General features: G+C 37.6%; 20 protein-coding genes, 2 long non-coding RNA genes, 1 other non-coding gene and 2 pseudogenes across 58 annotated transcripts in view; 18 read left to right on the forward strand and 7 right to left on the reverse strand.

Annotated features, from left to right (window-relative positions):
• Positions 1-338: 338 nt before the first annotated feature.
• On the reverse strand, positions 339-2,410 carry LOC100118675 (UMP-CMP kinase). Its single transcript, XM_016984292.3, has 3 exons — positions 1,855-2,410; positions 1,155-1,565; positions 339-1,066 (listed from the first exon to the last, which is right to left on the reverse strand). Exons 1-3 carry the CDS (start codon positions 1,864-1,866, stop codon positions 788-790), a joined length of 702 nt encoding a protein of 233 aa, XP_016839781.1. The 5' UTR covers positions 1,867-2,410; the 3' UTR covers positions 339-787.
• Positions 2,411-2,459: 49 nt separating this feature from the next.
• On the forward strand, positions 2,460-5,127 carry LOC100122195 (4-hydroxybenzoate polyprenyltransferase, mitochondrial). Its single transcript, XM_008218367.4, has 7 exons — positions 2,460-2,767; positions 2,977-3,337; positions 3,433-3,599; positions 3,714-3,861; positions 3,959-4,152; positions 4,483-4,671; positions 4,741-5,127. The coding sequence occupies exons 2-7, from the start codon at positions 2,989-2,991 to the stop codon at positions 4,939-4,941; spliced, it is 1,248 nt and encodes a 415-aa protein (XP_008216589.1). The 5' UTR covers positions 2,460-2,767; positions 2,977-2,988; the 3' UTR covers positions 4,942-5,127.
• Positions 4,477-7,395, reverse strand: LOC100122179 (protein Abitram). Of its 2 annotated transcripts, none has more exons than XM_032598176.1 (4): positions 7,020-7,395; positions 6,556-6,787; positions 6,395-6,466; positions 4,477-6,324 (listed from the first exon to the last, which is right to left on the reverse strand). In XM_032598176.1, the coding sequence occupies exon 4, from the start codon at positions 6,055-6,057 to the stop codon at positions 5,236-5,238; it is 822 nt and encodes a 273-aa protein (XP_032454067.1). In that variant the 5' UTR covers positions 6,058-6,324; positions 6,395-6,466; positions 6,556-6,787; positions 7,020-7,395; the 3' UTR covers positions 4,477-5,235. The 2 variants fall into 2 exon arrangements, with proteins under 2 accessions (XP_032454067.1, XP_008216590.1); XM_008218368.4 differs by having other exon boundaries at positions 5,092-6,324; positions 6,556-6,896; positions 7,020-7,118.
• Positions 7,329-14,226, forward strand: LOC100122166 (Fanconi anemia group D2 protein homolog). 2 transcript variants are annotated; one of them, XR_004227295.2, is made up of 15 exons: positions 7,329-8,971; positions 9,046-9,319; positions 9,393-9,752; positions 9,847-10,641; positions 10,750-10,841; positions 10,908-11,079; positions 11,176-11,427; positions 11,555-11,912; positions 11,975-12,290; positions 12,377-12,583; positions 12,671-12,965; positions 13,032-13,249; positions 13,324-13,532; positions 13,611-13,791; positions 14,100-14,226. XR_004227295.2 is itself a non-coding variant. In XM_016984289.3 (14 exons), the coding sequence occupies exons 1-14, from the start codon at positions 7,480-7,482 to the stop codon at positions 13,725-13,727; spliced, it is 5,157 nt and encodes a 1,718-aa protein (XP_016839778.1). In that variant the 5' UTR covers positions 7,329-7,479; the 3' UTR covers positions 13,728-13,939. The 2 variants fall into 2 exon arrangements, 1 of the variants encoding a protein (XP_016839778.1); XM_016984289.3 differs by lacking the exon at positions 14,100-14,226 and having other exon boundaries at positions 13,611-13,939.
• LOC100122155 (transport and Golgi organization protein 2) lies at positions 13,527-15,870 on the reverse strand. 2 transcript variants are annotated; one of them, XM_016984291.3, is made up of 5 exons: positions 15,337-15,854; positions 15,149-15,253; positions 14,521-14,767; positions 14,238-14,456; positions 13,807-14,158 (listed from the first exon to the last, which is right to left on the reverse strand). In XM_016984291.3, exons 3-5 carry the CDS (start codon positions 14,757-14,759, stop codon positions 13,948-13,950), a joined length of 669 nt encoding a protein of 222 aa, XP_016839780.1. In that variant the 5' UTR covers positions 14,760-14,767; positions 15,149-15,253; positions 15,337-15,854; the 3' UTR covers positions 13,807-13,947. The 2 variants fall into 2 exon arrangements, with proteins under 2 accessions (XP_001605757.1, XP_016839780.1); XM_001605707.6 differs by having other exon boundaries at positions 13,527-14,158; positions 15,149-15,870.
• A 1,122-nt stretch (positions 15,871-16,992) lies between these two features.
• LOC100122136 (lipase 3) lies at positions 16,993-25,252 on the forward strand. Of its 2 annotated transcripts, none has more exons than XM_008218363.4 (9): positions 16,993-17,622; positions 18,033-18,241; positions 19,168-19,366; positions 21,402-21,519; positions 22,766-23,012; positions 23,434-23,592; positions 23,676-23,760; positions 24,066-24,208; positions 24,307-25,252. In XM_008218363.4, exons 1-9 carry the CDS (start codon positions 17,562-17,564, stop codon positions 24,478-24,480), a joined length of 1,395 nt encoding a protein of 464 aa, XP_008216585.2. In that variant the 5' UTR covers positions 16,993-17,561; the 3' UTR covers positions 24,481-25,252. The 2 variants fall into 2 exon arrangements, with proteins under 2 accessions (XP_008216585.2, XP_031783791.1); XM_031927931.1 differs by having other exon boundaries at positions 18,113-18,241.
• A 107-nt stretch (positions 25,253-25,359) lies between these two features.
• On the forward strand, positions 25,360-29,577 carry LOC103317954 (lipase 3-like). Its single transcript, XM_008218488.3, has 8 exons — positions 25,360-26,644; positions 27,135-27,336; positions 27,818-27,938; positions 28,057-28,294; positions 28,385-28,534; positions 28,610-28,694; positions 28,769-28,911; positions 29,255-29,577. Exons 1-8 carry the CDS (start codon positions 26,474-26,476, stop codon positions 29,402-29,404), a joined length of 1,260 nt encoding a protein of 419 aa, XP_008216710.1. The 5' UTR covers positions 25,360-26,473; the 3' UTR covers positions 29,405-29,577.
• A 110-nt stretch (positions 29,578-29,687) lies between these two features.
• Positions 29,688-32,752, forward strand: LOC100678182 (lipase member K). Of its 8 annotated transcripts, none has more exons than XM_032598178.1 (8): positions 29,939-30,090; positions 30,264-30,465; positions 30,698-30,818; positions 30,893-31,141; positions 31,243-31,392; positions 31,735-31,819; positions 31,909-32,051; positions 32,133-32,752. In XM_032598178.1, the coding sequence occupies exons 4-8, from the start codon at positions 30,989-30,991 to the stop codon at positions 32,157-32,159; spliced, it is 558 nt and encodes a 185-aa protein (XP_032454069.1). In that variant the 5' UTR covers positions 29,939-30,090; positions 30,264-30,465; positions 30,698-30,818; positions 30,893-30,988; the 3' UTR covers positions 32,160-32,752. The 8 variants fall into 8 exon arrangements, with proteins under 8 accessions (XP_031783794.1, XP_031783793.1, XP_016839788.2 ...); XM_032598179.1 differs by having other exon boundaries at positions 30,719-30,818; XM_032598177.1 differs by lacking the exon at positions 30,698-30,818 and having other exon boundaries at positions 29,943-30,090; positions 30,940-31,141.
• Positions 32,753-33,256: 504 nt separating this feature from the next.
• On the forward strand, positions 33,257-38,376 carry LOC116416951 (annotated as a pseudogene).
• On the forward strand, positions 35,517-36,215 carry LOC116416924 (lipase 3-like). The gene has a single exon (XM_031927382.1). It carries the CDS (start codon positions 35,540-35,542, stop codon positions 35,816-35,818), a length of 279 nt encoding a protein of 92 aa, XP_031783242.1. The 5' UTR covers positions 35,517-35,539; the 3' UTR covers positions 35,819-36,215.
• Positions 38,377-43,796: 5,420 nt separating the features above from the next.
• LOC100678154 (lipase 3) lies at positions 43,797-49,765 on the forward strand. Of its 8 annotated transcripts, none has more exons than XM_032598184.1 (10): positions 43,797-44,006; positions 44,111-44,235; positions 44,338-44,536; positions 45,050-45,167; positions 45,255-45,501; positions 45,620-45,778; positions 45,887-45,971; positions 46,088-46,230; positions 46,325-46,463; positions 46,697-46,755. In XM_032598184.1, exons 3-10 carry the CDS (start codon positions 44,473-44,475, stop codon positions 46,738-46,740), a joined length of 999 nt encoding a protein of 332 aa, XP_032454075.1. In that variant the 5' UTR covers positions 43,797-44,006; positions 44,111-44,235; positions 44,338-44,472; the 3' UTR covers positions 46,741-46,755. The 8 variants fall into 8 exon arrangements, with proteins under 8 accessions (XP_032454075.1, XP_032454071.1, XP_031783241.2 ...); XM_032598185.1 differs by having other exon boundaries at positions 43,831-43,989; positions 44,057-44,235; positions 44,342-44,536; XM_032598181.1 differs by having other exon boundaries at positions 43,833-43,961; positions 44,057-44,235.
• Positions 49,766-50,115: 350 nt separating this feature from the next.
• LOC100679893 (lipase 3) lies at positions 50,116-57,877 on the forward strand. The gene is made up of 8 exons (XM_003424359.5): positions 50,116-51,543; positions 53,769-53,967; positions 54,073-54,187; positions 54,640-54,889; positions 55,139-55,306; positions 55,403-55,487; positions 55,777-55,919; positions 57,170-57,877. Exons 1-8 carry the CDS (start codon positions 51,349-51,351, stop codon positions 57,395-57,397), a joined length of 1,383 nt encoding a protein of 460 aa, XP_003424407.1. The 5' UTR covers positions 50,116-51,348; the 3' UTR covers positions 57,398-57,877.
• A 5,711-nt stretch (positions 57,878-63,588) lies between these two features.
• LOC100122112 (lipase 3-like) lies at positions 63,589-70,469 on the forward strand. The gene is made up of 8 exons (XM_016983472.2): positions 63,589-63,917; positions 64,655-64,862; positions 67,094-67,208; positions 67,622-67,865; positions 68,694-68,849; positions 68,955-69,042; positions 69,424-69,569; positions 69,637-70,469. The coding sequence occupies exons 1-8, from the start codon at positions 63,807-63,809 to the stop codon at positions 69,796-69,798; spliced, it is 1,230 nt and encodes a 409-aa protein (XP_016838961.1). The 5' UTR covers positions 63,589-63,806; the 3' UTR covers positions 69,799-70,469.
• A 1,109-nt stretch (positions 70,470-71,578) lies between these two features.
• LOC116416950 lies at positions 71,579-73,011 on the forward strand (annotated as a pseudogene).
• Positions 73,012-73,525: 514 nt separating this feature from the next.
• Positions 73,526-75,517, forward strand: LOC100679822 (lipase 3-like). Its single transcript, XM_031927614.1, has 9 exons — positions 73,526-73,531; positions 73,592-73,813; positions 73,902-74,100; positions 74,188-74,302; positions 74,363-74,609; positions 74,730-74,888; positions 74,969-75,053; positions 75,137-75,279; positions 75,338-75,517. Exons 1-9 carry the CDS (start codon positions 73,526-73,528, stop codon positions 75,509-75,511), a joined length of 1,350 nt encoding a protein of 449 aa, XP_031783474.1. The 3' UTR covers positions 75,512-75,517.
• Positions 74,730-75,053, forward strand: LOC116738541. The gene is made up of 2 exons (XR_004344748.1): positions 74,730-74,888; positions 74,969-75,053. It is a non-coding gene; the product is annotated as an uncharacterized LOC116738541 (long non-coding RNA).
• Positions 75,518-75,780: 263 nt separating the features above from the next.
• On the reverse strand, positions 75,781-76,626 carry CPR54 (cuticular protein RR-1 family member 54). Its single transcript, NM_001167825.1, is given in 2 exon segments — positions 75,781-76,374; positions 76,581-76,626. Coding segments are annotated over 2 exon segments (372 nt in total). The 5' UTR covers positions 76,593-76,626; the 3' UTR covers positions 75,781-76,014.
• A 2,520-nt stretch (positions 76,627-79,146) lies between these two features.
• LOC100678125 (lipase 3-like) lies at positions 79,147-81,744 on the forward strand. Its single transcript, XM_003424369.5, has 8 exons — positions 79,147-79,410; positions 79,788-79,986; positions 80,057-80,171; positions 80,243-80,489; positions 80,568-80,726; positions 80,811-80,895; positions 80,978-81,120; positions 81,200-81,744. The coding sequence occupies exons 1-8, from the start codon at positions 79,213-79,215 to the stop codon at positions 81,353-81,355; spliced, it is 1,302 nt and encodes a 433-aa protein (XP_003424417.1). The 5' UTR covers positions 79,147-79,212; the 3' UTR covers positions 81,356-81,744.
• A 210-nt stretch (positions 81,745-81,954) lies between these two features.
• On the forward strand, positions 81,955-91,943 carry LOC100122079 (lipase 3). Of its 3 annotated transcripts, XM_032598187.1 has the most exons (15): positions 82,414-82,474; positions 83,148-83,290; positions 83,370-83,511; positions 84,270-84,507; positions 84,931-85,006; positions 85,128-85,284; positions 85,758-85,842; positions 86,248-86,336; positions 87,602-87,709; positions 88,370-88,568; positions 90,346-90,707; positions 90,897-91,055; positions 91,134-91,218; positions 91,303-91,448; positions 91,533-91,943. In XM_032598187.1, the coding sequence occupies exons 2-15, from the start codon at positions 83,256-83,258 to the stop codon at positions 91,689-91,691; spliced, it is 2,040 nt and encodes a 679-aa protein (XP_032454078.1). In that variant the 5' UTR covers positions 82,414-82,474; positions 83,148-83,255; the 3' UTR covers positions 91,692-91,943. The 3 variants fall into 3 exon arrangements, with proteins under 3 accessions (XP_016840204.1, XP_031783256.1, XP_032454078.1); XM_016984715.3 differs by lacking the exon at positions 83,148-83,290 and having other exon boundaries at positions 81,955-82,474; XM_031927396.2 differs by lacking the exons at positions 83,148-83,290; positions 84,270-84,507 and having other exon boundaries at positions 81,960-82,474.
• On the reverse strand, positions 88,788-88,906 carry LOC116416994. The gene has a single exon (XR_004227307.1). It is a non-coding gene; the product is annotated as a 5S ribosomal RNA (ribosomal RNA).
• Positions 91,944-92,278: 335 nt separating the features above from the next.
• LOC100122063 (low-density lipoprotein receptor-related protein 4) lies at positions 92,279-114,595 on the forward strand. 2 transcript variants are annotated; one of them, XM_001605616.6, is made up of 25 exons: positions 92,279-92,756; positions 96,122-96,346; positions 97,064-97,321; positions 97,528-97,760; positions 97,852-98,032; positions 98,119-98,248; positions 103,116-103,225; positions 103,300-103,462; positions 103,528-103,681; positions 103,756-103,987; positions 104,050-104,216; positions 104,289-104,441; positions 104,504-104,657; positions 104,728-104,937; positions 105,003-105,734; positions 105,814-105,975; positions 106,050-106,271; positions 106,346-106,629; positions 106,706-107,011; positions 107,084-107,581; positions 107,665-107,984; positions 108,064-108,529; positions 108,599-108,857; positions 108,935-109,362; positions 110,787-114,595. In XM_001605616.6, exons 1-25 carry the CDS (start codon positions 92,678-92,680, stop codon positions 110,886-110,888), a joined length of 6,228 nt encoding a protein of 2,075 aa, XP_001605666.3. In that variant the 5' UTR covers positions 92,279-92,677; the 3' UTR covers positions 110,889-114,595. The 2 variants fall into 2 exon arrangements, with proteins under 2 accessions (XP_001605666.3, XP_031783549.1); XM_031927689.2 differs by having other exon boundaries at positions 112,397-114,595.
• A 2,368-nt stretch (positions 114,596-116,963) lies between these two features.
• LOC100122047 (sorting nexin-25) lies at positions 116,964-123,417 on the reverse strand. Of its 3 annotated transcripts, none has more exons than XM_032598193.1 (13): positions 123,236-123,377; positions 122,753-123,149; positions 121,678-122,095; positions 121,276-121,586; positions 121,003-121,172; positions 120,449-120,922; positions 120,029-120,373; positions 119,629-119,936; positions 119,266-119,523; positions 119,046-119,179; positions 118,723-118,965; positions 118,360-118,642; positions 116,964-118,289 (listed from the first exon to the last, which is right to left on the reverse strand). In XM_032598193.1, the coding sequence occupies exons 3-13, from the start codon at positions 122,071-122,073 to the stop codon at positions 118,230-118,232; spliced, it is 2,982 nt and encodes a 993-aa protein (XP_032454084.1). In that variant the 5' UTR covers positions 122,074-122,095; positions 122,753-123,149; positions 123,236-123,377; the 3' UTR covers positions 116,964-118,229. The 3 variants fall into 3 exon arrangements, with proteins under 3 accessions (XP_032454084.1, XP_032454085.1, XP_031783553.1); XM_032598194.1 differs by having other exon boundaries at positions 123,217-123,377; XM_031927693.2 differs by having other exon boundaries at positions 118,723-118,962; positions 122,753-123,417.
• A 509-nt stretch (positions 123,418-123,926) lies between these two features.
• LOC100122031 (protein transport protein Sec24C) overlaps positions 123,927-137,312 on the reverse strand; it is a 19,864-nt gene continuing 6,478 nt past the window's right edge. Inside the window, exons 1-16 of one of the 9 annotated variants that reach the window (XM_032598189.1) lie at positions 131,179-131,255; positions 128,801-129,223; positions 127,877-128,709; positions 127,677-127,799; positions 127,417-127,596; positions 127,139-127,334; positions 126,949-127,064; positions 126,459-126,869; positions 126,258-126,384; positions 126,013-126,173; positions 125,739-125,918; positions 125,457-125,658; positions 125,176-125,370; positions 124,874-125,065; positions 124,588-124,781; positions 123,927-124,509 (exon numbers count right to left, since the gene is read on the reverse strand). In XM_032598189.1, coding sequence (XP_032454080.1) covers positions 124,369-124,509; positions 124,588-124,781; positions 124,874-125,065; positions 125,176-125,370; positions 125,457-125,658; positions 125,739-125,918; positions 126,013-126,173; positions 126,258-126,384; positions 126,459-126,869; positions 126,949-127,064; positions 127,139-127,334; positions 127,417-127,596; positions 127,677-127,799; positions 127,877-128,709; positions 128,801-129,215 — 3,666 coding nt within the window. In that variant the 5' untranslated portion in view covers positions 129,216-129,223; positions 131,179-131,255 and the 3' untranslated portion in view covers positions 123,927-124,368. Of the gene's footprint in view, positions 124,510-124,587; positions 124,782-124,873; positions 125,066-125,175; positions 125,371-125,456; positions 125,659-125,738; positions 125,919-126,012; positions 126,174-126,257; positions 126,385-126,458; positions 126,870-126,948; positions 127,065-127,138; positions 127,335-127,416; positions 127,597-127,676; positions 127,800-127,876; positions 128,710-128,800; positions 129,224-129,510; positions 129,565-129,743; positions 129,837-129,958; positions 130,372-130,643; positions 130,745-130,791; positions 131,068-131,178; positions 131,256-137,312 lie in introns of those variants that run through there. The other 8 variants (XM_031927690.2, XM_008218352.4, XM_001605586.6 and 5 more) reach the window with 8 other exon arrangements.
• Positions 128,538-129,356, forward strand: LOC116738542. Its single transcript, XR_004344749.1, has 2 exons — positions 128,538-128,661; positions 128,843-129,356. It is a non-coding gene; the product is annotated as an uncharacterized LOC116738542 (long non-coding RNA).
• Positions 131,988-137,312, forward strand: part of LOC100122016 (calcium-binding mitochondrial carrier protein Aralar1) — a 19,149-nt gene continuing 13,824 nt past the window's right edge. For 2 of the 5 annotated variants that reach the window (XM_031927697.2, XM_008218346.4), the window contains exons 1-2: positions 131,997-132,219; positions 132,559-132,676. In XM_031927697.2, the coding sequence (XP_031783557.1) occupies positions 132,635-132,676 (42 nt within the window). In that variant the 5' untranslated portion in view covers positions 131,997-132,219; positions 132,559-132,634. Of the gene's footprint in view, positions 132,291-132,558; positions 132,677-137,312 lie in introns of those variants that run through there. The other 3 variants (XM_031927695.2, XM_031927694.2, XM_032598195.1) reach the window with 3 other exon arrangements.

Below are 137,312 nucleotides of genomic sequence, written 5' to 3' on the forward strand. Positions count from 1 at the left end.
GCGTTCTTAAGCATTCTAAATAAAACTTGACTGAGATTGCATAAAAGTTCAGCGAAGTCATAATAAACGGATATAAGTATATCAATTTATGAATTGCCAATGTGCAATTATGATTCTGATAGTGCAGTAGGGGTATGACGTTGTTATTCTTCTAATGCAAAACCTAACATGTGCGAATTATTTTTCTGTTTTTGCATATTTGATGCTATTTTTAGATTCTATATTATCTGTAGTCTATAATTATAAAGAGTCAAATAAATAATCTGAAAAATATTTATTTGATTCGTACATGTAATTTGGTAATTTATATGAATAGTTAGCAAATAATAAGCAAATAATAAAATAAATTTGTAATCATGATAATATTTTATTAAGCATATGCTAGTAGTACATATGTTGCACTGGTAATTGTTTAAAATTACAATTTATTGACTTGCCAAGTTCTAAGTGGGTACAAATATCTCTTAATATTTCACAAGAGTTTGACTAAACCAAACAATATTATTCATGTCTTTAGCAACAAACAAGTCATACCGTGTACCACTGAACAGTACACGCAATCACAAGCTAACGATGTCCAGTACTTGTATAGTAATCTTGATACAGTACAAGGAATGTTACAATTTATCTAGTTCTTATCTCTCAGTAAAATAAAAGTTATTATAAAAAAATTAATTTCATTTGATACTATCGTTTGATAAATCCTTTAAAAACAATAATTACTGTTGCATCATCCTGATGACTCCATCAAAATTAGTATGAAATTGAATACAATTGGTGTCTAAAGCTACCAACCTATTTTCTTTAAGGTTTCCTCAACATCTGCAAATACTGCTTTGGGTGTTTTTTCACCGTTAAAACTATAAACAAGTCCTTCCTTCTTGTAATGTTCAACAATAGGCATAGTATCGTTGACGTAAGTTTCATGCCTCTTCTTCAGTGACTCTGCATTGTCATCACTTCTTCCACTTCCCTTGGCACCTCTGTTCAGACAGCGCTGTGTACAAGTCTTTTCGCTGCATTCAAAGAAGAGCACTCCATTGACCTCCACTTTTTCAGACATTTCCTGCAATCGCAAAACATGGCATACAGTCGAAGTGAGCACATTCTTAAGCATTTCCTCCCAAAACCAAATCAGTATCAAAGAAGCATACCTTAGTCCAACCTCGAAGGTTATCCGCATTTCTGGGGAAGCCATCCACCAGGAACTTGTTGTATGAGGTTTGCGAGTTCTGCATGGCTCGATCCAGCAAGCTGCAGGTGATCTCGACAGGCACTATGGTACCATTCTTAATGTGTGACTCGATAAGATCTCCGTACTGGGAGCCAGGCTTGGCTCTTTCCTCGCGCAGCAGGTCGCCGGCTGACAGGTGAACGTATCCGTACTTCTTGACGATATTCTGGCAAACGGTGCCCTTACCGGCTCCTGGACCACCGAGGACGAACAAAACCTGGGGCTTCTTCAAGGTGGACATCGCGAATGCACTCAGGCCTTTCAGCATAAACAAGCCAGCGACTTTGTCTGCGGTTAGTAGTGCGCTCGAACGCACTACCTGCTTATATACCTATCAACAATCTAATCACAATGTCGAACACACACCTGTGCGTCTGCCTCTCCTCCTCTACGTCGTGTGGCTACGTATGCAGCCAGTGGCGCGCGATGAGATTAACCGCGACAATGCTGGCACAATACTGGCGCGCGCACGTCGACGCCGGCTCGGCAACGCGGAGTAGGAGGAGGAAGAGGCACACGCTTTCGCGGCACACGACCTTCGCCGCGATACGATTTAAGCTGATTCAGTGAAGCCAAGCTCGAGCTTCCTTCCTCGAAGCGGTTTACCTATATATACTTACTAGAGACCACATCACCAGCTGTCGAAGCAGACGGTCGGTTAGCTCCTCGCGTGTATGTACGCAGCTATATTAATTTGCGAGCGCCGGCGGATTTCGGAGCCAAGACCACGACGACGATGATTATTTATCAAATGATGTAGCATTTCCCGCGGGCGGATATGCATATGTAGGTAACCTCTTGTTTTCCTGGAGCTGACGCGCCACGTGAGAGGAATCCGATCCCGCACGCATCTATATATGTGTCATTGTTAAAAGTTTGTATTATTGGTTATAAACGAACGGATGATACGTGTTCTACTGATATAAAAATGGAGTCTAGACCGGGACGTAAGTTACACACCCGCCAGCGCTCGGGGCTGAATCGATTGTTGAGTATATAGAAGTACGCGATTGCTGCGTATACGCTCGCTCATTCGCGTTCATTGACGTTTATGAGTGAGCGTGATACATTTTCATTAGCGATGCATTGAGAAAATTCACGAATAACTCTCCAAGCAGCCATTTAAATGAGGCCTGCTTACGACCGAGTAAAATACGCGTTCATTCATTTCTTACTGCACACATGTGGGCGCTGCGCGCGGTTTTTCAATAGAATGACGTAGTAGTCGGGCAACACGTGACCTGTACCGGCGCATGCTCTCCGCAGTATTATTTCGAAAACGAGAGAAATATCATCAGACTTGGAAACGTGCGCGAGCACCGTGCGTGTCGCGTGGTCTCGAGTCGTCTGTGTCGCGGTCTGCTCTACTCTATACAATCATCAATTTCCGTCTACATGCAAAAATAGCCTTGGATGCACGACGATCGATCCTTTCGTGACTTATGTAACATTGTAACAAGACATTAGTAATCATTTGAAGACACTGGACAACATGCCTCGAGGCTGACAGATGCGTTGTCCTCTTGCCCATAGGTGATGAACGAGAATCATTGATTTTTTTCAAGCTTAATTTATACCCTTTAGTTAATAGACTGCTAGGTTATAATACTGAGTCATTCTAACCTCAGTGGTAGCTTTATTTTTACAAGTATTTAACAGCTAGTGTGCGAGTTCATAAGTTTGTCATCGAAGAGTATTTTTTTCATTCCGGATAATGATTGAGATATCTGTCAATGTTTTAGGCTAAGGATCGAATGATGATTGTTATTGGAGGATGTCAGCGATTAACATGTGTCACCAGAGTTCTCAATTCTTTCAGTCACAATCTCAAGTTTCACATGAAAGATGACATTTATATTTACAAGAAAATTCACACATCCTCTGCAATCAATACTATAGGTAATAAACGACACAACAATGAACACTGGAATTCACAGCCCTGGTTCAGACACATTCAGCCAACAAGTCACAGGAGGAGAAGTGACTTGCCAGAAATATTTCATCAGACAAATAGAAATGCCAGTATTGCAGCCAAACTTGTTGAAAAAGCTCCATCCAAAATTCAGCCATACATGAAACTTATGAGGATAGACAAACCAATAGGTAAACATATGCAAGACATCATTTTAAGTTGTTTCACTTGTTATTAAAGTGGCACTCTGTTGTTTTAAATAATATTCTTATCTATTCTACCATAGGTTCCTGGTTACTATTTTGGCCATGTGGATGGAGCATAGCAATGGCTGCACCTGCAGGTGCATTCCCAGATCCTGGTATGCTTGCTCTTTTTGGTATTGGAGCATTTATTATGAGGGGAGCTGGTTGCACAATAAATGATATGTGGGATAAAGACATCGACAAAAAGGTGACTAAGATATATATATATATATATATATATTTCTTTTTTGCCAATGAAAGCAATGAGATGCAAGACATTTTAGAAGCATTCTTTATATTCATACTGTATGTAACATTTTAGGTAGCTAGAACAAAAGATAGGCCACTGGTAACAGGTGAAGTGTCTCAAATGCAAGCTCTGACTTTTCTCGGAGGGCAGTTAAGTCTTGGCTTACTTGTTCTATTGCAACTTAATTGGTACAGTATTATTCTTGGTGCAAGTTCACTAGGTAAAAAAACTTCATAATTTATTTTACTCAAGCTTAAATGTTGTTAATTCACATCAAATATTAGTAATATTTTATTAAAAGAAAAATATTTGCACAGGTTTAGTGATTATCTATCCTCTGATGAAAAGAATAACTTATTGGCCTCAATTAATTTTGGGGATGACTTTTAATTGGGGAGCTCTATTAGGCTGGTCTGCCATTCAAGGATCCTGTGATTGGTCAGTTTGTTTACCTCTATACACAGCTGGCATTTGCTGGACTATTTTATATGATACAATTTATGCACATCAGGTAAATATTTCACTTACATATATTTATGTTCAATATATTTAAGGTAAAAATAATGATGACTGTAAGTGTGAATTTTTTTAAAAATACAATGTAAATTCTGACTCGCTGTCTCTTTTGAAGGCAATGATGTCAATTTAAAATTCTTCAAGAGCTACAATAAGAAATGGTGATTCTTGTGAAATTGAATGCAAATATTGTAGACTGTTATTTGCCTTTGGAAAGAATTTAAATGCATAAAATGTCATTATATTTACCTCACATTATATTCATAATTTAATTTTAAATTGTTATGTATTAATTTTATATTAATTGGATTGTTTCATATTCCAGGATAAGATTGATGATGTTTTATTAGGAATAAAATCAACAGCATTAAAATTTGGAGATAAAACCAAACTATATCTTGCAAGTTTTGGTACTACTATGATCTCAAGTTTGGTTGTTTCAGGCATTTGTGCTGATCAAACGTTTCCATACTATATAGCTGTGGGATTAGTAGGTTCACATCTATTTCATCAGGTATAATTTATTACTATAATGAAAAATTTAGTATTTGCAATCACAATATTCACAATAAATGTATTGCAGCTTTATACACTGGACATTAATGACCCATCCAACTGTGCAAAAAAGTTCATATCTAATCACAAAGTTGGAATGATATTATTTGCTGGCATTGTGTTAGGAAATTTAGCTAAAAATGCACTAAACAAGAGACGAACAGATATGGACAAATTAAAGAATGTTGAAAGAAGAAACCTTTTACGAGAAGTAACAGTTCCTCTGTAATAGACTGTTTAAAAAGATAACATTATCTTATCTTTGATTTGTAAAGATTTTTATGTGATTAATTCTATGTCACTGTACATATTTTTGAAAAGAAATCGTACTGATACCAAAGCACATTTCTTTGCAGTGCAAAGTATAAAATAAGACAAATTTCAGTGTAAAATATAAAATAATTTTATTATTCTACAATTGATTTTTTTCTCAAAACTCAACAACTACTTTTTTATTACTGTCACATTCTTCTTACATAGCATCAACATCAACTTTTTTATTTTTTTTTCTATGCTCTCTTGATTATATCTTCTTTTTCTCCAACTTTTCTTGTATATCTCTTTCAGTATCTTTTTCATTTTTTATTTCCTTACTCTTTTCTGCTAGTTCATTACGTTTTTCAATTGCTTCTTCATATTGTTGTTGTGTCAGTAATTTTTCCTTAAGGCTATCTAAATGTTTCAAATTTGGTAGGATAATAGCAATGTATCCACCAAAATGTGGTTCTTTTTTAAGCAAAGAGGGATTTTCTACTAGCCTTTCATTTACTTCAATCAGTTTACCAATCATACAACATTTAATTGCATAAATTGATCCATCTGTACAAGTAAGGCTACAGAGATTAGAGTTTGACTGTAATGGCTGAGCTCCATGTTTTGCTTTTCCAGATACTTTATTTTTTGTCCTATCTAATTTTTCACTTACTTTATAATTGCAACTTTCAATAGTTTTGTTCTCTTGTAATATTGGATGACTTGGTGCTAAGGTAATCATACAAACGCGATTGCTATGTATCAATATACAAAAATCATCTCCTGGTTTTTGTGCATCAAGTTGATAATAAGGTGTAAGATATCTTTCCGTGACAGTAGGAAAGTATCCATCACAATCTGTTTCATCCAACATGTCAGAGGCATCCATTTCTAAAGGATATGTAAATCCTTTTTCAGGAATTTCATATTCAACAGACATAGTTTGACCATCTTCTTGATGATCTTTGTGATTTTTATGTATCAAAGCTTTATCTCCTTCATTAGATAATTTAATTTTCTTTGTATCTGGTTCATCATTTTTTAAAGCTGTTCCATAAAGTTCTGATTTGATTTCTGTCTCTTTGACTTCCATTGTATAAGTTATTTTGTATTGAATCAATTAAAAACTACCTAACACTAATTTCATCAATGAATGCTTGTTAATCACACCAGCACACCAATGTTAAAATGTGGAAAAATAACTAAATAATTACTTGAAAAAAATTCTATTATGCACAGCACTATTAATTCTAGTTAAATGAGCACATAAAATTTAATGGTCTGTCGATGTATGTTCTGCACTGAATTTTCGACGTCTCGCCTCAGCCATTTCTCTATTCTTCGTTCTCATAGTTTCACGCTGTAAAACACAAATAAAAATTATATAACAGTTGCGAGCGCAATTACAAAAGTTGATGAAATTGACTTACATTGGCTTTTATACATTTTTCAAGATTTTTTTGAAATTGAGTACATTCTCCTATAAATCTTGCAACAGGGTGCTAGATATAAACAATTTATTTAAGATTCTATCATATGTTAGATGGAAAAAATGTAAGTATACTTATTGAATTAAATGATTAATAAACACCTCGATTTCACAATCTTGTAATTTATAATAAACTTCGTTGCAAACTGAATTATGACGAGCTAATTGTCGATATTTTTGTGGCATGGCCTGTAGGAGAAAAATCTGCTTTTGTGTAGGAACCTTGATACAGACATTCAACTTCTCCACAACAACATAACCTTACCTATTTTTCAAAACGCGAGATTTCACGACATTCTACCAGTGGTGCGCATGTGCTCAATTCGTACAGTATCTGTATATAATTTGAGTATAGTATAATACACTCTCTTTATAGCAAATCAGCAAACATTACACCTATAAATTGAACGCTAACAGGAGGGCGCATTGGTGCGCTAATATACCTACTTAGCAAAAATTGAGATATTTATAGGTATGGAATCAGCTAGTTAATTATCTATCTGTCTTTAAAAGTAGCATATATAAATAATACCCGCATGTTTTATATAAAATAATAAATGTTATACCTGATACGTTTATGAAGAAAATGGTATTTCTATTATGTTCTTATAATTTTATTGTGTTATTGTATGTATACAATATATAACTATATGAATTCCACACTCTTGATTTATTATTTAATTTTGTATTTCATAGTAGTTCTCGTTTTTCAACTAATCCACTAGACTACTATACTTGATTTGATACGTATCGACGCAACAAGTTGGTGCCTAGCTGTTCAAAGTATGTAGGTATGCTGCAGCTCGCCGCTGTCCGTCGCGGCTTGCAGCTTCGCGCATATAAGTACTGTAGTCTGTATTATACATGCTGTACACTATAGTACACTGAAGCCTGGATCTGGAATGGATTGACAGTTTTCGCGCGCTCTTAGGCGCGTGCGTTGCCATGACCGCGTGAAATACTTAGCTTTTGTTTCAATCTTATATTTTTGTAAGTAAGTAAGTAGTCGAGTAAACGTTTTTAATAATGGATAGGCGCAAAATAAAGTCAAAGAACGTACTGCACAAACAACTCTATTCCTCGAGTCAGACAGTGACGAGAACTGTAGCGGAACCGTTGAAAGATAACAACATCGTGAGATCTGTAAGTGTAGCCGCGAATCTGCCCGTTTCTCGCAAACGCAAAAATTCCGAGGACGAAGAAGACGAAGCTGAACAGGAAGAGGACGCGGATCCTCCAGTAATGTCATCTTCAATTAAGTCCGGCAATCTCAGGAAGAAGAGACGCAGCGGACTCGATGACGACGATAATGAAAATAGCGAGGACGAGCCATCTTCTCCTAAAAGGGCGGCACCGAAGAGTGACAGATTCGTTAAGCCTAAAACAGTTGCTCAAGAGCCGAGTACAGCCAGGAAAAGGTCGAATAATTCTGACAAGGAAGAAGTAGAGAATCAGCATGCTGGTTCCAGTGGGTCCTCTTACATTAGAGGGATTCTAGAGTCTATGGATAAGAGCCCTTCCAAGTTGAGTCAGAGCTCGACTAGTTCAGTTGAAAAGTATCGAAAGATTAATTTACGCACACCTCTTCGTCCTAAGCTTCAGAAGCCAGTATCGAAAACTATAGCTGAAAAGAACAAAGCAAGCCAAAGTCAAAAAGCACAAAAATCACAAACTGATCCAAGACTCAATAGACCTGGTCCAGCTTCAAAGAAGAAAAATACCTCTTTAGTGTCTAGTGATGCGGATCTAAGTGATTCAGAAGTAAGAAGTGATCCAAGAATCAGCAGACCTGGTCCAGCTTCCAAGGAGAAAAATACCTCTTTGGTATCCAGTGATGAAGATAAAAATGATTCAGAAATAAAGAAATCTAAGCCATCTTCCAAGAAAAAAAATACTTCTATTGTAGACAGTGATACGGATTCAAGTGATTCAGAAGTAGAGAAACCAAGTCCAGCTTGTAAGAAAAAGAAAACTTCTAAAATTGTATCCAGTGATTCAGATGAAACTGAAATTGATAACAAAAAATCAAGGCCAGTTACTAAAAAAAAGAACACCTCCATCATGCCCAGTGGTTCTAAATCCAGTAGACCTGGTCCAGCTTCTAAAAAGAACACATCGTTTATGCCTAGCGATTCCGATGCAACTGGAAGTGAAGATGAGCCAAATATTTTTGAATCTGATAAAGACAGTTCTCCTATTAAAAGTAATGCAAAAAAAAATAAAAATGTTGGTGCACAAGATACATCAGCTAACAAAAACAACCAGTCCAAAACTAAGAACAATCCTGCCAAGTCTAACAAAAGTCCTGTTAAAGCTCAAAAGACTCCCCCTGACAATCAGAGGAGCAGAGTTCTTGACTCTCCAGAACTGAGTCCATTAAGAAGTTTTCATAGTCCAGAAAAGAATATTAATACTAGAAGAAAGAAAGTTAATAACAATCAATCAGATGAAAAATTCATAGATTTTTTGAATTCTGCAGGGATAACTTTATATTCAGGTCCCAACTTACATGTTGCAAGTGAGTATTCCGGATATAAATGTTAATTTAAAATAAATATAAAGCTATGTTGCTAAAAGTATGATTAATTTCAGATGATGATCCTAGAGAAGTTATACATAAAATGAAAGAACTATTAAGTTCAGATAGTATTGATTTAGAAGAAATTGTTAGATCCTGGAATGGTTACATTGAAGATGAGGAAAATTTACAGAAATCTTTGATAGAACTGAAAATAGAGACTGAAGATGGTGTAGCATTATCATCAAAAGCTGTTTCTCTTTCAAGAATACTGCTGCAAGTTCCTGAACTGCAAGTCAAAATCCTAAATAGCTTATTTATTAAACTCATTGATGCTGTAATTGCCAGGTAAAATTTTACTAGAAGAATAATGAATTTAAAATGTGTATTAAATATTTTATTCTTTTTTTTATATATAAAGTGATTCATCCGATGATGCACCATGGGCTCTTCAAATGTTGCAACAGTTCCGATTTTTAGAAGTTCAAGTTGAACCAGAAATCTTGATCACTAGGATGGAGGAGTTATTAAGTTCATCTCCAGAATGGTTTCAACGAGAAGTGATTGCTTTTATTCCTGACATAGTTACTGATATTCAACATCGAACAACAGCGGAAATGCTTATTAAAATTATGGAAAAAAATAGCGATTTAACAAACATCATATTGGATTGCATCCACAATTTGAGCCTAGGAAAAGATTACCGAGAAGAACTGCGTGAACAAGTTTTAGGGTTGTTGAATAAAAACATTGATAAAAGTACAATACCAGCTATCACAAGGTATAGATATTTATTTAATTTTACTAAATTCATTATAAGCATTTTGCTTTAATGAAGATCAAGATTGTAATTGTAATTTATAATTTACTTTCAGATTTGTCCTTAATGCTTGTGCAAGTGAAGTAATTGCTATAAAATCTTTCAATGGGTTACGAGGTATAGATATGTCACCTTCTCCAAAAGAAATAGTAGAAGAATGTTACACAAACCAAACATTCATGGTGAATGCTATGAAAATGAGCATTCAGCTTTTCAAAGAAGTATCGCAGGCTGCTGTTGTAGTTGTTAAGTCGGTTGAATCTGAAGCAGTGCCATTAGATCTTATTATATCAATATTATTATACGAAACTACATCAGTTAAGAAAAAAATTATTGAAGCAACTGTCTACAGTCATATTAAAGATGGTTATTATAAAACCAGTCTTCTTGGGAAACTATATACAGTTTACAAACAAGTTGCAAAAAGTTTTCAAGCAACTGCTTTGAGTTTAGCTATTCACTTATTGAGAGCTGACAGTCCCGTACACGTTGAGTTTGGAATTGAATGGCTTAGAAATATGTTTATTAGCCAATCAGATACATCTTATAAACAAAGAGAAATCATGGAGAAGCTCCTGAATTTAATGGGCAGCAAGGATAAGACAGTAAAAAATGCCCTGGAAGTACTTTGTAGGATGGCTAATGATGAAAATGAACGTCGTTACCTTCAACAGCATGCAGGATTTTTGAGGAGCTTTCTGGAAAAAATAGATAATTTACAGTTTGATGAGGTGTCTACATTATACCATTTACTTCACGGTTTATGTACTCAATCTGAGTTGATTTCAAATATTTTGAATGATGACTTAAGCATTATAATGCAGAAACAGTTATGTAGTTCAAAAGTGACGTAAGTGGTGTTACAGTTTACTTTTCCTAGTTTCATCTAAATAATTTATTTGGATAATAAACGTGGGCATTATTAATTTTTTATAATATATTTATTAACTTGATTTAGAACAAAATGTAAAGGTGTACTTGGAGCTGTGATGGCTATCAAACATTTATCTTGTGATAATGAAACTAGCGAACAAGCTGTTCAACTTCTAAGTAAGATTTACTAATTAAAATAAACTATAAAAGACTTATCATAATCGTATCATTATTTTTGTTTAGAAAAAACATTTAGTAGTATAAAAGGATGCTTTAAATCAAAGGCGCTCTTTTTTGATGAACTAGGACAAGTGATTGCTACGACTAATGAAGTAGATGAGGAATTTTTGAATACGATAACGGTTTATTTAGAAGACATTTTTGTAAATACTGCCATAGTGGATACCCAGCCTGAGTAAGTGATTTTAATACGTTCATATTATGAAGTTTAACACTATTTTTAATTGAAAATATAAAACTTAAGAATACATTAATAAATAATATTTTTTAGCAATTTGGTACCAACGTTTGGTTTAAATGACTCTGAAATGGGATGCAATTATTTTGTACATTTTGGAAGCGATAAAACTGGAGCTTTTGTACCTGTGTTTTTTAAACTTCTTCGTATCTGCTATTTACGTTTGAGCGATGACTTAGAAAGCGTAAATGCCATGCTAGGTTGTCCAGTTTTAATGCCTGATGATCTGGATATGCCCGAACCAACAACGGCTGACTATATGATTTACTGTATTAATTGGTTCAGGTAAAGAGATGTTTACTTTATTCGAGTTAATCTTTTTATAAATATAAAGTTGAATATCTATATTTTTAAGATATATTTAATCGATTTTTTTCAAACTTATAAAATAGAATTTGCAATTTTATTTCAGAGAGTTGATAAGTGGATTTGTGACACAAAACGAAAATTTATTAAGGCAGCAAGTGTTAAAACGTTTAGAAAGTTTGATGTCCTTGCAAGGTGAATTTGTGACAATGGTGGCAATGTTGGACAGTCGCTATCAACCGCCTCCTTGTTATTTTAATTACTTTCCTGTCCCTTCATTTCTTAGATTAGACAAGAAAATAGGTAAGAAAGGCGGCAAAAGAGGAAAAAAGAAAGATAAGCCAGATGGAAAAAGTGACTTATCCTTGAATAAATCTGTGATACTGCCAGAGTGGGAGAGTTGGGAATTAGGATCTGAACTCACGGTTAAGAATCAAGCTTTTTTTAGACGAATGGATACAAAAGTTAGTACAAAAAGCACATTTTTTATTAATTTTGATATACTAATCATTGATTTTTTCTATAGATCATAAATCTTTTGGATGTAAATATGGACATACATTCGTCCCAAGCTGATTCAAACAGTATAACAATAGCTCAAGTTTGTTTTATTGTGAAAGAAATTTTAGGCATGTTTGAAAATCAAACTTCAGAAAATTTTATGCGCGATTTAATCCAGCTGTTACCAAAAATATGTAGCAAATTAAAGAAGATTATTGATGATTTGAGACAAAACGATAGTGCCCATGAAAAAGAAGCTGCCAGATTACTTGTATGTTTATTAAACACAATATTCAGCTGGAAGGAGTTTCAAAGTGCCAGATACAATACATTACTACGCGGTACACATACAACATTTTTTAAAAACATTATTAAATTTAGTTTGTGCAGGATCTAAATTAATTACTTGAATTGTATTTTGTGACAGATGGTCTCAGAACATTAGCGGGGATGATGAATGCATCGAGTGCGATGTTAAGAACGTGCAAAGATCTTGTTGCGGAGGCGTATAAATACTTCGAGTCATTAGCCGATATTGCTACACAAATTTCTCTTGCTGTTGCTTTTGTTAATATGTGTGGCTGTTTGATGAACCACTCTAACAGTTTTACTGAGCAATCTAAAGACAAGCAAGGTAAAAAGCCACTTTTAGTCTGTTAATATATATTTGTAATATCAATTAAAAATAGTAGTCATAAGAATAATTCAATTTTTGTTCTAGCAAAAATGGCATATGGATTTCTATGTCTTGAATGGAACAATGATACACCTGGACCTCAATATAAAGCTGCTATTAAAGAATTATTGAATACCTGGTTGAATAACGAACCCAATCCTCTAAAAACTGTAAGTTCAGTTTTGGAGTGGTTACCAGAGGAAGCTTTATCACTTGAACGACCACAATCTCGTTTATCTAGGCTGCCATCCGTAACTAAAGTCAATTTTCATCTACTCTTGAAGCAGTTATTTACTGGTATTGTAAAGGGCATTGATATCTCATTAGATGCTGCAGAAACGTAAGTTCTAAAAATGAATATTCTCTCAAATCTTTTTCATCTTTTCATGTTTGATAATAATTTTAGAGATCCAGAAAGAATACGTGTTTGGATGGATGTGGGCCTATGTTTAGAAAAGATGTCAAATATTTGCAAAGCTAATAAAAATAATTCATATTTGGTGCTGTTTCTGCGATACGCAACAATATTATATCAAAAAATCCTATCTTCTGGAATGAAGCTATTAGAAACGAATGTCAAATACCAGTCAGAAGAAGTTTTGGAAGTGATAAAATTATTTCAAAGTTCGTAATTGTGGCTCTTTGTGATTCTAGGAATTATATTATTTTGTTGACTAATGAATAATATCAATTTACAGGATCTGGGAGATTTTTACGGGATATTTTTTGCACTGCAAGAAAAGAAAAGATCGTGTCTCTTTTGACATTAATTCCTTTGGCTAAATCAAGACGAGAACAGTTTATTTATAGAGTTAAAGGAATCTTAACAGCGAACAATTCAATTAGTGCGTTTTGGATGGGGAATTTACTTAACAAGGATTTGGATGGCGAAGAAATTGCCTCAGAAGTATAATTCTTTGTATTATTTTTAAAAGTGAATTTGAATTCAAGTGGAACATATTTTAATGAACCGCATTATTTTTAGTCTTCTGAGGATATAACAGCAGCTTCTGATTTAACGACCGAAAGTAATGCCGCAGAAGAGACAGGTTCTGAAATTTTTGGCAGTGAATCTGAAGATGACGTAGAGATAGAAGAATAAAGTTTCAGCGTCGATGTGTATAACTGTTAAACGTTGTAAAAGTTCTAAGTCTAGTTTTTTATAGGTATGTACAGAAAAGTATTTTCAAATAGGTGTTTATTTATAGACCTAATATTTTCGTTTTGTATAAAGTCTCCGTCGATTTTGTACTTGACTCGCGATGAAAATTCGTATAGAAATTAAATTTTATATATTATTTTACATTTACTAAATTTTGCGTCTATTCCAAGTGATTGTTAAAAATTTTACGTTCCCATAGCTCATTCGCTTTTAAAGTTTCTTCAACAAAAGTCAAATTATTTAAATCATCTACTAGCACAATACTATGAGTTCTTGTACCATAATTTTCTTTTTCATGCTGGACAAAAATAGAACTCAGTTCATTAAATGCATTTGGAGATCGTTTTTGTAACTCATCGTCTGGAAGGTACCTAAACAGAGTATAATTTTTATTAAACAATACGTTTAGTAATAAAGCTTTAACGAGAATATAATTAAATCAATTCTCACTTTTCTTCATGCTTTAAAAGTTGTAATAAGTCTTCTATTAAGTCGTTTTGTTGAGCGGTTGACGCGTTGTTAACAATTTTCTCAAATTTATTTTTCCCACTCACAACTTTTTTATAAGGTTTTTCCATACCACTATTGCCACAACCTAAGATAGTTTGACTGAGTATTGTAGGTTCTTGATGGTTGAGTTCACTGCTTAAGTAGTATACATCACTGTTCCTGTAAAAATCTTTAATATTGAGAGGGTACATAATTTGTAAAGAATTTGAGAACGATTTCTTACTTTAATTCAACCATGACTAGGTTGTAAGGATTATATGATTGAGTTTCTTGATTTACTTTGTGTAAATTTTTAGCGAATTCTATTGTGGATTTTGTAGATGTCAGATAATCTCTGACCAAGAAACCACGACCTTTGCCTTCTATAGACTTTGGCACGCCGTTCAAGTTTAGTAATACTCCAACTCTAGCATTTTTTACATTGAGTGCTAGCCAAGTCCCACCTTCTCTTCCAGGTTCCATGTCTGTTCCTATTTTTTTTTTTTTTTATAAATTTCATTAAAACTTTTGGCGTTTTAACTCATACTTATTTATCATTATTTAATAGATTTAAAAACACCTTCCTTTATTAAAAAAAGATTTTTATCTATTTTTATCATTTGTAAATAAATAAATAATAATAATGTGGCTATCAAACAAAAAAAGCATACAAAATAATTAAATTTTTGTTCTTGTCATTTTTTGACTTCACTGCTTCATTTTCTAAACATGAATAGTATTTAAGTTTGTTTTCTAGTTAAATATAAATCCTTGTATAACGATATGTTATTTATAAAGTTAAAATTCAAATATAAATTAAATGTGTCAAGTTTTTTTTATAATAGTTTTATGATCACCACATAAATGTATACCTCCAAGACATCCAGGATAATCTTTCCAAAAATGAGCAGAATCTGCTGGTCTCGCATAATACTCGTCTCTGTTGGCTATGAGAATCAGTTTATAGCCTCCAGGCGCTGGATTTGGATTGCGGTAAATGAACAAAATACACATTATATACGGCTTAAGTCTTTCTGGAGTAGCTAACTGCACTACCTACACGGCACTATTGTCGAGATACTTTTTGGAACCTCTACTCGTCACTTTGATACTTCTCGAGTGTTTGCTAGAGAATTAGCGTATCATCTTTTGGGGAGATAAGTTCGCTTACGCGTGTCGATTATGCTGCGATAAGAGTGTTTTTCGGACAACATTGGTATCCTCGCTAGTCACTTGCACTTCCGCGGAGGCATCGAACGCCGGTATCTTAATATAACGAGAGCTCCAACGAATCTAGGTATAATGAACTAGTTTGTACATATTATGTGCATACACATGTAGGCGGTGGCCGAGAGATGGGGAATCAGCTGTTTGGATGTTATTGGCGTTCTGCGCGTGCGCACGCTTTTATAGGTTTACAAATATGTAACTGTTATTTTTAAGACTAATAGTTTATTTTGAACAATTCAAGTCACTGCATTTCACAGTTGTTTTTTCTCAATATGTTTCCAATGACTAAACCTGTATAGCAGCGATAGATTAGCACTAACTAAACCGTTTCAAGGCGAACTTTATTAGTATCGTTCGATTTTTACGATTTTTCTTCTTAGAACTGTATTTGTTTAACCAAGCGTAAATGAAACCGTAGGTCCAAAGTAGAACATATCTTATGAACAATTTCTGAATTTGTTCTATTAGACTGTTAATCTAAAATATAGTCTATATACCTCAGTATTTTTATACTTGAATTCATAAAATCCATTCATAATTAGGTACTCTCTTACGTGATTTAATGAGTAAATCAAAAGAAAAGAATTTGACCTCCCTACATTGGTGAACCTTTTACTTCGTGTTAAAAGTAAAGATTGAAGTATGCATGTGCGACAATCTCTTTCTTAAAGTCAGCCTTTTTCGTTGAAAAGGATAATAATATAGAACTTAAAATTGAACTTAAAAAAAAAGAAAACGGCATCACAGCTTGTCCCCGAACATTATCAGAACTAAATTTAGTTTTCAAAGAATATATTTCGTTGCGTGATATCTTGAACGAAGAATTTCCTAGATTCATTTCATTCTTAAGATCAAGTAATGGGAACATGCCGAAATGCCTATTTTGACAAGTATAAGTAGTTTTTAGAAATCTTTGTCTGGCTGACTAGACATATAAATCCGACTTTTTTATCGGGAACAAAAAGTACTCATTGAACTGTTTTTCTCATTTTTCATAATTTATGTAATATTTAATGATATACTTCGACTTGCACAAGTCTTATTATGCTGAAGATTATTTGATTAAAGATATATTGTATTTCTGCTTAGAAGAATCAATCATACGTTTACGCTGGGTAAGTTTGCAAGGTTGCAGAATGTGTAATTAAAGACACACATAAATGTGTGTCGTCTACAAAATTTAAAACCAATAAATATACATGTTATAGGCGCAGTCTAATAAAAGCTTGAATCATTTAGATTAAGAGATGTCTGGCTTTCAAGAGTGAATTGGGAAAGGTCTCCAGAATTTGCATACACGATTTTCGTTCGTAAAAATTCAATATTTAAAAATAGATTTCTTTTAAAAAACCTATGGGATTAGATATAATCCTTGGATTCTAATAATGAAAAAAAATTAACACAATTGTTGGAACTACTAAATGTACGTATTACCTTTTATCAGTGATTTGAGAAGGAGTATAATAATACGAAGTATAGGTATACTTGAATAACTTTTTATATAGTTGAATCTATTTTACATAGCGAAAACCTGTTCGGAAGGTTGATGCACCCGAATTTTAAGTAACCATCATTAACGCGATGCTATTTTCAATAAAGTCATCAAATCAAAAAATCTTATATATTTTTCGGTGACCGAACAACTCACCGGGCTTTATTACACGGAAAGCCATATGCGATACTTGTTTTCTCGTTACTTTCGTCCATGAAAGGTCAATCGCCTGCAGCTCCTTCCGAGTCAGCTCACAGCGCGTTTCGTCGGAATCTGCGCGTCGCAGAAGTACAATGAGCTTGTGCGACACAATGGACCTCTACGATATACTGATGCCGCTATCAGTCCACGAGATGTTGTCTAAATACAGGATCAGAAGAAAAAAACACATCCCGTCCGTGCGCGACTCGCTTGTCCAATAGTGTAATTAACTTCGGTAGGAAGAGTCGGGCAACGAATACAAAGTGGCCGCGCCAAGGATATCCAGGAGAGCCGCGCCGGCAAATGCCGCAACTCTGCGTTTCGTCTCTCCCGACTCGTTGCAAGCTCCTCAGTACGGGCCCATGCACTCGCTGCCCGCAAGTCCGAGTGACAGCATCGGGCCGCCGCAGACGCAGTCGCAAGGTACACACGACATCATTTTACACGTTAATATTACTGTTTTTTTCTTTTCTTCTGCATCAACTGTCGCGCGCGAAATTAAGTAGAAATTAGTTCTTCGCACGCGACTTATCGCTAATAGAAGTAATTTGCTCGGTGGATAATTTTCGGAAATAACGAAGTCGTTTGCATTCGTTCGAATTGATACTAGTTTTAAGTAGTCCATTGAGGCGAGCTCACTTGCGACCGAACGAGGAATACTCGTGCTACAGTGTTTATTCAATGATTTTCTCGTAAAGACTATTATACTTGAAGCTTTTGCAGTTTGTTAAGAATTATTGTGGTGCGCGTCGTCGTTGTTCGATTGCATTGAATAGTTTGATTTGATAGTATAATATTGAGAGAAAAGTGACAGTATTTTTGTTTTGTGATAGGTATGTATCCAAGAAACTCAATAATGAACGGTGTTAGGCTACATTTTGTGCTGTGCTTGGCGGCTCTGTGTCTGGTGCAGGAGACATCGACGTTTATACTGGATTTGAGTCCGGCGAAATTCGCCCGAGAAAGATACGAGAGGAGCCGAAATAAAACTACCGCCAGAACGTTCACTCCTGTCCCGAACTATGTACAAGCTGTTGATTTTGTGAGTATATCTATATACGTATTGACTTACTCGAGGTCTTGGTCGACTTGTGATTTTTCGCAATCTCGATATGATCGATGCAATTATTATCTCACGCTAATGTTTCATCATAACTCACGATATCGTTAATGCACATGAGAAATTTTGAATGAAATATTTTTCACACGATACTGATTCATGTAATGATTTGTCTTTGTCAAGTTTGAATCAAATGAAAAAAGCTTCCGCTAATGGAAGGAAGCAAAAAATTGCATTGTTAACGTTTTGCTATATGTGATGCATTGAAGTGTTTCACATGTAGTTACGTTCATATATTAAGTTTGAAATTCCTGTTGACTTTTTTATTGTTAAAATTTCGAGAAAGTATAAGGTATAAACATTCGTGCAATTAATGTTTTGCTTTAATGTGGATCGTTTTTTACTTTTTAGTTGCTTTTTATCTTTGCGATTCTTTGCTCAAGTACCCTTTTTCCTTTACTATTACAGCTATTACAATTAAAACTAATTTTTGTCAAACCTTAGTAAGTGGCTTGCAATAATTAGTACAGGATTTCATGCAGTGTGACAAGCAGTACATGCACTTTTTGGTCGTCATTTGCCCCTGTACTTATTGACCATTACTTATCTTACTCATTATCTTCTTTCTCGCATTTAAAGTCGCCTTTTAATAAAGAATGCTTGAAATACGTATTCAAAATATGTATTAGAAGTTTTTCGGGACTTTCTCGATTCTTGAATCCCTTCTTTATGGCGAGCAAACATTAACTAACTCATTAGTGCAAACCGCTGCATTATATTGACGAGGCTCAAAACTGCATTGAAAAGCAAATTTTTTCAATGGCCGAGCGATTCGCAAGTTTGTTAAGCGAAATCCGTCGAGTCTGTTGAAGCGATAATTTAACGTTTCTTTTGAATTTTGCAAAAAGGTGTCACTCGTCAATCGCCATGGTTACCCCGGAGAGGAGCATGTTGTGATGACAGCCGATGGCTACCTGCTACGCATTCACCGAATACCCGGTAGTCCGTCTAGACCCAGAGCAGTGGGCAAACCGGTCATTTACATGCAACATGGACTTCTCGCCTCTTCCGATACGTGGGTGCTCATGGGTCCACAGAGAGATTTGGGTAAGCTAATTTTAATCGTGTTCGCGCACGTACATTGTAGTATTTTCTGTTGCATGTACGCACGTCATTCATTCATTGTTTGTGTTCATCTGAAATTGTAATTCAAAACTAGTTTACAGGGGAATCACGGTTCGCGCTGAATTGAGATTCAGATATAGGATTTACGGATAACTTTTCGTTATTATTTGAGAAAACGAAATGGCACGAAGAAGCTTTGGTTTTAAATTTGACAGATTCTAACATATCTTCTTTTTGTAATTCTGCATACATTAAAACCCAGACATTTAAAATAGAATCTGCTAAAAATGTATCTCCTCTACAGTTTGCTGTAGACTAATTAGGCCATTAAGCAATCAATGCAATACAAATTAACGACAGTCCGTGAATTTTCGCCGAACAGAAGATTTTTATCAGTCGCAGCTAATTTCCTTACATCAATCACCTAAAAAAAGCGTAGACGCGTCGATGTTTTGTCTCTCAATACTGCATTCCTCGCCGATTTTTCCCTATACCTTAAATCACAAACGCGCTTTCGGAGATTGTGCACAATGCGATCGGTGCCGATATATCGGCTGCAGCTCGGTGTACGTGTCTGTCGGTCAAGGTGAGCCAGTCTTCGACGCTTGAAAAAAAAAGGGATACGCATATTAAAATCCACAATGAAAGAATATCTCGCGCGCGGGAGTGCAATTTGAGCGATGCGCGACGCTGTTGTGCAAGAGTGTTCGGCGCGAAAAATCGTCAAGTTCGTTATTGAAAATTCAGTGGAAAGCGTATACTGTATACTATTGTGCATCGACCAATTTTACGGTTCGCGGTCTTTTTTTGTTCAGTGTAGACAAGAGCTATTTGCATCATGCCCATAGCTATATGGATGTTATTGTTCGATTGTTCAATAGCTCGACGCAACTGTAGGCTTACCGCGTGCGATGAATCTGCTGCATTTGCGGTAAAGACGAAGGTCAAGATAATTTAGCAGCGCGGTTTTTTTCGTATGGGCAAAAATAGACGTCACGTTGATAAGACAAGGTAACGCGTTTGATAAGCTACTTATAGATTCTGGATTTTTTGCTCGATTCGCTTTATATTGCTAATGAGGTACTCGGAAAAATGTGGCTTATTTTACGGTATGATGAAAAACGCGTTAATCGCTCCCTAGTGGAAATAAAAAATGTAATAAAGTGTAATTAAATATAAGAAAATGTAACAAATCGTACCATTTTGTACGTTTTTGTTGGATTTGGGACCTTTTTTACGTTTTATTACAGTTTGCTACATTTGATTACATTTTGTTACTTTTTATTACAATTTATTACAAATCCATTGATCCAGGATTTCATGGGGGGTCCTTTCTTTGAAACAACAAATTTAACAATACGTAAAAAAGTCTAACAAAATGTAAAAAATTGTCTTTAAGCGTGATATTATATTAGAAAATGGCGACTTTTTTATTTTCTTACTTCTGATTACATCCTTTTACTTTTTCTTACAATTTCTTATGCATTGTTACATTTTATTATAAAATTAATAATTAAAAAACCGCCTATATATTGACTATATAGGCGGTAAAATAACATATGTAATAAAATGTAAAAAAAAAGTTAACAAATCTGAAAATTTAAGAAAGTGTACAAAAACGTATTAGAAAAATGGTCCGAAATCCAATAAAAAGGTACAGTTTCTTACATTTTCTCACATTTTTTTACGTTTTATTACAATTTATTACAATTTATTACATTGTTTATCCACTATTTGGACAACTCATGCAAACTTATCGCGTCTTAATTTCGATTCATGCAAACACATTATATTCATGTTGTATAAATGATTGCTTTGAATTGAATAGGTTGTTTACTTTTTTTCATTATCGTATTGTGATCCGTGTAAGGTAAGGCCAAGTTCGAGGCTACGGTTCTTTTTTTTCTATTCCGACTTTGAATCAACTCTGCAATGGCCTAGTTTTACAAACTCTCACACGCATAGCGTTACTCAGCATTGCTGTACCGCGATAATGAGACAATCTTATTATTTGCAGCATACATTTTGGCCGATGCAGGCTACGATGTTTGGCTGGGCAACGTGCGCGGTAACACCTACTCCCGAGCACACGTCAGTCTGTCGCCGGATTACGATCCGGCATTCTGGGAATTCAGGTGATCCACTTTTTTCTCGACTATTCAATGCATACATCACAATGATTCGGAGCATCGAAAATTCCTCATACACCCGCGCACGCATTGCGTACGAATGCGTGCGTCTGCAGCTTATTTTGTGTGCAGTGGTGACGAAATCGTCGGTGACCTGCGCGCAATTTTTTTCTCGCCGATTCGCGCGTTGATGCGAAAGAAACGTGCGAAAGAGACTCGTTGGATGATGACTTTTCTCTCATTTTTCTTTAGTTTTCTTTTTGTCGAGGAATGTATAGTAGTACTGTATGCCGAGTGTCATTAAAAGAGCGTCGGTCGTCCCGGAAAATACTTATTGGCGCGACACCTTCTCGCTTCGAGAGTCGCGAACGTTAGCTTAATTTGTTGATTTTATTTTTTTGCTTTGTCGGTGTTTATCGGAGTACACGAGTCGAGTGATTTTAATTGGACTATTAAGTTTTCAAGGTACTGCCGTTCAGAGGAGGAAATTAGTGCGCGTACACGTTGGGGAAATTTTCGGTGTAATTTTGTTGGATTAATGTTCAAATACGGTATTTGTAGAATTTAGTAGATACCGAATGAGTAAAAGGAAAATATTGTATACGTTATTTTAGTTTATTGCCTTAACGATAAGAGTCAGTCGGTTAATTAATTTCGTCTGAAAATTTATTTAAGAATAATAATAGTATAAATTCATGTCTAGTTGTGTAGCTATAACAATGATAACAAATCTTTTATTAGATGCGGTAATATAGCAATAAACGTAAGATTGTTAAACAATTTATATAGTATTCGATATCTCATTAGGCTACATTGTGCATACGTTTGCAATCGATCAAAGCGATAAATATAGAAAAAAAATAAGCATGATTTGCTTTAGCGCCGATGCTGCTCGCCTTGTTCTCCATAACGCGCATGATGTTTCACGTTCAAGTGATTCACGTGTATAGTCACGCACAATACCCTCGAACACACATTATTTTTCTTCGATATTTATCTCGATACTCGCTAATAGTCATATTATCATTCGAGGAATTGAAATGAAAAAAAATCAATATTCCTCGCGCATTCGATAAAAACAATCGGGTATTTGTGGGATGTATTTTTTCATTAGGAAACGACCGTTATGATCACTTTAACTTTTTCTTTTAACCAAGTTCGCATTGGCAATGGAACAAGGAAATTATAATGCGTGCAATATACTTTAGGAGGAAAACTGAAAATCATTTTCGTAATTGTGTTTGAAAAACAGTTACCATGAGATTGCCCTATATGATGTGACGGCTGTCATTGACTACATTCTGATTAAGACTGCTCAACCGAGCCTTGTGTACATAGGACACTCCATGGGCACAACGATCAGCTACATTCTTCTGTCCATCAAACCTGAGTACAACAAAAAGATCAGACTATTGGTCAGCTTGGCACCTGTGGCGTTCTGGCATGCGCCGCCTCGAGCCTTCGTCAGATTCCTCATAGATAACACCGAAGCAATTAAAGTGACGTAATAGTTTTTAATTCAAATCGAGTAATAAAATAGATGCACTTTAGCGCATTAGAAAGTGTTTAAATACTCTTCACCATCAAGGAAAAGGAACATTTTTCGCACTTGCGTGTGAATTTGCTATACCGGACGAGTATGGCAAATGCATACTAGTGAGTAAAAGGAACCTTTAACCTGTGGTGTAAGCGTAATATTTTATGTGACACATATTTCATGTTAATTTTTTCTGGAAGGAGCACAATTTAAAAAATAAAAAACTATTCCAAGACAAATATTGTATCTGCTCGTTACTTTAGACATGCACCGTAGGTCTTGAGAATTTGAAAATCGTATACGTGTCACAGAAAATGATTTCCAATTTCATAATATAAATTATAAAATCAGAATATAATTTGATTTTTTTATTTCAATTTCAGTCTTTCGTTACTAATGCACGGATTTACGAGCTGTTCCCATTGACCGCTGCAAATGCACAACTGGCCAAAACAACATGCAGCGATGGAAGTATCTTCCAACAACTGTGTATGAATTTCGTTTATTACTCATCAGGATACAATCCTGAGCAGTTAAATGCGGTAAGTATACAATTCTTGGATCAACTGCAATATTAGGGATCGTGTATCGCGTCAGTTTCTATAAATATAAATTTTCATTTCAGTCAGAAGTATCCTACGTACTATCATACTTTCCGGCTGGCACTTCCGCACAGACGCTTATACACTTTAGTCAAAATATGCGCACAGGTAAATTTAAATTATGTTCCTCGATTCATGAAAAATTAAAGCTTTTATATTATTAGGATTTAAAAGTTTGTGTAATATAAAAAAATCCTCAAATGTTAAATGAAAACTTTTGATATAGAAGAACCTTAATATAGGCAACCCTCTTAACGTATTTGTTTATGCTGCAACCATTCACTAGGAGAGATGTATATTGTATATTATTATTACATAATAACGCTGAAATAATTATCTTTAAGAATAACAAACCGTATACAAACATATATGATTATATTTGTTTATATTTTAATTGTTTTTATTCATTTTAGGAGATTTTCAAATGTATGATCATGGGTTCATACGAAATTTAGCAACGTACAAACAACGACAACCTCCAATGTATAACTTAAGCAACATTATTTCACCAGTTGGTTTATTCTATGGGAAAGGAGATGCGTTAGTTTCACCAGGGGTAGGTGTAATATGATTTAAAACTTCATTCTTAATTATTTTATCATTTAAATACTTTATTCTATAAGTATTTTATACGTTATCACGATCCATTTTTAGAATCCAATTGAACTCTCACAAAAGCTGCCAAACGTATTAACAATTGAGGCTGTTCCCGATGAAAAGTTCAGTCATTTGGACTTCCTGTGGTCGACTGACATAAGAAAATTACTTAATGATAGAATATTTGAATTTATTAGTAAGACATTGAGACAACAAAATTCCGCGTTATAATTAATAGATGTTCAAAGAAACTTTGATCTTCGTTTATCATGTTAACATATAACTATGCACTTGTTACTTGTTGATGCATTTGTTATATATAATTTTAATGAAATTATTTGCTGCTTCTTAGTTTTCATACCACAAGAGTGTGGTTGCAAAGATTATATTTATAAAGAACAGGGATCTATAGTGATTGTAACTCAAACAAAAGACTCAGTTGATGCTCTTATAAATACGTTTTTCATACTAAAACTGAAATGATAAGAGACTTCGAATAATAGATTTATTAAATAAGATATATAAATATCTACTATAGTTTAAGAACTTTTTTTTTAATTGTATTATAATATTTAAATAAGTGCAAGAAAAGTTGATTCGTATCGATTTATGATAATAATTGCATTTAAAGTCAATCTATGTTGCCTTTATGGTACCTTATCAAACATTAAAAATAGCAATAAAATACTATATAACTCGTATATATACAAGCATTTTGTGTAAGCATGAAATCAAGTCTAAATTTTATTCTGCTTAAAGATTTACATAGACTTTTATAGTTTTTCAATAAAATACATTAGTACAATATTTTATACATTTTTTTTATCAATAAATCAAATAATCAATAGCTCTTTAGTTTCTTTTATAAAAATGTATATTCGTCGTTTTAGTTCGGTTTGTATACCTGCACAAGTAGATTACTGCAGACACTCTTGAATATAAATATACAGATGTACATGCATATGGAAATTCGAAATATACTTACGAAATTATAATAGCTAAATGGAAATTTTTCACCTTTTTTTGTATAATAAATGTATATCACCAGAAATAAGTGGGAGATTACCGTACTAGAGATATTATGAAACTAGATAATATAAAAAAGTATAGTCCAAACTGAATTTTAAAATTTCATAAAATATATAGAAAACATGTTTGATTGATAGTATTATAATGTCTTTTATACAATAAGAATACGATCTTTAAAAAGACGTCATTTTCTTGTTGAATAAAGCATAATCCATTGGTAAATTACAAAAGATACAAAAAAATCTTCAATCGTGCGTATGATATACGATCATAGTAATTTTTCCACATTGATATTTTTTTTACGTCACACAAATTTTTAGAAAGTGGTTTAATTTTTTGAAACGTGACAATTTAAATGAATGCATACAGATTTAATCATTTATTCTCAAAGTTGTAAGCTTTTGATACTCTCTTTTAAATAACCGTTTGCGAAATCGCCTTCACATTAATTGCGTTACTTCGCGAATTCTAGTTTATACAATACCGTAAAACAGTCATGTAGCGTTGATGGTCAAGAGGGGTCAAAATCAGATTTGTTCCTAGGACCCCATACCGCGATTAGTATCCTTCGCGTGTGGATCGTCAATTTAAAAATCATTGTTTTTTAAAAGTTCGTTTAATTCAAAAACTTACTCAAATGTACATCGAACGTGAAGTAGTGTTGATTGTTAAAAAAAAGTTTACTATTTAATTCTTGGAACTGAGTTTCTTTTTGAAATGGGAATAAAAGAATGCAAAAACTTCCACTCCTTCTGGAGTCGTTAGTGTATAAGTGTTGTATAGAAATTATGTCATGCCGTACTAAAAATTAAAAGCACTTTTACAATTCATTTATCGCATACAAGCTCGGCAAAAATTTTGTCTGTCGAATAATTACATACACCGAAATTCGTAATTGACGTACAGAAGTTAATAAGTATATAAGTCATAAATCGCAAATACCTCGAAAGCAGAAAATGTCTTTGCCACATACATGTACAGAGTATAAGTATAGCAAGTCTTTATTTTATCATTTACTCGCTAGTAAATTTTTCACGTAGCCAAACAGAAAAGTAATGTAATCAGAAAGCAAATATTTACATTAATTATTAGTTTACTTCCTTTCAAAAGATTAAGCTCGCGAATTTCTTTTTAACTCACTTTTCTCGCAAAGTCAGAAGGTGCACCTCTGGAAGTCGCCTCGTCAATTTGAAAAATGGTTCGGAACATAGCAATTGTATTTTGTGTAATTTTATGCTCGACGGAAATTTTCGCGACGTTCGAGCTAATAAGACAATTTTTGGAGAATACTGATACAAATATCACACGAGTGCGAACACAAGAAGAACGAAAGGCACGCTCAGAGGAATTCGTAGTGCTTGACTTTGTAAGTAGAGCATTTGTACACAATTTCGTGTTATATTAAATATACGGCAGATATTATAGCAATGCAAATCTTCTAAAGTTTTAGTATTTCTTTTTTAGTATATTTAGTAAGTCTCTTAGTATTTCTATATTAATATCATATAAAATCTTGGCAGAGAGCGCATAGTAATAACTTTTATAGCACTGGGTGGCATAAATCCGCATCTGTGTCAAGCCTATCCATGGCATAAATAGTCCATTATTGCACCGTGCTGATCGCCCTCGCTACGCTCGGACGCTAACTGCACGGTGCAAAAATGAACTGTTTCGGTCACGGATAGGCGTGACAACGGATTTATGCTAATAGCGTACGATACTCGTGGCATAAATAGTCCGATACGGCACGGCGTTTAGCTCCCTCGCTAAGCTCAGGTGCTAATACACGCCGTGCCGTAATGATTTATTTATGTCACTTGTATCGTAATATACTATTTTTTCATGAACAACGATAGATTGGACTTGTTGAACAATACGAAGGATACACAGCAGAAGAGTATGATGTGAAAACAGACGATGGATACATCTTGAAATTGCACCAAATTACCGGAAGCCCATCAAGCCCTAAAGCTGCTGGAAAACCGGTAGTTTATTTCCAACATGGTCTTTTTGGAGATTCGGACTTTCAAGTGGTTCTAGGATCCAAACAAGCCCTTAGTGAGTAATATCACGTAACTATATTGCACATTCTCATTATGTCGAATAACGATTTTCTGTAAAAGTTATAATAAAATACTAATTCAACATTTGAAAATTTTAAAATATTATTATTAACTTCGTTAAATCGACAATACTTTGCAGTTTATATATTTTGCATAGTTGCTTCAAATCATCAGTGACACTAAAAACAGGTTTTTCAACACACTTCGGTGCTCGCATAAATGCGAAATCTTATTGACCTTCACGCGTACACATGTACTAAGAAGACCCGAATGTGCAGCAATTTTGGATTTTCTTGTGTGCAACGACGTAATTTAATAATAGTCTTCATAAATATGCTCAAGTTAGATTGGTCGTATAATATGTCTGTTTAACTTAATTTTTATACGGTTTTAGTAAAGAATAGAAAATATAATATAAATATAAAATTAAAAGTATTTTATTATACTTTAAAACAAATTTATTTGTCTATTTATAGCATTTTTATTGGCGGATGCGGGCTATGATGTTTGGTTAGGGAATTGCCGAGGTACAACTTATTCGAAACGTCATGTCAAGTATTCAGCTCGAGGAAATAATTTAAAATTTTGGAAATTCAGGTAAACGAGCCCTTATCTATTTATAAGTATGTCTATTTATTTACCTCGAGTGTCTTATATGAAATATATGAGAATTCTAAAGAAGTAATTGATTATTTGTTTATTTGTAAAATAATAGCATGGACGAGATGGCTCTCATTGATTTACCCAAATTCATTGATGTAGTGTTAGAAAAAACTGGTCAAAAGAATATCGGGTATTCCATGGGAACGACATTAGACTTTATGCTTTTGTCTGAAAAGCCTGAGTATAATAATAAGATGAATATAGCCATTCATATTGCTCCTGTTGCTTACTTTACACCTCCATTCAAACCCCTTATAAACACACTTTTAGCCCTTGCACCAGCAGCAGAGGTTAGCATATCTGGTAATAATAATAATACATAATTCAAGTACACTCGTATCTTAGCTGGTGAAACTCTGATTATTTTATGATATTTGCAGGCACTTTCTGCCGCAAAGCAAATCTATCAGGTACTTCCGCAGTCAAAACTTATTCAAATCGTAGGAACAGATATTTGCGGCAGTGAACTCGGAAAAATATTTTGTGGAACATTTTTAAGCGCAGTTGTGAATGTTCAATACTTAAACTTCGTGAGTTTACGTAATCAAGTTTATGACTACACGTTTGTTTAAATTTAATTATTCAACATATGGCCTTTTTTACAGACTGCGCTTCCAGAAATACTTGCTTACGTTCCTGCAGGTACATCGCGCAACACGGTGATGCATTATTACCAAATGATTAAAAATGGTTAGAAATGTTATTGCACATGTATTCTATTAAAATTAATCAGAACATTTTACTTATTCTTTGTAATTTTTCAGCAAGATTCGCTAAATTCGACTTTGGGTTATTAGCTAATCCGACAAAGTATGGTTCCATTAGACCACCAACTTATGATCTATCAAAAATTACATTCCGGCAAGCTATATTTTATTCCAATTCGGACGTGTATGTTAGCGTCACCGTATGTATACTCGACAAATAAGCTTTCTTGGTAGAAAATTAACCATTTTGGTTGGTTAACTTGTTAATCAAATAGAGACATTTTTTTCCAAAATGAATATCTGAATTTCTTATAAATGGTCTAACTCTATGGTAATTAGTTGAAGCATCTACATTATAACATATTTACGGGGAAAATTTTGTATATACACCCGATACTAAAAAAATAACAATAGCACGTCGTATTTAATTACGAATTTGGCCAACGGTTCGCCAACTTATGCTGAGTGTTTCTACCAGGGTTTTACAATGCATATGATGATCAAATGAAAGGTTATTCCACTAATTATATCTATATTTTGTAGGATGCCACTAAAATTAAGAACGAACTAAAAAATGTGGTAGCGTTTGAAAAGGCTCCTAGGGGCTACAATCATTTGGACTTCATGTGGGCTGAAGATGCTACATATACTATTTATCCTCAAGTATTAAAAGTTATAGCAGATAATTCTTAATTAATTTCTGCAGTGATTTTAGATTAATCGTGACTATTTTATAAGAATAATTTATGTGATTCGTTTGTTGTATGTGATATTTTTTTCGAAGCTATGTATGATTATGGGATATTTTCTCAAAATACAATTAAACACCTTTTATACAATAAAAATAAGATATTTGAAAATTGTAATATTCCTGTTTAACAGAGCTTGATAATTAATCAGTGCTAAATCTCAAAAGACTATACGGTAAAGAAAGGGAGAAAAAGTCAATGTGTTTCGCTTATTCCTTCTCCCTTTCAGTTTTCCCTCATCTCTAGTTTCGCTTTGAAACCTTACAGAGAAGTTTGCGGCAGTGCATGGATACAAACATCGAAACTGTAGCTCTCTGCGAATCGAGCTGTTCCAATGCCTCCTCCAAAGTGCATTAAAGCAATTATTATAATAATTATTTGTGTTTCACAACATTCCACCGTTCTTAATGCTAGACATCACGTAAAGGTACCCTAAAGATTGACTCGTGAATTAAAAAAATGATTCGGAGCATAGCAATTTCAATATGTGTAATTCTATGTTCGACGGAAATATTTGCGATGTTAGAACTAATAAGGCAGTTTTTCGATGCTACTGATACAAATATCACACGAGTGCGAACAGAAGAAGAACGCCAGGCACGCTCAGGGGAATTCGCAGTGCTTGACTTTGTAAGTAGATTATTTATGCTCAACACCGTGTTATATTAAATATACGCCAGATATTATAGCAATATAATTCTTCTAAAGTGATCAAATTAAAATAGTAATATTTTTATATTCATATCACATGAAGTCTTGGCAGAGAGCGCATAGAAATAACTTTTTTTCATGAATAACGATAGATTGGACTTGTTGAACAATACGATGAATACACAGCAGAAGAGTATGATGTACAAACAGATGATGGATACATCTTAAAATTGCACCGAATTACCGGAAGCTCATCGAGCCCCAAAGCTGCTGGAAAACCGATAGTTTATTTCCAACATGGTCTTTTTGGAGATTCGGATTTTAAAGTGGTTCTTGGGCCTAAACAAGCCCTCAGTAAGTAATGTTAAGATCTCGTTATACTTTATAACGATTTTCTGTTATAGTTAATAAAATAATTATGTAATACAATAGCTAAACGCTTTGGTGTTGCATTTTTATTACGCAACACGCTTAACGATTATATTTTAAAGTTTTTTCCTCTAACCCTATGTGAGTTGATAAAACTCGCCATTTAACCAACTAAAGGTATTTTATTGCTTTGGAACCAATTTTTTGTTGTAAATAGCATTCCTTTTGGTGGATGCAGGTTATGACGTTAGGTTAGAAAATTGCCGAGGTACCGCTTATTCAAAGCGGCATGTCAAATATTCAGCTCGAGGAAGTAGTTTAAAATTTTGGAACTTCAGGTAAAAAGAAAAGTAAATGAAACAGAATCATATAAGAGTAATACGTTTTTTATCGTTTATTCATAAAATAATAGCATAGACGAATTGGCACTCATTGATGTGCCTAAATTTATCGATGTAGTGTTAGAAAAAACCAGTCAACAGAAACTCAGTTATATTGGATATACTCCATGGGAATGACATTACTTTTCATGCTTTTGTCTGAAAAACCTGAGTATAGTGATAAGATAAATGTAGCCGTTCATATTGCTCCAGTTGTTTTCGTAACACCTCCATTTAGGCCATTTATAAAATCATATTTAGCCCTTGCACCAGTAGCAGAGGTGAGGAAATTTAAAAATATCAATAATTATGCTAATACTTTATTCAAGCATACCAAGATATAGATTCAGAATGTAGTACAATTATTTTACGACATTTATAGAAACTTTCTGCCGCAATGCAAATCTATCAAGTACTTCCGCTGTCAAAAGTTAATCAAATCGTAGGAAAAGATATTTGCACTACTGAACTTGGAAAAACATTGTGCGGAACATTTTTAAGTCCACTTGGAAACATTAAAAACTTAAACTTCGTGAGTTTACGTGATCAAGTTCATGACATACTGTATGATAATGTAAATAAGGATGCCCATACAAACGGTTAATTGGCACCCAATGGACGTGTATATGAAAGCGATATCATCGTTTGGATGTGGCAAGCTTATACATTCAATGATTAAATCTTTACTCCTGAACCGAAAGAAAAGTTATAAAATCCGTAAAAAATAATCTTTAAACCATGAATTCGTTCGGGTTTGTCAATCGAAAGATGCAGTATCGCTTTAGTTCACATGTGTCCCATATAGAAGGCGAATTTACCGTGCCTACGGGCATCTTGCACATTCAATTATTTTTATGACTTCTGTTTTATGCAGACTGCGCTTCCAGAGATACTTGCTTACGTTCCTGCAGGTGCATCGATTAATACACTGGTCCATTATCACCAAATAATTAAAAACGGTCAGTAATGTTATTGCAAATTCTACAATATTAACTGTATGAAAATTGGCATCTTATGTAAAATAACTTATTACTTTACCATCTTGTAGGAAGGTTCGCAAAATTATATTTTGGGACATCGGCTAATCCTTCAAAGTATGGTTCCAGTAGACCATCGCTTTATAATCTATCAAAAGTTACATCCCGGCAAGCTATATTTTACTCTGAGATAGACGTGTTTGTTAATGTCACCGTATGTATACTCAACAAATATTTTTTAATCGATGTAATTATTATATATAAAGTTACTCTTCAAATTAAATTCATTTTTTAGGATAAATTAAAATTAAAAACAAATTGAAAAATGTCGTAGCGTTTGAAAAGGCTCCTAGTGATTATAATCATATGGACTTCATGTGGGCTAACAGTGCTACAGATACGGTTTATCCCAAAGTATTAAAAGTCATAGCACATAATTCTTAATTTAATTATCTAAAAAACTACCAAACGTTTTTATCATTGAAGCAGTGCCGAATAAAAAATTTAATCATTTAGATTTTATACTTGCACGCGATCTAAAAACATGATTAAACGATCGTGTTATCCAAATTCTGAGAAATACAGTTAAAAAAACTTTAACAAAATCCTGACAATCTTTTAGTGAATTATATGTTATAAATGCTTTTTAGTTTTCTAACAGAATAACTTTTGATTTGTACGCCGTATTGTATACCTTGTCACATAATCCAAGAATAATTTAAACAAATATAGAGATGATTTTGAATTTTTGAAGTGCAACCTATGACATTATGATTTCTTATGAATTTTAAACATGAGTTTAACTGCTGTTTGTTGATATGCGGATGCTCATCAATAACAGTGGCCTAAATGCGACAACTGTATACTCCAGCATGCATTGCAAACAATTTTTTTTAATAAAGCTCTTTTCCTGTACTCTGTTTTGCGATTCAAGCTCTTTTTCTGTACTTTTTTCTAGTAATTAAAGTTTATTTCTCATACTTTGTCTCGAATGATTAAAGCTCTTCTCCTGTCGACTTGCTTATATATAACTTCATTCGTATGACAATTGCGAAGTAGACTTCATTAAAATCACTCAAGAAGTATAATAGACTAGGATTATTTTTATAGACTTACAAAATTGGAATAGTATATTTTGATACGGGTGTGAAAGGTAATCATTCGCTGAGCTCGTGCAAAAAACGTCACATAAGGTAAAAATAACCTTAAGCATCAGTAACGAATCGTATTTTATACCGCGAGTGCTTAAAAATCATATTAAAGCTATGATTTTCAAGTTAAAATCGTATCAATTAGTTTATAGCACAGTATATTTCGAATCCGCACTCATGTTACGCACGTCAATTAACTTAAATAGTCTATTATTGCATAGTTAACATAAAGCTTCGGATTATATTATTATTGGTTCTCGCATACGTCATGGAAGTTTCGTTACGTCGCATCGAATCAGCACCCGAAAAATTTGATCGAGAAAGATATGAAAGAAGCCGGAACAGGCTAAAAGGAAAACTATTCAATTCGGTAGCTGATGACGATAAAGCTGTTGACTTTGTGAGTAAAAGTATACGATGAATATGTATTATGGTGTACGTGAAATTCTTTTTGAAATTGAGAAAAGGTAGCACTCGTCAATGCTTATGGATATCCGGCAGAGGAACACACTTTGAAAAGAGTTGATGGATACAAAATTCGCATCCATCGAATACCTGGAAGTCCATCGAATTAAGAAATGATGGGGAAGCCCGTTGTTTTTATGCAACATGGCTTATTGGGATCTTCTGATTCGTGGATTCTCATGGGTCCAGCACATGATTTAAGTAAGTAATGTTAGCAATTTTGGATTTTCTTGTGTGCAACGACGTAATTTAATAATAGTCTTCATAAATATGCCCAAATTAGATTGGTCGTATAATATGTCTGTTTAACTTAATTTTTATACGGTTTTAGTAATAGAATAGAAAATATAATTTTTTTTTTTACATGGCATTTGGAACTCGAAAATTCATCGCCTCATCTACGCAAGCCTTCCACGCTGCCCTATCTTGTGTCAACCCCACCCAAGATGCACCTCTCCGATCGACACCCACCCGTCCTATTCCTACTAGATCCGCTTTTACGTTGTCCTCCCATCTACGTCTAGGTCTACCTAGAGGTCGCGTTACCATCGGCCTGCCCTACATGACACGCGCTGCCGTACGGTCGTCTCCCATTCTCGCTACGTGCCCTGCCCATCCCAATCTGCGCGATTTTATTATTCTGTTAATATTTGGTGACGCGTATAGATTGTGTAACTCATCATTGTGTAGTCTCCTCCATTCCCCGGTTTGCTCATCTTTCTTCGGCCCGTATATTTTTTGCAAGACTTTATTTTCATATACCCTAAAACGGTTGTCCGCCAGCTTAGTGAGAGCCCACGTTTCGCACCCGTACAGAACCACCGGCAGTATTATTGTCCTGTATATTCTTATTTTAACGTTTTTAGACAACAGCCTCGACTTAAGTAAATTACTCACGGCGTAGAAGCAAGCATTACCCGAATGGAGTCTCTTATTTATTTCGACATTAATCTCGTTTCTATCATTTATGGTCGTACCCAGATACCTGAATTCGCTAACCTTTTCAAAAGTAAAATTCCCAACTCTGAGATCTTCCTCCCCTCTGCAGATGCCTAGCTTATCCACAATCATGTACTTTGTTTTTGATTCACTCACTTCTAACCCTGTATACTCCACCGCTTTTATGAGGATTTCCGCGTTTCTTGCGACCGTTTCCCTACAATCCCCCAGTATATCCAAATCATCTGCGTAGCCTAGTATCTGCGTTGTTCCATTAAGCGTTGCGCCCATCTGGCTAACCTGCATTTTTCTAACGGCATACTCTAACGTTAAGTTGAACAGCACCGTAGAGAGCCCATCCCCTTGTTTTAATCCATCGCGTATCATGAAGGGTTCTGATACATTACCGCCTACTCGGACCTTTCCCGTGCTTCCGTTCAGACATATTTGAATTAATCTCACGAGTTTTTTCGGTACACCGAGAAGTACTAGAATTTGATACATTTTGCTTCGCTTAATAGAGTCGTACGCTTTTTTAAAATCTATAAATAGTTGGTGTATGGTTTCGCAAAATTCCCACTTTTTCTCTAACAACTGTCTTATGGTAAACATTTGATCGCTCGTCGATCTGTTGCGCCGAAATCCGCACTGATAATCTCCTACTATATCTTCCGCGAATGGAGTGAGTCTAGCTTGTATTACGTTTGACAGAACTTTGTAGCACGTTGCTAAAAGTGAAATACCCCTATAGTTATTGCAGTCTGTCTTACCCCCCTTTTTAAAAATCGGTATAATGATAGATTCCTTCCAATTTTCGGGTATTGTTTCATTTTTCCAGATGGCACATACTAGTTTAATAGAAAATTTAAAATATTTTATTATACTTTAAAACAAATTTATTTGTCTATTTATAGCATTTTTATAGGCGGATACGGGCTATGGTGTTTGGTTAGGGAATTGCCGAGGTACAACTTATTCGAAACGTCATGTCAAGTATTCAGCTCGAGGAAATAATTTAAAATTTTGGAAATGCAGGTAAAAAGCCCTTATCCATTTATAGGTATTTATTTACCTCGAGTGTCTTATATGAAATATATGAGAATTCTAAAGAAGTAATTGTTTATTTGTTTATTTGTAAAATAATAGCATGGACGAGATAGCTCTCATTGATGTACCCAAATTCATTGATGTAGTGTTTGAAAAAACTGGTCAAAAGAAAGTGAGTTACATAGGATATTCCGTGGGAACGACATTAGGCTTTATGCTTTTGTCTGAAAAACCTGAGTATAATGATAAGATAAATATAGCCATTCATATTGCTCCAGTTGCTTACTTTACACCTCCATTCAAACCCCTTGTAAACACGCTTTTAGCCCTTGTACCAGCAGTAGAGGTAAACATATCTGGTGATAATAATAATGCATAATTCAAGTACACTCGTACCTTTGCTGGTGAAACTCTGATTTTTTTATGATTTACAGGCACTTTCCGCGGCAAAGCAAATCTATCAAGTACTTCCGCTGTCAAAAGTTAATCAAATCGTAGGAAAAGATATTTGCGCTACTGAACTTGGAAAAACGTTGTGCGGAACATTTTTAAGTCCACTTGGAAACATTAAAAACTTAAACTTCGTGAGTTTACGTGATCAAGTTCATGACATACTGTATGATAATGTAAATAAGGATGCCCATACAAACGGTTAATTGGCACCCAATGGACGTGTATATGAAAGCGATATCATCGTTCGGATGTGGCAAGCTTATACATTCAATGATTAAATCTTTACTCCTGAACCGCAAGAAAAATTATAAAATCCGTAAAAAATAATCTTTAAACCATGAATTCGTTCGGGTTTGAAGGTGTCAATCGAAAGATGCAGTAAGATACCTGAATTTTGATCGAAGAATATCAAATTTACGTATAATATAAACTGATGCCTTGAAACATATTGTTTATTACATAACAACTACAAAAATCGAAAATCAGTCTAAACAACAAAATGTAACAAATAACATACAGAAGTAATTACTCTATTGTTATACAAGCAACCTATTTAATTTTAATCTGTATACTGATAAGGTCAGTATGCAGACAAGGACTAGACTTGTAGTACAGAAGTGCTAACATACTTTTTCATGCCAAAGAAACCTTTTTTAAGGTCAATAAAACTTAAAAAGTAATCCTAAACATATATAAATTAAAAATAGTATATTGTGTATCAAGGGCGTAAACTGGCCTAAAAAAGCCCACTTAGCCCTTGGTGCACACCATATTTTATGTAACGCGCGGACGTATTTTCGCGTTTTTTCGTACGTGTTAAGAGGGACTGATGTGACTATTTTTTGACACGGCAACCGTGCTCTTGTCTTGTTCAAACATTATATAAAAGTCAAATTCATTTTTGTTTTTTTTTTGTAAATAAATAATTGATTTTAACAGTACCGAATTTATAATGAGAAAATTGGAGAAAAATGAAATAAAGTATTATGTAAAGGGTTTTAATGAAAAAAATAAGAAATTTCGACAATGTTAATTTATATTTAGTTATAAATTATATATTGTTCAAGAACATAACAGTTTGTACATTTTTTATTTAATAATAAATCATGCAAATTTATCAAAATCAACTTTTTTTTTAGATTACAAAAAAAAATTTTGCGGGCAATAAAGGCCATAATTGCCCGCTGTTTGAATATGCGGTCAATAAAGGTTTTTATTGCCCGCTAAAATAACTTTTTTGCCCGCCGATCAAAAAAGAGTCACTTTAGTCCCTATTAATAGGTACGAAAACCGCGAAAATCTTTCGCGTGTTACATAAAATACTTAAAATAATAGTATATTGTGTACCAAGGGCGTAAATTGTTTTTTTTAGGCCGAGTGTGGAGTTTGCAGCACGAGCCAAGGCGTTTACGAGCTGCAGACGAGTACTGCAACCACACAATGCCAAAAAGCCCGCTTAGCCCTTGGTGCATACCATATTTTTTCTTACGCATGTACTGATTTTCGCGCATAAGTGCATTTTACGCACACTGTATCGAAAAATGTATTATTCAATAGATTTATTTTAATTAAACCATTTTTAAATACTATAGTCACAAAAGTATGAAAATAAAGTCTTGCGAAAAATATACGGGCCGAAGAAAGATGAGGAAACCGGGGAATGGAGGAGACTACACAATGATGAGTTACACAATCTGTACGCGTCACCAAATATTAACAGAATAATAAAATCGCGCAGATTGGGATGGGCAGGGCACGTAGCGAGAATGGGAGACGACCGTACGGCAGCGCGTGTCATGAAGGGCAGGCCGATGGTAACGCGACCTCTAGGTAGACCTAGACGTAGATGGGAGGACAACGTAAAAGCGGATCTAGTAGAAATAGGACGGGTGGGTGTCGATCGGAGAGGTGCATCTTGGGTGGGGTTGACACAAGATAGGGCAGCGTGGAAGGCTTGCGTAGATGAGGCGATGAACTTTCGAGTTCCAAATGCCATTTAAAAAAAAAAATATATATATATAAATTTGTTTTAAGCTTATATGTTGGCTGATGTGGGATTTGACGTTTGGTTTGGCAATGCCCGTGGTAATACTTACTCGCGCAAGCATGTAAGTCTTTCCCCAGATTTTGATGAAGATAGATTACTGGCGTTATAGGTAATTCTTTTATTATAACTTTTAAACATTTACATATATAATAGTATTGAGGAAGTCTATATATTCTAATATCTGCCTCACGTATAGCTTTCACGAAATAGCTCTATATGATGTAACAGCAGCTATTGACTATATTTTACAACTGACAAATCAAGGTCAAATTATATACATCGGCTATTCGATGGGTACGACAATAAGTTATGTTCTTTTGTCTGAAAAGCCTGAATACAATGATAAAATTAAACTAGTCATCAGTTTGTCACCTGCAGCAATTTGGAACAACAGATCAAATAAATTAATTAATGTTTTATTAGATTATGATGATATCATCAGAGTAACGTTGAGTTGATATAAATATATGAAAATTATTGTGACAAAATTACCAAACTAAAAAATTCAATCAAATTTAGCTTATTGAAAGTTATCTTTGTAAGTCTATACAATGAAATTACTTACTAAATTATATGTAATATCATTTTAGAGTATTTTAGAGAATAGTAAAATTTATGAAATTCTGCCAATGACGACGTCTGTGGCAGAATATGGAAGAAAGATGTGCGGGAATGATAGTCCTTTTCAAAATGTATGCATAAAACTTTTAACCTTTACTGAGAGTTATAATCCAGAACAAGTAAATACGGTTAGTATAAAAAAATAAAAAAACATCCAAATGGAAATAAATCATCATTCATTCTACTAAGTTAATTATTGAGTATTAACGCATAAACTATAAATAATATAAAAATATATCTTTATTAATCCTATAGTCACTTATTTCACATGTATTGAGGTACATCCCTTCAGGGATCTCTGCGCAAACAGTTGATCACTACTGTCAAGTTATGAAATCAGGTACTGTATAGCATAAGATTCATTACAACTTTTACACTATAAAATAGACGTTTGATTTCCACGCCTTTCTATAGGCAACTTTTCAATCATTCAGGAATAGCATTTAATCTACTTCAGCGCACCGAAGTAATAACAGTTTTATAAAGTTAATTTTATTATTAGTCTCACTATTGTTTACAGGTCATTTCAAAATGTTTGATTATGGAATAATTGAAAATTTTAAAATCTACAAACAAAAATATCCACCGCTATACAATTTGAGTAATATCGTTGCACCGATTGCTATATTTTATGGTAGAGGAGATACACTGATACCGCCAGGAGTATGTATCATACTTGCATATATTATTTACGCTATTTGAATTTTTCTCGTATAAATATGCGTTTTATAATTACATAATAACATAAATGAAAATATTAAATAAAGTGCATCTTAAATTTTTTATCGTTTTTTCGGGGTGTAATTCAATTGTCTAAAAAACTACCAAACGTTTTTATCATTGAAGAGGTGCCGGATAAAAAATTTAATCATTTAGATTTTATACTTGCACGCGATCTAAAAACATTATTAAACGATCGTGTTATCGAAATTCTGAGAAATACAGTTAAAAAAACTTTAACAAAATCCTGACAATCTTTTAGTGAATTATATGTTATAAATGCTTTTTAGTTTTCTAACAGAATAACTTTTAATTTGCACGCCGTATTGTATACATTATCACATAATACAAGAATAATTTAAACAAATATAGAGATGATTTTGTATTTTTGAAGTGCAACCTATGACATTATGATTTCTTATGAATTTTAAACATGAGTTTAACTGTTGTTTGTTTATATGGTAAAACTTATTCGCGTAAGCATGTTAGTCTTTCCCCAGACTACGATGACGATTTCTGGCGTTATAGGTAATACTTTTATTATAATTTTAAAAAATTCAGTGATAAGCTTCTAGTATGTGTATAATTATAATATTGAAAAAGTATGTATATTTTAATATCATGCTCTTTATAGTTTTCACGAAATTGCTTTATATAACGTAACAGTAGCTATTGACTATATTTTGCAACTAACAAATCAACAGCAAATGATATACGTTGGACATTCAATGGGCACGACGATTAGTTATATTCTTCTGTCAGAAAAACCTGAATATAATAACAAAATGAAATTAGTCATAAGTTTGTCACCAGTAGAATTTTGGTACAAAAACTCCAATATATTAGTAAATTTTCTAGTTGATTACGCCGATATTATCAAGGTGAATATATTTCCTGTAATTTAAAAGGGATTATACAGTAATGATTTTTGTTTCCTTCTATAGAGGAAACTTTGTAATAGTAAAATTGTTAGTTCCGTCAAAACTTCTAGAACATATTTTATGGTGTGTTATAAGTTCAAATCAATTGTTTTTAGAAAATGTCCGTATGGATGTGTGTGTGTGTGTGTATATCCTAATATGTCTGGAACTACTTCGTCAATATCAATAAAATTTTACATGCATATCTATTTTTGGATTCTGAATTTAGGAAAAACAGTTATTTTTTATTTTCTTAACTATTTGTTACAAACAATTCAGCTATAATGCATTTGAAAGAGAATAAAAAATACCTACTTTTCCTCGTTTGGTCATCGGGATCGACCGCTTTGTTCGGCGGATAAAATGAAAAAGGTGATTTTTTTAAAATTCATATCTCTGAAACTAAACATCATAACCTTACGAAAAAATCATGTCGATGGATCACGTGTCAAAATATATCCCATTTAAATTACAAGTGATTTGACTATTTATTTGTTCAGTGATAAATCAAAATGATTATGGACGTAAAAATGCTTTATTGCACTTGAGATTTTTGAAAAAAGTAGATATTTTATGTGTTTTGGCTAAATTCATTGCGCAGCTTCCAAACCCCTATGGTTCTTAAGATATCAATGTTTCAATTTTTTTTTTTGAAAATTTTTTGATTTCTGATATCTTTAAAACAATGTAGTTAAATGCTTCAAAATTTTATTTGGTGATTCATCATAAAAAAAGCTATCTGCTGCTAACATTTTAACCGAATTCGTATAGCGGTTGTCAAATAAAGAGCTAAAATGTAAAAACCGATTTTTCTCAAACCTTTTGCTTCCCCTAAACAATATTTTATTTATTGGACTTATAAATTTAGTTAGAGGAAGATACGTGCCAATGAATGGGCAGCGGTTTTTTATCTTCAGTTTTGTATAATTAATAAACACACACTTTTTTTTTTAAGTGGCATTTTGAACTCGAAAGTTCATCGCCTCATCTACGCAGCCTTCCACGCTGCCCTATCTTGTGTCAACCCCACCCAAGATGCACCTCTCCGATCGACACCCACCCGTCCTATTTCTACTAGATCCGCTTTTACGTTGTCCTCCCATCTACGTCTAGGTCTACCTAGAGGTCGCGCTACCATCGGCCTGCCCTTCATGACACGCGCTGCCGTACGGTTGTCTCCCATTCTCGCTACGTGCCCTGCCCATCCCAATCTGTGCGATTTTATTATTCTGTTAATATTTGAATAACACACACATGCAGAATAAAAATCTATTAATGCGCTGTAATATAGACATTTTCGGAAATTGGACAAATTTATAAATTTCTCCCACTGACGACTACTACATCAAAATTAGTTAAATGGTTTTGTAACAATGACAGTCTTTATCAACAGTTATGCATAAAATTTTTCTATCGAACTGTTGGTTATAATCCAGGACAAGTAAATACGATAAGTATCAAACACTTTTATGAAATGAAAAATACCTTTTCAAAAAATGAGGAATATAGAAGAAATAAAAAATCTCCCAAAAAACCTTTTTTCAAAAGTGAAAACCTTGGCAAGAAAAAGACTAATAAACGTAGTGAAATCTTTAAATATTAAAATGTCAAGTAAATGTTTTTTGCTATACGCATTAAGATATAAAATTAAAGTTAAAATTAGTTTTCCCAAAAAATGATATCTTAATGCGTATAGCAAAAAACATTTACTTGACATTTTAATATTTAGAGATTTCACTACGTTTATTAGTCTTTTTCTTGCCAAGGTTTTCACTTTTGAAAAAAGGTTTTTTGTGGAGATTCCACATCTTTTACAAAGCATATTCCAAAACCCAATTTCAAAGTATATAGGGTTAGGCCGGACAAATCGTACTTCGTACTTTTTCTTGCCAGCGCGGCGCTGTCGAGCCCCTTGATTTGTTTTCATCTATTTTAGAATTTCCTTCCACATGTGTTAACATGCTGGAGCTTCTATGCAAACATTTCTCCACTTCATTCAAATTATTATTTTAGAATTTTATAGCACAGTGTAGTTTAAATCCGCGTTTAAGTCACGCCTATCTGTGACCTAAGTAGTCCATTATTGCACTGTATATATCACACTCACTACGCTCGTGCGCTAACCTCACGGTACAATAATGGACTGCTTAGATCACGGATAGTCGTGACTTGGCGGATTTAAGCAGCCGTGCTATACAATTGTGTACGATACTTGTGAAATAAGCAGCCTATTAGTGCACGGCGTTTTATCACCCTCGCTGCGCTCGGGCGAGTGTGATAATATACGCCGTGCTATAATTGGCTACTTATGTCACACGTATCGTAATATACTATGACAATTAAAGTAGATGCCAAAATAATTAAGTAGGCTACCGAAGAATTGAATCATGAGGCAATAATATGATGATGGTTACTATGTGTTTTTCTAAATGTATCATTCATATACTAACAGGTGATTTCAAAATGTTTGATTATGGTATGATTGAAAATTTTAAAGTCTACAAACAAACAGAACCACCACCATACAATTTGACTAATATCGTTGCACCTGTTGCTATGATTTATGGTAAACATGATATATTGATACCAGCACGGGTACGTATCATATTCTATATTTATATACGATTGTCTTACAGAAAAAATACATAAGCATTTTAATATTTTTTTATTATTATTGATTATTTAATATTTACAGGGACTTATTGAATTCTCAAAAAAATTACCAAACGTCTTTACCATTGAACCTGTACCAAGTGATAATTTCGATTATTTAGATTTTATTTTTTCAATGAATGTAAAAACATTGTTAAACGATCGTCTTATTGAAATTGCTACTAAATCTTTGAATTTTCAAAACAAACACTAGTCAATATTACTTAGCTATGTACGCAGAACTTTTATATATAAATTGGAAAAATTCAATAAAGTTCTTATATGTATGTTATAATACGTAAGTTAATAAGTTATATATAAATGTGTTGCAGACTTGAAGGAATCGTTCTGAAATTATGTATACTTATAATAATTTTTGGAAGGCTCTTTAGCGCCTTTGACTCTAACTTGTACTAAACACTTTAAGTCAACAATAGCTTTTGATTTTATAAGGCCATGAAAGGACCTTTTTCATGCATGAAAGTTGGGCAGATAATCGTGCACTTTGAGTCGTGCACAATATAATTAAAAAATCTTGATGAATATGAATTAAATGAAAAAATAGATCCTTAAATTATTTACTACATGACGTGATTATAAAACTTATAAAAATCTGTAATAAAGTTATCAAACTTAGATAAACTGCCATTTATCATAATTGCACAAAAAGCAAACATTTACTTTCGGGTGCCTGGAAATGTAAAAAATTTTTAATATTTTTACACAAATGTAGATAATAATAACGAACACAATATGATATTTACGTATAAAAAAACTTAAACCGTTATTTGCAAAACTGCTGGAGCTATTGTAAATAGAGTCATACGTTGAAAATGCTTATAATAAATATTTAATTTATCCATGTAACGATTTACACAGAACAGTAAAGTTGCTCAAGTATGCAAGCTAAGCTATAAATGAATGCTATTAGGTGTAACTGCATCAGTGACGCTCCTTGATCAATGCAAGATTCTCGCTATGTGATTATGAAACCTCGCATTTGATGTTCGCAAATCTAAGCGGTAGCAACGACTGCTAAACAAGTTATATTCTTACTCGGAGTATATTTTGGTTTTTACTTTAAAGCTGAATACGCAACAAGAAGCATTGTAGAACATCATAAAATAAATATCTTGGGCAAGCAATAAGTATATGTAGGTAGTATCTATAATGTATTGATAAATGGAAATATTTTATTACACAGTTGACATGAAGTTTCGGATTGCATTATTATTGGTTCTCGTATACGTCATCGAAGTTTCCTTACGGCGAATCGAATCAGCAGCCGAAATATTTGATCGAGAAAGATATGAAAGAAGCCGAAATAGGCCCAAAGGAAAACCATTCAATCCGGTAGCTAATGACGAAAAAGCTCTTGACTTTGTGAGTGAAAGTGCATTTATAAAATTAAACATTATTGTTGGATGAATTTTCTTGTTTTCAATTAACATTCATTATTGTTAAAAAATGAAATTTTGGCTTAAGGTAGCACTTGTAAATGCCTTTGGATATCCGGCAGAGGAATATACTGTGAAAACGATTGATGGATACAAAATTCGCATCCATCGAATACCTGGAAGTCCATCGAATTTAGGAACGAGAGGAAAGCCCGTTGTTTTTATGCAACATGGCTTATTGGCATCTTCTGATTCGTGGGTTCTCATGGGTCCAACACATGATTTAGGTAAGTAGTGAATAATTAGTTCATTTATCGCTTTCCTTCCATTCTTTTTTACGCGTAATCTATTTCATTTGCACTTGTTTACACACACACACACACACACACACACACACATATATATATATATATATCTTACTTCTTACAATATATTTAAAGTATTATATAAATATATTTAAAGTATATAAATATAAGCGATTATGAACTGTCCTAATAATACTTAGTATTCAAAGTTATGCGTGACTGGCTCATTTGGAATAAAGTTACACGTTTGAAGTAAAAAATATAAGTGTCATTATAAATCTCTTGAGTCAATCATTATGTACATACGTATACTGCAGTTCAAATTTAGATAAAAAAGGTTCTCATTATACACGTTGTTAGGTCTTTTGATTATCAGTGCAAATTGAATAATGAGTTATGTACAAAATACAAAAAACGACTGCACGATAAAAAAATGAAATATTTATTGTTTGAATATTGATTTACAAAATTCATTGACTGTAAAATTATTTTTAGCTTATATGTTGGCTGATGTGGGTTTTGATGTTTGGTTGGGCAATACCCGTGGGAATACTTATTCGCGTAAGCATGTTAGTCTTTCTCCAGACTACGATGAAGATTTTTGGCGTTATAGGTAATTTTTTTATTATAATTTTAAAACATTTATATGTATAATAGTATTGAGGATGTCTATATATTTTGATATCTGCCTTATGTATAGCTTTCACGAAATAGCTCTATATGATATAACAACAGCTATTGATTATATTTTGCAACTGACAAACCAACGGCAAATCATATACATCGGCCATTCGATGGGTACGACAATAAGTTATGTCCTTTTATCCGAAAAGCCTGAATACAATGATAAAATTAAACTAGTTATCAGTTTGGCACCGGCAGCAATTTGGCACAATAGATCCAATGAAATAACTAATTTTTTATTAGACCATGCCGATAAAATCAGGGTAAAGTTTAGATATAAAATTTGTAATATATTATGAACTGATTCTAGCGAATTTCATTTATAAACTATTATCACGTTAAATATTAAAATTGTGTATAAATTTATGCTATTTTATTTAGGACATTATAAAAAAGGGAAAAATTTATGAACTTTTGCCATTAACGAACTCTTTGGTTGAATTTGGGAGAAAGATATGCGGAAACAGTAGTCCTTATCAAAAATTGTGCCTAAAATTGCAAAGCCTTTTCGTCGGTGATAATCTAGAACAAACAAATACGGTATGATAATGATATTGAATAAAATAAAAATAATTTAATAAATACTACATGGAGTATTGTATTGTAAGGTAAAAAAATTTTAAAAAATGTGAAAATATTATTTTTTAGTCTCTAGTTGCACATACACTGCAGTATCTTCCTGCAGGAATCTCTGCACATACAGTTGATCACTACAGTCAAGTTGTACAATCAGGTACTGAATTATAAGAATGTTTATAACTTCTTACCTTACTTTGCATTTGAATACAGAGATTTTAACAATTAAAAAGTTTTTAAATATATTTTGCTGATTATTATTATTTTGAACAGGCCATTTCAAAATGTTTGACTATGGAATCGTTGAGAATTTTAAAATCTACAAACAGATACATCCACCACTATACAATTTAAGTAATATCGTCGCACCAATAGCTATATTGTATGGTAACGGCGATACATTGATACCCGCAGAAGTATGTCATACATGCATATTATTCATAATAATATAATTATGAATAATAATAATATAGATATTAATAAAACTATTTTACAAATTGAATTTTCCAGAATGCGGTTCAATTATCTAAAATGCTACCGAACGTCCTTACGATTGAGACGGTGCCAGATGGGAAATTTAATCATTTAGACTTTCTATTTGCACGCGATCTAAAAATATTGTTAAATGATCGCTTGGTTGAAATCATAGGTAATACTTTCTAAAAAAATTACAGTTACATATTTATCTTGGTCGTTATTATTTGACAAATACAGAACGTTATTTGCAGTTACTACATATCCATATATCATTTCATATCGAAAATTCTCGCAAACTATATCGTTATATATGGATTGCGAGAATTTTGCTGCAAGGATATCGTCCCAAAATTAAAATTTTTTGTTACTACAGTAGTATAAGTAAATTAATTTTATGGTTTTTAGAGGCGCCTCTTGAAGAATTCTTATTAAAAAATCATTTATTGTAGCTCAGCTGACTCAACCTCGAAAAACGGGATCATTATCCTGATGCACATACAACAATGATGCTCCAGATAAAAAATAACTAGAACTTTAAAAAGTACGAGATCTTCTTTGCTCTTATCTTAATTGACGATCGTGCTTGCTTGCATGCATACATATAATATACAACCACTGCAGAAACCACAGCAGAAAATATTCGTGTTGTTCTGGCGCGTGAAGACACACGCTCGACCGAGCTGTCAAGGCGGCGACAGCAGAAAAATCCTGGTCTGCGTCATGACCGGTTTTTTCGAATAAACGAGCAGCGTACATTGTGCGAGAATCGGGCAACTGGCTAACCGTATGTATTTATGTAGATGACCGAAATGATGCGATGCCTGTTTGTTATATTTTTTTTTATATCTCACGCCTTGCGGTGGCCAAGGTCGAAATAATAATTTTTTTCAAGCAGCCCGGTACGTCAAGATGTTGCTGGCGTAAAATATAAATTAAATTTTTATAACAAAGTTATTTTTATTTCATAAAACAACTAGTATATTCTTATAACTTTAATTCTGTTATCATAATATTTTTTCTAAGCATTCATTATCGAAAAGAACTGCTGTAATGATATTCTTCTATAATTTACTAATGCGGCATTTATGTATCCGGTATCAGTATAATTTTTGAGTTAATGCGAATATGATCAAGTTTTTGCTTATTTTCAGATTTCAGCTGACGCACGAAACGTGTTTATCTTTATATAAGAATCAAAAATAGTGATCTATACAAATTAAAATATTTTTCAAGCCCTTCATGTTTGAAAAATCCGATACGTATACATTTAAGATCATGATAGCGGATTTAAACATTAATTCGTTTTTTCACGCTAGATTCTTATACATACATCCGTCGCAGACCTCCGAGCTCCGTTTTTGTCCCGTTACATTCTTTGGCATTCTGTTAAACGCAATAGAACAGCTCTAGTTAGGGTTTCGTATTGCGTACGCCTTCTTTACGAAGAAAAACGAGGAAACTGCAAAAAATCCAGCAACGGCCGATAGAAATAAGGTTACTCACTCTAGGCAGAGTTCTCAAGAAATCGTGAATGGGGTGATGATAGGCAATGAAGCGTACAAAGTCAAAAAGTATGTATATGCATGCAATATTATTGTATTACTGGCTACATTTTCAGGATTTTCAAAATTGCTTATACCAGTGTAATCAACAAAAGCAAGAATCGCGAGCACAATGGCAACGAAATTTCGCTCTCGCGGCGGCAGTGAAGGTCGATACGTCGAACGTGACATGATACTCGATGCGCATGACTTTGTCCGCGTGGGTGAAGGACCACGACAATGAGCTTGAAAGGATGGGTCACATACGCACATCGTTGGAAATAGAAGAGTAGTCATCGCGAAGACACCAACAACTGATTAATTTTCTGCAAAAAATGAAAACTGAAACGCAGTCAACGTTTGTACATAGATATGGTATTGTATTGTATAAGGCAACCGCGAGTACAAACTTTAACGAGCTATTGTAAAGTCGAACAAGTACACGTCTATACCTCGTAGTCGCAAAGTCCATTCACACTACTGTGCCCATCAAATAAATCTTGATCCTTGAATGGATGCATCACACAGTAGTGTCATTATATGGCGCATGTGCGCATGGCCGATGCCAATCAACCACGATCGCACACACATAAATGTATTATACATGTACTCTGTATACAATATATCTGTATATAGGAATCGAGGAGCTGCTGGCTCGCGACGGGCACCCAAAAGGAATTATGTAAATTAGACGAATGCCGATGGCTGTGTGTTGTATATAGTTGCTCGCGGCATCAGTGACGGCGTGGGGCGTGCGGACCGCTAACTTTGAGGTCTCTTTTGCTCCTTCTCTCTCTCTCTCTCTCTCTCTCTCTCTCTCTCTCTCTCTCTCCTCTGTCTTTCGCCTCTCTCGGCGTCTACGGTCAGCTCCTCCTACGTTTATATTATATACTCGCCGCCGGGGGGCTCCTCGAGGAGAGTTTTACGAGTCGCGCCGGCGCGACCGCAGCACGAAAATTTTCGCGGCTTAGTCTGACTTTGACCTTCGGAAACGTCGCGATATATACTCACTCCTCGAGTCGCTAGATTGATGTTATATGTACCAGGAAAGATCAATGTTTTTAATGATCCGTCGTTTTTTCTTCCTATATCTTCCGATCGTTTCGCTATAACTGGTATATCGGATAATTTCAAGGATCGCATATGTTTATTAGTCGCGCGGATGCTTTGAGCGAGTGCGGAATATTTTGTGGATTAGATATTACATGTGCTGTTTTTTTTTGTTGACGGGCGGAGATATACGACGTGGTATTATAGATGTGTGGAGAGTATATATTTGGTAATGATCTAGTCCGGGAAGTTGTTTTTGAATTTCCCGCGGTCATCGACGTTTCGAGGCATTATCCATATTAATGATTCGATCGAGAAGACTGTGTACACAAGGCGTAGCACGTAGTGGACTGGTTTTTTTCCTGAAAGAAAATACGAATATTATTGAATGGAAACTGCGATGATGTCAGTGACGAAATAACAAAAGCACATCAGATCGAGCTCGTGAGTGTTAAAAGTTTGCTAGCCATGCGTAACAGTATAATCAAAACTGTCAAACGGGATACGTTACTGTTATTTTTGCATAAATAAATTCGACACGTCAAGGCACTGTACGAACAATTTTAACAGAAGGACATTCCTTCACAGGTAACACACAAGCACGAAAATTCAATCACGTTTACGGTTCTTCAACTTCCATTTCACGCAGTGCAGCAAAAAGTGAATCTTCGTAAAACTTTATCGCTCCCTGCAGCACTCGCCGCGCACGAATTAACATCCGCGCGATAACGACCGAAATTCAGCACTGACTTCGTGCACCGCAGACAAAGCAGCGAGAGGACCGAATAAGAAGAAAAAAAAGAAGACCAGCACAAAAACAGGACGCACAAAGGAGACGGCATTCCTTTGGGAGAACAAACAGTGATGAAGCAAAGATCGCGAAGAGTACACGCGCTCGGCGTACAACACATCGCGGAGCAGCGACGCACCATTAACCCAGTTGGCATCCCGACCCGGATTCCCGGATGCTCCGTCCGGCGCCAGCGCAGCGCAGCGAGACAATAACGCTCTCGCGAAACTCATCCCCCCTAAGCGCTGCAGGCGACATCGGCAGCTGATCGCGATATCGTCGCGCTATTGATACGTCAGCGGTCGCTCTTACCTGATTCCGAAGATAGTTGAGGATTTCTAGGAGGATGTACGATTGTACCTATGCGTGTGAAAATAGCGACAGCTCGAGTTTGAACAGGTTTCTGAATTGGAAAGGGTGGAATGTGATATCCTTTGTTGAACATTTTCAAAAAAATATAGCATTCAAGCTCGGGATTTCCGAGCAAAGTGTGTGAGGAGAAAAGAATTTGGACTTTGAATTATTCAAGTGCGTACTGAAGAGAGAGAGAGAGAGAGAGAGAGAATTCTGCAAATAATTCAGTATTTATCGACATCGTTCAAGATTTCAAGAAGCTACTCATCTCGATAATTATTCATACTTTGTACTAGCAGTAGTACTACTTGAGATAATCTTTCGAGTCTCAAAGGCGGAGAAAGTTACAGCGTTTAATGGACTCAGTTCTGTGCGTAAATAACTCAGTTTGCGCGCGTTAATCGGATCAAGCCGCGCAGCGTATAAGTAAACGCATACAGATCGGTAACTTCATCCAAATCGATCACCGATCGTCCGCGCGCATATCGTTGTGAAAACGTTACTTCTGTATCGACTCACCTTCAAAATCCCAATCGGAATCGTTTAAATTAAAAAAAAAATCGAGTCTCCCGGTCAAACAATCGCACATATAAATTACATTCGGTGTGGAAATCGGATCGCATTCGATTATCCGATTGTTCAGCAGTTCGGCGCATTGGCCCCCGTGAGACATCCTCTTCGTTTTATTCTTATACTCTCTTATTGTGATACGCCTCCGGCTTTTTTATTTCTCGTCCACAGGCGCGCCGAGTCGATCGGTTCCCCGCGGGCTCGATCGGTCGATCGGAGAAAAGCGCCCATCATTAACCGAGCGGCTCAGCGGCAAAAAAGCAAAAGGAAAAAAGACGCGGGGTCACGGAAGGGGTCAGGCGAGCCGTATACGCGCGACACTATGGACGCAGGACTGACGACGAGGAGCTTCGTCACAGGTGGAAGCGGGGCTAGAAAAAAGAGGAGAAGCTAGTCCAAGAGAGACGGAGAAAAGAAGAAGAAAAAAGCGGGAAGGCTGCGCGCTCTGATAGAGCACAGTGAGCGCGCGCGCGCGCCAGCGCTGTTTTTTCGTGTGGGCCGCGGCGCCGGGAAGGAGAGTACATATATCGATAGCCGGCGATCGGACCGAGCTATACAGCGCGCTCTCGGATGCGTGTATACACGCGAGTCAGCAGCCGTTCGGACCACGAGGAATTCACGACCGCTCGGGAGTCGACCGGGAAATTGTTATGAATCAGTCCTAAGTTCACTGAACGCTCACACGATAGTACGCGGAGTCAAGCTCAAAGTTTTGCACTTGAGATATACTTCGTCTGATTTTCAACGTCGAGATGCGGCTCTCGGGGATGTTCGCCGAGGTCCTCTTGGTGTTGTTCGCGCTAAGCTGCAAGAGCGAGGGCTCGAGGACTACTAGGTTAGAAATCGAGACCGGAGCTTTCGTCACGAGGGACAAGAGGCAGTTGTTCCGAAGACAGTTGGAGCAAGTGCAACAGATCCTGCCGCAGCCCGGGAGAATCGAAACTTTCGTAAGTACTGAGAGAAATAAACAGTTGCCGGATTCGATCGGAGAATAATATTCGATTCGGTTCCATTTCACTTCTCTTGCGTAATTATAGCCAATTTTAAAAAGACTTTACACCCATAGATCGGCCCGTATCGAACATTTCGGCTGTGGAGGAAAGTCACTTATACACACGCGTACTACTTCCAGCTGATCGGATTCCAAAGAAAAATACCAGAACATATTTATGCGTGCATTTTTAGGAACTCCGCGCAAATATCGAGACCGTTATAAGTGGCGATTTTTTTCTCTATAATTTACACAAGTACTATCGAAAAAACGGTAAACCCGCGGCTGTTCTCACCTACTCCCGGTGATACGTGTATACATATATAGGCAGTGTTACAATTTCCGTCGAAACTTTGAACCGCGAAAATTTCTCGAAATCGACTGCGGAAAAAAGGAATAAAACTGCCGGTGTGTATAAGACTATTCGTTCATTAATACCGCGCGTGCGATTGTGTTCAAAAACGCCGGCAACGTTTTGTAAAAGTTAAATCATTAAAAACATATATTCAAGAAGTGGATCTTCCACTTTCGACCGAAACACCTTAGCGAAAGTGAATGGAGACGTCTCTTTTAGACAACGAAAACTAAGAGTGAAAATGTGAAATATCTCCATCTCGCGCCGGGCGCATCCTGGTCCAATTAAAAACGAAACCGAAGAGACGCCGCTTTCATATATATATTATACGCGAGCAGCTCGTGCACGTGGAGAGTTAAGCCCGAGACGCACGAAAACTCGTCAATGGGATTTTTCGCTAAATAATGAGAAAAGATTCGAGTCGTGACGCACGTGAGCTGGAATTCCTTGGTCCATTCATCGATCCGCCGCCGTGGCTAAGTCGCTTTCGAGCGTTTTCGAGAGCTACTTATTAGAAAATTTGTTCTTTAAACTTTATCCGTGGCCATCAAATATGTATTTGATATAGAAATATTACAAACGCTGCGCTAATGTATCGATCGAGAAGCGCGAACTCTGTGTGTTCTTTGCAACAGCGCGACCGGCAAAGTAATATGCGAAGCAATTAAATTCGGTTGGCGCGAGTTATGAAATCGAAAGTAAGTGACGCGTGTATAAACTCGGCGCAGGTCAGATGGCGCGGTTATCTTTTTGCTATTACCTACCAGTTTGCTCTAGTTTTGCATGTTCGCTTCTCGCGGCCACTATTCGTTTCTTCGCGAACGAGCTTTTCTTTTCTTTTCTTTACTCATTTTTTAAACGGTTCTTTCGAAAAGATAATGAACTGTAATGATATTCTCGTTCCCGAGTGAGTAAATCACGATAACGTCTGGCTATATATTTATTTATTAGTAGCTAGAAGACTTCCGTATCTTTAATGCGACTGACCTCTGATACCCGAATATCTCTCTGATCTGTGTTTTACATAAATTTACATGTGATTTGGTGTAAAGCAATCATCGTTGCGATAGATCCGAAGCTTATATTAGTCGCGAAATCGTCGCCTGGCTTGTACCGCGAATCTTTTTTCTGAACCTCATGAGGCCATTGCAATAACGAATTATTCGAATTTTTTACTCCGACTTGATGCGTCATTTATTGCCGGGTATGAAAGATGAAACGCCGTGAAAAAGTTATGCTGATCCATCAAAGGAACTTTTTCAGTCGGGTGGAAAATGACCAAAAATTAACTACGGGTATAAAATAGCATTTACATTATTCCTTAAAATTTGACTGCGTCGACGTAGATTCATTTGTTTAATTAAATTAAATGATGATTTTCACATTTTACAAATTTCAACTCGAAGAGCCCGAGAAAGGGAAGGTAATCTAACGATGACGCTGCATAGTGCTTAAAATTAATTACCCTCTTAAACGTTATCGAACGTTCTGTTTATATGCATGGAGGTGAAGGCAAAGAACCCAAATAGACGCTGCACGTGTTAAATATGCAGCAATTAAATTTTTTCTCTGTCAAATCGAATAAGCGATTAAAAACAGCCATTGAATGTTAATGCCCATCAATGATGTCACGCTTGTATAGATAGACCAAAGTAAGCAGGTCATAATCTTCTTGCGACTCTTGATCCTGGCTCCTATGGTAGTCCTTTCAATAACTATAACAACGACGTAAAACGCTTCACAGATACCATCATTTTGAAATTCCTCAATGCACCACACACTTCCACGGCCCTGTGCGCGTCATTAAAGTCGAGCCTCGTTTTCAGACTGATCTCGTGAGATCCACGGGCTACCACGTCGAGGAGCACGACATCACGACGGATGACGGCTACATCTTGACAGTCCATCGGATGCCAGGCGGTCCGAGGTCTCCCGTGACCCCGAAGAAGCCTGCGGTGCTCTTTATTCATGGGCTCCTCGCCGCCTCTGACATTTGGGTGCTTCGCGGCCCCGATGAAGATCTGGGTATGCCTGAATTTTTTCATTCCCTTCTATTCTCTTGCCTGTCTGGATTCGGGCCTGTCTCTCGAAGCCGATAACACGTGCGCTCTTTTTTTCAAAACTACGCAGCCTTTATGATGGTCGACGCTGGATACGACGTCTGGCTGTTGAACACGAGAGGCAACTTCTACTCCAGGAGGCACAAGAAGATAGTACCGAAGGAGGAGAAGTTTTGGCGATTCAGGTAAATTGAGAGAGGACTGGTGAAAAGTTTCTTTTCATTTAGTTACCATTGTTGTTTTATTGAGAAAGTCGATAATGTAGTGAAAGTATACGCGAACGATGAACAAAGCATCGTACATGTGCATCATAATTTTGTGATTAAATAAAATTAAGAAGGTGACACACAATCATGAATTTCAATACGCGCGCTCGCTTATTATTAATCCAAAGAAGCACAACTTTCGTTTTCCTCTAATTGTTTTTCAACTCGTAAAATCAATCCCCGTATGAGCAATCGCGCATATCCAGGTCGATCCTCCTCGTAGACTCCTCGACGAAACAAAAATCGGCCAGCAGAGTCATCCATCAATGGAAAGTGTCGTTTACGAGCGAATTAATCACAGACGCAGCAATCCTAATAACGAGCGGAAGGATACGTACAAAAAATAAAAAAAAGCCTCTCTATCCTCGCAGCTGGCACGAGTTTGGAGTGTACGACACGGCGTCTGCTATCGACCACATACTCAGAACGACGGGACAGGAACGAGTGTCGCTTATCGGACACTCGATGGGAACGACGGTGGGCCTGGTGCTGCTGTCGATGAAACCGGAATACAATGCCAAGGTCAACACGATGCTCTCCTTCGCCCCCATCGCTATTTTCACACACCTGGTACCAGGTCCCATCAGCAACATCGCCGTGAGATACGGCAAACAGCTACAAGTGAGTATATGAATGTTATATTTTTGCTAATTTTTTTTTATTTCTGTATTCGTGTTTCGAATTTGGAAGTGGAATCGCGTTTATCGTCGAGATTCTCGCCGAGGATAAGCGTGATGGACTGGTTTGCATTTTTATGGGGTATTGCGTCATTCGGAGCACGAGAATGGCGTGAAGAGGAAATAATTTTATTTTTAATAAAATACTCTTTGGATGTGAAGTCAAGTATTTTAAAACAAAAACGTCTTTCAGAAAACATTCAGGACGCTCGGAGTCCATGAAATATTCCCTCGGAATCCTAGCTTGGTCGGGGCGTATGCGACGTTCTGCCAGACGCCGCATATCGAGCTGCTGTGTCAACGACTAATTATGAATATGGCTGGCCTATTAAAATCCAGCCAGTTTGACGCAATCGATGTCGTGAGTATATTGTTCCGTAAACGGCGAGACGCCATTAACAAAAGTATAACGACGAAATTATGTTCATTGTTATGATGCATTTTTTTAACTTCGCAGGACATGATGCCCAAAGTATTAAACCATTATCCTCAAGGATCGTCGCTCGAGACGCTTTTGCATTACAGACAGATTATGATAAGCGGTAATGTTTACTTATTTGCATAGCATGCGATATTTATATTTTTCACATTTCGCGCAATTATCATTGAAACGTCAGAAAGAAATAAATCATGCGCGTAAAGTATTTCTGCTGATAACTTATAAATAAGCCTTGTAACGTATATTTAATGAAGCAAGTACAAGATAACTTATCTGTGTCGATAAATAATTTCCAGTAGCTTCCTCATTGTTTAAATATTTACGCGGATTTTAATGATATCTTAATCAAACTAAATTTTGCGATTCAATTAATAAATTTTTGGATTTTATAGGAAAATTCCGACAGTACGATTTTGGACCAGAAGGAAATTACATCCGATACAAAAACATGACTCCTCCAGAGTATCCTTTGGAAAGGATAACGGTTCCGATCGTACTCTATTACGGATTGAACGACGCTTACACGACAAAAGAGGTATGAAAATCCAGTTATTTTCTATTAGATTTGGCTTTTTCTTTCCTTCTGTCTTAAAATGAAAGAAAACTTATTTTACTTATACATCAGGTACTATCTTAGGTCCACTGTTTTTTATTATATATGTTAATGATCTCTTGCAAAATATGCCTGCAAATTCAATAATATCATATGCGAATGATACAGCAATTATTTCGACGGATAGTTCTTGGACAGGAGTAGAGGAAAACATGACTAACTACCTGTATAAAGTATCTAACTGGCTTGCACTAAATAAGCTATCACTAAACATTGACAAAACAGTTTGTATGACTATCGGAACTACTCTGATAGCGTACCTAAAGATTTTTTAATACAAATTGATGTCAAAGACATCAAAAGAGTTGAAAATACCAAGTACTTAGGAATTATTTTTGATTATAATATGAAATGGATAAATCATATACAGTATTTAATAAATAAGTTGAAATATATGGTATTTATTTTTAGAAAGATTAATAGATTTATGCAAATTAAAACTTTAAAAATGATATATTATGCATTTTTTCATAGTGTTATAAATTATGGTATAATAGCTTGGGGTGGTGCTTACTCTACTGCTACCAATCTATTACAAAGGCTACAAAACAGAATTTTGAAAATCATAAACAAAAATAATTTTGCTCAGGATAATCCATTGAGTATTGGGCAACTATTTGCATATCAATCACTAATATACCACTATAACACATTAAAAGTTAAATTTTTAAATTCAGAAAGCAAAACTAGGAATAAAAGCATTCAGATATCTAGGAGACTTAAGACTATAAGTAATAAGAATAGTTATATTAAAGCCATAGGAGTTTATAATGATCTGCCAAATAACCTAAAAACTTTAAGCTCTAAGAATTATACTTATAAACTAAGAGAATAGGTTAAGTTTCACATGTAAAAAAAAAAAAAACTTCTTTTTTATAAAATTAATAAGAAATATTGATAATGTATTTATAAATTGCTATGTATTCTGTATACAAATTTTATTAAAACGTTATTAATCAATCTTTCATATTGTAAAACTGTTAAAGTGTAAGTTAGGTACTACATATCTTGAAATAGATTTTATTTTAGTTATAAGGAACTATAGTTAGTAAGTATACCGGCCTCGCGAACAGGTAACTGCGTTTACCTCTGCGGGAATTTTACTATTATGTAAATAATATGTAATTTTTTGTCTGGTTAATAAATAAATAAATAAATCAATCTTTTTTCAGGACGTTGTAGTGCTAATGGCAAAACTACCGAATGCTGAAGGTCGGGCTATCGCCTACGATCGCTTCAGCCATCTCGATTTTCTCTTCTCGAACTACACGAAGGATCTACTTTACACGGATGTTCTGCAAACCCTCAATATGTACAGAGAAGATCGGGCTCCGTATCCGGAGTCGCTCAAACAAGCCATCGAATATGCAAAACTGGCGCCTACCACCGTGACGGTGTGAATCATTGGATTGATCCTAAATGACTCTTTTCGTGAATCGGTGCGGATGTACTTTAGTGGCATTACTTAATTTATCTAATAGCAACCCCGAATTCCGTGAAATTCTGTCGAGTTCAAGTTCAGCTTATCTGTTACTAGAGGAACTATTTCCATTGGCAAGTTTCTTCGAAAGACGATGTCGAGCTGAAAGGAGATAACGCCTCTGTAATGAAAAAGTTAATTACCGGGAGATGTAATCGATGATTATTGCGATTTATTGAATTCGTGAATCTAATTTTGCTTTGGTGTAAGACGAGAAAGGTATTTACAAGATAAGCTGAGCAGAGATCGATCGAAGAAATTCAGAGGAGATTCAGTATCGTTATTTTCATTATTTGTCTCAGGAACAATTATAAAAAGGGCTTGAATGTGCAGGGTATTGTGGCACGATGCTAGTCCGCGTTCGCGTCCCTTTTCATTAAATACAGTTATACAGATGATATATGTGAACGAGCTACCGATTTTAAGACGAAGCACGTCGAGGTATCTTCAGAGTAAATAAGATTTCTCCGTTATCCACCGTTGGTTACCGACGCGTTCAAAACTGCAGCCCTTCACGGTAAAACACAGTTTGATCGTGAATTTAAAAAACATGATTCCAATTTATCGTCAGTCCTACTTTTCCGTCAGGTAGCAGTCTGAATAGCGTACAACTTTGAATAAAGGCCTTACAAAAAAGCCAGATCCGCGGTTCACCCAGTACACGTAAATAAACCATATGTACAACATCGCCTCGGGATTCACGATTAACGACACTAGTCACGCGTGCAGTGTACGCAAGCTTCATACATTCTTTTGCTCTTTCTCGGGGCTGTGCACGCTGACCATTTAATACATCATACATGCGTACGAGCTGCATTGCGCGCTGGCGAACCCGTTTCCTGTGTCTGGTGCCGGCGCGTGCTTCCTTCGTGTTATATTGTTCGACTTTTTTATGAGAGCGACTCTACGAAAAACCATTATTATTATTATATCGCATAATCATGTAAATATACTGTAGCGTAGGTTTGTACCGTTGAGTTGATCGTAAGTGAAATTTGTACATAGTAGACATATCGGTAGGATAAATAGCGTATATTTAGATAGTAATTTTGTAAAACGATCTTAAATGTTCTTTATAAGAATTGTTACGCATCAGTTAAGTTACAGAAATAAAATGCTTATATTGATAATTATACAATTCATGATGATTCTAATAATTGTCATAAAACTTTCATCACTAAAATGCCGAATAGTTATTTTTAAACACAGCTAATTGGAACAAAGGTTGAGTGATTCGAAATATCTTATATTTAAATGAAGCTACAAACCCATAAATTATATAGTATTTTCACGACGATAACCTTTATCTTCGGTGATGCGGGATGCAGTTTCTGGTTGTGAAATAATTACACGTGTATCGCAATCCAAAAGAAATCACACTTGCAAGTACCACTTAACTGTTTTATTCTGCAATTTCACGGTACTTTTTATGACATTCATCATAGTTTACTAAATATTTCGTAAATTTTGAATTTTTACATAAAAGCCGAGATTTTAAAATGACCGCCCAGGTGAAAAGTCACGAGCAGAAGATCTCTTAATTTGAAGAGAAAAACATCAATATGTTTATATGCGTGACCTGTTTTAAGACCCCCTGTATGAAATATAGATTGATCTGTATTCTTCGCTGTCATTCGCATTCACGCAATTCATAAAGAAAATAATGGTATATAGGTATAAATCCCAAGTTCATCGAACGATTTAGATGATACCGATATCATATTTTTATCGATGTTCGTCTTCATGTAATCCATTGATACATTTGATGTCGCATTTTGTATTGTAGCCGGCTTTATTTCAATCAAAATCGATTCTACTGACAGGAGCACTTGTAACTCGAGAAAAATAGATTTATAAAATGAATGATGATATAGATTATTATATCTTGACGTGCGGGCGTGTGCACGTTATGATACAACTAAAGAACTTTTTAACGATAAAAAGACAAACGAATACATTTAATTAATCGTATATATACATGAAGTACAAATATTACATCTGCACTATGCGAAAGACGTCAAAAATTTTCCCGCCTTTCATCCGTGATTTATTTTGTGGAAATCAGCTGCTTCTATACATATACTGAATATTTTTACTGAATATTTTATCTATACTGAAGATACTCCAACAATGGAGTTCGCGTGCTTAATACTGCCCAATTCATAAATTATCACTTCAAGGTAAAACGTATCAGAAACAAATAAGATAAGAGAAAACTTTAAATTTATTCCATGAGGATAAGAGCTTGTACTTCTCTTTTTTTGTAGGCATGTGCACAGAAAAAAAATTCGCTATACCGCATAGTAACTGACTTTTCCTATCTGAGGCTATCAAAGATAGGTGGCGCATAAGCACTTGCCTGTGCACAATATCATTTTGCTATATATTCACACATACTTAGTTTGATTTTATAAAAGTTTATAAATCGGTCCAATGAAATAATTTAGCATATTACTTGATTGTTTTAAGACTAAATAATGTGGGTGATTTGTATAATGTGATCAATCATTTTTTAAATTTGTATCTGACTGTAACTCGGTAAATTTTTGAAGCATGCGTTAGTTGTATACGATGTCAAAAAGGAGCCCTTGCTAAATGTCAGTAATTTTTCACAAATATTGTAGAGGCAAAGATAATAAATGGCCATGATTTACATATCATACATCTCACAACTTGGTTTTGCGGCAATGAAGCCCATAGTGTAATAGAAGATACGTTGCACACATAATTATTTCCAATAAAGAAAATTAAATTCCTAACTCCATCACTTAGTTGATACACTGTGAAAAATAGCATCTTATACCAACTGGACGCTTATAGCGCTTCATGCCATCCATCTACGGGCATAATTGTGCTGTACTTTCAGAGTATGACGAGAGTTTTTCTCGTTTACGTACGAAATCCAGAAAATTAAACAATAAATTACGTAAGCCTTTTCACAAGCAGCGCACAAAGGAGCATCACTCGTGAAATTACAGGACGTTCTCTCTCTCTCTCTCTCTCTCTCTCTCTCTCTCTCTCTCTCTCTCTCTCTCTCTACGACTTGCAACTTTTCTTTAACTGCAACAATTAGAAAAAAAAATTCGACGCATCGAAGTAAAACGTCGCTGTTTCGCAAACGGCTCGTTGCACTGTTATCCTTCGTCTATAATAGCGCCGTAAAAAGGCAGAAACAAAAAAAAAATCAGATACGTCCTATAAGATATCCCATATACACACACAACGGAGCTATTCATTATCAGCTCTATGCCTAGCTGTTACTGAAACGTTAAAGGAACGCTCGGCTATCGCGCGGAAAATGCGTCGGGAGAGTGAAGCAACCAACCTTACGGGCATATAATTCGCGAGCACCTGAAATTTGCACTTTCGAAGCGCGACCAATGTATACGGACAGAGGAGAGGCGTCGACCTTGTCGCGACGGACCGGAAATTGAAAGTTTTTCTTTCGCGTGTGTGTGTGTGTATACAAGGGGTTTGTTAGAACGTTGCGTAGTAACTGTAGGAACACTTTGATAGTTCGATCGGGTTTATAGAGCGCTGCGCGGCATTTATAGAGCGAGTGATCATTAGGCAATGTGCAACATTCAAATTAACTGAGGTGCGCGGTTTATGCACCGGCGTGATTATTGGTGTATCCGTTGAGATCTTTTAAATGCACCGTTGCAAACAGGAATTTCTCCTAAATGTCTGATATTGATTACAATTTGGCTGGTATTAAAAGTCTAAAATATCGATTACAAATAAATTTTATAGAAACCCCGGTAGTAATGTTAACGGTTAATAAGCTAAGTTTTGGGCCACTTAGCTAAATTGTGGTTAACAATTTAAATAAATAAGAGTTTAAACATTATAAATGCATAGATATACACATTAACTCAAAATAAAACAGAACATTTGCTTGAAATTTGTCAAATGAATGTTACAATCCAGAAATTATAGAAAAATATCTTGCAATCGTGAAAAATCCAAATATTTGTAAGAAAACATGCAAACGTTTTAATGCAAGAAAAAAAGGAAAAAATAATTTTTAACTTAAAAATAATACTGTGTTGGTATAATAGACACGCATCAATAAAATATTAGCAACATTTTGCTTTATTATTTTACATTCAAATTTGATAATAATGGTCAACTAAACTTAACTTTTTAACGGTTTTCTCTTGTTAATTTTCTACCAGGGAAACATATTAAACTTTTGGACTTTGTGTCGTTCAATTTCAGAATATATCAATGAAGAAATGCGTAATGCAAAAAACTTGGAATTAATTCTAAAGACGTTATCATTTCTTACCTACAAACACGGCTATAGTGAAATTGATAATACATGAATTGCTAAATACAAGCTGAACGAGCCATCAATTACGAAATAATATTGTAATAATCGCTTCGTGCAGACGTTAATCTAACCATGTTATAACTATCGCGGTAAAATAATCGCTAAAACTGGATGCATCATGTAATACGAAAAAGTTAGGAGTGAAGTGATAATAAACTATTGCATTGAAGACGCAGACTCTCCGGGATGAAAGAAAATCTCTATTCATAATTTCTTTCGTACATAATTCCAGCAGTGCGTATACGTACATCTTTTATAATAGCAGTCGTCTTATAAGTGCTTGAAAACTACTTGCGACAGAGATTTTGTACCAATATTTTCTGATAAGGCTTTGCTCAATTGATTTAGCCGTGTCTATAGCTTTATGCAGTGCTTCATAGAATTCAGTGTTATAGGTATAAACAAGTGCTTAAGATCTCTCGCTGTTGAAATTCATTAGCAAGATAGATAAAAAAACTCTTGAAGATACAAGCGCCATCTCGGTCACCTTCTTGATATTGCATGTCTAAACTCGACCTCTATTTACTAACGCACGTTTTCTGAAAAATCTTTGTATAGTTTTATATTTAAATAAATTGATCATAATATTATTAATTATATTGCTATATTCGTATAATAATATGGAATATATAGCAACTATATCGATGTAAAAACTACTTATTTGGCAACCATTTGGTAAGTATAGATTACCACAAAAATTTGATGATTGATCGAAGTACGTTACAGATCTTAAATTTTAAAGTATTGCGATTGATGAAATTTGGTTTGCTTAACATAACCAGTTTGAGAGCTATGCTGAGGCAAAAACGTGTCTAGTATTTACGCTGGAATTCGTCGGTGCCGCATAAATAATGTAAAGTACGCACTATTTATTGATACAAAATAAATAAGCTATACGCAGCATAAATTTGGAGCATTTTTGAGAATAATTTGCTAAATTTAAATGTAAACATTTAATTTCATGTAAGTCCTGTTTTAATAGCTACGCTTTTGTTAAAGCGTCTAGATGTTTTTCGACATAGCACAATTATATCTTATATTGATAATAAGGATTATAGTGACACGAAGATCTTGATTACAATATAGGGAAATAATTTCGTTCTCAAAGTTATTGACGTGTAATACTTCTGTTTTATCTGCACGAGAAGTACGCGTATACAATCTCAGGATAAGAAATGGATTAATATACTATAGGGAATTCCCAAACCAAACATCCGCTGTTTTTCATCGCACATTCTATAATGATATAGGTCGCTCTATAACAAAATATGCTTGACTTTGTATATCTACACTTTTAAATTACAATATATCAATGCAATTTATTAAAGATCTATATTTGCATATCTCATAAAATTCATAAGTACAACTTTTGATATTTTTTTTCTGATGAATCTGACCTTATCCTCATTTACTCATCCCGGAGGCGACACCGATCCAAACTCATCTCAAATTCATAATTCTCTCAGTCGTCAAGCCAGGACTTCGAATGCGGCTCTGTTGTCGGATCTCATTATAAATTTTTGCAAACTTTCACTCATCCGCGGCGCCAAACATCCATGACAGCGCGCGCATTCCCCGGAGGCAGTTCAGCAGAAACGTCAAAACACAAAAGAAAATCCGGCAAAACAAAAGGCGCGAAAAACGACTCGGCGGTGCACGAGAGATGCAGTGAAAAGTCGGCGGTGGCGGCGGCAAAGCCAGCGGTGCATACACGAGTAAACTATATACACACAGGCCCCTTTGAAGGCGCTCTAAGGACGTCGAGGAGCGGTGCAATGTGTATATAAGAGCCGGTGCAACGACTCGGCGCAGTTTACTGCCGCGGGTCTCGCGAGCGCGAGCGCGTGTGCCCAACGCACGTGAGAGAGCTATAGTACGAGTGTTGTGGGTTCGTGTTATACACCTGTACGCGTGTGTAGTCATATAGTGGAAATAACGGGCTGCGCGCACTCGATACTTTGTAAATTGTGTGTACACGTGTGGTCGGGGCAGCATGTCGGTGGCAGCAGTGTTCGCTTTGAGTTGCTGTGCGGGTCTGGTTGGACTACTGCCGGCCGGCGTCAGGGCAGCGCTGGATCCCAATCCGGATATAGAGCTCAAGACCGTAAGTGCGATTGTGCTGTTTGTAGGCATTGAATTGGACGTAAACGTGAGGATGCTAAGTTTTTTAAAAGACAAATAATGGGGAGGACCATGCGCAAGATAGATGGGAGGTTTTCAGTTCTGGCGACTGTTACAAATAGCTTGTTGTGTATGATTTTATCGAAACATTAGATCACTCGCGTGGTTCAATTAACAAAATTTTTATGAATTCAACTATTTCATCAGTTGCGATAGTGTTCATAATTTGATAAATAATTAGAAGAGAGAGAGACGAGTACGGTCATTGATCAGATGAATCAGAGTAAAATGAAAAATTGATAAAAAGCACTGAATTCAATAAGAATAATAACGAGAATATTACATGCAACATCACTTACGTTATTAATTAGTCATAATAATGCTAATTATGACCCAATAACCCACAAAGTAATAGCACCATAAAGATTTCAGCCGTTTGAAATTCGAAAGTATCTATAATGCACTTGCAGAGTTCACTGCAGCACAAATCGTAATTCTGTAACAATGTGATGCAGTGCACTGTGTATGTTGTTTCGCTTGGATGACTTTAGCTTGGCCAATTCTGCGACTGTCGTCACCTGCTTTGCTCAAGACTATTTGTAAAACCCATATCCCAAGATTACTGTAAACAAACGAAATTACTGAAATTCTAAGCACTGACGATGCATTATTTATATGAGATGACATCTTGTATAATTCTAAATTTTTTCCATCATCAAGAATGAGTTAGCGAGAAAGTACGGCTACCCTTTCGAGGCTCACACTGTCATAACAGAGGACGGGTACATTCTGTCGCTGCACAGGATTCCGCATGGACGTGGAGGATTCGACGATTACTTTTCCGGAAGTCGTCCACCTGTTCTACTGCAGCATGGATTGGGTGGTAGCTCAGCTGATTGGGTCCTCATGGGACCTGGTTATTCATTAGGTTAGTACAAGATATTAATAAACTTAATGTTTCACAAACAGAAAATAAAACGCAATCATTATATTATAGAATTTATAAAATTTGATAAAAGTAACGTATCCATCAATAGAAAACACACTGTGTGTGTAAAAGGATAATCATGAATATTGCGAATACGAGAGAAAGATTAATTGGCGTGCATGTACTGTGAAAGATGTTCAACAACTTTTATGGTGAAAGAGTCTGTCTGCTGCATTCGCACCAGGGTCGGTAACTGACAATGAGTGTAATCCAAGGCTATAAAATTTAGTTACCCACATTTAAGGCCTTGACACTCCTCGAAGAATGATTCCCGTTATTATCCGATCGCGCTCGAGTCCATTGTTTAATTTTATTAATCGAATTCGTGTTGCAAAATTATTCCGAAGGATTGCAAAATTTTTCTCCCAACCGTCATTGGATCGAATTACGTACAAATTTTTCAATCGGGAACACCTGGACGCTATTTCGAAACTATTTTTTCCAAGCCTGCATTAAATTACACGCAAAATTCGTAATTGACAAATTAAACGGACCCCGTACTTTTAGCACAATTTTTTATAATTAAGACATTCTACTGCATTCTAACACTCGTGCGAAAATGGACACGAACGTGTTGCATAAAAACGCGCACAGAGACGGGGGCACCTAAATCAAGCTGTCGTAGAAGGCAAAGATGATGAGCCATGAGAAATCAGGGGATTTATCTTGAGAAATGCTTGCGAGCGATCAGTATGTAGCTATATATATACACACACACACACACACACATATATATATATATATATGTGTGTGTGTGTGTGCGTGTGTGTGTGTATATATATATATATACACTTGCGAAATAGCTACATACTGACCTGTATGCAACTCGCTCTCGCAGGGGGATTAATTAAAGCCTATATATGCAGCACTAGCCGTACAGACCAGAACAAAAACGATAACGCGATGAAAGATCCATTTCCACTATTAGATAATACCGGTGCGCGCAGCTCGCGGAATATTATGAATATGGAGAAAGTAGTTTTGTAATGCGCTGATGTTACCGTTGAAGAAAAAGGAAGAATAAGAAACACCTCAGCGCGTAGAACGTATACATAAAGCTGTTTAATACATACCAATAAAGAAATTGTCGAAACTGAAGGTTCTGAGGACGTTTTACGAAAATTGCATCACGCGCCTACTCTCGTTTTCGACTTGATAACACAATCACGCGTATAAGCTCCCTCTCCACGTTTCATACTTTACGAGCCATAAATCTCTCCAAGGAACAACGCCCATAATGTCGAAGTTTACATGCAGAGCATCGCGTCGCTTCCTCCGAATCGCCTTATTTCCATACGAAATCCCCTGGCAGACTGTGTACGGGCAAACTGAAAACCTGCACCTTCACCGTTTACGCGCTTTCCTGCGCGCGCTCTCGCTCTCGCGCCGCGCTCATTTCGAATGCCGCCTATTACGTCCCGATTCACGAGCCTTCTATATACATACTCTCTTGACCAAAGTGCACGATCGCTGCATTCACAATCCTCACGTGCGTTGTTATCCTTCGCTGTGCTATACGACTCGCTGTTATTCCTTTTTTTTCGGCCAAACTTTGATTGCAAGTAATGGCTTCAAGGCTCGCGCGGTTTTCAAGGGTGTGTCGATGCGCGTAATTACTCGCGGAAAGGATTGAGCGTAGCGAGGTGAATTGCAAAATCGGAGAAATAGTTGGGATTTTTGCCTTCACCTATAGCTTCCACATACTTGCATTGTCAATTACACTACTGTGCAGGGAAGTTTATTTTTATGACCGTCGCGCGGAAATTTGAATCCTTTGAACGCTTTGGAGGTAGCACGGCGGTGTTGCAATGGAAGTGTGCAAGAGACTTGAATCCTCATATATCGATGGTGAATGTGTTATTTTTTCAAAACAATAATTTGTAAAAGAAGTGAACGAAACGCCTTTAAAAACATGGAAGTAAATTATTATAGATTTCAATACCATATCTGCGATAGAACGATCGTTACGTTAGCTTCTCTACATTATACAATGTAACGTATAGTCTATACGGTGAGATTTGACATAATAATTACTATAAGCAGTCGCTGCTGCAAATAATTGCAGCCAGCGCCATCGTATAGACATAATCATTCATTATATCGAAGTATTATCAAGTGCGTGCCATATATACTGCAATATAAAATTGCCATTATAATAATTTGAATTTCAGCCTATTTTCTTGCGGACACGGGATACGATGTTTGGCTGGGCAACAACCGTGGTAACATCTATTCTCGAAACCACACGACGATGGAACCTACCGATCGTTACTTTTGGGATTTTAGGCAAACTATTACTTTTGAGTATTATCAAGCTTAATCGCACATGAAGTACACACAGCACGAACATGCATTAAATACAAATGTAATATAGGCCTTTCGACTTTTTTTCCCTCGTTTCGACCAAGTACGTACACGCGCGAGTCGCTCCGAAAGAATCTGGTAATTGGATACACACTTGACCAATATCAGAGTGAGAGAAGGTATCCAATCACTCCGAGACTCCCATCGCTATACGGTAGCATTAACTTCAAACGAATTTTCACACGCGAAATTTTCATAATAACCGTGTAATTATCTTTGCACAAACGACGAGCCCGAAACGCTTCTCACTTTCGTTATATATGTTAGTACTGCTGCACGTGGGTACACGGCGGGTTGAACGACCGCTCTGATAGTTTCCGCTCTCGCTGTTACAGCTTCCACGAGCTGGGCTACTACGACCTGCCGTCGAGCATCGACTACATCCTCAGCGCCACGGGTCGACGGACTCTGCTCTACGTGGGTCACTCGCAAGGCACGACCCAGTTCCTCGTCATGGCCTCACAGAAGCCTCAATACAACAGCAAAATCGCGCTCGCCACCGGCCTCGCACCTGCAGCCTTCACCGGCTATCTCCGCGGCCCGATTACGCAACTCACCAAGCTGACATACTTCGGCGTGGTGCGTTATTTTGCTATACTCTGCACTCCCGACTTTTAGATTTAGATTTTTCGGCTACTTTTCCGTTACCTATGGCGAAAATTCGGTTTCGCATTTTACTGAATTTCAGTGATCGTTATAGTGAGTAACGCGTATTATAAAGTTGGTGTTGTCGACAAGCTCAAGTGGGAAAATTAACAATTGCGAGAAACGGAAAAGAGCGAGCTATTGTTTGAAGGGCAGGTGTAATACTTTGGTTGCTTGAAAAAGTTGAGAAAATCTAGGTAGTATTCCTTTTGTTCTATCTATATCGTACGAAATTTATTGTTTTAATTCGACAGTAGATCAATTTCAATTACAAATACAATAGCCAAACACGTAGTTTAACGACAGTACCATAATTTCCGTATGCAAGATATCCTTTACAAGAAACACGCTTGAATATAGATCTGTTAAGGTAATCTAAATTTTGCTACGTCTATGAGCACTGGAGCAGAAATAACACTTTATCGCGGAAAAAACGAATTGCGTAAACTGAATTTCTCTTGCTTATACGGAGTGTTTCCATTGATAGATTTGATACACGCTATTATGTGTACATGCAAAACGGAAGAATAAATTGAAATAGATGCATTCAATGTATCAAATCTTTTATACTGAGCATAAATTTCAAAGATATATTACAATCTTTTTGAAAGTGATTTCTATATATTTACTAGATTAGATCTGCTCAGTGATAGTATAAATTCGAAGAGTAGTTCCAACATTTTGGAAAAGATTAAATTATTTATTTTATCTTGTTGTTTGTCATGATTTAATTATTACTTTGATTTTGTTTTGCATGTATAGTGGGTTGGCGAAAACTTTGGTTATCCAGAGTTTGGATCACGCTCACGATGGGGCAGGTTCATTTCGAGGCTTTTTTGTCAGAGTGCAGCGCCAACACAAATTTTCTGCAGTACAAAATTCTATTTACTGGCTGGCTTTAGTCCAGACATCGATCTAGTAAGTTGATATTATTCAAGGGTGTGATTTTTTTAACGATTAATTAACGGTTTTTAATTTAACTATGATTATAATTGTTTAATCAACATTTTTTGTCAATTACAGGATAAGCTAACGGTGATTGTAGGTCACATACCGGCTGGTGCTTCCTGGAAGCAGCTCATTCATTATGGTCAAGGATATATAAATCCAGGTAAATTGTCATCGACATCATATTATAAGATCATAATGATATTTCATTTAAATTATAGCGTTTTTAAAATACTTACAATTCGTAATTTAAATTTTTGCTATCTGCGTAGTATTTAATCAATGACATATTAATCAATCTTTCTAAAGGATTATTACAAAAATCAAATTGTTTTAACGTACATAGTTTTTTTTTATCGTTTTATCGAAAGATCTAGACAGTCTAGAATCTAACTTAGGCGTTCGGATTCATTTATCTTGGGGCAATAAAATACTGTGTTTTTGTGTGCTTTATTTAAAAAACTGATTGTAATCAACTATGTATATCATGTATTACATAATGTATATTTAAAAAAAATATATAATTTAATTTTGATGATTACAGGTTATTTCCGGTTGTTTGATTATGGAGATGCTAAGAAAAATATTCAACTATACGGATCTTCAGTACCTCCAGAGTACAAATTAGATGCTATCACTGCTCCCATGGCACTTTTTAGTAGTAACAACGATTGGCTGGCTACACCCAAAGTAAAATTTAGTTTCAAATGTACTAGGAAATATTAAAATTTTCAAATAATCATCATACTCTTTCCAGGATGTTGAATTGCTAACAAATAAGTTAGGAAGTATAGTATATCATCAAAGAATCTCAGCTAACCCGTTTAACCACTATGACTTCATATGGGGAAGAACAGCGCCAGAAATTGTATTTGAACCTCTAATGCGTTTAATGAACAAGTATCGATACATTCGATAATATTTTGTTGATTGGAAAAGAATGTATCTACCACAATGTGTTCATCAAAATCGTTATATTTATAAGGATCAAATCAATCTAGTCATTGTCAAAAAGTTAATTTTAAACTAGCAAAAGACATTTGTTTTATCTTGTAAAAATGCATTTTTACCTTTTGACAAAAAGATAAGAAAAAACATAACTATGTATCTAACCATTCACATATCAACATCAAAAAGATCATAACTATTGGTCATTTAAGATATTAGTATCGAATCAACAGGAATATATTGCAATCAAGTTAAATTTCTCAGCCTCAGTAAAAGTTATACGAGAATATTTTCGCAAATTTAGCGAGTATTTATAAAAGCTCAAATAGCTACATGCATCACGCAAGGATTTAATATGATATCTCAGCAGTAATAAATTTAATCCATCGGATGATTGATTGTATAATTATTTATGTGAATGATCAATATTCATTTAAGACGCTTCAAATAAAAATATTGACATCAGAGCATTGACATGTTTCACGCTTCAAATCCTGATTATCCAGTTGTACGTTACACTTTTATCAAGATTGAAGTGATAACATCGCAAGTTAATATTGCCACTGTCTATAGGGTTGACAAAAAAATCATTTGTTGGTACTATTATTTGTTCAATGAGTACGATTGCAAATAAGAAACTACTTAACGCTATTTAAAAATAAGTTTTAATGATAGTGTAAAATTCAATTTAAGTTTCTAATAAAACAAATTCATAATCAAATCAATCTATTTATTCTATATAGTATAGGTTTCATTATTACAACTACGAGAATCATGCATTAAAGAGAGTTCACTTGTTGACACTAGCACGAGATACTCTGTAAGAATTTTTTTCGATGCTCCACGATTTTCAATTATTGCATAGTTTTTGCATAGTTTTAATAATAATATATAATTTTAATAATAATAATAATAATAATAATACGTTTAGAAAAATGAAGCATTATAAAATTAAACCACGATAAATAGGCAGTCCTGTGTTTCAATGTGATAATTAATTAAGAAAAACAAAATTCATAATCTTTTTCAAAACTAATGTTCAGTAATGAAAATTGCAACTGTTTATGATTCTATTGTTTTGATTTAAACAGTCAAAGAGAAATTCCTTAAGCTTTATTGATCTAATAAAATCAATGGAGAAAGCAGTTATCACCTTGATTGACCTCTCAAATGCATTAAGAGCAAATCTTATAAATCTATTCTTTATGCCAAGAGGTCAAACAACTGTAACCCCACTGCCTTTAAGATCCTGCGTACATTATAAGTATATAAATACCTGCGACAGAAATAAATGGTATGTCAGTTTGCAAAACGCAAACATCTATAGAGAAAATGGATAGGTTCGCATTACTAACAATTCTGTGCGTCACCTTTTTGGTGTCTGTGTCTATGGGATCGCGTTTACCACGTGAGGATGAATCAGTTTCCTGAAGAGCTTATACTGCCAAAGAATTTAAATCTCACAGAATTAACGCAAATACTGCAAACCGATCATCCGCACATACATTTGGATGTTGTAAGTGAATATATATTTATATATAATTAACAAACAACATTGGTATTTTTCGCGTAGATATTTGTCTATCAAATATTTTTTGATTATAGAAAGGAATTGTAGAGTTATACGAATATGGAATCGAAATTCATACGGCCGAGACAAGTGATAATTATTTACTCGAATTGCATAGAACAACAGGTAATAAGATAAATAAAAACCCCGCTGGCAAACCTCCTATTCTTCTTATGCATGGATGTCCAGTTCGATGGATTGGGTCATTGCGGGCCCGGGAAAAGGATTCGGTAATTAGTTTTATCATATGCCATGTTAAATGGGGTTGAAACTGTTTTATTGCTTATATTAGAGGAGTTTAATATTTTGCTACTTTTAGGCTTTATTCTTGCCGATGCTGGATACGATGTATGGTTGGGAAATGTTAGAGGTAGTAAATAGTCTCGCAAACATAAACGTTTAACTAAGGATGAGACAACTTACTGGGGCTTTGAGTGAGTATTAATCTAAGTTTACCCATTCAACATTTTTTTAATATATCTTTTAAAATAATGATTGTTTACAGTTGGCACGAAATTGGTACACGTGATATGCCAACAATGATTGATCACATTTTGAAAGTAACCTATTCTATGCTGGTCACAGTCAAGGAAGTACAACAATTGCCAGAATACAATGACAAGATCAATGCTATGTTCTCGCTTGCACCAGTAGCCTACTGTTCAAGAATGTTTAGTCCAATTTTCCAAGCCTTAGCAAGGCTAATAAATCCTTTAAACGTAAGTTATAGTTCTGTTTTTTTACGTTAAAATGAATAACGATTGATGATTATGTTTTTTATCGTTTACTTATATAAAATATTACATGCCTTCATTTATTTTTTCTAGCTTTTGACAAAATTGATTGGTATGTAGGAGTTTAAGCCTACGAATGAATTTTTCAAAAATTTCACGTCCCAAATTTGTCAAGAAAATTCACCCTTACAACCACTTTGCATGAATGCCTTTTTCATGATTGGCGGGTTTAATTGGGACCAAATGGATACCGTATGTTATTGCCTTCTTATTTTCACAATTATTATTTCATTAGCGATCGTGTATTACAACCGCTTATGAGCATTTTATTTTTGACTTTTCAGGCACTTTTACCTGCTATTTTAGCTCATATCCTAGCAGGAGCTGGTGTGAATCAATTTGTTCATTATGCTCAAATTATTAAATCAGGTAAAATTATATTACAACCATTCATCATATAAATTAAATACACCTTTATTTATACGTTATTGTCGATAAAGGTCATTTCCGCCAATTTGACCTTGGTCTCCTGGGTAATTTGGCAAAGTATCACAAACTAAAGCCACCAGCATATAACCTGAAGAAAGTTAAAGCTCCGGTTTCCTTACATTACAGTGCTAATGATTGGCTTTCGGATGTAGCGGTTCGTATTAGTATTTTTATGGTAGAATAAAATTTAAATTAAACATTTTGCCGAGTTCATAATGTGACATATTTTTTATAGGATGATCAAAAGTTGTATTCACAGCTTCCAAATCCTATTGGAAAAGTTCGTGTACCTCACAACAAATTTAATCATCTCGACTTCTTATGAGCGAAAGATGTAAAGCAACTATTGTATGATAAGATTATTAGCATTATGAGACGTTATAAGGATTAAAATTATTATTATTTTTTAAATCAATTCATCTTTCAAATTTGTACATACCATAAATAGACTTATAAGGTGATACCAAATTTACAACAAACCGAAATGATTGTTTAAATAATATATGTCTCATATTATTATTTATGTGCATTTTTTTACGCACTTTCTTATTGAATGTTTGATAATTATATTTATTTCGGTACGTCGTATTCAATGTATTTTACGTTAAAGATGAAACATAATTTAATAGAGGCAGAAGAGATCAATTTACTAATAATCGTCCTGTTATAAAACTATAATAGATAGTTCTATAAAATTTAGTGCATACAAAAAAATTGATAGAAATTTATGATGTAGTAATTCATAGACAAGTCTTTACTTAAAAAAAGTAAATTTAAATTGCAAAACATAAAGCTTAACGTAACGTAATGATATCGGATATTAATACCATAACTGATTTAATTTAATAAGAACGCACATCGTGAATGATTACCATCTTAATTATGTTTATATACAATCATTTAAGATGCACGTATGCACGATACACATTAAACGTATATAAAGACTTGTGTTCAAACGCAATCGTAAACAGAGGCATCCTGTCATTCAGTGCAACAAAATGCTGCAATTCTCAGTTTTGGTTTTGTCTTTTATTATTACCTTTACGGCAACTATTGAAGATGCAGCTGCAGTATCGAAACAGATATTCGCTCCATCAAAATTATTTGATTTAGATAATGTTCTAAAAGATTTTAATTTGACAGCGTTATCGGAAGCAATTGGAGCGTTTCACCCGCATGCGCATCTAAATGTTGTGAGTATTGTTGAATTAATTTTTAACTTTTGAAAAACAAAAAGTTTGTTGACTTGAACTGAAGACTACATCATTAAATACGTTCTAGGAAGAAGTTGTTCGACTTTACAATTATGACATTGAAATACACACAGTTCAGACTAGTGATGAATATATTCTTGAACTGCATAGAATAAATGGTAATAAAGATAAGCCAAAAGCTGATGGGAAACCCGTAGTATTTCTTCAGCACGGTTTATTAGCAAGTTCTATGGATTGGGTGATAGCTGGTCCTGAAAGAGGTCTTGGTGCGTTACTAAAAAGCGCTGTAAATTATACTTTCTAACGCCCAATTTTTAAATTGTTACTAAAAACACCTTTCCTATGATCAATAGGATTTCTGCTTTCGGATGCTGGTTATGATGTATGGATGGGAAATGTAAGAGGAAGCAGATATTCACGTCAACACAAACATTTGACTGTTAAGGATCCAAACTACTGGGCTTTTAGGTAGGTAATTTTTAATATTTATAATCTGTAAATAATTTATATCTTTGTATCATTACGTAGTTGGCACGAAATTGGATTGCGCGATCTTCCTGCTATGATCGATCATGTTTTAAAAACAACGGGACGGCACAAACTCTTTTATGTTGGTCACAGCCAAGGAAGTACAATATTTTACGTAATGGCAAGTGAGCTTCCAGAATATAATGATAAAATCAATGTCATGTTTTCGTTGGCTCCAGTTGCTTATTGTTCGAGAATGTTTAGTCCGATTTTCCAAGCTCTTTCGAGATTTACAACACCTTTAAATGTAAGTTAAAATATTCATAGCCAATTTATTAATAGTTCATAGATAACTTATGTATTATTATAAAATTATAAATGTCTACGCAAAAATAATTGTTTTATTTCCTCTATTTTTACCCTGCAGCTTATCACAGACTTGATTGGTGTGTATGAATTTAAACCCAGCGATCAATTTTACAAGAATTTTACGACTACATACTGTGAAAAGCATGCTGTAACACAGCCACTTTGCAAGAACGTTGTTTTTATGATTACCGGATATAATGAGGATCAATTGGATACCGTAAATTGACTTTTTATCTCATATGATTTTAATCTGAGCAAAAAACATTATTTTTATTTGTATATTTCTGTCATTGGTAGGAACTTCTCCCAGCGATTTTGGCTCATATTCCCGCTGGAGCCAGTGTGAATCAATTTGTCCATTACGCCCAGATAATCAAATCAGGTATGCCTAGTCTCCGAAATGATATATTAAGCTTTAATATTATTTAATATGGATTACATTTAAATTTTATTTGCCATTTAAAGGACATTTTCGGCAATTTGATTATGGTCTTAAAGGTAATCTAGCTCGATATCACAAATTAGTCCCTCCTTCGTACAACTTGAAAAATGTAAAAGCACCTGTCTCGCTACATTATAGTACTAATGATTGGCTTTCGGACGCAATGGTTTGTACATTTTTTAATTTAATGATTTTAACATGTACTTGAATAACATATATAAAATTGCAAATTTTTTCGTAAGGATGTGGAAAAATTGCACTCCAAGCTTCCGAATCCAATTGGAAAATTCCGCGTTGTTCACGAAAAATTTAATCATCTTGACTACCTATACGCAAAGGATATCAAAATGCTTCTTTATGATAAAATCATGAGTATAATGACACGTTATATGGATTAATGTTATGTATCGTACATCATAAATTTTTATATTTTAATAATTTTGTAATAACGATTTCGTAATAAATATTTTTACTAATATTAACCGTGCTTATTGATACCAACTCCAATCACGACCATAATAGCAATGTCAATTATAAACATTATTATGGCTACCAGCATTTTAGAAGAGTATTTTGTTTTTTGCACGAACAAGACAAATAAGTGCGATTATGATATGCTGTATGTTATAGAATATTAGGAATGGGGATAAATAAGAAAAGGTGATGTATATGTAGAAGAAAATTTTTTATTGTAAAAGATCAGTGAAAAATGAGTCAGCCAAAAAATTGCCAACATAGCCAGTCAATTCATCCCTAAACGTGTATCATTGGAGACTCGTCACAAATATACCTTGTACATCTTCAACGAAATCTTGATTATCTAATTGAAGTGTGCAGACGAAACTATTGTAATGTAGAGGTGGTCAATGTAAATCCGGTTCATCTTCTAGTTTTGAACAATTTATTGCTGGGGCTGAGGGTGGCTACGGATATACTCAATAGCCCTGAGGATGGCCTGGGGGATTTCGGGGGCGACAGGTAAGTGAGCGCCTTGGGGCTGGAATCCGTTCTCGTCAGCAGTGTAGGACAGCTGGATGACGTTACCGTCCGGAGCAGTGTATTGGTATTGGCCGGCGGCGGCAACGGCGAGTCCTTCTTCGCTTGGTACTCTTGCGTCACCGGTCTCCGAATGGCTGATGCCGTTGTCGGTTTCGTAGCTGTATGAGTACGAACCTTCGGGGCTGATGTCACTGGACTGACGGAGGATGGTAGCGTGTTGCTCCTGGGCGGCAATTACGGCCACGAGGGCGAGTGCTGCGATCTGGAAGCGAAAAGTTCATAATTGATTTATAGAGTTAAAAAATATTAGCACACAATCGAGAGAGCTTAAAAACGGTTAAAATTGCGAGAAATTATCTATAGATGGATTAAATATGGTCGTATTAAATTTTGAAAAATGAATTTTGGAACGAGTTTTGAGAAATAGAGACTTTTAGAAAGCTACTAGAGAGCAGCTGAGAGACTTACGATGAATTTCATGTTGATGCTTGTACAGTTTTTGGCTGACTGCTGATGATCCGGAAGGTCTCGGTCTCTATTTATACCAGTGGACGAAGAAGCGACTGGATGATATCACTCTCGCCTGTATCGAGAAACACTTTCACGTTTGATAAATAGCAACCTGAACGTAACGGAATTGGGATGGCACTGCCCGGGCCATCACATTACGCAAGATCATTTTCTTACGAGATGCACGCACGCGCTTCGACGCCTCCGGTCATTACAGCTCTCTACTGATGAGACGAGGCTTGTTAGACTTTAGTAATGTGATATCTGCTGTTGGATAACTTTGTCAACTATAATGCGAATCTTTATTGTACGCAGTTATTAAAATATCGTTGAAATCTTTATGAAGACGATGGAAAGATTTAAAATTTTTAATATTATATACTGGTAAACAGTAGGTTGTTCGACTCGAAAGATTGTTTATTATATCATACACACGTTTTTTATTAATAGAAACTAAAATAACCATGAAGCAATCAATTATTCATCTGAAATTGCTGTTTCTTATCAACAAACGAGTCATTCATTATTTTGATTAAATAAATATAAGGATCATTAAAATTATACTATAATCGTAACAGAATACATTACTGGTATTCAGTTTTTTAATCTTTTAAAAAATGTTCACTTTTCGAATTTTACAATATTAGCCAATGATTTAAGAGCATAAAAAACTTTAGAGACTTTTTGGAAATTCCATGCATTTATAATTATGCTACATTATACAGGCATTTCAAATTCAGTCAAGCTTATATAGTGGTTATAAAGGTTATAAAAGAGAAAGTGAAGTTCTATCATTTTTGCGACCGTGTAGTTTTAGTGCGTGTTTTCTCAGAGTTACGAATGGTTTAAACATTTAAATTTTACATTGTTGTTGAACACAACGAATGAAGTTGATCTGTACTTCGATTATCAACAACGTATAAGAAATATTCAATCAGCAAATAACTATGAGTATTAGGCTTTCGACAATTTTTTTTTACTGGGTGCATATTTATTTATTAATACAAAATTATCTAAAATAATATTAAATAATATTTGCATAATAATTACAGTGACGAATAAATAGTACTGTTATATATTACAAACGCTTAATCCCTTTTACACATGTAATTGAAAAGTCATTTTATATTGTTCTGTCGCATCGACATAAGCAAGATTAGACTTCCGACTTTAGATCCATGTTAGTACATACATGGACATCTTGAGATTTTGAAATAAACAACTGATATTCTGTACAATTACAAATATATTTTATCTAAAATTTTTCTTGACATTGTTTTATTTATCACTGCTTATACAGCTTCTCCCGCAATTCCTCCTGCGAATTATGCATTACGAGGAGCGTTGTATGGGACAAGACTACATTAAGGTTCAAAAATAAACTGTGAAATCATTGTTGATCAGATATTATAACTTTATTTAAATCTCCTAACGATCAGGTCCTGGTGTGACCTTCTCTCACAAGTTGTCGCTGAGAACTGACGCTCTACTCATTAAACGCCGCCGAAAACTCGGGCCCGCTAAAGCAAAGACGCTTTCCCGAGGACTACCGAAGGGACTCGAAGCAGTGCGCGCGCTCCTCTATATCTATAGCTATACACACCCAGTCATGTGCCCGCGCGAACGCCTCTCGCCACTAGACTCTCTGGCCTGGCAGTCACAGATCGGCCCTTTAGCCTCTCCGCACTGAAAGTGGCCTTCAAAATCCGTAGAGTAAACTCCCTACTGAGGTCGTGGCAGTCTAAGAATGATTATAAAATCACTCCTAACCGTATTGGCCTGAAGCCACGAATCGCCTTGTCGATTCGCGCATATGAGAGCCAAATGGCGGAAAAACGTTCGCTAAAACTACTAATAGGTAGAATATATTATTAATAAAGAATAAATATGCCGCACTTACTCTTATCCCTAGTAGTCCTCAGTTACGTCCGGAACAAGCGTTAATGAACTCCGGTAATGCGCAAAAAATTCAAACACGACGAATGATTTTGTGATAAAAAATTTAATCCTATAATCGGATGATTATGTTGCTTACTTGATTTAGCAAATCTTTACACGCGTGATGTTCATACGCACCTGTCAAGCATAATTGGATCGTTATCGTAAATAGCACTTGTAAAATTGATTCTATCAGTGTCCGATGTGAAAGTAAGAATTTCTAAATATCGTCATTTCAATCAATTTGGCACACATCAACAAACCTTACTACTAATCTACGATCTTAATTTTATGCGAATGCAGAGTAGTGAGTATGTAGGAGGGCGATATATTCAAGATAATAGATTTACGCAGATTTTACGATAACTCATAAAGTTGTCACAATATAATATGACTTCTTCATAAATAGAAAGGAATCTTAATCAATTCCAGAAGTGTGCGCTTATTGCATATCAGAATCATCGGATTGATAACTGCTTGATCGATTACAAGCCCTGCCACGATTGATAAGAGGAAAGCTACATAGAGCGTGGGATTAGAGCTTGACATGGCCTTGTTAAAATAAGTCACTATATAGAAAATGTATATAAAGCCGTGCGATCGAGGCAGAGGCTAGTCATATCGATTTATTTTCCAGACCAGCAGAGGCACGATGAGTTTGACAATTTTGACAGCTCTGTGTGTGGTCGGATTGACAGTCGCTCTAAGTGACGGAGCAGCAGTATCTCCGGAACTGTCTCTTCTTCCGTCGGAAATCCAAGCGCTGGATTCGATTTTCCCACAGGATTTGAATGTAACCGAATTGGAACTAGCTCTTCGTGCTGAACATCCCCATACGCATCTCACTGCCGTAAGTCTATAATTAATGATATAAATATCTGACATCTAATTTTATTGAAAAAGTTGTCAATCATCATACCTAAAAGCGTATATATAGATTTACATTATCTATAAACCCGGCAAACTAGATGCTTGTTGTGGAATTTTTTCAATTCATTTTTCGTATTTTATTTCATATGCTATGTTGATTAATTTTGATAAAATTTTGTTTAGAAACAGATCGTAAAATCAGTAGATTGCATATTAATAGCCGTTATCGATAAGGTCGATTAGCGATGTACCATAATACAACGCCGTAATTAAATTAATTACTAACTTATCTACACAAATTCAAATTTGAGCGACGTTCGTAATAATTTACATTAAAATAAATAATTCTGATTCCAGGTCGAAGTGATTAGGTTGTACAATTACAGAGTAGAAACTCATACCGTTAAAACAAGCGATGATTACATTCTCGAGTTGCACAGAATAACGGGTAATAAAGATAATCCAATGCCCGATGGTAAACATCCTATACTTCTTCAGCATGGATTGTTGTGCAGCTCTATGGATTGGGTGCTCGCTGGTCCGGAAAGAGGATTTGGTAAGATTTTTCAAATCAATAATTCACTAATTAACAAATTAAGTTCTTACATGGAATGGTATCTGTGCAGGTTTTATTCTCGCTGATGCCGGCTACGATGTATGGCTAGGAAATGTCAGAGGTAGTAAATACTCCCGGAGACATAAGACACGTACCGTAGATGATCCTGACTACTGGAACTTTGAGTACGTAATTTAAATAACACGAAATATATTGTTGCGTAATATTTTATTAAATCATCAAATTTACCGCGTAGTTGGCATGAAATGGGTGTTAATGATCTGCCAGCCATGATCGATCACATTCTGAAAACTACCGGATACAAAAAATTGTTTTACGCTGGACACAGTCAAGGAAGTACAGCATTTTTCGTTATGGCCAGCGAGCGTCCTGAGTATAATGACAAAATTAACGCTATGTTCTCGCTTGCGCCAGTAGCCTACTGCTCGAAGATGTTCAGTCCTATAATGCAATTTCTCGCTCAAATCGTAAAACCCATTAACGTGAGTTTGTTATTGTATGCATTTTTTTGGTGCTTTGAATATCTCATGAAACTAATAAAACTGTTTGCGAAATTGCAGCTCGTTACAAAATTCATAGGCTTGTACGAATTTAAGCCTACGAATGAATTTTTCAAAAAGTTCGCATCAGTGATTTGCGATGCTAGTTCCATCTTCCAACCAATATGCGAGAATGCGGTATTCATGATTACCGGCTTCGACAAAGATCAAATGGATTTGGTAAATTATATATAGTTTTTCTTTACGGATATTTATGCATCATTCTAGATGTTTTGCTCAAGTTCTGTTTCTTTGCATTTACAGTCGCTGCTCCCAGCTATCTTGGCTCATATTCCAGCCGGAGCAGGTGTTAATCAATTTGTTCACTATGCACAAATCATCAAATCAGGTATAAAAGAGTTATTAATTGTGATTTATATTGGACAATATTCTTCGATAGAAAATTTACTTATTTCAATGTAATTTTTTAGGACGATTCCATCAATTTGATTATGGCATGTGGGGTAATCTAAAAAAATACAAGAGATTAACGCCACCATCTTACAATCTTAAAAAAGTGAAAGCTCCAATTTCCCTTCATTACAGTGTAAACGACTGGCTTTCGGATCCAAAAGTACGTATAACTCTCAATGTTAAATACGATTCGTAATGTACTTTATTAGTAATACAAGTATTCTCTTGGATTGTTTCAGGATGTGGAAAAATTGCACTCACAACTTCCAAACCCCGTTGGAAAGTTCCGAGTTGTTCACGACAAGTTCAACCATCTTGATTATCTTTGGGCGAAAGATGCCAAAAAACTTCTTTACAGTAAGATCATGAGCATTATGCTTCGTTATAAAGATTAATTTAAAACGAATAGTTGTACCGCAGTTTTAAAATAATCTACGTAACATAGAACCAAGACTAGTCGCAAGGCGCAAAGACTTAGAAAACACTTATTTTGCGTGGGCTATGTGGACGTTGCTATCGTATTAGAGGAATCGTATATAGCGACATCCAAAGTAATCTCAATTGTTTACAAAAGCAATTTCTGTTAAACGGTTCTAGTCAAAAATTTGAACAAATTTTAACCCATCGTAGCAATGGAGTTGTTTGTTGTAGAAAATTAACACTGAAAATAGTACTGGATATATTAGTTTTCTTAGTTTAACTTTAGCTTGTATATTGTTATAAGGATGAGGATATACCTATGTGATATGTAATTATAACAATAAATATATTGACTTTCTTATAATTTTCGATACATCTCTTACCGCACGAAAAAATTTCTACCCACAAATCCTTCCGATTCTATCTTTGGCATCTTCAAACCCGGCGCGTGTATTCGCGGAAGAGTACCACGTGAGGGGGGTCTCGTTAAAAATTGAACGAATGACGAAAAAGAGAGGACAAACAAACTAATTCGCGGGAGTTCGAGTGAAAAAGTCGCGTTTCCCCGGCAAATGACTCAGAAGCCAGCCGATAGTCGGGCGAGTCAGGCCCTTTAAATGGATCGCGCGAGATCGCTGTTTACCGCATATTATATTTTTATCAAGTATACTTGCACTGTGTTGAACCCGACAAATATTCTACGATAAGGCACTACTAGTTCAAGGATTTTTCAACAAAGAGGACACCAAAAATCGAGCTCTCCTCGCGGTTCAGTGAATCCAACAGGAAAAGTGCGGATCTGCAAATTTTCAAGTGAAAAATCGGCCTTCGGATGGGAAAAGCGAAACGAGTGGAAAGAGTTTGAGCGCGTTTATAAATAATGCGCATCGCTTGAGGAACACATGCGCGACACAGCGTGTGGAAGCATTATTATATCGTGCGATCAAGGCATAAGCAAGCGAAAGAGCGAGCGGTGGTGGCAGCGGCGACGACGCTGCGGTTCACGGGGTCAAGATGCCGCGCGGAAGCCGGCGTTCAGTCGACGATCGAGGCCTAGTCGAGCGCGGCAAGGGTATCGTGTGCGCTGCTCTGAGGTACACATATTGTATCTGCACTTTCGCTTTCTCTCTGTCTCTTTAATCGAGTGCTGATTACCGCTATCTATCTTATCTCCGGCTACCATGCGCGCTTACGCTGCTTTTTCGGCTCCTTTCTCGCTTTGGGTGCATTCTGTTAAGGTTTGTAGATAGCTATCGCTAGTGCGACTGGTGAATCATGGGCTCATGCTAATTTTATGTTTTCATTTGATGAGCGTACGCGCCGCGAGCGGTGTTTGTCAAAACGGCGTGACCTATTGTAAGCTAAACTAGAGGTTCAGAAACGGAGCGTAATTTACGTGGAACACGTGTTTGCGCGAACGGATGCATTGTGTGACCTATTTTTATTTTTCCTTTTTTAAGAAAGGTCAAGTAAGATGTGCTTGAACTATTGTTAAGATATACGTTTATCGTGTCTTGAACTTATAAGGTTGGTGTATGGAGTTGTCTTGCTTTGTTCCGTCCGATCGTGTTATATGGTACGCGATCGTGAATCGATTTGGGTCTTGGAAAACAGTTGTAACGAAAATCAAGTTATCACACTATGTATACCACTGAACTAATACTCAATACTCAAGCTATTATTTAACTCATTAACCAAATGATAGAGTTTGAAAGTTGCACACACTGAGAAGCGCCAAAAACATGATTTTTCTAAAACTGTATACAGATTTTAATTCATATACAAGGCATCTCATATTCCTGGCGATATAAGACGGGCATCCCTTAATCCAATCAATGCTAACTGGCATAATAACATCAGTTATTTATTATAACGATGGCTTGTGGCAGTGGGTTCGAAAAATTTAGAATGTATGAGAATTTCATAAGATACAGTAGATATACGGAAAGCAATAGCGAGCCATGTTAGAAAAGTATTAATTTTATCAAGGTATATCGGATACGAAAGCTGGTCGACCAAAAAGAAAACCTGCATCGTTTTCACAATGTCCTTCACGACACTTTTGCTTCTCACCACGGTCGCCGTGGTCTTGGGCAGCGACACTTACTTCGACACCAGTGGAAGGAATTTGGTATGTATACCCTTTTTTAAATTGTGAATATGGCACATTTGTTGACAAAGTAAACTCTGTGCGCATAAACGAGAGGATATCGATTTTGTTTGAATTCTGAACAAATGTACGTATTGAATGATTCAATCTGACGTTTCTATAGCAGCTGATATAATCAGGAAAAACCGGTATTAAAGTGCAGACTGTTTTTGTGCTTTGCAATTGTGTGTCACACGTAACTTCTTAACTCTGATACCGATAATATAAATGCATTACATAGTCTTCAAATGAATTTAAAACTTTAAGTTTATAAATGGCCAGCGTTTGAAAAAATTTAAATTTCAATTTTCAAGACTTGTTATCAAGTTTCAAGTTCGGGAGTCTAAATAAAGTATTCGATTATCAGTGTTTGTTAATTTCAGTTTAATCTTGCCCATAAGTGTCTGGATCGAACATGTATGATTTCGATGCATGACGCATCGCGCTGTCTGTAATTGTATGTTTATTATTTGTAAATAATGCCACTGTGACTCAATCAAACGGACAGCGATTATAAAGTAGATTGAAAACTCCTTACGCTTTCATAGGATTACATAAGCCAGACGCAGTAAACATTGCGTTAAATATAGATCAGATTTTTACCGCGGAGAATCGCACAAATATAATTATCTAACTTTACGTACAGGATCAAGATTCTATATCAGTTTCATTTCAATTCTTCGATCAATAAATAAGCAACACATTCGTCGTAGCCTTACAAAATATTTTGTTTGACGCAGTATCAATTGAATGTACTTTCGGAATACGAATTGGAACGTTATGCGTTTCCGCCAGTTCTACCGACGTCCGAGTCTGAAGTTGATAAACTAGTCGATCCTGGGAAAGAGACGATATTGTACAGGATCTCATCAGGACCAAAATCACCGAAGAGGCCAGGAAAAAAACCAGTATTTATCGAGAATGGTATTCTCTGTGATAACGATCCTTGCGAAGTGAACAAACCGAAAATTGCAGTCGGTAAATATTTATTATATTTTATTATATAATTGCAAATAATCTTTGATTGTGCGTTTACACAGTTACAAATTCGGTATTAGACACTATACACCCCGGATATTTGCTGTATCTTAATAATTTGAGCTATTAAACGAATTTCGAATTGAAATCTATTTACATGATTGATAAGTTCGGATGACTCGTTCTTCTTTGAAGACGCCGGCGGAATAAATTACTGGGTCATTTAAATCGGCTCGTTGGGAACATTTTTCCAACTTTTATTGTGACGCAATATATGTTTAATATAAACGTGTATACGATTTGCATTTGTACAAAAACAGTCATCGATAACAGGCATATCATGTACACAACAGTACGAAAACCTATCACACCATAACGCTCGCATCTTTTGTAAATTCGAAATGTGCAATGCTTGATTCGCAGCTTACATTCTGGTAGACCGTGGCTACGACGTCTGGCTGGGTATTGGCAACAGCAGCATTGCCGACAGTCACCAATCGTAGGTGAAACATAAATGAATTAAACACACATTAGAGCAAGTGCGCGCAAGTCTATGCACGTGCGCCCGATTGCTCGATGCATATTGCGAATGTCCGTAGCGTGTATGTACATGTTTCCAGGAGCGAGGAAAATGAAAGGAAGCGATTGGAGCGCGTTGCCCAATACATACTGGCCTCCACTCAAGCGGAAGAACTCACGGTTATGGGACACTTTAACGGCTCGGTGCAGTTTTTTGGGATGACGGCGCCTCGTATTATCGCCGAGGAGAAGCCCCAGGTGCGTCACATGTCGCGCTATTTCACGATTATAAATACCTTTTTGTGCTCATTTTATTCTACACGGAATACTATAGCTGTTACTTCGACGCAGCGCCAAGGAATTTGTAATATTATTCGGATTACTTAGACAGTTATAGCATGAGCGACTCAGTTAGACAGGCCCAACAAGGCAGTTGTGGCATATAGGTGGGACACCGCTATATCTAGACTTTGCACGCATATTCAGATAAGGGAAACTGGAAAGTGTCTATGCGCCACCTATCTTCGGTAGCCAGAGGCTAGAGACCTCGAATGTTCAAGGGGGAGGGGGTGAGAAGAGCCCGAAACCGTTCTGTATTACGGCTACATTATTACGCTGTACCACGATCGGTTTAACCTTTTTCTCCGTGTGGATTGCAATGAACGCAAAAATATTCTATTCATAGTAGCTTTTTAAACGTAATGAACATTGTGAAATTTTTCATTTTTCAGTCGAAATTCTCGAGGTGGCTAGAGCACATACCAGGAGTAAAGACCATCAAGAACTTGTACAAAAAAGGAACAGGTTTTCTTACAAGTAAACTATCAACGATTGCATGATTTCTTTTCAATTAATTTTCAAATATTGAACAATGGTTATAGGTCACTAATAAAATTTTGTATAGAATATGAATCACTGGTGCGTTGTTAATTGAGAATCACTAATATTACTTGAATATACACATATACTAACAGTATTATTAAATTGTAAATTCGATATTGATATTTTTATAAACTTTTGTATAGTCTAAATTGTGGGAATAAACTTTTCATCGTATACGTATAAAGCTAGCGTGTTATCGTTGAAACCGATTTTTCTTTTCGTTCAATAAGTCTTTGTTTCAATATTTCTACACTTCGATTTATTGCTAGCATAAAAATATTCTATAAGTCCCAAAATATCAAGTAAAAAGCTTGACCTATTCCCAAATGTTTCTTTCAGAAGGCTACAACGACGTTGTCGAGAAATTCGACAGAATCGGCCGTAAAATCAACTATATCACCGACGACACGAACATTCGCGATTTGAAGGTGAGCGAATCTCGCGGTATTAATGCATTTCGCCGTTTATCGTGAAAGTACTCGTAAAAAAATAATCGTTGCAACGTAACAGCCGTTAGCGAGGTCGCGACGCATTGCACTTTTCTCCCCCTGTCGCAAGCAATCGTATAGTTATGATAACACTATACATACTTTATTTTTTCAAATTCGTGCAATCCGTTATTTTGACCTTTAAAAAGTTTTTTGCATTGCGAATGGAAAGGAGATGATATTATAATTTTATAAAAAGGTATGGGAGTTGTTTAACCTTGGCCGATAAACGCTCTAAAATGCTAACATCAAAAAACTCGAATCGCATGCTAAAATGATTAATCCTCCATTCCGCAAGAAGCCGTTCGTACAGTACATAAACCTCAACGAAATCATCGTAAACGCTACCTATATCGATTTCTAAAAAACCTTCAACAAACTCAATCCCGCGTTACGTGAACCACCATTATACCTCTAAGCTCGGCTCTCTCACCTCCACAAACTAGATACACCGTAAGAAAAAAAACCCTCTGTTTATGGTTTTTCTCGCTTCGCCTTTCGCCAATATGGATACACACACGCACGCGAGAGTTTCGCAAAGCCGCGGCATTTTCAGCAGTGCACTCGTTGTCCTTGACTCGACTCCTCGTCGTTTGTGTCCGTATGGGGGGCACGTGTGCGTCTGAAAAACGACGATGCGCGCACGCGCCTGGGAACGCGAGAGCCCGGGTGGAAAAATTAAAAAATTCTCTCTCGCGAGCCGACTGAGTGTGAATTTTATGGCGCATTGTTTACTCTTTTGGATTATGATAGACACGTGCGCGATGAATTCTAAAGCAAAAGCTTCCGCGCGCGACCATCAGTGGGATATATAATCAGAATGATGTGACGCCTCGGCGGGATATGCACTGTTAATGGCTGTATGGCGTTCGCGATGTTGAATAACAGTAAATATTTGAAGCGGACTTTGGAGTGGGCATTAAACTTTCATGTGCACATACGCTGCGCATACATATCGGAGATTGATATAATATACGGCAATTAAAATTATGCAAAGACCGATTCGCGTAAAAATGCAAAGTGGATGCTGTTAGAATGGGTGAAATTATTGCCGGCTACCGGTTATGAAACGGCTGCTCCGAATGTCGGAATTCATTAGGTTTAGTTTGGCAGTGTGTAAATTTATTGATTCATGCGGTTGTTAGGGATGAATACGTTGGATCGACGTTTTATTATGCTTGATTTATTTTTTCTGTTTGTTTCAGAACACCGTGATGAAAGCTTGGGGGTTTATGCTGAACATGGTTCTACCAACTTTGTCGATAAAAAATTTCTCCGACATGATGGACCATCCTGACGTGTTCTTGGACACCGTAAGCGTCTTATCATTTTTCTCTGATATTATAGTATTTCTAGTATGGACACAGTTATCTAATATAGACTCTGCGTGCGTTCCAATTAGATCTGTTTAACGTTTAATGCTTGACCAGCAGATTAGTTTTATGTGCAAATTCAACACCACATTTTCTCGTTGAATTATTCAGAAAAAATCAACTGTGCGTATACACGACTATCAAATTTACCAATCCTCTAAATTATCGAAGTTTTCTTTTTAAATCCATGAAAACCAGTAGAACGAGAATAGGCATCTCGTGTTATTTATGTGCATAGGCCGGCGTTCCATGCGTTTCGCAATTTCGAAGCAAGCGGTATTCTCAATTTTTTTATCCAAAGCCGATCAAAAAGCTCATTCGGTCCGCGAGCAAAAACCACTTTCTCGTTGCAGCCCGACTGGTTTCGAAACGAAAAAGAAAAACGAGACTCTTTATGTACAATTTTATCGTCGACGTATACGAGCAGACCTATTATTTTCAGTGCTATCCTTCGTTATACCCGAAAATTATACACAGTGTAGTGGCTTATCGTCTACGTAAGATGTTGTCGACTGGAACAGTAAAATTAATAGCGCCGATGAGGGACAGCGATCGATAATTAATATCCCGCGAAAACAATGACAATTGAAAATGTTGCAGGCTCAACTAGTGCGGAAATACGGTTACCAGGCGGAATCTCATCTCGTCGAGACGGAGGACGGTTATCTGTTGACGGTACACAGGATACCGGGTAACAACTCGGCGTCTGTGTATAGCGGCAAACCCGTTGTTCTACTTCAGCACGGGATTCTAGGCAGCTCCGCCGATTGGGTCATGCTCGGGCCGAATCAATCGCTGGGTAAGACGAAAAGAATATTGAGAGCGTTATTATCGTGCGTGGATCAGAGAGAGTCTTGTGCGTATTGCTAGTGCTGAATATTCTGAATTGAATATAACGTTATATAGCCCAAAAATATGTAGAATTGGTATACTGAAAGTTTAAAAAATTGCAATTCGTAACATTGCACTGAAACTACCTTACGATTCACACAAATCGAAAAAAGTGCCAAAAATGGAGTACCAACGGCACGCGGGGTTCCCAAGCGGTCACCCATCCAAGTACTAACCGCGCCTAACGCTGCTTAACTTCGGTGATCGGACGAGAACCGGTGCATTCAGCGTAGTATGGCTGTTGACGAAATAGAATCTTTGAACAAATTTCAAAAATGTCTAAGTGAGTGTAAAATTTTCACAATTATTATCACCCTGACGTGTCTTCAGCCAAATATAATGGCTGTTGGCAGAATATAAACGCTAATTTCAGTTTCGTAGAAACGACTGGGTCTGGTAAATCACTCCCGATGAAGTTTATCATGATGTTACAGTAGAATAAACTAAGTAATTCAGCCAAGAAGTTTTGAATTTATTATAGGGTTAACCGGAAACTCATTAGCGCTAACTAGTTCGTGGGATGCATGATTTCGTTTAACAAACCAAATGTTATAATTGAGACGGCATAATGAAGCATCTGCAGACGCTGTAATTGCTGCTTCATCCTACGTATGGAGCAAACGACTTGAATTTCCGTACTTTAATTATATATCCGGAATTTTGTAGAAACGCCGTGTTCCAAGTATACACGGAATGGAAATTAGTGAAACTTTGTTAAAGAAGCACTGGAAATAACTTCAAACAAGCTAACGTCATCGGCGAATTTTTCTATATCCCTATATCCCTATATAAAAAAGTCATGACCGGATGAAGTGAAGCCAAGAATGCGTCAATATGATTGGCTCATGTAGTGCGCATGCGTCAAAAGTATCGTTAGAATTTTTTGATTTGTTTTTGATTTCTAAAATTAATTCTAATATTAAAAATGTAGTATAATACTATAATACATATCAAATTATAATTTGTGTATTTATAATATTCTAGAGACATTCTACTCTCGAGACATAACCTTAAAATTTTAAAAGGAAGTTGGCGACGAAACCGCGGCAACTTTGAAATTTATATGAGCGCGAAATGAATCATATATTGTAAAGTTTGATATATTTCCGTGATAGCAAACAAATATTAAAAATATCAATCAAGTATTTATATTCCATTTAATAAGTTAATGAAATTATAGTCTACTACAGTGCGCGCAGCGCACTTCGCCAAGTCTAGTATACTTAAAAAATACCTTGTATATATTATGATGTTGCTTATCTTCGTTTTGGTAACACTTAAATATTTATTAGCTTTGCGATTTCAAGCCTAACTCCAACATCCGCTAGAGCTCGGATGTGGACTAGTGAATTATAAATCAATTCACTGCTTGTTTTTCCTGTACTATTTTCTCCCACAGTGCATACCAGTCCACCAAATAAATTTAGCATCGCTCGAAGTTTTAACCTGTAATACCATCATTACGACTACTCCGAAAGACAATTAAAATCATCCCCTTCCAAAATTCATCTAACTCGATTCGTTAACTGTCATTTCAAGCGTCAACTCGGGCACGCGCGCGTCATACGTGGAAAGTTTGCTCTCCAGAGCACGTTAAAGCTACTCTAATCAAAGTAGTTGACTGGATTAGTCTTCGCGAGGGAGATTCGGGTTGCCGACTATACAGTATGAATAATAATTCCCAGCCTACATCCTGTCGAATGCGGGTTACGACGTCTGGATGGGCAACTCCCGAGGCAACACCTATTCCAAGGCACACGTGAACATGTCGTCCAGCGATTCCAAGTTCTGGGAGTTCTCTTGGCACGAGATGGGCATCTATGATTTGCCCGCGACGATAGACCATATCCTCAACGCTACCGGTCAGAAGAAACTGCACTACGTGGCCCATTCGCAGGGAGGCACCGTCTTGTTAGTCATAATGTCTGAGAGACCCGAGTACAACGAGAAGATCGGCAAAGTCGCACTATTCGCGCCCGTTGCCGATATGACGCATTCCAGGAGTCCCATCATGAGCGTATTCACCAAGATCTCAACTCCGTTATACGTGAGTATCATTTCTTTGATTAGATTATCGCTGATTTTTTTGCACATTCTGCATATTGACAAAGGTCGTTAATTGCCGATATTTTTTTTCGATCGTCCGGTGATTCGGAATACTTGAAATTTTAAATTTAATTAATTTATACAACAGAGGCCGACATCGGATAAAGATATGGAATTGTTCTGTTTACAGTACGTAATCAGATTTTTCGGCGTCAACGATTTCCTGCCGACTAATGCTCTACTCACAAAAATCGGTAGAGAAGCGTGCGAGGCTCGCTCGCCTTATCAGGTTGTCTGCAGCAATGTGCTGTTCATGATTACTGGTTACGACGCTTCCCTACTAAACGTGGTTTGTGCACGATATTTGTGTTATCGCTGATTTAGGTGCAGTCCGCAGAAATGATTCGATCATATTTATCGCTTTCAGACTACCATACCAATCATACTCGGACACGCTCCGGCCGGCAGTTCGATCAAGCAGTTCTTCCATTACGCGCAGGGGCACAGTTCGAGTGAGCAAGGCTTCTTTTTTAAACAAATTGCGATTTGATCTAATATAAATTGAGATGAACGATTCGACTATCGTATGCTTGCAGAGAAATTCCGTCAGTTCGACTACGGATCCGCCGAGATCAACAATATATTCTACAACCAAACCGAGCCGCCAGAGTACAAATTAGACAATGTTCGGGTCCCTGTGGCGGTCTACTATGCGCACAATGATCTCCTGACAGATTATAAAGTAGGCATTTCTAAGATTATATACAAAAATTAAAAATGATGTTTTTAAACAGCCAAAATTAAACTTTCGAATGAAATTTTGCAGGATATCCTGTCGCTAGCCAAACGACTGCCAAATGTTCCTGTACTTTACGAGGTACCGGATGAAAAGTTCAACCACATCGGCTTCACCTTCGCGACCAAGGCTCCGAAAATCATTTACGAACCGCTGATGAGCTACCTCAAGAACAGCACCATAACGTAACAAGAGAACCAAGTCAAATGTTGCTCTCATTTGCATTTTTATTTACATTCGAACTACTGCATATCTTACCTAGTCACACGTATATTTTATAATTTTGTGGTATGAACATATTTATAGGAACTATTGTATACGCGGCGCGAAAGCCGATATCTTGTCTGATAGTTGTTTAAGCACGTCGATTTTTTTTCTACATAAGTTTGTTATTTTGTGAAAGCAAAGTCAATGTTTAAATAAATTTCAAAACCACGTATACTCGAATTGAGAAATCAATATTTTCGAATGCGTCAAATCCGAAATGAGAATAAAGCCTCCGGAGCACAAAGACCTTTAAACTATAGAAAGTCCAAGCTGCTATAGTCTCCATAAAAACTACGGCAAAGTAGACGAAATCTGCTTAAAAAAATCTGTATAGCTCACAATCCCAACATTCAAAAATAAATCCACGAGCTATGCTATACAAACACAGCGCAAAAGAGCCATGCGCGCAGCCCCAGTAGAGGGAAGAAAATACAGAGCAAGTCGAACTGCGCGTGCGCCGGGTGATCCAGGCAAGGGGCGCAGGTACTCGCCGACACCCTCCACAAGCCAGTCGATGCTGGAAACTCGCGTCGCGCGCGTCGCTTTTCTCCCGCGTTACCCTTAGCCAACAATAGCCACACGCACAGACACACACACACACACGCTTAGCGGACAGAACTCGCAAGCTTCGGTCATGTCGCGACGACAGTGAGACGCATTGCGTATACAATACAACACAAGGAAGACAACATCTTTCGCTGAAAGCATGAGAACTGGCTCAGCGAGGGAGACGCAGCTCGCGGCCGTCTCGGTCGGGGGCTGAGAGCAGTGCGCTCCGTGCCGAGATTGTCGGATTAAACCGAGTGCTCGCGCTTGTGCGTACCTGGACGATTCATCGGAGCTTGCAGCAGCTGACTCGTCAGCGCGATTCTATCACACAGCGCTAGCTGGCGGTCGGAAGAGGCAAAATGAGGTCGAACGCTGCTGCTGTTCCTCGTCGCGACCTCGTCGTCCTGCTGTTCTGCGTCGTCTTTGCCCTGCTCGATGGTAATTGTTTTGCTGGAAGAGCTTTCGAGTTGTGCGAATGGATGCGATGCCAGCAATGTATAGTCTCTGGTTGGAAATATTGCAAAAATAAACAACGGAACGATCATCTTCTGTATATTGACTATACTCGCGCGAAACTATAATACAACCACCGTGTTTTCATTTCCGCGGAGTGGAGAGCCAGAGCGGGAATTTATTATTGATCGGGTATACGCCACATTAAACTCGCATTATTTATGCGCAAAAACTTTTTCCCCGTCTTTCTTCCTCTCACTCTCGTTGTGCTATAGGTACACATCCCACACAGACTCCATTTCGAGCTTTCGCAGTCTCGCGATATTACGCGTCGTCACGAAACCGGCCCACGTTACTGCGACTGTACACATATACCCAGCTATGTACCTATATTACGTCTATCCTGGCACACTCGCAGTCCTGATCCTCGTCCTTTTTAGACCGACTGTGTGTTATATAGGTATACTCTAGGAGCGACGTCTATATATACCTCATTCGTGTGCTTTTCTTTAATTAGAGCTGACCGCTCACATATTTATGTGTCTTGCCCTAATCGAGGGGGCTCTGAAGGAATTAGGATCCGTCGTGACGTTCGTCGAAGTTCGAAAGGTTTTTTTTTTAATCGATCGACTTTTTGCTAACGACTTTGACGTCGCATTGGTCCTGCGAATATATAGCGTCATCGGGATGATAATGGACTATAAAGTGATTTTAATGTACACAGTCGAGCTGTGTGCTTTGGAAGCTTGTTCACCTACACCCTTCCATTATTGCATTAATAAAAGCCTGTCATTCTCGTGATCGAATACATCGCACACACGAATACATCGCATACACTCGCTCTATGCGTTTGCGCGTTAATCGATAGAGAGCGATAGGGAGCAATAATTAAATTCATGTCATGCCCGGAATTACTTTCATCATCGGGAACGCGCATATCAATAAATAGAGTAGAGCCAGAATTTCGCGGAATAGCAAACAGCTTGATTACGTGCGCTTTACTGGCAGGACCGGATCAAACGAATTGATTTCGACTCGCTCGCTATATGTCCAAAGGTCCTGATCAAACGAATTGATTTACATCCACACACGGATCGAGAAAACAACTCATTATCTCAGCTCCCACGCAAGCACCTATTTTTGAAAACATTCGACAGTCCTAACTCAATCTGCAGCATATATAGATATACTAACTCATAAAAGTCAATCCGATCGAGATCGCGCGAGTCACTGAAAAGTTTTCGATCTGTCGACGCGATTATCCACCATAGCTATATCGCGCATAGGGCCAAGCTTTATTACGTCTTCCTTTTCGTATAGAATCTCGAGAGCCACCCACGACGGCTTTTTCAGTCTCTTATATACCCCCGTCCTTTATCTTCTTCTTTCACACTCGCGGCCCTTCAAGTCGCGCGCGACGCTCTTGGCCGAGTACTTCGTCGCAACCTAGTTTTCTGCACTTTGTGCGACTCCAGCCGGCGCCTAGCACGGAGGCTTCTGTTTATAGTTGCTTGTTTTTTTTTTAACGAGGGAAATTTTTAGTTGACTGGAGTATATCGCGCCGGCTAAAATTATAACTCGACCCTGACAGCGTATCGCGCTAATTGATGGATCTTTCGCTGCGATGTATATACATGTATACCTTTCGACGCGCTCCGTTGCACGTTTCTGCTATGTATACCTACTGCTGGGATTTATTTTTAATTGGACGAGAGCTCCCGGCTGGATTCGGAAGTGCTTTGTTGATGCTGTCGTTGTGTCGAGGTCTTTGTCTCGCGGAATTCGAATGGTATGATAATTACGGGGTATTAGAAAGGGATTTCTTTACAATTTCTAGGAAACGAGAAGGAAAAATGTGTAAACAAAGTTGTGAGAAGTTTCCCTTTTTCTTCCGATATGGCTTCACTTCTTGTATCGCACCGCATCGCCCACATGTTTCTTTGCATATAGATGGATTCCTTGCACATAAAAGTGAATTTCGAATTACGAATCTTACGTACCTAGAATGAATTTTAAACTACTACTAACAGATTGTCTTTTTTTTTAATCGTTAGAATACAATTTCAAATCAAACTTTTTTTTAATTTTCAATTGCTTTTATCGCGGTATATTTAAAAAATCCGCCACCGTGACATAAACGACATCATCGAAATCAGTAGCACGTACGCATAAAATTATGCCAACAGAACGATGAACCAGTGCAACCTAACACCCTCTTTACATCCTCTTCCAAAGAGCTATAGACATCCCTTAATCATGTCAATCCTTCCAATCATCCCTCTCCACAGCGAGAGAGAGAGAGAGAGAGAGAGAGAGAGAGAGAGAGAGAGAGAGAGAGAGAGAGATACTCTAACCCGTTTAACGCTAACTTCTCACTCTCTCTCAATATTCATCCCTCGATTCAGTCGCTGATGTTCAAAACCGACCGAGCGATGTATACAGATATACACCGAAGTCTATATATATGTGTCGCGTATATCGATTGCGCGACGGGCGCACGCGTGGTGCTGCTGAATGAAAGCTCTTTACGCCTCCGCGAGACTCTCTCTCTCCCTCTCTCTCTCTCTCTCTCTCTCTCTCTCTTCCTCTTTTGGCCTTAGGTACGCAGTTGCCCCTATCGCGATCCCGAGTTAACCCGAGAGTCATTCATGGAGAGACTTGCGTAATCCATTTTCTAGAAGCTTGTCTTAGAGCACGCCACTGACACTTGCGTCTGCTCAATGATTCTTTATTGTTTTTCATGAGTTCAATTATAGTATCGGCGATTTTTTTTTCAAACCGCACGCAGTGCTTGGATATAGGTTTCCCTTTCATCAATTCTCGAAACAAACGATCATACGGTCACCATCAACATGTCCATTGGCAATTTAGCTAACTGGTTTTTGGTGTAGCATCGAAGTAATGAATGAAACGGTCCGTTGTGGGAGTGGCTTCGCGACTTTGGCTATATGTCCATTGCGCGCCGCGGGCTTTGTTTTAGCGTCTTTGCGCACTGTGACCTACGTTACGCGCTCCTTGTTCGATATGTAGGGCAGCCGCATCTTTCGAGGACAACGCGTGTTTTCAATTTTCTCGTGTATGTAACATACGCCGAGAGCGGAATTGAAAATTCTTGAATGAAACCTGCCGAATGTGGTATATTATAATAGAGAAGACCTGGAGAGCTCGTCGTCTTGCTCGATATTGGATTTTCATCGCGGTCTATTTGGGTGTGCATTGCATATCCGATAGCGTTTCCCGGAAACGCCGATTTATTATTCAATCGCACATCCAACTATAATAACACGATTATTTAGAATATATTCGAAGCTCTGTTCGAAATTAACCGATAGAACTGTGAACTCTCGCAGATGGCAGAGCGCAGACGGAGCCGTCGACGCAGTCGTCGGTGAACAGAGGTGCGGCCCGGCAAATGTACGGTAGCGGCAGTCTCCGACAGATGGGCAGTGTTCCGATACTCGCTAGTACCACCGAGATGTCATGGCACGGTAAGGAGAAGGAGGAACCGAAAAACGCACTTGGACGCAACGACGACTACACCAAGGGACACGATCATCCCACCGACGGCCATCACGGTATACCATACATTTATATTACGAAAATTGTTATTTTAAAACCTTATCTCAGGCTCGCAGCGTGTATACGCAGGGGATAGCCTTGCGCGGGATAATTTTAATTAAAGTTAACATCCTGCTGCTTTCCGTATAAATTAACTCTGCGCGTGTGTGTATTAGCACTGAAAGGAAATGCGCGAATTTCCGCATAAACTCTGTCAAAAGTTGGCTAGAGCGAATATCTTCTCCGAGTTTGTGTATATGAAGGAAGTTGGGAAATTAAATACCTGATGTGTGCGAGTGCATTAAGTCTATAGATGGCGGAGTTTCGTTGAGTGGATCGCTCGAGAGAGAAAGTTAAGTTTCCCGTAGGATTCTTGAAAAGCTTTTCCGTTATTCAATACACTCTGTATTAGAAAGTTTTTTTGCGACGCGAGTCTTTTAACGAGGTTACATGCGAAATCAATTAGCTTCTTTGCGAGAACTCTTGAAGATTGAAAGATGTTGCCGCTCACGCATAGGGTGGAAATGATTATAATTCGGAACAACACAACATGCTTAATTACGATAATTGTAACGATTAGGAATAACTAAAAATGTAGCTTCCCAACGGTATTCAATTATTTCTGAAATTCGAATCCGCTCGTCGGTAGATATAATTGTTCTATAAAATAACTGAAAATTAATAACGATGACGATGATTCATCAAAAATCAAACTCCGATAATTCCATATCTAGGCGAGCATCCATACGAGTCGGGTGGCTTCGGCTACGGCGGCTACAACGGCCGTCAGAAGACGCACCAGTTGCCACCGGACTTTTACGGACCAGGTCGACTGCCCGACGGTACAGGCGACGAGTCGAGCGACGTGCCGAGTTACAGGAACGGCGCACGACCTCAGCCCGGAGGCACTTACGGTCAAGGAAGGCATGGCAACAATGGAAGAGGAGCCGATGGTTTCGGCCGCGGTGGTCTCTACGGAGGATTCGACGGAGGTTGGCTTTACTTGCATTCGATTATCTCCGTTGATATTTGCATTCGCCCTCTGACCTTAGAAACGTTGACAATAGCTGGTGAACCGTTGCTTGATTTCGTAATCGAAAACGACGAATTAGACTAGCAACATTTCAAACAAAGAAAATAGAAAAGTCAAATTACACAACGCGAGCCTAACGAACGATCACCGCGTTTCTTGGCTCAGGTTTCGAGGAGGCTGACCGTTCCCGAGTACGGCCAGGTCTCGAACGAGGTCACGGATTAGGGATGCACGGCGAGGCTAGCGGCGACCGCAAGACTCTCGTCCAGGAGCTCGAGGACGAGAGCGATGGCAGAATCGAGGCACCCTCGGCTTGCGGTCCCATATGCACCAGCGACCAGTTCCTCTGCATCAGCACTTGCACCTGCATCGCTCGCGAGAATCGATGCAACGGAGAAGTGAGTCGATTTTTCCAACTCAACCCAATGCATTGTAGTTATACGAAATCGATCGTATTGTAATGCCTCGACGTGTTTCTGCGTAACGCAGATGGATTGCGAAAACGACGACGACGAGCTGAACTGCGAGGGCTACGAGGGTCACCACTTAAACGAGACCTGCCACGGTAAGCGCTCGGTTCGCTGTCCCAACTCCGGGAAATGCATCGCCAAAGAGTGGCTCTGCGACGGGGACAACGACTGCGGCGACTTTTCCGACGAGTCTCATTGCGGTAAGCATCGCTATACCATCTACATAATATATATATATATTCATTAATTTAGTTTATGCTGATATCGCCTCTCGTTCGCCGAGCAGGGCCGCAAAAGAACTGCACTGCGGAGCAGTTCGAGTGCAGGAACGGACTGTGCATGCCGCAGAACTGGGTCTGCGACGGCGAGAACGACTGCAAGGACTTCTCCGACGAGGAGGGCTGCAGCAAGCGAAAGTGAGTTTTTCACACGATACCTTTAATAATATAGTTCCGCAAAGAGGAAAACCTCATCACTCGCGGAAAATATAGCACTAGCTTTATTTATATACCTATATACACATATGCGTGTATCGACGTTTCTCTCGTCCTGCCCCCCCCCCCCCCCCCGAAGCTGTGTACTTTTTGCCGTACGCCCACGAATTTCCTTCCCTCCTTGGGCTCTCCTCATCCCGCGAGCTGTGTATGCCCTGTGGGTTTTTTTTTCACGCGGCGAGATTACCATTTCGCGCAATCTGTCGAGCGAGCCGCACACACGCAGACGCGCTTTCGTATTCAAAAAACGGATGTATTATGCATGTATGTAATGTACGTGCTGCGAAGCAGGAGGGCTTTTTACGTGTATAAGTGCCGTGTACTCGATGTGCTTTTCGACGTGGAAAGCCACGGGGCTTACGCGAGTATATCGCGGCTGTTTCGAGGAAATTTCTTTGAAGCTGATGTGGTTTCATTATTGATGATGGCAAAGGAGCAATTCTTAGAATCACGGCACAATTTAGCTTCCAAAAGCACAGCGTTCTCGCATTTTATAACATCGACGCACAGCTCCTTAAATTCGCGATCGATAAGATTGATAAACTACGACGTAACCGGACGATATGTCGCTATACAACCCGGCACCAAATCCTCATTCCAGCACCTCGCGAGTCGACGTAATGCGTTAGGAGAAAAAAAAAACCGAAGCATCAGCCTCGAAAAGTCAGCCAGCCCACTCGCGCGTGAAGAGAACGAGAGAAGTTTTAACAAAGTAGACAACTTTTTCCTCGCGCCAAGAGTAAAAGCGATGGCTCAGAGCTGTACGAAAAAAGAAGCGCGTGCTATATAAGAAGAAGCAGTAGAGGGAGTGACGCGTGGCGGCGAGCTCTCTCTCTCTCTCTCTCTCTCTCTCTCTCCCTCTGCCACCCACGTAAGGTCCTTCGTCGCGTTGCGTGGGCGAAGGCAGCCGCCGCATCGGCCTCCGCGCTATAGCTTACTCGCTCGCTCTTTCTATCACCCCTTTTCTGGTATTTTCATCAGTTCGCCCCTGGACGTTTATTCATTCGTTTGTATATATAAGGATCATATTATTCGATTCGACGAACACCTGCCGGTTTTTCAGACTCTGTGTGCGAACGTTCGATTTAAGTATCGAACGAGCGTAATATAAATATCCACGATTGTAAACGTTCCAACTGAAATTCACGCACAGTGAAAAAGTATCGCAGTACCGAGATGAATTTCAAAAGCGCGCAAATACGCCGTTTTTAATTTAAAACCCAGGATCGGTATGTTAGCAGTCTATAAACGGCCACCGATACTATACCCATGCATACGCGTATATTGTTCCGGCGTTCGCACAAAGAAATATGAAAAAGTAAAAGCTGCACGCATACAGCAGCCTTCTAAACTTCCCGAGCGGAACAATACGCATCAGCGCCAGTCGTCCGCACTCCAGAGCTTGTCACGTGCGCCGACGACAAAAAGAAGTATATACCGAACGAATGTAAAAATATAGCGAGAACAATGAGGTCATTGTCGCGGCCGTCTGCGCTGTAAATATAGCGGGCGCGTCGAATGAGAAATATAAGGGTGCCACCCTCGATGGATTATTAATTCTTCGAAAAACGCGCGCGCTCGTCGATCGGGGATACGGCCTTCCGCGATGAAAAAAAATATTTAATTCCGAAAAAGCTGGACCCGAGCAAGAGAGAGAGAGACAGAGAGAGGTACGCATGTACACATAGGCGCGAAAAAGGGGATGGTAGAGAGCGTGTGAGACGACTGACCGGCGATCCAGGCCGCGGAGGTGGGTTGCCAGGGCAACGGCTGCTGCGCACGTTCTATCGACCACCTGGCAGCGGCGGCAGCTTCCGCTTTCTCTCTCTTTCTCTTTCCCTCTATACCTATACCGCGCGAGCTTTCTCTCTCGCAAGCATCGACGAGCTATGCTGCAGGGTATAAGAGGGAGAGAGAGAGAGAGAGAGAGAGGTATACCTGCGGCGCTCAGATCGTCGCGTATATATAGGTATATACACATAGTTGTTATTCCCACCCACCTTTGATTGCTCTCTCGTATTTACCCCTTTGTCGCACGAGAGGGAGAGCTGCCGGTCAATACGATATTCGAGGCGAGGGAGCACTGTGTGCCGGAAATGAAATAACGATATCCTGAAATTACGCGACTAACTGCATCAATTATATTCACGATCACGTCTGTCGCATTACGAGTTTTTATTCAATTATACGGGATGTTATATATTAGGAATTATAGCGCGAGCGCATAATTGATCTATGGCTGCAGAGATTATTATAATATACATAGGGCAAGCGTAGTCGGTAAATATATTCGATTCAATAAAAGAAGTCCCGCACCGTTCGTGCTCGCGTCCCCCCAACGCGACGAGTTATTTCCGTAGATCTTCTTTGAATTCGCATGCGCGTCTTATCATCCTGTCCCTCGATGTTTCAATCGAGCCCCTCCCTTTTTGAGTTTTTTTTCTGCTTCTTCTCTGTACTCGGTGTGTGAACCGTCGATATCTGTAATATGTGCGCGTATACGTGGAAGCACACAGCTGTGCGGCTGGAGGACATGTGCAACACGCAGTGGGCAGTCGGCGGGCTTGTCTATGATGAGCCAGAAATAGCCTGTTTAGCCAGGATGAAATGAGTATTGATAGCTCGTTGGTTTTGATTTCATCGCCAGCCGGCCTTTGCACGTGTATTTGTTAAATCTTATACCAATAGATAGGACGGCTGAATGGATTTATTCATAGCCGCGACGAGGGTGCTCGCACTATATATAGTTCACTGCGTAATTAATCGAGCGATTTAATGAACTCTCGTCGAATCGAAAACGTTTGTGTGAGCAAATTGCTTATTCCTCATTAATGGAAGTTTTGATGTAAAGTAGATGTAAAAAACCAATGGTAATCCTTCTCTCGATCAATTCATCGAGCCATCGAATTGCCGAATGAAAGCTCCAAGCGCATTCGCGACGTGCTTGCACGCAAGCTTTAACTCCTCTCCCCCCATGTAAAACGCAAATGTGGGACTGCATCGCGAAGCACCGATGCACAATAACGTCGGTCAAGTATAGGTACAAAGTCCCTCTTCACCTCTATATACACACATGATCCGCACACGGCCTATTAAATATCGCTCGAGCAACGACTTTCCGATTGCCACTGCCGCTAGAATCACGATCTCTATTGCTCGACGCGCACAGCGCACGAGGGTCGCTTTCCCCCTCCCGTATATATACCGCTGCATATTACTGTTATCCGGCGTAATAGTTTCGTACGCGTGGGTTATAGCTACGAATACTGGTATATCCAAGGCGCGCACGTCTCGTCGCGGGAGAAATTGTATATATACGATTATGGACGCCGGCGAGCCCGCGCGAACTTAATAGGGGCTAAAGTTGATTCTGCTAAAGTTTCGGCCTGCAGGACCTTGTTAGACTGGAGTTTAATGAATTTCAGCGCAAGATCAACGCGCAAGTTCGCCCCGATGATGTGTATATCTATGTATTTCACGCGTGTGTCTATTTAGGTCGGGATATGAGAAGGCGATGTATGTTTTTCTCTTTGTTTAGAAATGCTTCTTCTTCGCGCTTAAATAAACGAGCTGCTTCGTGTCGAACGAGCTGTACACATAGAGCTATATGCGCTTTTACATCCGCGCAATTCTTGAGTGCAAACAGCTATTCAGCCCGCGGTTTACGGGCTTATCGCGATTGACCTAGTCCTGATCCCGGCGACTCATCGATTTTCCATCATTTTCTTCTCGAATTGTTTACCCCCCGCGACGCAGATGATAAGCTGTGAACTGGTTTTCACGGCTACGATTGAATTGAAAATGACGCCCGAAATTAGCGCGGATCAGCTGTGAACTTGACACGTAACACGTGTACGGAGGCTCAGGTTTCGGTGAGAGCAGGCAAACTATACAAAGGTCAAACGTCAATAGAGTCAACGACCGATCGCTATAGCTGCTTGCGTCATCGAACATCTGCGAGGGAAGAACGAAATAAGCCCGTGCGGCGGTTGCGCTTTGTCAAATCTTAGTCCCCTGCGAGCCCTTCTGTGTAGCGGATACCTCGAGTGCAGAGTCACTGCGGGGGTCGATTTACGTTTAGAGTGAGAGAATCCCCTCTGGCTTTGCTCGTAGATATAGTCCTTGAAAGAATGTTTCGTTTTTCTTTCAAATTTTCAGATAACCAAATTCTGCCGAGTGCTAAACACCCTTATATGCGCAGTTTGAAAATCATAGCCTATCGTCTCTGCATTCCCTATCCACCCCTATATGTCAAAACAAGGCCTAATGGTCTAAGCTCGTTTCCACCCCCTCATCAGAGTGTGCTGAGAACGAGACCATCTGCGCGAGCGGAAGGTCTCGCGCTGATTATACTGTTATAAACCGAAAAAGCCGTGGAAACGAAAAACCGAGACAACGGACGCGGCTTGTTAGATGCACATGTGGGAAGATGCGAAGGGAGACGTGTGTACGTGTATGGGGTGTCAGGATAGAAGGCAAATCACAGGGGCGATGCGGATTGCACGCGGAACGGTTTTTTTTTTGTTGTTGATGCTCCATGATGAGTGACTATGGGAGAGAGGCTTTTCTGTGGGGTGCGCAGTTGATGTTTTTCGAGGGCTGTCGGGGCTTTATTAGTAGAGGCGCATTTTTGCTTTGATTTATGTGGCTTTCGGAGAAGGATAAAAAGGTTTTGTTTTTTGCATTACTTTTTTACGAGCTTCGAATCGATCGATATCTATAGCTGTTATTGTAATATGACAAAATCAAAGTTTTACTTCCGAAATTTATAAAATTCTCTGATTTTCAGGATATGCTTCGACAGCGATTTCGTTTGTCTCGACGGCAGCTGCATTTACGACGAGTTGAGATGCAACGGACAGAAGGATTGCGCTGATGGATCCGATGAATTGAAATGCGGTACTTAATACAACACTCACCGTACGTTTGATTTTTAGCGAATCGATCGTGTAATTCTGTCCGTGAACTTTTAGAACTGCTCGAGGTTCAGTGCAAGGAGAATCAATTCCAGTGCGCTTATCCGAGATGCATTTCTCAATCGTACAGATGCGACGGAGAAGACGACTGCGGCGACGGAAGCGACGAAGAAAACTGTCCTACGGCTGGAGACAACAGCTGCAGTACGAATGAGTTTAGGTATGTACTTTACGCAGCCTTCAAATGGTGTACAAGCCATATTTAACCAAATCGTTGTGATTCAGATGCGCGAGTGGAAGCTGCATAAGCAAGAAGTGGGTCTGCGACCACGAGATCGACTGTAAAGACGGCGAGGACGAGATGGACTGCCACTATCCGGCTCCGGAAACCTGCGCCTCCAACGAAGAGTTCACCTGCTCGACTGGAGTTTGCATTCCGGTAATCAACTTTTAAAACATCGATCAGCTAGTTAGCATAACGTAGACTTGAAATATAATTCAATCTTAATTTAGCGCACGTGGGTCTGCGACGGTGTACCGGACTGCTCGACCGGCGAGGACGAGAGGGGTTGTCAAATGGGCTGTGAGCTGACCCACTTTCTCTGCAAGACTCCGACTTTGGCTGTTAACGATACCAAGCCAATTCCGGGACACTGGATGCTACTCAACCCGCGAGATCAACACCGCGTTTGCGTCAGTATGAAGCACGTTTGTGATGGCGTGGCTGATTGCCCAGAGAAAGATGGTGAGTGTACACTTATTACGCATGTAGACGAACCTTATATTGACAAAATCAAATGTTCGCAGATGAGGAAAATTGCCCGAAGAAGGTGGAATGCACGGAAAACGATCATTGCTCTCAGCTGTGCGTGGTGACCAGTGACAATCAGAGGGCCTGCTCTTGCGACCCTGGTTACGTTCTCGCGAAGGACAACAAAACCTGCGAGGATATCGACGAGTGCAAATTCGAAAAAGTATGTGAATCAGCACTTAAGTGTTACAAACGATTAGTCGATCACGTCGTCTAATTGATTATTCTTTTTCAGGATCCAGTCTGCAGTCAAGTGTGCAAAAACACCAAGGGTTCCTTCGTCTGCGAATGCGCCCCTGGATATGTCTTGCGACCCGACCTACGATCATGCAAGGCTTTAGGAGCTAATCCAACCCTACTTCTTGCGAACAGAGTCGACATTCGACAGGTAAAGTCCTACAACTAAAATTAGAATCGTCGAAAGGTATCCAATAATACTGTCATTCGCAGGTCAGTATCACCGGCCCGAAATATACCTCCGTTCTCAAAGGACTACACAATGCCATCGCTCTAGACTACCACTACAAACGCGGTCTCATTTATTGGTCTGACGTATCGATGGATGTCATCCGCAAGGTTTACGTCAATGGAACTGATGCCGACGGTAATATCCTACATCCGCTTGTACTTCTTCAATCACAATAACTCGCGTTAGTAATACATCAAACTTGCAGATTTCATTCGCTGGGGACTGGAAAGTCCTGGTGGAATCGCCATCGACTGGATACACGACCTTCTATTTTGGACTGATTCCGGTACTCGACGCGTCGAGGTGATTACACTGGATACACGCGTGCGTCACGTACTGGTTTCCAGTGACCTGGACAAACCTCGAGCTATCGCCGTCCATCCACACTACGGCTACGTTTACTGGACTGATTGGGGTAAGCTTTTCAAAGCTTTCACTAGAATTAACTTATCCAATCTAACCCATTTTCTCTTCATCTAGGACCCAACCCGAAAATCGAGCGCGCCGACATGGACGGCTCGAAACGAACAGCCCTGATAACCGACAACATCTACTGGCCCAACGGATTGACCATCGACTACATAACCGACCGCATCTACTGGATCGACGCAAAGCACCGCGTGATCGAATCGGCGAGCATGCGGGGCGACGATCGCAAGAAGGTCGTAACCAGAGGTCTGCATCATCCGTTTGCCATCACCGTCTTCGAGGACGCGGTCTACTGGACCGACTGGCACTTCAAGAGCATCTCTCTGGCCAACAAGAACAACGGCCGCGGCTACAAAACCATCCATTCGGGCTTACACTTCCCCATGGATCTGCACAGCTATCATCCGCAGCGTCAGCCCGAGTACATCAATCACTGTGGCGAGAACAATGGCAAATGCTCGCACATGTGTCTACCCAACAGTATGGGCTACAGCTGCGTCTGTCCTGTGGGTCTGAAGATCAAGAAGGACGGAAAGACCTGCGCCGCGAGTGCTGACAACCTCTTACTCTTCGCTAGGAAAAAGGATCTCAGACTGATCAGTTTGGACCAGTCGGCTAAGGCCTTTGATATCGTCATACCGGTTGATAACGTTGAGAGCGCGGTTGCACTTACTTGGAACGCGGATGACGATACGATTTACTGGACCGATGTCGAGGCTGATACCATCTCAAGAGCTAGCATCGGAGGGACCAATCAGCAGGCTATTATCCATCACAATCTAGGTATGGACTTGTCTCGAACGTTTATCTGATGACTGTGAACTTCGGAATTAATGACCTCGTTATTTTCGTTCATTTGTAGAATCTCCCGCTGGACTTGCCATGGACTGGATAACCAAGAAACTTTACTGGACCGATGCTGGGACAAACCGAATCGAATGCTCGAATCTTGATGGGAGCATGAGATCGCTCTTGATCTACGAAGGACTCGACAAACCAAGAGACATCGTGGTTAATCCAATTTGTACGTAGGAAACTCTGTCTTTAGCAATCACTCCCCTTGCTAAATATGTACGACAAATCTGATTTACTTTTTAGCTGGTCATATGTTCTGGAGCGATTGGGGCGAAAAACCGAAAATTGAAAGAGCAGGGATGGATGGATCGGACAGGCGAGATCTGATCAGTACGAGCTTGACGTGGCCGAACGGTTTGGCGATAGATTTCGAGGAGAAACGTCTCTATTGGGCTGATGGCGGTACCAGCAAAATCGAGTACTCTGATCTTGATGGGAAGCACAGAACCACGATCATCCAAGCACGTCAGTTATCTTATTACGTCGTACACTCGATGCAATTAGTGGCGAAGTCTCGAATCATTTGGTATGTGTTTCAGCCGATACGAAACATCCCTTTGGACTCGTGATACACAAAAACAAAATTTACTGGACCGACTGGGACACGATGAGTATTCACCGAGCTGACAAGGATACCGGCAAAAGTGTCACGGTTATACGCTCAGGGATCACGGGTCTGATGGATGTTCGAGTTTTTCATCGAAATCGGCAAATGGTCGAGAATCCCTGCAGTCGCAACAATGGGAATTGCTCCCATCTTTGCCTCCTAGCGCCTGCGCCCAAACGGTATCGATGCGCTTGTCCAACTGGCTTGATTCTCAATGTGAGTACTTTTGATTGCCTCGGTATTTTTCATAATTCTAAACGACATTATAATATCAACGATTGATTTGCAATAGCCCGATGGAAAAACTTGTCCGGAAATGCCAGACAAATTCCTGCTCATGTCCCACCGAATCGATATTCGCGTCCTTTCTTTGGACACCAACTACACAGCCGATACGGTCTTACCTATTGGTCACATGAAGAACGTAAGTGGAGCTGACGTGGATATGGAAACTGGCCAAATCTACTGGACCGATCCTGGCCAGCTGTTCACCAAAGTTATCAGAAAGGTATCGTTCGAGGGGAAAAACGAGGACACGGTAATCGATGGATGCATCGATACCGTTGACAGCCTCGTGGTCGACTCCATCGGACGAAAAGTACGTATACAATTAGCAATGGACAACAATTTTTTCATATTTTCAATAACTCTTGCATGTCCTTTGTTTAAGCTTTACTGGACAGATGTCGGGTTGAACAGCATCGAGGTCAGCGATCTGGACGGCAAGAACCGTAAGGTCCTCGTATGGTCTGGTTTGGACAATCCAAGAGCCGTCGCACTACACTATCCAGCAGGTCTTCTTTTCTGGTCGGACTGGGGTCACAACGCTCGAATAGAGCGAGCCGACATGGACGGCGAGCATCGCGAGGCCGTTATAACCGAGGGCTTGACGTGGCCCAATGGTCTCTCCATCGACCTGTTCGCCGACCGGATCTATTGGAACGATGCCAAGAAGAAGGTCATCGAGAGTTCGGATCTTCAGGGTCAGGACCGTAAGGTCATCGTGGAAAAGGTGGAACATCCTTACGGATTAGCTGTCGTCGGAGACTTCATATACTGGAGTGACTGGCAGGAGAAGGCTTTACTGAGAGCAAAGAAGTACGACGGAAAGAACAAGAAGATCATGCTGTCGAACCTTGAGGGCATTATGGACCTGCGCCTGGTCGACGTAAGTTTTGTGTGGTTACGTTTCATTTTTGAAGGTCTTCGATGACTTCTTTTATTGAGTACGACGTATTATTTTACACTTAGAAAAAAATGGTTCGACCCGAAAATGCCTGTGGGGACAACAACGGCGGCTGTTCTCACTTGTGTCTCCGAAATCCCACTGGATACAGCTGCGCTTGTCCAACCGGTATCATTATAAACGACGACAAAAAGACTTGCAACAGCACTCCAACGAATTTCCTACTACTGGCGACGAAGAAGACGCTGGTTAGGATGTCGCTGGACACTCCCGAGATGTGGGAGGTGCCGTTGCCAGTCAAACACTATCACAATGCCTTCTCCGTTGACTTCCACTGGGAGAAACAGCTGATTTTCTACACCGACGTTGATGTCAAGGTCATCAGGTACCGAATTGTTCATCTTCGATATGTTTTACAAATGGATGCGAATTCACAAGACTCTATTCACTTGAACCTATTACAGGAGGATCAACATGCGCGACTTCAGTGACGACAAGGTCGTGGTCTGGGGTTTGAACGTTTCGACCCCGTTCAGACTCGCCGTGGACTGGCTCGCAGACAACATGTACTGGACTGACTTGAAGCACCGGATGATCGAAGTTTCCCGGCTAGACGGTAGCTGCCGAAAGAAGCTCATCGAGAATCTGAAGGAACCACGCTCGTTGACGCTATTCCCAAGAGAAGGCTACATATACTGGGCCGAGTGGGGTGACCAACCAAGAATCGGTCGGGCGAACCTCGACGGTAGCAATCGCAAGAGCATCGTCTCGACGGATCTCAGTTTGCCCAACGGACTGTCCATCGATTACGTGGCCAGAAAGTTGTACTGGGCCGACGCGCTCAAGGACAGGATAGAGATGTCCGACCTGCACGGCAGGTATAGGATCGCCCTCGTACCCGAAGCCGTCAATGCCTTCGGCTTGTCTCAGGTAAGATCGACTCGAGAACTTTAGAAGGTGACGGTGATTGGCTAAAACGTGCAACGTTTCTTTGGGCAGTACGGAAACAACATATACTGGGGCGACTGGTTCAAAGAGATGATCGAGCGAGCCGACAAGCGGACGGGGAAGAACCGCAACAAAATTCGGACGGCTCTGGACGGAACGACGGAGATCAGAGCCGTCTCAGCAGAACGGCAAACTGGCTGGACGCCCTGCGCCGTGGAGAACGGCGGCTGCAGCCATCTGTGCTTCTTCGTTAAGAAAAGCTACACCTGCGCCTGCCCCGACCAAGCAGACTCCAAACCCTGTTCTACTGGTACGTGAATCCTTCTCTCTCGATCCTTATTTTAATATCTCGATGTACGATTGTCACCGACCACTATCGTTCCACAGAGCCGAAGAAGCGAATACCGCTGCGAAAACCAGGGACGGAGCACGATCCGAACTACGACGACATAGACGACGAGGACGTGCCGCCGACGCCGAAAACTTCGGGCGGCGGTAGCAATCGCAACCGCGACGGCAAACTCAACGACTACAACCGGGCCAACGGCGACACGATAAGCCTGCACACGATGATGATGACCACCTTCATCCTGCTCGTCATCACGGTTGGTATCATCATCGTCATCATCTACCTACAGTGTCCGCGGAAAAACAAACGCGAGGAGTACATGTACAATAGCCGACGCAACGTGCTCACCTTCTCTAATCCTAACTACAACGCGTCGGCCGGCGCGGAACTCGCCACGCCGGCGACCCAGCAGCCACAGGATAAGAAAGGCTTCATCTGGAAGAGACTCAAGTATGACAAGTCGCAGGTATGTCGATGATGATAATGGTGAATTGTTTTGTATCGTTTGGGCTCGCCTCAATGTACGTTTGGAGATTTTTCGTATGCGTATACTTTGGGCTTTTGAAACCAAACGAGCATTGGCAGCAAAGATTCGTTTACTATGTTTTATTAGAATCGCCTGATTTGCTTTCGAAATACTTTTCTTTATTTCATGTTATGACTATACTTTCGTAGAATTTTGGGTTCACTTCGATGTCGATGGTATGAATCGAGATGGAAGTTATTTAATTTTTATATCCATTGCTTTTTCTTGTCCATTAATGTCATAGAATAGTAAGTGATTCAAACACATTTAGAGAACAATTGGAAAGAAAAAGCGATGCTACTTAATAGTTTTAGTTCAAGCTTTACATCATAATGACATTTAATTTGCCATGAGTAATAATCTTGTGTCATTCATTAATACATCAGTATATACTCATTATCTATATATTGAATCTGGACCGTGGATGCGTCTTCGCAAAAGAGCCTTTAATAATCCATCCACGGTCCATATTTATATGTGTATGCGAATCGCTCAGAAAAAAGCTCTAATTGCGTAAGCAAGTAAAAAAAATGATAACAAGTCAAAGGCTCTTTATAAATGTGTGTTGCATGCATATTTCTAATATTATACTCACGGTATGTACGTGCGTAAAAGGTTGATATAAATTTAGAGTTTGATCATTATAAACGTTCATTTTGAAATGGAAAACCAATTTTAGGATTTGATATAGACCGATGTCTTTTCTGACCCTCTGCTTCTGATTGATACTTTGATTTCACTCCTATACGCGCGACGTTATTCCCGCAGTCCTATAACATACACGCTTACACCAACAAATGACATTTCGAACACATAGGCATTAGCGGTTATATAAAAGAGACAGAGGGTTTTATGATATTGCGCATACCGATAATATACAAAAATAAACAACAACATGGCTATAAACCACTGACTCAACTTATATACTGTTCAACATTGCAGAAACAAAATCCTACAATATTGGTTCTCCATATACGTAATATAATCTAATTGTGTGATACGCACGTAGATACTCCCGTGTGCGTGTTATACCGTCCACGTTGCTATAATAACTCGCGTCAGAGTGTTATAATAATTCTAATGCAGAAAAAAGGCAACCCTTTTCTAAAGTCCGTGTCGTATCTTTCTGTTTTATTTGTTTTTAACTCGAACAACCTCCCTACGACCGCACGACACACTCGACCTTCGCAACTCACGAACAACCATCTCTCCGCACATCCGGACCCTCTGGCTCGTTCTCCAATTGAAAAAAAAAAAAAAAAAAATTAAAAAACGTGGGCGTGCGCACGCACACGCTCTCGGCTCTGACTCTCGTGCGTGTTTGTGCGATGGTTTCGCCGCGGTGCGGTACGATCGTCCTCCAGAGGGCCGGTAGCAGCGGCGGCGACGCGAAGCACGAGTGTCCGATCAAGCTGCAGCATCTGCCGCTTCACTTCATCCAGATGAACGAGACCGAGACTACTTAGTGCCTGCTGGAAGAGCCGCCGAGACGCTGCTCGATTTCGACGATCGACTCATGCTGATCATGGGAACAAAGGAACTATTATGCATAAATTCGCGTTTGAATGTGCAGATACGTGCTATGATATAGGATGTGACTACGCGATGAAAGGGCATAATATATATATATATATATATATATATAATACGACGCGACGATGATTATGCTGAGATTTTTGCTTCTAATTTTACGAGAATATAATACTTCTATTTATATACTATAGCGCAGTTTTGTACATCGAGCAGCGGATGTTCATTTTGCGCGGTATAGTGTGTAAGATTAAACAAAACAGTGCCAAATATTGTTCATATCTGTATACGTGGCGAAATGAAAATCCTGCTGCGATGACGCTTTAGAGATCGATATAAAACTGTGCGCACGAGCGCACACGCTTCTGCGCGAATATTTTTTGATGAATCGTTTTGTTCGAGTGGAAAACGGCCGAATATGATATACTCGCGGCTGTTATGTAAATCCGATATTTTGAAACCCACTGTATTTTTAGATTCGAACAAAACAAGAAAAAAAAGAAAAAAGACTGAATTTGATTTGTGCGCTTTTGTCGTGTAGTGCAGAGGCGAAACGAAAGAAGGAACGAACTGAGTATTATAAAACAGCATCGCGGACACTGCTCGTCACCGATACATATATACATATAAGGTGCAAGATAAAAAAACATTATAGTATTATACTCGACAATATATCGTAAGTTTCACGGAGATGTATGGGAGTTTAGAGAATAGAAGACTTTTGGTTCCTATACCGCATATAACTATAGTACTACTTTCGCATGTAGGCGTTTTTCGGAATAAAACTGACTTGTAATTAAAGAACAAAATAATAATAACAAATGAGAAGCTGATCCTGTTATATAGTAACGACGAGACTATATACGTAGATTTATGCTAGTGGATTTTTTTCGGGGCGTTTTCGTTGAGCATGCGTATGCATCGCATGAATAAACGATTATAATTATAAAAAAAGTTAAAAAAAATCAATAAACTAAAGAGTCACCCAAAACCCTTTTCCTAATATCCAAGCTGCACGCGCGTAAAAAAGACACATTGTTATACTATATAGTATAAAAAACAAAACATGATAAGCGCATGTCGATAACGGGAAAAAAATCAATAACGTCGAGGACGGACTGTATACTATATATATAGCTGTCCCGTCCTGGTCGGTCAAACGGAAAAAATTCAAATGCGAGTCAGGGGCAATTACTATATAACACATTAGATAGTCGTTCGATTGCTTTTGTACATCGATATATAAGAACTCGTAGGAGCATATATGTATTAACGAGCACAACAAAGAGAGCCAGAGCTAATCACACTGTAATACACGTATTATAAAAAAAATAGCCCAACGCAAAAAGAGCATAATTACAACAAAAAAAAATACGATATCTTCGCATGTAAACCGAAAGAGAATAAGAAATGAAAAAATAAAACAACTAAACGCGCGTTGTAGGAGCGAGTGTACGAAGACAACGGGCAGTCGTCGAGCCCGGAGGTCGTGTCACTGATACCACCGTCGGCTACGCCAAGCAGCAGCCGAGCAGCATCAGTCACGCCGTTGGAGTCGTCGCCGCCAGCCTCGAAGCACGTGAGTTTCCAGCGACTCGAGCCTTCCCTCGTCGCAGGACCGAAACCTCGACCGATCGTCTGAGACACGTCCACGAGCGGCCCTTCACCCGGTGCTGCAGCCGCTACCGAACGAATCTGCCTCCTCCACATGTAAGCCGATGATGCGGCCATCCTATACTGTATTGTAGACGATCGCCTGCATCAACCGCGAGCTGTACTGATCATGTGCGAAAATGTCCACTCTTCTCGCTGCTCCGATCCGAAGACTCTGTTACATTTATATATGGTCCTCGGGAGCAGCGAGAGACACGTGCGGATATACTATGTACTTTCTATAGGGTAACTTTGGTTCTATGCTCTGGTTACGATAAGAATCTTTTTTTTCTATAATGAGTTGCCCGTCTGCGCATATTACGATGGGATTCGTACACGGCAGCGCAGGATGAACATTGAATCTCAAAGGTGGTAGCTGCTCTCTTCTCCTTTCGTCGACGGATTCGTAAGCTTCGCTATTCGAAAAGAGAAGAAGGAAAGATACGCAGACCCATTGTGATACGCGCGACGACTGCTATTTGTACGAGAATCAGCGGGAGATGAACGATGTAGTCACGGTGTTAAGTACTGGGCATAATACGAATTTATATGGTGGTATAATAACGTGTACTATCTAGCAAAGTTTATTCGTTTCTATGTATCGAGAGCATCGACGTGCTGCGTAGAAAAGAACATCCACGTATGATTATATTCGTATGTATAATTATGATTCCAGTTATGTCATATAGTAACGGAGAATAACATTAAATGCAGCTTTTTGTTTCAAGACTGATATAACCACGATACGTTATTATACTTTCGATTAAACTTTAGAGCGCGAGAGCGTTTGAAAATTAAGAATAATATACGATCGCATCGCGTCGATGCATAATTCAGCCGTCCCAGCTGGTCTAGGACTGTCCGACGTATAATGAGCGAAGAGAGCAAGAGCTCGAGGCTAATTTAGATAAAGCGATGGCACTGCGAATGCTTACTATATTCTCTCATTAGAAGCGTACGTGCGCCGGGGGTCGCTGTAATTAAATCCGTCGCGCATTAATTTTAGTAGAATAATAAAGAAAGAGAAAAAAACGAGGACAAGAGGACAGCGACTGTGTGCGACCTTTAGGGAGAGGTAGAGAAAAATCGCGCGACTGAGTTTCTCGCGAGGCGCTGCGATGTGTGGCTTTTATTTTTTTACGTAGCACGACGACGACCACGACGACGACAAAGAGGTCGGGAGTATTTTCTACGCGATAATGAAGTCCGGGGCTAAATAAAGTTAATCGAGACGCATACGCCCATACGCGCTATCGGTTATGATAACGAGGAGAATATTGTGGTGAAAAGAGGTGAAAAGTTGATATTTAATTGTAAAAGAAAATATGTAAGCTAGTATTATTTTAATAACGCCATTATATGCATTATATGTAATACGACGGGATTATGATATCGTTGTTTTCCTGTATACTATATATGCCAGTCAACATTTTAATGAGACGTATACCGAGTGTTAGAGACGGTTAATTAAAATCGAGGAGTAAGTCAACTAAAATACAACACGAGGAATATAACTGCACGGCGAAAATCGACCCCTTTTTTAAGAGGAAAGAATAAAGCGCACTTTCATCTCAGTATACTTAAACGCACTAGTCTTATGACGAGAAAGAAACAAATTTCGCATGTGTTATTGCCGTGAAACTTTCGTTGCGAATGTTCGACCCAGAATACACGATCTATCAGGAAATAAAACTCTGTTATACGATAGCGATCACAATTATATCGCGTTACATTTACGCGCAAAGCGTTTTCGAACTGGACATACAGTTTACAATAAAGCTCCAAGAGATTTACACGAGACTCGTCGCGCTGCGGGAGAAAAGAAACGATTTGCATATTATTATACACGTTTATCGATGTAGATGTCTTCGAACGACAGGATTGCAGCGTTTTTTCATGCTCAATTATATAGTGTATAATCATCGTTGAAATAAACTACATATTGAATTTCATTTCAAAGATCGTTATGTAGATTCATGAAGTAGATTTTGAAAAAAAAGAACTTGTTGATGATGATAATTGCATACATTTGAATTGTAGTGATATTAACTACATACGAGATATCAAAATGTTCTTGATTGCTCGATATTTTGAATGTTGATTTTGAATGTTTTTCAAGAATTTCAATGTATTTGTATTTTAAATGTGCACTTTATGCGAAATTTGCATTTTTTAACTATTTTAACGATACATAAATATAACGACATCCGCTTCTCAAAAGATATACACTTACAACATTACAGGTTACAAAGCCTAAATGTTGCTTAGAATACGGTAAGTAAAAAATCACATGGCTGTGTAATACGACGTGCAAACACTTTGGAAGCTATTATTTCTCTTCTCTTTCTGATGCATATAAAAACGCCGATTTTCATCGAAAGTTCGATGAAGCAAACAAATACAAAATATACGCAAGCATATTATGAGAAAAAAAATCAACGAGTCAATAAACCATCGAAAAGGTGTCGAATTTCTTCCGTTTGAGATTATATGAAAAAAAATCAAACAACTCGTTTGAAAACGGTTCAATGCTCCATAACGTCTCGATGGTACAAAAACACACTAATCGTTATACTCACATTGTCGTAATTTACATCGGATAATATATATGCGATATTCTGCAATAGTATATTGTGCAACTAGGGGGGGGGGGGGGGGAAGGCGATTTCTAACGAGGGTGAGATTACACTACACTACACAATTCACCCGAGGTAGAAATTGCCCTCCCCCCTCGTTGCACACTGTACTTTTTTTGACAAAATGCCTGTAAAGACCCGTTTTCATGCATATAGAGTGAATGGTAAGTTGCGCATTTTAAGTCGTAAACCACTCTCTTTCAAAAAATATCAATATTTTTCAAAAATATTCAAAAATTTTCAAAAATTTGATTATTTTTGAGTGTTTTGAGTGTTTATGAGTAGCGGGAGGGAATGATTCCCTCCCGCACGCTCGAAATGAGCAGCTTGCCATTCACTTTAGAGGCATGGAAACCGGTCTTTTTCATGCGCGTGTTAAGAAAAGTATATTATATTATACACGTCGACGCGTATATAAACTTTTCGAGGTTCCTGATGATAATATGTTGTAATGCGAAAGAGGCGCTTTTCCGTTATCATCGTATTAAATACTGCACGTCAGTGTAGGTATTATTATATATTATTATTATTATGGTCGAGACAGAGTAACCGCCGGGCCGTTTCAATTTATAAAATGTAGATAATTACGTTATTCAAGTAAATGAGAAATTTAACCCGCACCGACGCGACATCGATCGGAATTTCCGAGGGCTTTCCGCGGTATCCTTATATACATATAATAATATAATATATGCATATTATAATATTGAAGATAATACTGTGTGCGCTCGCGGTTTTCTCCCAGAGGCTCGAATATTTGCGTGATCAAAAGCGGCATTTACTTTTCCGAATAATTTGATCTGTAAAAAATTACAAAAATATACTTTTATTAGGTATATCATAGTTGTCATTACCGCAATGGGATTATTGAGCTTCGAAATTTGTATCCAGCTTCAATCGTTTCCTCGACGATGAGAAATTCGAAAAATTAATAAAGTCAAATATAAGCTGTGTAATTTACGTGGGAAAAATCAATGCCGCAGCACTGGAGATGCTGGACTTCCTTATAAATCTGCAGATTGCTCAGCCGCGGGTCAATTATACATATGTACCATGCGCGGGCCCCATAATAATTATAGGATGCAACGTCCAAAATTTTCGCGCAAACGTTCGTTGCGAAAAGTTTTGACGTTTATTACTTACAACACACACACACACACACGCGGTTTTTCTCAATTCATAGTCTGCTTAATGCGCAGAGCAGGTTTTTATTTCGTCTTATGTTTTTTTCTATGATGATCAAGTAAATCACAAGTGATTACAGGTGGATTTAAGAAATTCCAAAAACAAAAACCGTACCCCTATTATATTACTGAATACACAATATATGAGAAAAAGTGGTTGCCAACTAACGTTCTCGAACAGAATCAACATTGAACATTATAAGTAGTATATATTGTATACCGACGATTCCCTCGTACTCCCGCGGTTGCGCCATTCACGGTGTTGAGTATTTTGTAAGCGATCTTGCATTGTACTGTTATCATACCAGTGCCAAAGCTACGAACGCAAAAGTCAACGTTATAAATGTGTAAATAAACGTATATACGATATTACATGACAATGCATAATGTATATACATATTACGAGTACGAGATGAAGATGATAATATGGTAAAATAATTATTATTTGAGAGAGAGAGAACCGATGAACTACGACAAAATAATGGACTTAAGGTGGTGAGGAATGATAATTATTGTAATATTTGTATAGGAGCTGCGATTATGTAATTTTAGATAATTGTTTAATATATTTGTGCATCGTGTGACATAAAACTTACATGATGTCGAAATAAAGCGATCTACGTCGTAAAAAAGTTGAGAATCTATTAGTGTTTCATTTTTCTATCCTACCCTGGTAGAAATGACCCTAAGAACTGGTCATTTATTAGGTAGTAACTAGGTTAAATCTTAAGAACTGGCCAGTTACTAGCCTGTTCTTAGACTCATTTCTACCAGGGTACCCTCGTAATGTGATTCGATTACTTTTACTTTTTTCGTATACCTATATATTTGAGTTTTTATTACTTTACTATAGAAGAATGCGAGGCGAATAGTTAAATGAAAATTATGATAAAGTAGATTTGTTGCAGGTAACTATTAAAAGTAAGAGATAAGCCTCACGGGACGTAGATATATCATAGTTCTTTTTCCATCGACATTAATATTTTTTTTATTTTCATGTTTCATATTTATACTGAAGATCACCATTTTTACATATATTTTTACAACAATATTTGACACTTTGTTAGATTTAACAATACATCAAAGATGATGATTGTAACTTAACTTTATAGTCTTAGAATTTTTTTACAATATTGACGGACATTAAATGTATGTATGAAGTTTTACCAGAATGTACAGCTTTAATACAAAGATGCCAATAAACTCGATGATCGAACGTGGAGTCTAAAATGTATCTATAATTCTTACATATGAAACATTAAAAACTCATTTGTGTGATAATTATAAAAGTGTCAAAAAAGAAGAATTAATAAATCCTTTGAAGTATATTAGCCAAAAACAGTAGCTAAAAAGGTGTGCGAACAATCAGTAAAACCTTCGTAATAATAAGTGTTCTGTCAATTTAAAAAATATTGCAGTGCACGCACCGCTTATAATCTTTGGTAGCTAGCACCAATTTGATAATCATTGACTTGTGAAAATAATATAACGTGTGAACTATATATATTATAAACTATATACTTTTTGGAATATCCCCGCGAAAATTAACTTAATAAAAATATTTCGATTGAAACATTTATATATTAAAAACGGTTAGTAAAATTTAAAAATAAATCTGTATATAATCTTAAATAATACTGGGTAGCTTCAATAGCACCTTTAAATACCTTGAGCATCGTTACAAAAAAAAAGATGTATGACAAACCTTGTTCTTCATCAGTTTGGCAGTTGTAAAACAAACCCACACGTTGTTTAATTTCATCTAAAGATTATTTTGGAATGCATTTATTCGATGTAAAAATACTTAATCTCTGTCTTTCTTCAAATCTGGAAACATCTCAAACATCACAACCTCAAAAATATCCTGTAAAGTATAGTATAGAATAGTTAGTTTTGTAAATAATACAAAATTACACAAACTCTTTTAATCTTACATAAAATAACTGCTTGTTTAGTTGCACATTTTGCAAAGAGTCAAAAACTTTCATTGCCCCCATTTGGGCACTTTGAGCTCCAACCAAATTCGTCAAAAAATCAGGTACGTTGTTCAAGAACTGTCGGCGAGCTTCAGCACGTGTTCTCAATTTGTCTTCATCAGTTCGAACTGGCACCTCCGTCACTAGTTGGCCATTAGGCCACCACGATTTCGTTAAAAGCTGAATGTAGTAGTGAAGCATTGGTTCAGAAAACATCCACGCAACAGTATCTCTTACTTGGCTGTAAAAAAAGATTTACTGTAACTTGTGAATTGAAAAAAAAATTTTAAATAGATAGTTGCCTAAGTCTAAGTAGTTTACCGATTAATGGTTCTTCCATAGGTAAGTTGGACGAACGTGATAAGAGAACGTCGTAACCAGCGAAATACGCCTCGTAAGTCAAAAATTTCACCAAGTAAAGCATAGAGTGGTTCAGCAATGGAATCCTTCCCTGGACCAAGAAAACTATCAGTCACAGCTCGAACTGGCTCATTGTCGTCTAGCAATAACGAAATATCTTCTTCGTCATCTTTTTCACGCGAATCACCACTGCTGCCCGAGCTACTGGAATATTGAAATGCAATGTCATACATTCAAGAAAGAAATGTTTTCACGAATAATGTAAATAAAGTTTATGTACTGACGATTTAAATAGCGTTGATAAGGAGAAACGCGATTTCTTTGGAGACGGCGTACTATGTTTTAAGCGTTCTGAACTTGGACTAAGGAAAGCATATAGTGCTTCACTTTGATTTAAGCGGTCATCTTCGAGTACATGCTATCGGGACATAAAATTTTTCGTGAATTATATTTAATTTTTATCAGTAGTAATGATATATAGAAGTGTAATGAAGCATCCCCTACATTCAAATATTTTTGAATTTGCACTTTAGCCTTATCCATTGCATTTTTGTCGGTTTTGCCAAAAAATTTTAGGGGTTGCGATGGTAATTCCAGATTTTTTACGCTGGAACATAGCTGGCGTAATTTTCTATGAAGTTCCTGGAATTCTGTGAGTTTCCTCAAGACAACCCAACCAGTAGAAATACTAGTCTCATCTGCTTCATCTGCTACCATATGAACAACCAAAACGAATTCTGGAGGTTCACCATTTTCGGGAGTCTGAAAATATCATTTGTCATAAATTTTCATAAACTAAAATTTTTAAATCCAAGAAATGAATAAGCATCAATAGCATTGCATGTTATATAAATAAAGCCTATTTACTTCAGCACTCTGAACATCTGCCCTCCAGTGGCCCAAGTGTTCTGCCCACATATCCGTATGATTTAAATGAGCTTCTAGTTGTCTTTTCTCGCCCTGAAGCCATTCAACTTCTTTGGCTAATATACCCAATACTTTGCTTTCCGGTTTTAGCGATGTCTTTAGAGCTTGCAAAGCTTGCATTTTGTTATTGAGCCTTTCCTGTAACTGATCCAATTTATTTCTTGCATAACTTGAATGCTCGCCAACCAGTAGAGAGCTATTGTCCGAAATTGTACCATTGATTATAGAGGTTTGATCATCGATAGAAACTAAAGAATAATATGAAATTAACGTTTAATCACATGATTACTTTCATTTGAAATTATCTGTATGAACAATCATTTAGTATTTATTCACGCACCATCTAATTTTTCGTCATTCATAGATTCCTGTAATTTTTTATATTGTTCGCTAACTATAAAAGATAGATAATATTTTTCTTCCAAAGTTTTTACTACCATTTCTTGAACTTCGTAAAATACATCTGGTCCTTTATCTCCCAACAAGAAGCCTTCCATTCTTTTTCTTGTTTCTTTGTCAACTTTAATCTCGGCGGTTGGGATCGTAATGTAAGTATAAAAAATCTCGGCACCTAATTGATGCCAACTCGATTTATCTGCTGCACGAAGCTCTTGAACAGCGGCCCAGTAGCCAATTAATCCTTGACTCGAGACCGTTTCAAGAAACTGCGATAAATATTTTCTACCTATATTCAAACATAAGTGGTTTATTATATATTACTTATAACATAATAAATAGTTCAAATTCATTCACGTCATACCTATGACGCTATCCAAAATGACTCGCAACGGAATAACTCTATTTTCCGGGGTTGCTATTGGATCTATCACATCGTCGTCTTCCATGGGATAGCCATCCCATCCCAGAGACTGCATATGGCACTCGCAAGTATTCTTTGCGTACGTTAGTTGGCTAATGTAGCGTTTTAATTTTTTTCCTTGTGCTGCATCGGATTTCCCGAAAGCTGAGTTTTCGGGATCTAGACCTTGAGCGCGTTGAATATTTTGAGTTGTGGTAGCTTGCATAATTTCTGAAACGATATTGTACCTGATGCGCTTTAAAACTTCAAGATCTCGCGTTGCTTTGATCATAGCTATGAAGTCTTCAAAAGAGTCGGCATATTCACAAGTCTTTCTGTGCAATGCTTCTGTCATTTGTTGTTGTTGAATATACGATAATATTTTTCGATTAATATAATCTGGATCAGTAATAGTATTGATAACTGGCTTTAATACTGAAATATAATGGTTTATACTCATTAGTTTATGCATATATATTATTATCTAATCCTAGTTATGAACAATCTTTACATACTTTTACATGTAAATAGCTCCCTTAGAAGATATTTGGCTGGTGGAAATGTGTAACCACGGGGCATAAAAAACAAAATGAATACTTCGCTTACTTTTCTTAAGTATTCTAACTCCTCCTCCTCTGATCCTAAATGTGGAGATAAAATATATACTGGATCTTCTCCGTCAACACTATGAGTTTGAAAACAAATTAGAAACAAAGAATTAATAACATTTTAAAAGGATATACAAAAGTAATCCTTTAAATCTTTTCAAAACTTATTAACTAACTTACATTGATTCTTGTGCAAGTCTGATCTTTTCAAAATGAAATGTGACTGAATTTACTATACTACAAGCAACTAAGTTTGTAGTATCTATGTGTTCTGTCCGCTCATGTATTTTTTGTATAGCCTCCCATAAATCCTGTTTAGCTATATTGATCAATTCTTCCGGTCCAATAGCTATTTCTGTAAGCCAAGCACCAATAAAATCTCTAAATGCTAAATCCAATAAATTTTGCAATGCACCATCTACCAAGCGTGAAAAAATTAAAGGGTAACGTGTAGGATCCCTTCTTCCTTCATCATAAAAATATGATTCTCGCTGTAATTGTAAACATGATAATATTGAGTTTCAATTGATTAATAATTTTTTATTCAAAGAAAGTTTAAATAATGATATATATATAACTCACTAGTAAAAGAACTTCAAATGAACTTAATTTGTTGACTTTCTTCTTGCTTCTCTGCTTAGTTTGATTATTTGGTAATAAACTAGTATGTATATATAAAACAACTGTGGGCCCAATTAACATGCCACACACGGTAAGTAATCCGTAGAATACATAGAATAGAAGATTAAAGTAGTATAACCATGCAACGAGGAAGAATGTTGTACTTAGAAGAACATATTTCCAGCCAATTGGATATGTAGGAGATAATCTAGTGTATGCGTAAAATATAATCGCTGGTCCAAAGGATGTTCCACATACTGTCAGCAATCCAAAAAGTATGTAGAACATTAGACCATAATAGTTGATCACTGTGATCAGGAAGATCGCAGTGCATAGGAGAATGCCTTTCCAAAGCATTTTCTCCTTTGCATATGTTTTCCTAAAATCAATTTGTCAATTATTAGAAGTATGTACAATCGAAATTCTGTAATATCAATAATATACCAAATTAAAGCTACAAAATAGTAAATTAAACAGTTCTAAGAGTAAACTTAACAGAAAATCATTGCACATAAAAAATTTATAAAAGATAGCATTGACCCTATTTAAGTTGAAAACTTATAAGTTGAGTATACATATACTGCATTTTAATCAAATCAATACCATAAAGACAGGTTACGCATTTTAGATTACACTGCATAAAATTATAGGTAATACAGACTGCATGGAATTGTGTTCAAGAAATAAAGACATGGTACATCAGCTCTTGACAGATAACACCCGTTAAAAATGAGTTTATTTGCTTTGTTAATTAACGATACGGATGTATCAGTAGAATAAAACAATTAGTTGTTTACCAAATCGTACTTTGTTTTCTGGCATCATTCGCAAAGTAAAAAATTAATCCTCACAAAAGAATGAATACGCAAGAATTATAAATGTCTTTTTGCACGCGTTATCATTGTGGTTGATACACTGAAGACTGTAGATAATTGATTCCGTTCTAATTATATACCTATAAAGTGGTTGTCAGTGCAAATTCAAGGAAGAAGAACTGAAAGTGTACATATTAGACGTATGAAAAACTGTTTCTAACCAGGAATCCGAGATTTTTTGATTACGTCTGGAGGCTGGTTGCCTCGGTCATGCCTGTTATCCAGTGTAATAACTTGCATTCTCCAACAGCAACAGCAGTGGCAACGGTGGCCCGCGGCTTTGACAGCTCATTCGACCGGCTAAGAAACGCTTGCCATCTTCTCCGCGTCATCTCTCAAATCATACTTGCAATTCCAAACGTCTCTTCTTTCCACAATAGATGTAATCTTTCACATCTCTCGGTTCGATCAAACTCCGTAAAACTCCTCTTATCGTCAGCGGCGTCGATCAGCGACTGCAGCAGCTGATAATACCTTACGGCGCACTCAACTCGACCGCTCAATGAATTACCGCGAACTTGTCAAATTTATAACCCCACCATCGTTGACGCGAGCGCTCTTGAGGTAGATAAGTATACTTAGATATATATATATATATATATAGCAGAAGGCAAATCGAACAAACCAGCTGATCGGAAAATTACCCTGTATTGCGCCGAAAGATAAGTGTGCCGCACGCTGCGCTCGTTGTTGAGCTGATGCAGCGAGACAACGTCGACAGCCCCCGAGAGTGAACTATATGCTGATACACGGATTAATCGTGCGCCTCTGCGCACAATTCTCGCTCACCGCACACACACACGCGCTAGGGTTTTCGCTTTTTATTAAACTGACACGAGGACGCGCATGTGTATATACGTGTATACTATACAGAGGGCGTGGGCGAATCACAGGTGGTTGTGCTGTGCTGTCGTTCTGCGTTGATATCTCGTCTATATCTTATACCTACAGTACAAGAGTATATACCTATAGTCGATGCGAGACCCTGAGATATCTCTATATGCGAGAATCGCCGTATCAGCATAAACGGGTGTATATATATACGGCGCGTACGGCCTAAAAACTAAAAAGCTCCGGACTAACACGACATAATGTATATCCATGTATGTACGCGAGCCGCCCTATTTTCTTTCGATAATAAAGGTCCTCTGTTTGAAGAAGTAATTGGGAATGCTTCTCAGCTTTCTCCCGAAGCTATTTTTAATCTATCGATCTGCTTAATGGGATTGGATTTTTATTAGGCGCACGTATATACTAAAAGCTAATTTTTTTGGAAAACGAGTCTAGTAGTATTCTGGATTTTTATTGAGAGATTGAATTGTCACATACGCAGCATTTAGATTTCTTTAAAATTATAATTTAATATCAATTTATACATGGTATACTATTATCAAAGAAATATACAGTTGATCAAGGGAATAAAATAAAAACATTTTTAAATAAAGCAGTTGAATATCCATTAACAGTTTTGGCTTAGTGTATAAATTTATAATGCTTTGTTACACCTTAACAGTTATTTTAGTTTACTAACCATACATAATATCAAGGCTATTGACACGATACGCAGTATAATAATACAATTCATCTTTAAAATTAATCTTGTACAAATCGATCCTTTTCCGCCCTATTTTGCCCTTCAGTTTCGTTCATGCTAGCGCGATCTTGCATGTACACTCACACACACCTTTCACACTTAAACTTTATTACACTCTACTCAAATCAAGTTTACTTAATTTTATTCGCCTGCGAGTTGAGAGATTGCTTAATTCAATGTTCACTAGCTAAGGAGCGTTCGAATTTCTCTGTGCATATGGCACAAAAAGTCCACGTATCCTGGACTACCGTCAGCACCTCGATCCTCTACCAAGAACTGTCGCATTACCATTTCCAGTTTGTCTCGTTGCTTCGTAAGAGTCAACTGTGAAAAATCGATTAAAAATTTATAATAGTAATGATTTTTTTCCCGATGATTCGAGTAATTTAAAATTTGTCTTACCCGCATGCAATATCGTCTTTCACTCTGGACGTAACTAATTATATCTCGAATCCGCTTGTTTATTGGATTATCCAAGGAGGGAATAGCGGTCCTATCAGTGTCAACTTGAGCAACAGTTGTGACTCCAAAGACTGACTGTATCCATTGCGGATTTAAATTTGAACCGAGCCATATGAACATGTGGATTCCATTTTCTAGAAACATAATTAATTGAATTAATATTTTTTTTTTGTTCAATTTATCTTCAAGGTGTTCTCAGAACTATTCAATGCCTAATAATCCTCACCCAATAAGTATGCTCCATCATCTACAAACTTATCTATAGAACAACGTAACATAGGCGGGAGATCGTTTTCTTGAGGATCAACGTCGTGCAAAGGAAGTAATCGAGGATAAACATGAACAACCGACTCGCTAATTGGCATTGTAGCTACGGCCATCATTACGTAAGACTTCTGATCAACTGTGATACCATTGCCTGGAACAATAACAACGAGCAATTAACAATCGAAACTTCATTTGGCTCGTAAATATTCATTTTAAAGAAAGAATGTAGTTGCAAGTATGGTTTTTATTTTAAACATTTACCTCCAGTGGTTGCATCACTTTTCAATAACCCGTTTGTGTATAAAGGCAACAATTTCATGCATTCGGGAAGTATTAATTGCCCAGCACTAGATGGAGATGCGCAATGTTTCCTGTATGATGCTAAAATAGCTGCGCATCTCGAATTCAAACTATCTTTGATTGCCTTTGGAGTCGAATCTATCAGTTTGAATACACCTTCGAAAATAAAAAAAAAGTCGATATTATTAAAGTTTATGTGAGTTGTGATTGAGGTAAAGAGTAAAGTAAAGTAATTTACTAACATTGTTTAGAAAGATAATTAATGATAGCATCCAAGTCGCATCCTCGATAAAGTTCTGCCATTTGCGACGAAGTTTTTAAGCTTAAGTTGATAATTCGTAACCTTCGGACACCACTGCAAGACGTGTAAAGTAGCGCAGCTTGAATGTAAACACCTTCGTCTTCTGCTAATTTATCATCATGTTTGATCTCAATAGCAAGAGCCTGTTAAAAAGTAAGCTCGTGTGAAGTTTGAATATTATATCCGATCAATAGTAAAATGTGTAATAATATAATGTATGTACCTTATCACAGTCTATACTAGCTAATTCTATATCAGTAGTATTAGACATGAAACAATGGCCATAGAAATCAGTTGGTCTAACACCAGTAGAAGTCCGGACCCGCATCACTGCATCAAATGCAACGGGCCTATTTATATTATTTATAACGTCCGTGATCAGTCTCTCTCCATCAATGTCTGCCTACAAATACACAAATATAAGTGGTAAGTACACTTCTTTAATTTGCATTACTAAACATTTTTGGGTTGATATAGTTAATTATTAGAAAGCTTACTTGGAAATACGTATATTTATAAACTTCTCCACCTGTAAGTCTAGCAACTTGACCAATAGTTGCAATATCAACATATGAATTATTAAATACGAATAAATCAACACTACAGCCAGATCCAACACACTCTTGACCAAGATTATTATAGAAGTTATTTTGTGGAGCTTAAAAAATATAATATATCAATACAAATAATATTTTAATAAAAAGTATTTTCATGGAACATCTAACGAAAAAATGAAACTTACCTAATACGGTCTTTTCTTTATCGGTACCAAGAAGTTTGCGGTCATCTCTATTTTTAAGTTTACCTGGAGCTTCAGCTATTGGAAGAGATGAATGGAATACCATAAGCTTTCCTGTACATTCAGATGCCTAAAAAAATTACATTACGATTATTTTCTATCACATAACTCCTTTTGTAAAAGATAGTAATGTTGTGCTTTTACTTTTAAAGCCTCTAAGCCAGCTTGAATAGCTGGTGCAAGTATGGTCTCCGTTTCTTTCGTATCTCCAAACATAGTTGGAATTTGGCATATCAAACTGTCAATTAATACTTCACTTTCCTCTGGATCACAAAGAAAACCATCGAGAAGTGGCATAAATACATCTTGAACGTCGGCGACAACCATCATTTGTGGTCGAGCAAGAGTGGCGTTCAAGTTGTAAAATTGAACTGTGTTATTGTACGTAATGAAACCGACTTTCATATTAGATTTGCTCTGGCCGACATCAACTGGTAAATTACGAATGATTTTTTTCATCTGAACACACAGCAAATTGACTAAACCTGATTTTATATTATTGTAAGATACATCAATAACAAATATGATTGCAGGTGGCTTTGGAAATGTATTATTCTGAAATAAAAAGTAGCTTCTTAATTTTTGAACATTATCAAGTAAAAGATATGAGAAAACATAAATTTGCATATCGTACTCTGCAATAATCTTTTGTTGCTATAAATTCATACGTTCCCAGTATTAATTCAGGACGTTCATAACGGTCCATTCTTTGACCAGTGTGATCCAGATGTTGAAAATATTCGGTAGGGACTAAAAAAACAAATACGAATTATTAACTAATGTAACAAACGCAAGTAAAAAAGTCAGAAACTTCAGAATTTAACCTTCTGTTGTTGCTTTACAAAACATGCACTGAAATCTTCTACCAGCATCAACGAATTGCATAAAAGGACTCATATAAGCTTTACAACGGTTACACCGTACAGGACCGATTTCCCCCATATCAACAATTGGCGGTTCATATTCTCCTTCTTCTACTTGCGCCATTGGGCTCAATATAAGTGAAAACGGGATTTGAGTCTGTTAAATAATGATCCATTGTTAATGATTAAATGCGTTGATCTATATTGAACATGAAAAATTATCATAAATAATGACTAACCTGTTTAATAATATCTGCAGTAGTTGGTACGGTATACATGGATGATCGAATGAATCTTGGTGATGCATTTCCTTGATCTTCTACAATAAATTTAGTGGTAACTAATGGTGGAACTAATCCTTTTTCGTTCGTGGTGAAAACTCCACCTTTTAATTTTTGATCATCTAAAATCACTTGAATCTATACAACAAATTAAAATAAATATAATTAAAACTGAAAGTCTTCATTTTTAATTTACATTTAGGTATTAAATAACTTACAGGACTAGGCATTTGGTCAGGATCAAGTCTTCTGGCTTGCTGAGTTTGTGTACTTGGTTGATACCCACTAGTAGGACTTGCCAGTCCACTTTGGTAAGGACTTGTCTGATTAGCATACATATTCTATAATCATTTTTACAGGTAATTTTATAAGGTATTGTTTCTATGAATATTACTTAGTACATTGTTTAAATACTCACACTTTGGCCAGTTTGGTTATAATTTTGTTGATATCCCTGATATCCAGTATCAGAATGCTGATAATTCATGTGACTATAAGGAGCAGCAGAATTATGTTGTCCAGGCATGGACGGGCTAGATGAATATCGCCGTTGGTCAGGTATTTGATTACCATACTGACTATGTAGATTTTGTTGTACTGGTAATGGAGGAGGTCCAGTTAAATTTGTTTGTCCATAGGCACCAGATAAATTTGCTTGTCCTGGCAGCGGAGGTCCTGATAATCCACTAATTTGTCCAGGAAGAGGAGGTTTTGGTATATGTTGTTGATTGGTCGGTGGTGGACCTTGATAATTTGACCCAGGTATCGGAGGCCCAGACAAGTTTTGTCGATTTGCATTGGGTGGATTATTCATATATGACCCAGATTGTGGAGGACCAGGCATGCTTTGTTGTGGCTGACCAGGCATAGGAGACCCTTTAAACGACTGTTGATTATTCATAGGCACTGGTGGTACTTTTCCTAGAAGAGGTGGTCCAGCCATATCTGCCTGATTAATCGATGAAGGTCCATATCGGTTTTGACTAGGCATTTGACTTTGATGATCAGTAGATGTTGGAGGTGTGGGCTGTGGCGTACTTCTAGGGATATTTGGTGCTTGATGTGCTGTAAATGTTGATGTCTGTCCAGAATATTGTTGCTGACTGGGAAATTGAGAAGATGCAGTAGGTGGACCATACGAAGGTGGAAGACTTGATGTCAGTGATGTAGGAGGTCCTTGTTGATACGGCAAAGATTTTTGAGGTATATGTCCACTATTTTCTGTTGGCAAGTTGTTTGCACTCAATTGATCTAAAAATACCAAGTATCTATATATTTTTTATTTCAAAAACAAATGGATTTGCAAAATCTATAATACTAATTGAAATAATTGTTATCATACCTCGCGTAGGATAATGATTCTGGTTACTGATTCCATTTACAGCAGATGGAAAAGGCATTGTTGGTACATTCTTCTCAGATTGCAAGGGAAACCCTTGAGAAGAAGGAGGTCTCTGTGATCCAGACAGAGACATGCTAGACATTTGATCTGCAAGGTTATTTTGATTAGATTGTGACAAGGATAGTCCATGTTGAGCCTCAGGTGCTTGTCCTTGAACATCGTTCACATAGTATGGCGGCCTTAGAGATGGAGCATTATCTGTGGGTGGTGGACCTAATGGTGGCTTTTGTGATGGAAATGAATGCGAATCAGGTGGGCCTTTAGGTGGATGGTTTGCATTCAGCTCGCTGTAAGGAGCATTTGCTTGTGTAGGCCCATATGGAGGACGTTGTTGCTGCATGTACTGCGGATTCATGTTTTATTCTGCAACAGAAAATTTTGTATTAAAAAAGTATGATTTTATTTAAAAAATACACAGTATATCTACTTCTAGCAGGTTAAAGTATACCTGCTTCAATAAACAATAAATAAAGTGTTGTAAGAGAGAATTTGAAAACTACAGAATCATTATAACCTACAAATTGACGTTACATCAAAACTTTTAGCTCTAGGAGAATATATGTTTTTAGCATGCAATGTATCTATACTGAATCACTTAGATATGCTCTCAACAGATTGGAATTTAAGCAAATATCACATTTTTTGATTACCCATTTCAAGAATAGGTTTTCAAAGTGTCTCAAAAATAACAACCAGCACTCGACTAAAAGTTGCTTGCTAATGCTGCATTTTAAATATAGGTTGTTTTAATGAATGAATTGATTTACAAACAATCATGCATAACATTCGGCTGAGTAGGTATAAGTATAATGGAATAAGTTTGACATATTTAATACATTCAACTGGGTCTATCTACACAATTTAACAAAAAATACGTATTTACTGTCAGTATCTACTAGATATCGACGCTTGCAAAGTATAATTTTAAAGATAAACTCAAGAACAAAAATAATTTTACGAGGTTAGGACGAAATGAAAAAAGGAGTATCGTCATCAGTATTCTTCGAAATCGCTTAAAAATAAGCATTCGCAACAAAAACGCTTCTCAAACGTCTAAGTAAAGTATACGAACAAACGCAATGAATCGATAAAACTTACGGAAAAATTAAAAGAACGATCCTATACTTATAAGTACAATCCCAACGTTTAGTCAACGAATATCCGCGAATTCCAGAAAAAGACTGTCCCGATCTTCATCAAGCATTCCGAAGCATTTTGCATAACCGTCACCAGCGCAGAACAGCACAACAAACAATCTCGCACAATTTTATTTTGACAACTTAAAACGAATAAAAGTACTACACACGCACGTAATGTATATACGGAACTCGATCCAACCCAACTCCGAACTCTGACGACTGAATCGAGTGCGCGTGTGTGTGGGCGTGCGCGTACAAGTGTTCAAATGCGCGTTCTGGGCTGGCTCTGCTCTCGCTGCGTAAACGTGATTTACCCATACGTATGCTCGCGATTCGTATTTTTCGACGTGAGGGGAGTCTATAGCGGGGAAAAGAGCGTATACGACGTGGCGCGCGACAAGGACGGGCATATAGCAGCAGAGGCGCCTTTTAATGTATATATAGGTATACCTGCACGTATATAATAAGCGCAAGTGCAGCAGCACTGGGAGATAGAGAGAGAGAGAGAGAGAGAGAGAGAGAGAGAGAGAGAGAGAGAGAGAGAGAGAGAGAGCGAGAGAAGAAGAAGCGGGGGAATCGAAGGCGCGTTCTATTTTCTGTCTTCATGTGGCTGAGCTGAAGTTATATATATAGGAAGTACTCACAGTGTTGTACACATGCGTATGACATGACATATTACCGCGCGCAAACAAATAAAAATGATAAGGTACGAAGACTGGCAGAAGTGTGTATGAGTATAATAAGTAGGTATAGTGAGAGGAAGACACACGAGTGCCACTAGCCTGCACTGACCAGTCAACTTGAGCCTGCAGGGTTGAACCGTCGTGCGCAAGTAAGTAGAAAAGGACGAGGGTCGCCAGACTGGATTAATAAGATGACGCATGTTATTGCTGAGGAGAGGAAACAGGTTGCTGATGACCACGTAATTGATATTGTGGTTTTTGCAACACGAGTATAAAGATCATATTAGAACTGATATTAGTATAGATGTTTCTTGTTATTATTTCTCAAGGTGCTGGACAATTTGGTGATTTTGTTTCTTACTTATTATAATACACGTTTGATTTGCTTTTCTGTAACAAATACTTTTATTTTTATCTAATTAAAAGAAAATGGTTGAGTTGAGTGTTTTAAAGAAAAGTTGAGTAAAATAGTAGATTTGAAAATTTGTGATCTTACTTTTACCAATAATAACGCTAAATGCGGCGATGTCACAAGACTGCAAGTACCTAAGTATGACCTATGACTATTCGGTGTAAAATAAGCTCGATATAAGTATCTTGTCATGAAGAGCTTGGGGTAGGGGTAGTTTCGGCCTGACGCGTCACGAACAAATCTACTTGTTTCATTTAAATTAGCTCTTCGATGCACTGACGAAATTCGAGATCTGATTACGATAGGAATAAACGCGGACAATAATATTATGCAGTTGAATATAATCCGCGTAAACGAAATAAATAGATCATTACCGTTTTCAAAGCTTGACTATACCGACTGATGATAACGAAGACCTAACTTAATTTGGCGGCAAAATAATTTTTAAACGAACTCTAATATTTTTTAGACGCGTTCATTTTAGATGCATAAAAATTTCATTTTTCAAACCGTTCTCTTTGATATCCCTAAATTTCGAGTAAATTTTTATATTCACCTGACCACTGCTATATCATACAAACATAAAACCGACTTGTGAAATTAAGGATATATTATTAAATCTCCAATCTGGATAAAGCACTAAAACCAAACTTTATAAATCTGTACTTATATATGAAAAATCAGCCCTCAACCGAAAACTTCAGCGTCAATCATAACCAACCGATAAAACAGAGTGCACCCAAGTCGGGCTTAGTGCGCCAACTCGGAAGCCACCTCGTCTTCCTATAGAGCCAAATCCGCGTATGTGTCTAACACACTATACAACAACATATACAGGCGCAAGCAAGCGCTAGGTGTGCACGTGCCGAGAGTCTTTCGGCGGGCGGCGGTGGATGTTCGGCAGTTCGGCTCGCGCAGTAGCAGTTCGTCGTCGCGCGACCCAGTGTACAGCAGCATCACATCAGGGAGGCTCGCGTACTTTGCTTTCTCTTCTCTCTCTCGCTCGCCTCGCCGCCCTGATCAAGCCTCTTTCGTGCACCGACGAGCCCTTCGACGGTTAAACTTCTCCCGGACACCTGTACCGCATCGCAGCAAAAGTAGTTGCCACTTGTTCCGTTCGACAGTGTGAGTTTAGCTAAATTCGCGAGCCGGCGTCGCGTGTGCTCTATATACCCAGATAGCGCACCCATATATAAGTACCCATTATTCTCTCTCTCTCTCTCTCTCTCTCTCTCTCTCTCTCTCTCTTTCTCCTTTCTCGCGGAGCGATCGTTCCGAGTGCGTGTGCAGTCTGCGCGGGAGGATATAGGTACAACACCTAATAGCCTCATGTGGAGCGCAGCTGTTGTTCTCGGACTGTTCATTTCTTCGTATTGACGCCCGACAGGAGAGAGAGAGAGAGAGAGAGAGAAGACTCTAATACCGCAGACGGCATAAGGATAAAGTTGGCACGTTGTTTTGCAGAGGAAACGAGTGATCAGTGCAGTGTTTGCCCTGTGATTTACGAGAGAAGAGTGGCCGAGCACAACCGAACCTGGGAATGTTGAGAGACCTGATAGTCGTCGGTGCGTCCACTCAAGAGGTAGGCTCACACACACACCCGCTACCCCGCTACTTATTTACACCAGTGAAATTCAAACCTCGATCCAGAGGCTCGAGACTGTAATTTACTTGGCGCAGTATCGACGCGTGCGGCTGCAGTATCGGGTCAAAGCTAACGCTCGCGCGAGCACTGGATACTCTTGTATATATATCGAGGGTTACAAGGGTCGCGCCCGCAACGTGACGTCGGCCGAGGAGAGAGAGAGAGAGAGAGAGAGAGAGAGAGAGAGAGAGAGAGAGAGAGCGAAACGCTGTGTGTATGCGCGTGTAAAGGCCTATGTGTATATGCCTGTATATACACGCGGAGCCGAGGAATTTTATCGATCCTGCGCGCGCGGAAACGGAAAAACGTGACTCCGCGTTCGAGTTTCCGGCCGATTTTGCCGGGCGGAAGATCGGTCTGCGTGTTCTCTCGCGGGCTCCCCCTCTTTATCTCGACTACCAAGTATGTTTAATCCCCAGAGTGATTAAGTGCGGGGAATGGCTGGATTATTGGTCGGCCGAGCTTTGACAGCTCGAATTAAGTATACGTTCGTATCTCTGTTAGCTATTAAATTAATGCCTGACTGACGTGACGGAGGGACCTTTGGAAATTATTATATTGATACAGTTTATTTATTTGGAATCGACGTGTATTTTAGTTATTATAGTCGTCAACATTAGTTTGGTATTTTTAGCTGCAAGTTGGAAGATGCGGAAATAGTGCGAGAGAGACGAGTGTAGGAAAGGAGAATTTATTAATAAAATATATAAAAATAGATAAATCAGAGGATCTGTGAGTTAGTATATTATATAGAGGTAAACGGATCACGAAGTCCTACAAACTTTCGCACTTGTATATATCCTACATAAGTAATACAGACAACAACAAAACAACAAAATTGAACTGAACGAAAACTAAACTTACACATATTCACAGATTTCAGAAACATTAGGTTACACACCACGTTCATTCTCGGCTGCATGAATCTCACAGCCGACCTTGCACTTATAACACAAGAAGTGCATGCCTGCATTGATGCAGAATTCAAATCCATATCGTGCGCCGCAAACAACAAAAAAATCGTCGAGCACCGGTTCCAAAAATAGCATTCGGTCATTCTCGCATATCTCTCTCGTTTTAATAGTGTCGGCGAAATTATATTTAGAACATTTTTCGCACGATGAGTTTTCTCTCAAACCCCCCGCGATCTGCGGTTAAATTGCCGTGGATGCAGCCATGTAGGTCAGGTGGGATCGAGTTTAGCGTTTGTTAAATTGCAGGGAAGAGAGAGGGGAGAGGGAGCAACGATGAAGTAGCACGCAATCGTATAACCGAGCTTTGTTTATGTGATCCGTGCGCGCGAACGTCGGGTTATATATTTATTAAAACGAAATTTCCGTGTCTACATGACTTGCCAAACGGAGGGAGGAGTCGACGCTTAACCTTAAGTTGTCTTTTAAGACAGAGGGAATTGATATAGCTAACGTTCTGTTGGTGAAAAAAACAGTTAATAATCGGGAATATTGAGATAACGTATTGACGGAAAGAAATTGTTAAAATATTCCGCTTGTTGTAACGTCCAAGAGCGTGTAATCGCGTTGTTCTGCACGTATGACAGACGACGAAGCGGAAATTAACTCTTCGATCATGTTTCAAGCCCTCGATTCTCGACAGGAATTTATCATCTTGTAAAAGTTGTAGCCGCTCTCAAACTTGGTTTTGGTAACCAATGTTTGAACGAGGTCCACGACCCCCAGGCGTAGGAATTCGATGCATTTCCATCATAAATAAAAATCACTCATCGAATGTTTAGCAAATTTCTCAGCCTCGAGACTCTGACGTAACGCTGCGGGTATAATATATAATCCCTCAGAAGAAAGTGTGCTGCCTACTCGCTGCCGCGCAATGATTTTCCCGCGGTGCGCTAATAATAGCCCTCTCGTGCTCCCGACCGGCAATTATATCTTTACATAAAAGCGCGAGCTCGGGAGAAAGGGAAAGTCACATACTTAGCATTCGAGAGGGAAAGCCTGTCGGCATATGACAAGCGTCTCGAGGAACGAGGAACAGGAATTTCGCATCTCTCTGTCTCTCTCAATGAAAGCCCGACAATACGTAATATCAGGGCACGCGTGCGATTTGGGCGCAATTATAGACGGGCCTTGACGCTACTTCGGCTAAAATAAGCGGACAGCGTCGCCGTTCTCCCCTCTTGCTCCGTCTGTTTGTCGCTGCACGCGTAATATTTACATTCGAGTCTGTCCTCTTCTTCTTCTTCTTCTTCTTCTTCTTCTTCTTCTTCTTCTTCTTCTTCTTCTTCTTCTTCTTCTTCTTCTTCTTCTTCTTTTCCTCCTTTGTCGCATCGCACATTGCGCTAGACGAATTCCATACGCTGAGTGTGTTTCTAAAGCTCCGTTACACGCCTGCGACAACAATAAATTAGGTTCATCGTGCTGGACTATGCTGATGTAGAATGAGATTTTACTTCGAGTCTTTGAGGAAAATGAAACGTTTTTGTTATATCAGCGAAGTTTAGATGAAGTAAGTATAGTAAAAAAGTGCTGTTACAAAGTCAAGTGTAGGTATAATATTTCAGAAGTCTTTATTCTGTTCTTTATACGTGCCGTTCAGCGTTTGGACTTATAAGTACTTCAAATTTTTTCTCGCATTTATAAACGTTACGACAAATATTAGATTATGTTCATAGTATATCGCTCACAAATCCTCGTACAAATATATTATTCCTATTTATCATAAGGCATGCTGCCTGCTCTGCACTTGATAGTGCATTGAGGACGCACCCATCCCTCTCTCGATTACCGTGTGTGTTTTTCTATCGTTTTTTACCCCGTTATATAGATGACGGCCATGTCATTGATCGAGTTTGCACGGAATTATCTTATCGCTATGTACTCTACTCTTTCCTTCTGTTGTTCATCAGGCGCCGCGTACTTACTCGTTATCGCGATCCAGCGCGAAAATACCATGTGCCAGTGGGGATATTTTTCAAAATTTTCAATCTTGTAAACTTGTTTTGCCAATCTGTTTTATCTTTGTAATCGTGTAAACGGTTGTAACTCCGCGAAGATTCATCAGTCGGTTATCTTTCAAATCAAATCGCTGACACGTGTCATTGTAAAAGAAACCGAATAAAACTCCAAGTTTTCATTAAAATATTGCTACACCGCATAATACGTTGCAATATAAACATAGGTGATTTGTGAAAAATTATGATGATGCATCCACTCACACGATCTTCTCGGTTTCAGCTCGATTATAAATAATTGCATACCAGTAGTGAGTCCTTGGATACGGAGAATCGATTTAAAAAAAAAATGTCAATCCACGATAACCTACATCTCTTCGGCATTGTTGATTTCACGGTAAAATAATGACAACGTATTTTTGTCTATCAAACAATATTCGATTACGAACCACCTCTAGAATATGACGCGCTCACGTGGATCCATTTTCAATGTTGGAACAGAGCCCAAATTGTCTGTAGCGGAGCACGTTGTGGAAATACTCGTCGTTGTTTTATCGTTCGTGCGTTCGAGCACGCAGTCGAAACGTGAAAATTCACCCTCTGCGCTTCGAGTTCGAAAGAGTGTAAAATAAAAATTGATTTTTTTCATCTAACTTGCTACTGGAATAAATATTTACAGCGCTTAATGTAACTTTGCGATAGAAAAATATCTTAATACACTTACATATTTTCATATCTCTTTTATGTATCGCTATTATTTACTGGAGATAGAGCATATAGTGCGCTTTCGCAAGGTGTTTCTCAATAATCATCTTCGCAGGGGACTATGTGAATCCGTGGATAAACATGATAAGTTAATAGCAGGAGATAACATGTTATCTATTCCATAGAGATAATATTGCGAATGTATATAATTTCCGAAATACATTCCAATGTCAAATGATTTACATGGAAATTACTTCACGCACAATAAGTCGATTTTCCGAAATATGCCTTTTTGATCAAATTTTTTCATAAGTATATGAAGACTCGCTAAAAAATGCCGACTGTTTAAGAAAATATCTTTCTATGAGTTATAGCGGTATACACACTTCTCACAACATGCCTGATGGATGAAACTACCGCTCGTAAAGTAGGTCAGAAAAACACACTGCCTCTATATGCGTTTTTATTCGTTGTTTCCCAAACACGGCTTTTCGCAAACGAAGGCACCACGCGACGACCCGTTATTACAAATCTCGACTCGTTTGACGTCAGAAGTTCGGCCTATCACCCGACGAGACGTGGTATTTTTTCGCGAAGAAAAGCTCCCTGCAAAGCCGCTTATCATTTGCCCTACAGCGATTGCTCAAGTGCGACACTTGTTATCAGTCTCGCTGGCCCCCTCGATCGTCGAGAAAACAGACGAGGCGGTAAAATTCTGGCGATATTCTTTCTATGGCTTACGTGCAGCTATTGAGAGGAGATGTGCAAACGATATTACACTCGATGATAAGTATCCGCGCGGTGCTGGCGATCGTTCGATCAGCTCTTTGTTGACCTTTCCAATCTTGGTGATATCGATGAGATGATCCGCTTTATGGACGCAGATATTATGCGTCGTGTGATTTTCTTTTTTTTTTAGAATATATGCTATAGCTGTCGTTG

Source organism: Nasonia vitripennis, chromosome 3 (genome assembly GCF_009193385.2).
Source record: "Nasonia vitripennis strain AsymCx chromosome 3, Nvit_psr_1.1, whole genome shotgun sequence".
Taxonomy (NCBI): Eukaryota; Metazoa; Arthropoda; class Insecta; order Hymenoptera; family Pteromalidae; genus Nasonia; species Nasonia vitripennis.

Coding starts and splice junctions, on each gene's coding strand:
- LOC116416924 (XM_031927382.1), top strand. CDS start 35,540: ATGGACGAGATAGCTCTCATTGATGTACCCAAATTCATTGATGTAGTG.
- LOC100122166 (XM_016984289.3), top strand. CDS start 7,480: ATGGATAGGCGCAAAATAAAGTCAAAGAACGTACTGCACAAACAACTC. Junction 9,753..9,846: donor ACAATACCAGCTATCACAAG/GTATAGATATTT, acceptor ATTTACTTTCAG/ATTTGTCCTTAATGCTTGTG. Junction 11,080..11,175: donor ATAGTGGATACCCAGCCTGA/GTAAGTGATTTT, acceptor AATATTTTTTAG/CAATTTGGTACCAACGTTTG.
- LOC100679822 (XM_031927614.1), top strand. Junction 74,610..74,729: donor GATTTACAACACCTTTAAAT/GTAAGTTAAAAT, acceptor TTTACCCTGCAG/CTTATCACAGACTTGATTGG. Junction 74,889..74,968: donor ATGAGGATCAATTGGATACC/GTAAATTGACTT, acceptor TGTCATTGGTAG/GAACTTCTCCCAGCGATTTT.
- LOC100122112 (XM_016983472.2), top strand. CDS start 63,807: ATGTCGGTGGCAGCAGTGTTCGCTTTGAGTTGCTGTGCGGGTCTGGTT. Junction 68,850..68,954: donor TTAGTCCAGACATCGATCTA/GTAAGTTGATAT, acceptor TGTCAATTACAG/GATAAGCTAACGGTGATTGT. Junction 69,043..69,423: donor TCAAGGATATATAAATCCAG/GTAAATTGTCAT, acceptor TGATGATTACAG/GTTATTTCCGGTTGTTTGAT.
- LOC100122195 (XM_008218367.4), top strand. CDS start 2,989: ATGATGATTGTTATTGGAGGATGTCAGCGATTAACATGTGTCACCAGA. Junction 3,338..3,432: donor GAGGATAGACAAACCAATAG/GTAAACATATGC, acceptor ATTCTACCATAG/GTTCCTGGTTACTATTTTGG. Junction 4,153..4,482: donor ATACAATTTATGCACATCAG/GTAAATATTTCA, acceptor TTCATATTCCAG/GATAAGATTGATGATGTTTT.
- LOC100122155 (XM_001605707.6), bottom strand. CDS start 15,290: ATGTGTATTTTGTTCATTTACCGCAATCCAAATCCAGCGCCTGGAGGC. Junction 14,768..15,148: donor TTATCCTGGATGTCTTGGAG/GTATACATTTAT, acceptor AAAAAAAAATAG/GAACAGACATGGAACCTGGA. Junction 14,457..14,520: donor CTAGTCATGGTTGAATTAAA/GTAAGAAATCGT, acceptor AGATTTTTACAG/GAACAGTGATGTATACTACT.
- LOC100679893 (XM_003424359.5), top strand. CDS start 51,349: ATGCGGCTCTCGGGGATGTTCGCCGAGGTCCTCTTGGTGTTGTTCGCG. Junction 55,307..55,402: donor AGTTTGACGCAATCGATGTC/GTGAGTATATTG, acceptor TTAACTTCGCAG/GACATGATGCCCAAAGTATT. Junction 55,488..55,776: donor CAGACAGATTATGATAAGCG/GTAATGTTTACT, acceptor TGGATTTTATAG/GAAAATTCCGACAGTACGAT.
- LOC100122079 (XM_016984715.3), top strand. CDS start 82,395: ATGCCGCGCGGAAGCCGGCGTTCAGTCGACGATCGAGGCCTAGTCGAG. Junction 87,710..88,369: donor CTGACGTGTTCTTGGACACC/GTAAGCGTCTTA, acceptor AAAATGTTGCAG/GCTCAACTAGTGCGGAAATA. Junction 91,219..91,302: donor CGCGCAGGGGCACAGTTCGA/GTGAGCAAGGCT, acceptor GTATGCTTGCAG/AGAAATTCCGTCAGTTCGAC.
- LOC100122047 (XM_032598193.1), bottom strand. CDS start 122,073: ATGCTTTGGAAAGGCATTCTCCTATGCACTGCGATCTTCCTGATCACA. Junction 119,524..119,628: donor CAGATGTTCAGAGTGCTGAA/GTAAATAGGCTT, acceptor TGATATTTTCAG/ACTCCCGAAAATGGTGAACC. Junction 118,643..118,722: donor TATGGAAGAACCATTAATCG/GTAAACTACTTA, acceptor CTTTTTTTACAG/CCAAGTAAGAGATACTGTTG.
- LOC100678125 (XM_003424369.5), top strand. CDS start 79,213: ATGAGTTTGACAATTTTGACAGCTCTGTGTGTGGTCGGATTGACAGTC. Junction 79,411..79,787: donor CCCATACGCATCTCACTGCC/GTAAGTCTATAA, acceptor TTCTGATTCCAG/GTCGAAGTGATTAGGTTGTA. Junction 80,172..80,242: donor CCTGACTACTGGAACTTTGA/GTACGTAATTTA, acceptor TTTACCGCGTAG/TTGGCATGAAATGGGTGTTA.
- LOC100118675 (XM_016984292.3), bottom strand. Junction 1,067..1,154: donor ACCTTCGAGGTTGGACTAAG/GTATGCTTCTTT, acceptor TTGCGATTGCAG/GAAATGTCTGAAAAAGTGGA.
- LOC100678154 (XM_031927381.2), top strand. CDS start 44,035: ATGGAAATATTTTATTACACAGTTGACATGAAGTTTCGGATTGCATTA. Junction 45,779..45,886: donor ATCTAGAACAAACAAATACG/GTATGATAATGA, acceptor ATTATTTTTTAG/TCTCTAGTTGCACATACACT. Junction 46,464..46,696: donor TCGCTTGGTTGAAATCATAG/GTAATACTTTCT, acceptor TATGGTTTTTAG/AGGCGCCTCTTGAAGAATTC.
- LOC100122136 (XM_008218363.4), top strand. CDS start 17,562: ATGCACTCGCTGCCCGCAAGTCCGAGTGACAGCATCGGGCCGCCGCAG. Junction 19,367..21,401: donor GGGTCCACAGAGAGATTTGG/GTAAGCTAATTT, acceptor TATTATTTGCAG/CATACATTTTGGCCGATGCA. Junction 23,593..23,675: donor ATCCTGAGCAGTTAAATGCG/GTAAGTATACAA, acceptor TTTTCATTTCAG/TCAGAAGTATCCTACGTACT.
- LOC100122063 (XM_031927689.2), top strand. CDS start 92,678: ATGAGGTCGAACGCTGCTGCTGTTCCTCGTCGCGACCTCGTCGTCCTG. Junction 98,249..103,115: donor GAGGGCTGCAGCAAGCGAAA/GTGAGTTTTTCA, acceptor TCTGATTTTCAG/GATATGCTTCGACAGCGATT. Junction 107,012..107,083: donor TCGACTCCATCGGACGAAAA/GTACGTATACAA, acceptor CCTTTGTTTAAG/CTTTACTGGACAGATGTCGG.
- LOC100122179 (XM_032598176.1), bottom strand. CDS start 6,057: ATGGAAGTCAAAGAGACAGAAATCAAATCAGAACTTTATGGAACAGCT.
- LOC103317954 (XM_008218488.3), top strand. CDS start 26,474: ATGGTTCGGAACATAGCAATTGTATTTTGTGTAATTTTATGCTCGACG. Junction 28,295..28,384: donor CCCTTGCACCAGCAGCAGAG/GTTAGCATATCT, acceptor TGATATTTGCAG/GCACTTTCTGCCGCAAAGCA. Junction 28,912..29,254: donor ACGTGTATGTTAGCGTCACC/GTATGTATACTC, acceptor TATATTTTGTAG/GATGCCACTAAAATTAAGAA.
- LOC100678182 (XM_031927933.2), top strand. CDS start 29,920: ATGATTCGGAGCATAGCAATTTCAATATGTGTAATTCTATGTTCGACG. Junction 30,091..30,263: donor AATTCGCAGTGCTTGACTTT/GTAAGTAGATTA, acceptor GAATAACGATAG/ATTGGACTTGTTGAACAATA. Junction 30,466..30,697: donor TGGGCCTAAACAAGCCCTCA/GTAAGTAATGTT, acceptor TGTTGTAAATAG/CATTCCTTTTGGTGGATGCA.